The following is a 144,179-nucleotide window of genomic DNA, read 5'->3' as shown; positions in this document are numbered from 1 at the left end:
AGTTACAAAGGCGAATGTAAAGAACGGTCACTGAATAAGATTTGAGTTATTTACTCACACTTCACGGAGCAGCTACACACTTAACTGATTTGCAAGGATACTTGGCAAAACAGCAAGGAAAATATCATGTTATGGTGAGCGTCAACAACGATGTAAAACCTGAGAAAGTAACACAAAATACTATTAAACAATACATCGGTGAATGCGTCATTAAATTAACAGAAACGAAAAGAATGAACTAGCCAAACGGTGGCATTGCTTGATGGAATTGCAATAGATTGTTTTATGTACTTTAAAGAAGGATACAATGGAGTTTAGTCCCAAGACAGTCCCTCAATCGGTCTTACGTACATATGATTGGAGTTACGTCACCGTTACATTAAAACATACTTTGTCATGAAGACAATCATAGAATCAGAATGGTATCTGCAAAATTCAATATTTGGCGTGTGCGCCAGAAAGTTATATATTTGTAATGATTGCAGCCATAACATGGATACGGAGCATATTTAGGTAAAGATAAGATAATGGTTTATTTATTTATTTACATATTTATTTATTCATCCAAGATAAACACAGGAGAAATGTCTACATTGCATAGGGTGACTTAAACAGTTGCAAATCACCTATACAAAGCCAGTCCCCCAAATGGAATGAAATATTAACAAAAGGAAAAAAAATGTACACACGAGGATCAAAAGGTAGACAGTACAAGAAATAAAAACAAAATTCAAAAAGCAAAAAGGTGTACTATGGTCTACAATTACTACACAAACATCTAGAAATCCATGAACAAGTGTTGTCTGGATCAAAATAGTTTAAAAATTTATCCCAATACCATTTCTTTACTGCCTGGCAAAATGCAGAAAGTGAACTGTTCTAATTATGACCGGTAAATTGTTCCAGAGAATGACAATTCTGTTGAAGAGGAGATTTTGGAAAGTAACAGTTTTGCAATGGTTTATATATAGTGCATTTGGGTCAGCACTAGAACGTGTGTTGATGTTAGATGAACGAGTTTTGACATACTCACGAACATTAAAGTGGCACTCACACTTTGTAACATTTTTAAAGCACATTTTTTTAATGCCAACGGTCGATTTTTGACGAGACTGCGCGTGGATCGCGAGATATCGATAAAAACATGTCTTCAAAAAAGTAAAAGTTTGAATTCCGGTGGCCCACCTAAATTGAGCTTCCGAACATCGAACGTTCGGCACTGGGGCCATTGTCAACTAAGCTATGTAGTACGAGTCTACGCTGACGCTGCTGTACGCCACAAGTACCACTGGCGTCGGTGATCGGTCATGGCCTGTGGGAGAAAGCTGGGTCTTGGCGTATAAACGAAAAGCAATTTTTGCTGATTCCACCAGAATTGGCAAAGGTGATTAGAGAGGTTTAGTTACACGTATATTACCTGTACGTCTGACGGCGCGCAATGGCGTACGCGTATCCGTGCTCACGTGTGAATAGAGAGGTTTAGTTGTGCGTTCCCGATTATTTTACTGCATATTTTTCTCAGAAACATGCAAAATTCATGTAATTTTTATGAAACATGAATTTCGATAAGTGAGGACCGCTCTTATAGTAGCTCGTTGTACCCTCGAACTACCTTAAATCATCCGATTTTCTTTGATACAGTTATTTATGTGGTTTAGAGAATTCTTTGAGAAGGCGTCAGACAAAAAGTGGAATGCGACTACAACATTTCGTTCATGTAAGGAAATTATGGCAAGTACTCCTTGTACAGTTGCAAACTCTACGAAATATTCTGATATCAAAGATGTTTGCTAATTTACAATGATACCTTTTGAGTTTGCTTGTCTAAATTCGTCGAAATAATTGAGAAAATCTCAAAAATACTACACGTAATTATGACTACGTGTAGAAGTGTTGTTTCACGTTCGGAACGTCTGTGCTACACGTACGCGACGTCTGGTTATCACGTGACATAGACGCTACGCGTACTGATCGAACGTAATTACGTGTAACTAGCACAGTTACGTGCGGTTGATACATAGCGGCCGCCGCGTGATATGCATAGACGCATACCACGCGCGCGGCGTACTGTGTGGCAGACGACAAAATGTAGTCATCAGAGGCGGCTAATATTTGACATGTAAAAACTGATGTTTATGTGGTATTGGTTAAAAATATAATACAACCGTTTTGAAAACGACAAAAACTAAGGAGAAGTTTTTAAAAAATTACCTGAGGTAAAGGCATAATGCTGTATATAAAGTCTTTGCAGTGGGAAGTAAATTAATTGCGTCGTTCGAACTTATTGTAGACTCCCTAGAATATCGTCAATCAGCACAACAACAAACCTTCGGGGGATTTCGAGTCAAAATAAGAACGATCGTAAAACTTCGGGATGTGAAAAATACGCTCGGAAAATGACATGTTTTTATCGATATCTCGCGATCCGTGCGCAGTCTTCAAGCCAAATATCGACCGTTGGCATTAAAAAATGTGTTTTAAAAATGTTACAAAGTGGGAGTGCCTCTTTTATGGAGTACAGCCCAGTAGTGCATTTATAAAAAAGATGAGGTCAAGAACTTCCCATCGTAATGACAGGGGTAAAAGGTTTACAGCAACTAGTCTCTGTTTATAATTGACATCGATGGGATAATCTTTACAAAGATTCCACTTCGCTTCAATTTTATTTAATATAACTAGTCATCCAAGGTCATTTTCGGAAGAAATATGTCTTTAACCGAAATATGGCGGTGCAAATTGCGAACTTCTTGCACTGACGCAAAAGTCACTTCCATAGAGCAGTAGAACTTTGAAAATGTGTATGTATACAATAGACGATGTTCCGCTGATTGCGAGATCTCGCGAGACTTTAATACATGCCCGTAGACACAGATTTCCAGCTTAGTAATACAAGTCAAATTTTGTATGGAACTAGAAAAAGTGCAGAAATGAGCAAAGATTGCAACTTCATATATTTTATGCAGTGTTTAACGTAATTAGCGACTTGTCCTGTTTTACGCAGTTTGTCCTGTGTTGCGAGAACACGTCCACTGCGAACCACATATTCTCGCGATATCTCGGAATGTCTCGCGCGGTTCGGAACATGGTATGTATACAATTGTGCAGACCATAAGATTAGGGAAGTGTTCCGTTCTCGTCATCTGGGATGAAAACGCGTGCACAACAAATACAACTCATATTGTTAATCTTGACACAAGATTACCCTCATGAGCAAAGGTTTTGAAATATGGCAATCTAACATGAGTTCACGAGGAACTTCTCTCGAAAAGTGTGTTCTACATTAACTCTGATGAGAGATTTCTTACGAGAAACGTTGAAGTCCAAATTTTGGCTAAAGTATGCTCTGATTGAAGAGTGTCACGGAGTGGGTACGTAGCACTCTATTTATTACTTTTCAAAACAACTTTGAACGGACTCTTTTCGGTATAACATGACCAGCCCTTACTCAGGAAGTAGTTTAACTAATCCCAAACAAATAAAAAACATTTATCAATTAATTCATTAATTTTGTATCGGATTTGTATTGAGGATAGGCCTGGGTCATCTTCAATACTGTGTACCTGTATTTGTATATTTGTATTGAGGATAGGTTCAGGTCATCTTATTTGCATAGGTCATAACATTTGCATGAAGATAGGCCTGGGACGTCGTCCAGTTGAAGGTTTTCCGCGCTGTTTGTTTGCCTGCTATTTTGGTTCTACCTGCGACGAGTAGAGTTCTCGCCACCGGCGCGGCGTTGAGTACAATCAAAGTGCGCATGCGCTTCAAAATGTACGTTATTAGCAGCTCTGTTCTGCCACGGTCCATCCACAAAAGGACCGTGGTTTTGCCAGTGACGGTGACCCCAAAAAGTTTGCGCGTGCGCAGATGATTACGTGTCTCCGTCGCGTCGTTGGCAGCCTACGTTCACCGGACCAGCTCCCTGTAGGTCTGGTAGTTGTAGGTGTCGGCTTTTGTGTTGTAGGTGTCGGCTGAAATTATATAGTTGTCGACTCTTGAGTTGTCGGTGCCAGTTAAAATTTTGTTGTCGCAGCCGATGTTGTCCGTAAAATACGTGTAATAGTCGTCGCCGGTGCATACCTATGTAATTTTGGATTGGTTCAACTGTTGTTGCCGGGGGTCCCGCACGGCTTTCCATACAGTTTGCCTATATATTCGTCAGCTTGTAACCCGAAGGTAAGAGAACCTATATGATTCATGATCACGACAGCAAAAGTTGGTGAGGGCGTTTAAAGTTTGGTATTTCGCTAAATACATATCACCGCCTAGTGCAGCTTCAGTCGTCTCTCAAAAACGCTATTTGGGCGTTGGGTTAGGACATCAACCTCTTTGTGACCCAATTCTCACTTACATTGTAAATACACGCAACAATCGTCAATCGGTGAGGAGTAATGTTAATCAACCGTATTCATAGTGAACTATAATCAGGAGTAGTGATGTGTAGTGTTCGGTCTGATGTAATTTATCTGCTTATAGTCGTTCTTAGTTCAGTAAAAGGGTATTTTCAAAATCATTGTATAGAGATAGAGAAGACTATACTCGCTCAAGCATATTACTCTTAGTAGGCTATGTCGATATAAAATGTCAATTGTAGATGAATAAATTTTAAAGCCGATAATTTTGTTTATCTTGCGATGGTCATTATTTCTGTGTCTAGCCATTCTTTAGAAAATATCGCTATTAATCAATACTCCTTCAGCAAAATTGTTAATTTGATGATGCAAATAATCTATATGTAACATCAAAACCTAGGAAGAATATAGAGTAACAATGAAATGGGGATGGCGCCTTCACTGTCCGCCGAAGGGTGACCTTGCACACCGACATAACCTCAATTCTCATCAACGAACCTGTATTGTATATATAAATAGTGATAGCTCTGATTTTTCACATATTTTTGTTGTCTATCTTTGAGAACGCTCAGTCACTATGCCCGAGGGTTTGGCATTGTAAGTGACATTTCTGTTCAGCACTAGTCGTAATTAGGTTGTGTAAATTTGTGAATGTATTGTCATTTATTCTCTTCAGTCGCGTTTCTCTCTTCTGTTTTAAGCTCTCGTGTTGAACTTAATGTCAAGTATTTGTTGTGATTTATGATTTCAAGGTCTGATTTCTTGTATTTTTGTTACAGCTGAAGGTTTATTGCAATTTCAAGTCGACGCATGAAAAGCGAATTGGGGTTTAATCCCCCTCCCCCTAAACGAAGGAATTACGTTTTTGGTGCGTCAGCTTTTATGATATATGACCCTAAGGCAGCATTCACAAATACTTCTGGAGGGGGAGATTCCAAAGAAAATTCTAAGATTTTTTCAAATACCCCCTATAACAAACTCACAATGCATTCAAGTCCACCCTCTTTCTGACTTGAAATATTTTGAAAGGCCTCCTCGCTCAAAGGAAGGCAAAATGTTGACGATATAGTGGGTCGTCCAAAATATCACATCAGAATACATTATAGTCTAATTTCAGCAAACTATTTATATTTTTACCACAAAAACAAGCTATATTTTCTACATTTCTGTGTGTTTGATAATTCATGTAAATGTACTTTGCTTGAAGTGGCAGTTACAAAGTGTGTGCAAAAATTTTTGATTTTTGGATTTCATCGATTAACGTTGATTCACTACTATGAGAAATCTATGAACACATATTTTCCATTATATCATACCAGTATATTGATGGCGGAAATGCTGCGATCTGATTGGTCGAGACGCGATAACAACCATGGAATATTGGCGATATACCATGGCAGGCATGCGCACGAGCTCTCAGCTTGAGTACAAATCCGTTATTGACGTTCCACGCCAGAATTTCAATATACTGTTATGATATAATAGCGATAAATCACACCAGCAACGGTATACCACTCGATTTTGACCAGTTCACTTCATATATGCACTCGCTATCGCTCGTGCATATATGTCATGAACTCGTCAAAATCTCGTGGTATACCATTGCTTAAATATAAAACTATAAATATCTGATCATCTAAAGACGTTTGATAACTGATATGAATGCAGTTGATAGCATGGGGTGTCTACAAGTGCACATGTGTACAAGAAATTTTGGAATTTCACAGAAAATGTTGATTCACAAATATACATATTTGTGTATATGTTGTTTTTGTGCCTTAAAGGTCTACATTATATTCTTATGATAATGATAATGTAAAATCAGTGACTTTTCTGTATTTTAAGTGATCTAAATTATACAGAGGTGAAAATGGGAAATGATACTATTGATGACTCATCATGTGATTTCAAGAGATGCAAGCGTACTTTATGCATCACTTCAGTATGTAATCCTTTGACAATTACACCGACATGACTAATACGAAGTTTATAGACATCTTCAGAAAAATGATTGGTAATGAAGAAGTAAGAAAGTAAACTTCCTATTACCACTTCTCGTTTTTCTTTGTTATTTTAGAAATATATCAAAGAAATGAACAGTACAACTGCTGTTGTTATACTTAAAAACTTGCAAAATGTTTTAACAACACGTACAGATATATTGATGACCTGATTAATGTAGACAATCCAGACATATCAAATTACTGACATCATATTTTTCCCGATGAGTCTGAAATTAAAGAAATAACAGAGGGTAGGAACTCTGCTTCATATCTTAATGTGTTCCTACAAGTGGGTACTAATTGACTGCACACTAAGCTGTATGACACAAGGGATGATTTCGATTTTTAAATTGTAAATTATCCCCACTTGTCAATTAATATTCCGTCTGCACCTGCTTATGGTGTGTACGTGTCTGAACTTCTCAGATCTTGTAGGGCTTGTGATTCCTACGCTGATTTTCAAATGAGACACAGCTCATTGGTATCAAAACTAGTGAGACATGGATACTCACCAAAAGGAGTAAGTGAGGACTTTCAAAAAGTTCTATGGTCGACATGACGACATTGTGGCCAAATACGACACCTCGGTCACTCAAATGATTAGCGACAGCATTCCCGGCTTTGACTTATTACAGTGATTCATATACTGTATCACTTCATACAATTAAGACAATTTTGGGACCAATCCCTACGGGTGTAGCATGCTAGCAAGGTACGATTATACCCATTCCGGACACCTGGTCACTGATTCAGGATGGTCCTACTTCACTTTTTAAATCACACATGTCCCATAGACCTGGTAATGTGTTACATTGAATGAAAATGATTACTGAAGCAGTTTAATGTGCAGTTTAATGTTATAATACAAAAGACAGAGATGTATAGCTATTGTTTTCCATGAGGAATTCATTTTGCTTAAAGTGTGATTGGCGGCGTCACGTGGGAAGTTGACAGTATGATTACATGGTCATGAAATTTAAGTTTTCCTGATGAAGCTCGGGTGTAGGCATGTGTGACAATGGGTTAGCAATGGCAGTCACCATTTTGACAATTTGCGTACCAATAACGACTTCCAAACGATACTGTCACATTATTTTGTTACCATGCAATTTTGACGAAAGTTTGTTAAGTTTATAACCTTATACTCTTATGATCTTCAATGTAATATCAGAAAAGTGCTATGACAAGGCTATTTCATTTTGCCGTCATTAAAGATCGTTTACCTACCTGCAAGATTATGAATGACACCAATTGGGCGTGGTACGCAAACCACAGAGAGTTCCAACACACAGCCGGTCTAAAGTTGTTATCTTTATGGAGAGATGATTGGGAGAACGGAGATGTTGTTTTAGATATCGGCTGTGGAACTGGGGAACTGACGAAGACGATAGCACAGAGAGATAATGTCAAAACTGTCGTAGGTAAGATATCCGTATTGTATAAACATATAAGTGATGAAAACATGCCTTGTGAGATTAGATGTAATCACCATGTGAAGCCTAAATTCAGGTTTCACAAAAGAGATTATATCTTATCCTCTATTTAATGATCACAGGCCCGGAGGGGATCTTCAGTCCATTACCATATTGGTAGGCAAATCAAAAGCCAAATCAGCCTATTTATGGGGAAAAAAGTCTAATCTAAACCAGGCAAATGCGTTCGATATACTTGTAGACCAAACGATGTTTTTTAAAATGGCAACAACTGTAAATGCGGTACTAAGCAATGAAGAAATCGCTCTCTAGATATCATCGAATGGTACATTGCCAAGAATCAGAGATTGTTGTTACAGAGGTCATTCACTTTGGCATCAATTCTGCATACAGGTCAATGATTACGTTCAGAATTGTGAACTATGTCCGATGGCGATACGGATGTGAGAAATCAAACAAGTAAATAATTGTTCTAGTTTTTATGGTCTTTGCAATTGATATGAACCTTGGCGATAAATACATCATCACTAAGGAGGGACACTAATGATGAGATGATAAGTGCATGTAATAACCATTGTAAAGATTGTATATAGTAGGTGTCATGGAAGTGATGCAACTCATTTAACGCTATCGTTTTTACTGACTAAATGAAAGTTAGTCATTGATCAGTTAGTTAAATTGTCCAATTGAGAATGAGTTTCACACGATGCCGCGCCACTGTCTATTACTGCATGTACATGTCTTTTTTCCAAACAGAATAGACAGTTCAATCAGTCTCCAATCTTAAAAGAATCTTTATGTACCGACGTTTCGGTGACGCTCAGTCACCTTGTCTTCACTAATAAAAAGAAAGTAATACATAACGATAAAATTCAACAATGCTAAAACTGCAAAAGTTAAATACAGTACAATGGGTGACTAAAACGAATTGCAAAACTTCAGAGAGTGAGTAAAAATTACAAATAAAATTTCCCATCTCCAGGACACCCTCGATGCTCTTTTGTTTACCTCTCTCCTGGTTTACTAAGGAGCTCTTTGCCCTACCCTTTCCGAACCAATAGTCCTAGGGGGTCCGCCACTCCCACTTATCAGTATTTGATATCCAGCTGGACAGGCTTTCACACGGGCCTTTTTACGCATATGTGAAGGTCAGTTATAACCCAAACTTTTACCTGTTTTATTTTCTTAGGTACAGAATTTCAGCATACAGACTATGTTCTTAGCATTTCTCTACCCAAACCAAATTTTATTTGTAATTTTTACTCACTCTCCGAAGTTTTGCAATCCTTTTTAGTCACCCATTGTACTGTATTTTAACTGTTGCAGTATTTAGCATTGTTGAATTTTAGCGTTGTTTATTGCTTTCTTCTTATCAGTGTTACCCTGAAGAAGGTGACTTGAGCGTCACCGAAACGTCGGTACATAAAGATTCTTTGAAGATTGGAGACTGGTTGAACCGTCTATTCTTTTGCTTCACACTATTATGGTTTTTGCACATTCCCGCCCTCCAACAGTGACTTCAATAGTTGTAGTTGGACTGACTCTCCTAGGAACACTAAATCTCTTTTTTCCTTACCTGGACAGGTGGACAAAATTGTACCCGAGGTTGTCTGAAGCAGTGTTTAGCGATTTATTCATTAATTCTATTAAGTTTGTGTGCAATGTACAATATTGTATGTGTGTGCTAGTACTTTACGGCCTCTACATCACTTGAAGGGATCGCTGTTAGAAAATTGTAACAAATTAGGTTGCGTATTTCAGGGTGAAGATTTATTAAGTGTTTTTAGCAGTTATGTCTTCACTAGGTGGCTAGGTGCCGTACGTTAAGATTTCGAATCCGATTGAGAATCAAATGATGAAATTTGATTTTCTTCACATATTTTTGCGCGACAAAGTCTGCATATTTAGCTACATACTCGCAAAGAGCAATACACTGCTGTGTAACAGTTTTCCATGCCATATTTGTGGCAACATGTATCTGATAACAGGCTTACAACTCAAACAACATAGTGAACATTTCTATTTTTTCAGGTATTGACATCTCTGCTAATGCTATTAAATTTGCAAGTAAGAACAACTCTGTCGATGGTAAGACAAAATATCTTGTTGGTGACTCAATGCTTCTTCCCGAGACATTCAGTCACTTTGAAAATACTTTTACAAAAGTGTACTGTATGGCTGCTCTCCATTGGATGGAAGACAAACAGAAGGTATTTCAAAATGCTCGCTGGTGTCTGAAGGAAAATGGTTCATTTTTAGTGCATGTTCTTCGAAGCGAAAACGCCTTGACGGATGTTTATTACAAGAGTGCAGAACTGCCTAAATGGATGAAATACTTAAAGGTCTGAAAATTTGATTATTTAGACAATTTAGACTTTTACAAAAATAATTATTTAAGCACTTTTTATGATCTTCGCCGTTTTAACAATTTAAAGCTCTTGAGAATATCGTATTAAAATAATTTGATTCAGTATGCCCAGAAAGAAACTGGCAAAAAACTGTCTGATCCAAACATTGAAGTTAAGATAAAGGTCAAAGTATACATCATCACATACTTCAGTCATTTGCACACAAAGCTTTGCACATTTTCATATAAATGAAAGCTTTGAAATGGATTGGTTTGATCTTATCGTAGTATTATGTGCCAAGCAGGGCTGTCTTATGCAGACGGAAATCGGCTCATAGCCAGTCAACATCGGAATAAAGTTGCTGACCTTGACCCCCCAACACTTGTGCCTGTCTGTATGTTGTCAGTATAGGCATCATTTAAGTGAACAATAATACTTGTTTTATTGTAGTTTAAATGGGCCGGAAGATATCAGTTAAAGGAAATGAAACATTTCTTTGCGATTGCTTTATGTATTACACACGATGAAGTACTTTTTGACCAATTTTCAAACATTCATTTGCAATTTTTATTTTTTACCAATAAACAGGATTTTCAGCCAACGTTTTTTCCACTTGTTGGAACTTTGGAAAGTTTACAGGATTTGATTTCACAGAGTGGTTATAAGAAATACCCTTATACTATCGAACCATACAGCTACAGCATTTCAGCGAACACGAAAGACAAATATACAGGTAACATGTTTTTACGCACTCTCTCACTGAGAGCTCTCACTTTATACACACACACACACACACACACACACACACATATATATATATATATATATATATATATATATATATATATATATATATATATATATATATATATATATATATATATACTGCACATTATTAATTGCTGACATCGCAAATCTATGCTTAAACAATTGCTTTGAATCTACCAAGATCGGTTGGCTTACATAACTGTACATACATTATTTACATATGATCAATTATGTTTTTGGACTTTCCATTGATAGATCGAAAAAATGTCAGCAAAGGGTCTTTCTCGAGTTTGTTGCTACATAGTCAAAATTGGCGTTACAATCCGATGAGCAGCACGGGGTGTGTATGGCGTGAAATAAGAAACGACCTCAGTGTATTACCAATTGCATAAAATCAATAATTTTATAAGAATTAAATTAATGCTTACATGGAAAAGGACCCTTTTGTACTCGGTAGTGACAAAGTTACTATTGATCGATCTCAAAAAAGTAACATGTAAATACCTTTGAATAATGCCTGAGAATATTCAGCAGTTCTACAATAATATTACATTACTGCTGATGTACCACACATTCGATTAAGTTCCTTTGAACGCGAATTATCAATATGAACAAGTGGATTTGATTCTACTCATACATACATAAAAGCTATATCAACACACTTGGTCTAACATTATTGTACATTAGACTTGCATTCAGACCTTCGTCATCAGGATCCCTCATATCTCGCCTGGGTCTTTGTGCATTGCAACGGCAGACGACAATAAACTTTTTGTCGTATTCATTTTCGTTTTGGTAGCGGAGTCGCTTGTTGCATTTGTTAAGATTTCTGCTCGTGTTTCTGGTCAATTAAGTTATCTGAATTTGCTTGTCAAGTGCATTGCTGATGTATTTACATTAATCCATTTTATAAGTTTTTAATAAACTGATGATGGCACTTATTCAAATATTCAAAGCTATACAAGGAAAAGTTATACTCTTAGACAAGCAATTTCTTGGTATCGCTCGCATGCCGCAAAGACAAAAATTACACACTAACAATATGCTGCTCTTCTCTCATTCTGCTTCTCAAATTTTCAACGAATTTCTCATCAATTGGTTTGAGACCTGCTAAAAACTTTGTACCACAATAAAAATAAACAGAACTTCAAAAATCGTGAAAATAATGTGGAATAGCCACAGGAATCAGCTGAGAACTGCATAAGTGAAGAAATACGCTTAAAAGGCTGACAATTTTCACTGGTGTCACCTGCTGCAGAGAATTTCCGCTGGTTTTTTCGGGGATTTTTCGGAGAACTTACCTGTTGCGAATGCGGATTTCCGGACTGGGATTAATCACATTTTGATGCAGACTTTCCTATCACCCAGGAACAGCAATCTTTTTTAATTGTCACAGATAAATCGAAGTGACCGATATTAATGTTCGTCATCTTCTGCTTATCAAATGTACCAACAACATCAAGTCTTTTTAAAAAGTTGAGCCTCTGACATTTTCTAATCAAGCCGAGAATTTTGTAATATAAATTATCAAGATATGCAATCGTTGTCCTGAATTTTCCTAAAAGTACATGTCTGTTTATCCTTCAAAGCTTACAGTATTCTAATTCTACAGAAAAACATAACAAATATTGCTTTCTTACATACTATGATAATTCTATTCACTTAATATGACTGTTGCTATACACTTATAAACTTCTGGCTTTCGTCATTAATAATTCCACCTATAGCCAGTCCACAGGCTACATAAACATGTTTCAATAGTTTCTAAGTCGATGAAGGTGCATACGAATCTAGAAACTGTCGTATGCTCCCCGACATACCGTTCAAAATCGTCGTCTGTAAATTACATTTGTGTCTCTGCCACCAGCGTGGTGACTTCTTTCTTTTTGGAATCATGAATTATCGTTGTTCACGAAATGCCTCTTTTTCTAAGGCTCGGTCATGCGTTTATATTACGTCACTATCACGTCCTACCAATATTTAGGCTAAAGTGATCCACATGTAAAATCCATTGCATGTAAAATTGCCACCAAACCAATTATTCCTATTGCTAACAAACTTGTGTAACTGCTTATATTATGGTCTTCCAGAATAATGTTTTTCTGCTTGAGACAATCCTGGGTAGCAGTGGCCCTGTAACTGCAGTTTCTAGTTTAAGAGACCAGTAGTTGCTGTCATTCTACATCTCTAAGATCATATCTTCGGGAAGGTCAAGAAACTATTTTCGTGCTAAAGCCGTTCTCCTATTTCGCCTACAACGCCACTATTGACTCTTGCCTGTGCCCTGAGGACACTATAAACATAAACAAAGGTGATATTAGACGACCATGCGAGACTGGTCGAAGAGAAACCTTTACTCTTCTGCAATACAAATTGCCATTCCCGTCAGTATTTTCATCAAATATATTCTTGCTCTCATATTTGTCGGTCTTTCTGACTCGTGATTCCTGATTTTTTAATTATATATGTGGTGAAAAAAGTGACGGCCATCGTATGTAAACCATGTCTCTGTCTCAATAATCAGTCATCTCACTATAATTGAGACCATTTTGGGCAAAATGCTTGATATACAACAACAAACACACATACACTGGCCTACCCAGAATAAAATACATGTTCCAACTATTCAAGATAACCCAAGCCTACCCTCAATACAAATACATGAACACACAATGGAGGATGACCCGGGCCTATCCAGAATACGAAACAGATACAGACTATTTGTATTGATGATAGGCCTAGGTCATCTTCCATAGTGTATACATGTTTTGTATTTTAGATAGGCCTGAACATTCCTCATATTATGTGCATGTACGTGTATTGTGGATGGGTCTGGGTCATCTTCCATTGCATGTATGTACTTTGGCTATATACCTGGGTCGTCTTCCATACCGTGTACATGTATTTGTATTGACGACTGGCTTGGCTCATCTTCCATACTGTGTACATATGCAGGGGCATCTTCCATACTGTGTTCATGCAGGGGCATCTTCAATACTGTGTACATGTATTTGTATTCTGAATAGGCCTCGGTCATCTTCAATAGTGTGTACATGTATTTGTATTGTGGATAGGCCAGGGTCATCTCCGTAGCGTGTACATGTATTTGCGGATCTAAGGCCTGGGTCACCTTCTGTCATTAAGTGAACATGTACTGAGTAATTGTATAGTGGATTGGCCTGGGTCGTCTTATTTGCATAGGTCATAACATTTGCATGAAGATAGGCCAGGGACGTCGTCCAGTTGAAGGTTTACCGCGCTGCGGCTAGGAACATAGCGGAGCAGGCGCATCAGGTAGAGTTCGTGAAGCTGCTAACATAATTTACAACACTGCCAAGAATGTTGTAAGAAATTAAAAAGAGTTTAAACTAGAAAGATGCAAACCCAAGCTGTAGTGAGTCGAAGAAAACAACTTGCAAGAAGTACTGGTGATCGCATCTCTATTCTGTCAATGAAGCATCGCATAGCTATATAAAAAGCGCACTATCGTACGCAACTTCACCCTTGTTGTTACACATTTCTTCTCTAAATATGTTTGTCGAGACTCTTTGTGTAGACCACTAAAGTAGTCTTACATTATGAGATTCCTGCCCTCTAAAATCCTTTCTAATGATACATTTTTAAAACATTTGTAAATTGTTCTCTTCATTTGGACACTACAATAATCAACTTTGCTTTATTCCATTCTATCAGCTTTTTTAAAACCCCTACTGACACACTTGGACTTCATACCAGCGGATTTGCATGATGAGTTTCTTGAAGACTGTTTTCAGATGTTTGGACGTGGATCAACCAACTCGGAAGACAGTGTTTTCAGTTGGGTTTTTAATGGATTCGACGTAAAACTGATAAAGTAGAATCATACTGGACTTAAGTCATTCGAAATTATGAAATATTTTTATCAAAGCTATCACAATCGATTGACTTGAAAGAAGCTAGTTAAATCTGCCAAACATTACATGTAAGGAAGGGATAACACTGTTAATATGTATTTATTAATGTCGACCAACGGTACTTATTAGAAATGTATCTAATTTTTTTTCAAGCTTATGATGCAAAGAAGAGTTATTATTATTATTATTATTTACCAGAACTTACTAATGTAATTATATAAGTTTATGTCGTCCCAAAAGATCGTCGTATACGACTTAGTATAGCGACTCGGATTTCAGATAAAAAGCCTCATTGTGGCTTGAAGTCAGACATTTTACTGAAAAATAAGAGCGATAATTGGCAAATTTAGTAAATCAGGAGCAAATCAGAAAGGATACTGTTTGGACAGGATTACATCTATCCGTGTATTCCGGAAGCTATTTGACCATTGGGAACGTATTCCGTATAGTAATGACGATACATAGCAGGAAACTAATGTTCAGTTGCGCTTTTTCGTGACATGTCATATCAGGTTGTATGGGTTACTTTATTTGCAGACGATTATCTAATATCGCCTTGTTCATAAATTATAAGGTTGTATAAGTGGTACCTATTAATCTTTCATGGGCTGTTATTGTAGACTCACTCTTTATTGTACTGGCAATAAAATACCAACTTACTTACTTTATAGCCATTCTTGATTCCGGCCTTTCTTTCATCCATACAATATTTGAGCACTACCCACCATACAAGTTTATTCCCTCTACCAAGTGATCGAGCATTTTTCCCTGAGTGAAAAAAACATAAGAGGAATTCTTTTTTGATGATTTCTACAAGACAATTTCCATATTGTATAAACCAAAACACCGTGTAGATGCCACGTTTGTCATGATTCAGCATATGATGGCTTTTCAATTTTCTATCGTTTACGTTGGTTTACGAGTTTCAATTTTCATTTTTAAGCAAATAAAACCGGCTAACGACGTCATAGCTATATGCTCAAGGAGATTTTAAAACTTTTCATGATAAATTCATAATATTTTTTGTTTACAAAAGTCAGATTACGCATATTGCATCCGTTCAACAATAACTTAGTTTGCACTGTGATTTCTTTGTTGCAATAATGGCTGGTTGAAGTTTTATCTGTACCACAACCACAAAGCAGATTAAGTTGTACCAAAAAAGGCCGTGGCTCACAAATTCCAGAAAAGTGTCAACAAACTCTCCAAGTCATCAGACGAGATTATTACACAGATGAATAATGCTTACAATAAATGTAATCCCTATTATAAAGAGTTGTGATGACAATGTAGTGGAGTAAAAGCGGTTACTTCTTGGATGTTACTTGCAAAATGTTCTCTGAAGGTCGAGAAATGTCGATTTTTTTTGTTATTTAGGACACGTGCCTCCATGAAATTATACTGTTGTTTTCATAGCGCAGCGCTTAAGCCTCTAACAAAGATGCAACTTCGTTCGAATGTTATCAAATATATAACAAGTAAAGGTAATTTTCGGAAGGTTTATGTTTCCAACCGCCATGTCACGGTGCAAGTTATGACCTTGCACTGACGCAAAGTCTCTTACATAGAGCAGTCGAACTTTGAAAATGTCTATTGTGCAGGCCATAAGATCGTGACAAAAGTTACCGAAGATTAGGGAAGTGTTCCGTTCTCGTCATCTGGGATGAAAAAGCGTGCACAACAATGGAACTAATGCTGTTAATCTTAAACAAATTTTGCTAATAAGCAAAGGTTTTAAAATGCGAAAATCGTACATGAATTTATGAGGAACTTCCTTTGAAAAGTGTATTCTAAGTTTACTCTGATGAGAGGCTAGATTTCCAATGAGGAATGGTGAAGTCAAGGTTTTGGCCATAGTATGCTCTGATTGAGGAGTGTCACTGAATGGATTGAGGAGTGTCACTGAATGGATACATAGTACTCTATTATATATTTTTCAAAACAATTTTATACTGACTCTTTTCAATGGAACATTTCCAGCCCTTACCCGGGAAGTAGCTTACACATCCCGAACAAATAAAAACATTTGTCAATGTATAACTGTCAATCCATGCGAAAAGTTACCAGGCACTTGAAGTTCGACGATCGCGAGATTTTTCCTTCACACACCGTAGAAGTCACTGTGCTGACGAGTGAGAAATGCACTCACTCACACTAGTGAACTACATGGTCTTTAGTGTTTGGTCTCATGTAATCTATCTGCTTAAGAGCCAAGGACAAAGTCGTCATTTGTTACACGTACGCCATGCTCGCTCAGCATGTTATACTTACTATTTGGAACTATGCTAACTATTCTTTCAGTACCAGTATATGAAGAGCGTTAAGTAAGCAGTTGACTATGTCATGACATCCATATGATATTTTAGTATAGTTCTGAGTGAAAGCATGTGTGATAATGGGGTACCACTGTCAATCATCATTTTAACAATGTGCGTACCGATAATGACCTCCAAACGATAGTGTCACAAATTGCTACCATGCAGGTTTTGACATAAAGTTTTCAAAAGTTTATATTATTATAGCCTCTGCAGTATGTTTCGAGTATATTGATTCCCGTTACTATTATATCTATATGTCACAATCTTCAATATAACATACTTTTTTATGGCCAGAAAAAGTGCTATTTCATAGCTGTCCCCTGTTCACAAAGCGCCACATAAAAAGTCGTTTCCATGTAAATGGTACATTCAATTGATGCCATCCTACACCTATTGTGATATTGGATAAACTGAATATATATGAACACGTAGGCTTACATACCTTTTACCCGAGAATATGCCAGAATACTGAGATCAGAAATATTACAGACAAGGTCAAGGTACGGCAATTATCTGCAATATGTGCCGCCATTGCGAGTCCTTTGTTTTGTCTATGGTAGGTATGATGTTATTCCAGTTTTGAATATTGTCCTCGATGATCGAACCTCGATTCCTCTAGTAGACCTAGGTGACCTGACGCATGGTCCATTCACAGCGGCATACTCATCCGCAATCCTGAAACGGACGATGAAACTGATGCTTGTGTCGTCGGCCTTGAGGTGAAACTATGCTTTTTGCAAAGTCGATGTAAGCTATCTTGATGATTCAAGACTCATTCAACTTGCGGTAGAAGTTAGTATAGATAAAACAAACTTCTCATTAGAATTTTGTACAAATTTGATTAAGAGGAAACCATAATGGCAAATTGATTCTGTGGCGACATTATCGAATGTTATGTTTTCGATGACGTTAAGGTAGCATGGGCCTCTAAAGTAAAAAACAAACGTATGCTGAAACTGTCCTTCAACCAAAACTCTTACCAAAGCAAGAATAAAAATCAGGGGTCATCGTGCAAAGTTCGGCACCAAAGAAACAAATATTTGACATTTACCGATATTTTAAAATTCAAAATGGCGACCATCTCTGTGTCAATGTCAACAAATGTTCGATTGTCGAATAAATAGGACGGTGAAAAGTTTTGATGCTCCGAATCTTTGAAAATAAATTGAGTCAGAATATTTGGCCCCCGAGGAGTTTTCTACCTTAAATGTTAGGATAGAAGTGGCATTCAATCGTGTACTGGACGACGTTTGCTCTGAGAACTTGATTAAAGGTATTGAAATCATTGGTTAGAGCGGTAAGGAAATTAGTTTGTAGATAAATTATATTATCTTTTTGTTTCTAGGCTCTTTGATGTAACCCATCGAAGTGCCAATGATAGGCTTTGTCATATTCGTTATTTTATCAGAAAAGAGTGCCGATCGGAGGATATATACAACTCAAAGTCATGAATGACAGCAATTGGGAGTGGTACTCAAACAACAGAGAGACTCAACAAAGTGTTGGTCTAGACTTGTTATCTCTATGGACTGATGACTGTAAGAACGGAGATGTTGTGCTTGATATCGCTGCGGAACTTGTGAATTGACAAGAATGATAGCAGAGTGAGACAATGTTAAATCTGTCTTAGGTAAAGTATTCGTGTGCTGGAAATATCTTTTAATAAGACCTACAATGTCTTGTACAAGTCGATTGTGAGCGAGGGACAACCTTGCTGGAATAATTACTTCGCCATCGAGTTTTTCACCTATCAACATGCTGATAAACAACAAAATGAGACCGAGAAAAAAATATGGCTTCGAGTCGTTGATTATCTATTTGGCTATGATCGTTAACTCTGAACAACGTAGACATCGTCGCTTAACAAAATATCTGCCATTTAAGTTAGTACGCGTCTCCTGATCGAAAGACTCAAACTTTTGCTCGAACTGTCCTAAAAGAAACTTTAAACCATTCTCTTTCGAAATAAAAATCATCGGGGGTCAAATATTGGTACTTTGACAACCACTTTCTGTAAATTTACTGACATTTGCAAATCATTTAGTGTAATTTTAATTCAATTCCCATTATTGTAATTTTCGATTTTTGCAAAAAAAAGCCGATTGAAACTTATGTTACTCTATGGTCGGCAAAATGAGTTCAAAAAAGTGACGGACCAAACAAGCATGAAAAACGTTTTAGAGCCCAAATATCTGTCCCAAGTCGCATTCTGGCTTAAATATTATCTCGCTGAAGACATCGTACATGCAACACTAGCCTTAACGTAACGTAACGAAAAGAAAAGAAAAGCAAGTCTCCGTGTTCCGTGTTATCCGGAATGATTACGTTGCTGATTTATGATGCGCCACCATATTCTCTTTAAATCACCGTATCACATTACACCTTTTTTGTTTATGGGCCGATCAAGATTTTGCAAACTGTTCCTTCTCCGAACGAATAAATATACTACGGAATGATAATTATGTGGTTTGTCAATACGGCCATTACTTTTAATAAATAGACAAAATGGATGAATTTCCGTTTTATTCCGCGGTCTTGCACAATATCGTCAAACGAAGAATTCATTTGATATCAAAGACACCATACGTCATTATCAGACGGAATATCGACACTGACACTTGCGTCTTAATGTACAACTCTGTAACTCAGCCTGTGTTTTAGTATTGTGGTATTATTTGGGTATCGATAGGTTACAGTCACTTCATCACATAGCAGCCCGTATTATTCTGAGTGATTTTACTAGAAATGGGCATCATTTTGTTAAAGCTGGGCCGTAGAACCGGCTACGCAGGACTGGATTACGATTTCGTCGAGACGTCGAGGTCATGTGTGTCACATGATGTTCAAGTGCCTAATCAAGGGGATGTTGTTCCTTCATATTTTAGAAACCATATTCGATTGTTATAAACCAACACATCAATACCAGACAAGGAATTCTCATTGATATACTCTACCCTCTTACAGAATAACTACGACATGTAAATACTTAATTTATTGTGCAATTAATTATTTCAACAGTTTACCTTCTGTTTTTCACGAGATCATTTCTTTACGGCAATTTAAAGAAATAATTCAGAAACAGCCTCCTACGTGATTTTTTGTCTTGGATTTTTGCAGTGTTGTTTTTTCATTGTCTACGTCTCACATTTTATTTGACGAGTGACTTTTATTTTTTGTTCTCGTTTTGTATTTTGCCTTTTATTCCTTTTAATGTATTTTGAGTTTTATTTATGAAAATATTTTATTTCATTTTATTTTACAATAGTCATCCCTGGAAATCAGTACATTTCAACTGAGGGAGCTAACCAATATAAATATAAATAAATAATTAAATAAATAAAATTAAAAGATAATTCATATTCTAATTTACAGGTGTTGACATTTCTGCTAATACTATTGAATTTGCAAGTAAGAACAATCCTGTTGATGGGAAGACTCAATATCTTGTTGGTGACGCTATGCGTCTTCCGGAGACCTATAGTCACTTTGAAAAGGCTTTTACAAAGGTTTACTGCAATGAAGCTCTCCATTGGATGGAAGACAAACAGACGGTGTTACGAAATGCTTTCTGGTGTCTGAAGGAAACTGGCTCGTTTGTACTTCATGTTGACCTATTCAAGAAATCCTTCTATAACGTTTATTACAAGAGCATAGAATTACCGAAATGGATGAAATACTTAAAGGTTGGTAGCTCGCACTGTACATCTTGAACTTTCAAAAAAATTATTCTTTGTCTGACATTTGCTTGGCAAAATTATCACCCAAGTAATAAAGAGATTAAAATCATATTTGTTAGCATGTCTATGAACAAACTTGCAATATACATTTCTAATTTCAAAATAACGATAAACTTACTTGGTTTTCGAATTCTCCGTATGTAATGCAGCATTTGTGTTATGGTAGTATAAGCCTCCAAAGTTAACGACTTTAATATTTGCTCAAACTTTACTAAATGAAACTTCCTACCAATTTCTTACCAAATCAGGAATGAAAATCAGGGATCACCAGTCAAATGTTGGTTCTAGGGAAAGAAATTACCAGACATTTACCGTTACTTGACATTCGAAATGGACGTTATCCCTGTGTTAACTCTATGAGAGAAAATAAAATACTCGATTTTAAAAAATAAAAATGTTGAAAGTTTTCTTACTCATAGAGTTGAAAATGACCTCCACAAGTGGTTAGATCAGAAAATAATTTTTAAACTTTTAGGGTCGGAATTTCTGTCCCCGGCCTTAAAGGCAACCACAGGAGAGTCTTCCCTCATCTGTATCATTTTACATCAAAAGTCATTCCCGAATATTTAAACATTTCAAATCTTAAGTCATACCATTTTCAACTGAAAATAAAACTTGAAAACGGATTTCTGAGACATGTATATTAAAAATGCCAAACGATGTTGACTAGCCACATACATACAATTGCTCACTTTAACCTCATTCGAGGTTATGTGTGACGTAGCGACTTACCGTTTGTGACCTTTTCCCCCAATAAACCAGTGATATTGTTTATCGTTTACCAATATCCAGGATTTCCAGCCGAAGTATTGTCCATTCCTTGGAAGTTTAGAAGATTTGCAAGGCATTATTTCACAAAGTGGTTTCAGAAAATATCCACGGACTATCAATCGATACGGCTACAGCCTAGCAACGGACATAAAAGACAAGAACATAGGTGACACTTTTAAGTTTCTTTCCACTTACACTCTCGTAATTTCATATGTATGTATATATGTATGTATGTATGTATATATGTATCTATGTACGTATGTATGTATGTATGTATGTATGTATGTATGTATTTACGTACGTATGTATGTATGTATGTATGTGTGTATGTGTGTATGTATGTATGTATGTTTGTTTGTGTGTGTGTATGTATGTATGTATGTATGTATGTATGTATGTATGTATGTATGTATGTATGTATGTATGTATGTATGTATGTATGTATGTATGTATGTATGTATGTATGTATGTATGTATGTATGTATGTATGTATGTACCCTACAACCCCATCAGCAACAGATGCAATCTATGTCTTTGGCAGAAATATTTTATAATATGCAAACCCCAATTGGCCACCCTTAACAAATGCAATTCGTAAACACATATCGCCACTCCAGCAAGTTTCTCCTAAAGAATTTTGTAACCTGACTGTTATTCATGAGAGAGACAAACCATCACCATCTGTCACTCCTCAGTCATTTTTCACTGCCATTCAATTTCAGGCTCATTTGCATATTCAGTCCAGTACAACGCATATTTTCTGTTGAGCACCCGCGTTCTTGTTCAGTAGGCTAGGGTATCTGATGAGTGTAGGTTCTACCTACACGAAACTGACCAGTAATACGACGCCTAACCTTGAAACTGTCTTAGTTCCCGTTAGAACTACACTATGTATGTATGTATGTATGTATGTATGTATGTATGTATGTATGTATGTATGTATGTATGTATGTATGTATGTATGTATGTGTATGTGTGCATGCGTGCATGCATGCATGTATGTATGTATGTATGTATGTATGTATGTATGTATGTATGTATGTATGTATGTATGTATGTATGTATGTATGTATGTTGTTATGTAGGTCATTTCCCCCCACACTCATCATGACCTGAGTTCAATTAGTCTAGAACATTCTCAAGGTCACTGCCCTTAATGACCTCACAACCTTGAATTCAATTAGTCATGTTTGGAATGTTCTGGAAAGTTGATTAGTTGTGTAAGGGAGATAATTTTAGAACAGTAATTAGCATGTCAATAAAAGTTCTAGATTGTTCTTATATGCATATGTATATAAAAGGGACGTGCACAGCTTCCAGTCAGACTTTTGGGATCGTGTCTCTTGTGTGTTAGTAAACTCCAGCAGTAGTCATTCTCAAGACTTTTCAAGACCTTCACTGTCAACGCTGGATTTATACTGTGGACTTTGTGCAGCTTCAAGCCTGCAAGCCAAAGGACTGTTCATTCATCCGACTGACTATTACAACTCTGAGACTGGAGCTTTGCCGTCCCAGCTGAGATAAGTAGTCTGTACACTTTTAAAGCTTGTACTCTATCCCTGACTTAGCAATTAGTTTTATTTTCGTAATAATTTTGTTTAAACGTTAACTGCTGAGTTCACCCTTTTTGTTCGTTTTCTCTGCACGTAACAAAATTGGGGGCTTGTCCGGGAGAAAGTAAAGTTTGTTTGGTCAGAGCAATGCCAACAGGCATTTGATACACTTAAAGCCGTACTGCAAAGTGCTCCAGTGTTGTCTGCACCAGATTTCACTTTGCCATTCAAATTAGCTGTGGATGCTAGTGACTTGGCTGCTGGTGCCGTTTATTGCAAGAGGATGGTAATGGAATAGATCAACCTGTTTGTTATTTTTCACGCAAATTTAACAAATCGCAGAAAAACTACTCTACAATTGAAAAAGAGTGTTTATCTTTGATATTAGCTTTACAGCATTTTGAAGTTTATGTTACTTCTTCAAATCAGCCAATAGTGGTTTATATTGATCACAACCCTCTTGTTTTTCTGCAGAAATTTAAGGCAAAATCAGAGATTGCTAAGATGGAGTTTAATATTACAGGAGTTTAATCTTGCATTAGACATATCAAAGGCAGAGACAATTTAATTGCAGACTGTCTCTCTCGTATTTAGAGTTTATTGTTGTTCACTTTCAAGAAATTTTACTTTAGAGTACAACAAATTTGAGTACTTAAATCCTTTTCAAGATTACATTTGTAAAAGAAAGATTTTTCTTTGAAAAATTTTCTTTTTTTGAAGAGGGGGTGTGTTATGTAGGTCATTTCCCCCCACACTCATCATGACCTGAGTTCAATTAGTCTAGAACATTCTCAAGGTCACTACCCTCAATGACCTCACAACCTTGAATTCAATTAGTCATGTTTGGAATGTTCTGGAAAGTTGATTAGTTGTGTAAGGGAGATAATTTTAGAACAGTAATTAGCATGTCAATAAAAGTTCTAGATTGTTCTTATATGCATGTGTATATAAAAGGGACGTGCACAGCTTCCAGTCAGACTTTTGGGATCGTGTCTCTTGTGTGTTAGTAAACTCCAGCAGTAGTCATTCTCAAGACTTTTCAAGACCTTCACTGTCAACGCTGGATTTATACTGTGGACTTTGTGCAGCTTCAAGCCTGCAAGCCAAAGGACTGTTCATTCATCCGACTGACTGTTACAACTCTGAGACTGGAGCTTTGCCGTCCCAGCTGAGATAAGTAGTCTGTACACTTTTAAAGCTTGTACTCTATCCCTGACTTAGCAATTAGTTTTATTTTCGTAATAAATTTTGTTTAAACGTTAACTGCTGAGTTCACCCTTTTGTTCGTTTTCTCTGCACGTAACAAATATGTATGTATGTATGTATGTATCTATCTATCTATCTATCTATCTATCTATCTATCTATCTATCTATCTATGTATGTATCTATGTATCTATGTATCTATGTACATACGTATGTACGGGTTGGATGGACGGATACATGTATGCATGCATGTATGTAGTCATCTAGACATAAAATAGTTCGTTCAAATTAGTGCAGAGTTGCATAAATAATTTTGGACTGATTTCATCATTTTTCGATTCAATTTTCCGTCAGGAAGTATTTTGTCTGATTGCATTCTCCGACATTTGCACCGTTGTCCTGGTACCTTCATGTTGACATTATCGAACGTAAACAAGAAAATCAAAACATGAAAAGGAAACAATATTACTGAACCTATGTTATTGCCGAGCTAGCAAGGTGGCTTGAAGTAGAAAGATTAACTAAAGAGCGCCACCTAGAACTTATAAATTGATTGATTTTTTAACAACAGTAACATGGTGCTGACATTTTTACGTAGAAATTTTTATGGCAATGCCCTTATTTTTGCTCAGTGTATCTTCAATTAATTTAAGCAAGCTCTGACAAAGTCACTTTCATTGCTGCATGCGGATACACTTGGAAGACTCATTACACTAGTTGTGACATTTACAGGTCCCAATGACCTTGATTGCAAGATTTCCATTTCATAAATTAGTTTCTGTGAAAAAACACCAATGTCGTAAAAACACTGGAAGGACCTTGTGACCGAATGCTTACGCAATTTGTTCTCTACATTCGTATTGAGACGTGCGGTTACCGTAATTAACTTCCGTATTAATATTTTCATTTTCACAGGTTTTTTAAGACCTCTAATGACACACTTGGACTTCATACCAGCGTATCTACACGAGGACTTTTTGGAAGATTGTTTTCAAATCTTTCAGCGTGCATCAATCAAAACAGAAGACGGCGTTTTGCACAGGAATGCTGAAGCTTTCCACGTGAAAATATACAAATAGTATCATGCGAAGCGAACTTCAGTAGGAAAGGTGTTTTTCCCTTCGGAATATCTACTTACCTTACTATATTTGCACAAACTAATAGACACATGGGCATACATCTACGGACGCAAATGTATACACTTTATATGAAAATTTATATATTTCTATGAGTGCACGTCGAGTACACGCCACTTTCGCTCCTTGGAGAAGCCAAAATTCTCGCGAAGACCAATGTCATGCCAGTTTTTAAGAAAGGAGATTGTCATGATGTTACGAACTATCGGCCGATATCCCTGCTGTCACTAATAAGCAAGATTTTTGAAAAATCTGTATGTACAAACTTTTTGAGCATGTCAAGAGTACTCTCATCTCTGAGCAACACGGTTTCATTAAGAACAGAGACACCGTTTCTAACCTCATTTCATATGTTGACCATTTGTCCAAAGCTTTTGACTCTAAGCAACAAGTCGATTCCATTTATCTGGATCTCAGTAAGGCCTTTGACTCTGTGTCTCACGAACTTTTAACTCATAAAATGGAATATTATGGATTTTCAGGTTCATTGCTAATGTGGCTGAAATCCTATCTCTCAGGTAGATCTCAAAGAGTAGTTTTAAACGGTAAACAGACTTCCTGGAAGCCAGTTCTTTCTGGTGTTCCCCAGGGCTCTTTAATTGGCCCTCTTCTTTTTATTCTTTATGTGAACGATGTGTCTACTGTTATTTCTCATTCAACCTTGTCTGTTTATGCAGACGATACAAAATCGTTCAAATGTCTGGACTCAGCTGATGACTGTATATTTCTTCAGCAAGATTTAAACAATATATCGAATTGGTGTGCAAAATGGAAACTGAATCTTAATGTTTCTAAATGCTGTATTATATCATTCACCAACAAAAGAAACAAAATAGTCGCTGATTATTCACTGAACGGCTCTATGCTACAACGGGTGTCTTCAGTTAAAGATTTAGGTATAACCCTGACATCCGATTTAAACTTTAAAACTCATATTAACTCCATTATCAGTAAATCTTACAAAATGCTAGGTTTTCTTAAGCGCACCTGTAAATCTTTCACCAATATACAGGCTTTGCGGACTTCGTACATTTCCTTAGTTCGATCAAATCTTGAATATGCTTCTACTGTTTGGTCTCCGAACCAAAAATATCTCGTCGAAAGACTTGAAACTGTTCAGTTGAAATTTATTAAATTTCTCTGTTTTAAACAAAACATTCCCTATGTATCAGAACAATATGAACAGACATGTAAATATTTTCACCTCCCCCAGCTATTCTCTCGTCGCAAGGCCGCTGATCTTAACTTTTTACACAAGTGCGTTCATTCCGAGGTCGACTCACCCTATCTTGTGGAACAGGTTAATTACAACTTTCCAATGAGGACACTTCGTCACTCTGAGTCTTTAAAACCCGCGAGATCTCGGCTAAACATTAGGAAGTATTCCTTTTTCCCAAGATCCATGTCCGCTTATAACGATTTAGTATGTAAATATAATACTGTTGACATTTTTACTACTAGGTCTGCCTTTCGTCGGACCATCAAAGACATTTTGTACAGATAATGTTTGTGTGTAATAGGTTCGTATACGTGTATGTTTGTATCAGATTTTTATCCTTGCTCTTATTGTCAGACCTATAAGTGGGCCTTTCGCCTTTTGGATCCGAATAAATAAATAAATAAATAAAATAAAAATAAATAAATAAATAAATAAATAAAAAATATTAAGAAGGTTTTAGCAGATTTTCCAAGGTCTACCTGCGTATAAATGTACGTGGACTCTGTTGTTGATGTTAAAACTGAAAAGTTTCGTCTCTGTATGCGAAATTTAACTGACTTTTCTTGGTTTTCTTTGGTGACGTTTGAAGAGCTGCAGGCCTGCACAGCTGTTTTGATCAGAGTGTTCCGTAACATACTCGGAAAGGTGATTTCATTGTCACCTGCAAGCCGTTAGTATGGCTTGGCTACGTTGCGAGCATTATGATGAGGTCTCTTCGAGGGTTACATTTATGCCAAGGAAACATACATTTCTGCTATTGCTGTAACAATAAACGGTTTGGTGGTGGAAGTAACAGTTCCAAAGCCGAAGAACTGTTACTAGTGGCGGTGTGGTAATCAATGAACTTTTGTGTTTTCTTGTGAACAAAATGGATTCTTTCACAACCGAGATAACCATAAAGCTATGCTGCGACCATTTTGGTGACGATGGAGTTGAGTCTGCTAGAAAGACTTTGTTCGGGCTATGTAACAGTGATTCTGGCAGGACAGTCGAGCGTCAAGGTCAAAACAAACGTTTTAATAATCTAATGGATATGGTCAAATTGCTACATGAACTTGATAAAGAGGATCTTCCGTGCTTTGTGGCTGAAGACTTGAGTAAGCTGGCCCCAATTGATGTGTCGTATATTGATATTTCCTCGATGATGGCTGAATTGAAATCTCTAAGGCAGGAAATGTCATTGCAGAGAGATACCGCTAAGTGGTCTGAGATGAGTGACTTAGCGAGTGAAATGAACGTATCACGCAAGGAAATTCGAGAAATGAAAATTAGCTTCGAAAGTAATCAGAAAAGGTGCGATACAAGTCGAAACTCCGCAGATGTCGAGACCAGAACCAGCAGTGGTCACAAAGTTATAAAACACCACTGTGTACACCTACTGTGTACAAAATAAAGAACCCCGAATGAACCACCAACAGTTGGACACGGGTACGTACACTGAAGTAGTTCAATTGTAAGCACATCTTAGTAACACTAATATTTCATCGCACTTTAGTCGATTTCCTATTAAGAAATCTATGAATTTCTCTGTAAATAGAGAAGAAAGAGAATTTACTGTAAAAATTTATGACGAATGCTCTATCACAGTGGTTCGCCCGAATCCAAAGATCAAACTTTTCATGACAAGATTTGCACCAGATACAACTCCTGACAATGTTAAAAATTACATAAAAAGACGCTGTCAGACTGATGTTACATGTGAACAGTTTAAGACAAAATTTGACACATATTCACCTTTTTGATCGAAGTGACACGTGATCTAGCTGACAAAGTTCGGGATCCTGCAAACTGGCCAGATGGAATTCTCATTCGTAGATTTTACTAGACACATGACACTACACCGTACATGACACTACGCGATTAACTCGTCCATAGTCTCTGTTCAAAGATATTGTGATTCTCCTTCAAGAATATTGGCTTAGGCACGCGGAACTCTCGTTGCTTTCAAACATTCACCAGGACTTCAATGCATGTGGTGTTTCTGCCATTGACGATAGTTCTGGAATTCGAGTTGGACGTCCGTTTGGTGGGGTAGCTATAATGTGGCGTAAGTCTTTGGGACAAAATGTCACGATAAAGTATCTGAATGACACTAGACTCATTGGTGTTGAAATAACTACATCTTCAACGAATTTATTTATTTGCATGTATTTACCGACTTGTTCAAATGAAAATTATGATAGTTTCGTGGCATATTTAACAAAAATCAATAATATTATTGTCCTCGGTGACTTCAACGCCAGTCTAGGTACGATGTTTCGGGAAGAGCTTAATAGTTTTTGCAGCAAAAACAATCTTCACTTTTCTGACGTTGGAAAGCTTGGTATGAAAGACGATAAATTTACGTATCAGTGAAGGTCATGGTAGTTCTAGTTTGTAGGATCATGTTTTGAGTACGCATGCAGTGCATACCGCTATTTCGAATATCAGTATTTTGCATGACTGTGTATCATCCGATTACTTTCCTCTTTGTTTTAATATTGAAATTGCAGGATTGGTTCATACATTTCCTAATCCACACGGTGGCAATATTCTTGATGGCAAGCCCAACTGGAGTAAAGCAAATCTGCAAAACCTGCATACTTATGAACAATCAACGGAGTATTTACTTCGCAAACTTAATATTGCAAATGATGACCTTATATTTCGTGATCCTAACTGTGAGAATCCTGATTATCCTCGTGGGTTGCCCACGTTTTATTCAAATGTTGTTGCTTGTCTCAAATCTGCTTCTTGTAATAGCTTTCTCACTTCCAAGCCCTCTGCGAACCGGGTTTCAATGTAGTTCCCGGGTGAAATGAACAGGTGTGTAATTTTCATGATGCCACTCGTGACACATTCGGTGAATGGTAGACCCAGATTTGGTCCATTTTTTGAGCTTATGCGTAAAACGCGCGCTAAATCTAAATCTGTATTTAGGGCGCTTAAAAACGAGGGTAGAGCTAGCGCATAGCAGGTGGCAGAAGTTGCAACTGAAAAATGACCCCAGGGCAGCGCTGCCCTAAGGGCAGCTCAGAGCGGAGGAAACATGTGCACAACATGCAGTGACGTCACTGAGGAACTGTATATCTGCCCTGAGGGCAGCTCAGATATATTGCTGCCCTCAGGGCAAATTGGTAGATAGGATAGGAAATGTATGTCTGCCCTGAGGGCAGCTCTGATATATTGCTGCCCTCAGGGCAGATTAATAGATATACAATTATGCAATGATGTGTGAGCATAGAAAATGTGTGTCTGCCTTGAGGGCAGCTCTGATATATTGCTGCCCTCAGGGCAGATTAATAGATATACAAAATTATGCAATGAAGTGTGAGCATAGGAAATGTGTGTCTGCCCTGAGTGCAGCTCAGATATATTGCTGCCCTCAGGGCAGATTGGTAGATAGTTTAGGAAATGTATGTCTGCTGAGGGCAGCTCTGATATATTGCTGCCCTCAGGGCAGATTAATAGATATAGAATTATACAAACGTATTTGAGCATAGGAATGTATGTCTGCTGAGGGCAGCTCAGACATATTGCTGCCCTCAGGGTAGATATACATTTCCTATCCTTAAAGTCTCTCCTCTTCCTACTTGTCTGAATGGCTATAGTGGTAATGAGAATATCGCCAATATGTGGAAAAATCACTATGAGAATTTATTGAATTCTGTACCAAGGTGTGATGATAAAGCATTTGTGTTGTGTTCGTCAGATAAGATCAATTTTCATAATGGAATAGTTACTGTAAATGAGATCACATGGTGTTTAATTAAAATAGAAAATTGAAAGGCTTTTGATAATGATGGTATCGCTGCTGAGCATTTGATTTATGCAAGTCATATTCACTGTGTTTTGCTGAGCATGTGTCAAACTAACTTTTTTATTCAAGGTTATTTGCCTGAGAGCCTAATGCACTCGACTATCTGTCCCATTGTGAAAGACAAATCTAAAGACACGACATCAAAAGATAACTATACACCTATTGCAATTGCTACAGCCATTTCGAAATTCTTTGAGTGAAGCATATTATCTCGGACAGATACCCCGTTAAAAGCGAGTGATCTGCAGTTTGGTTTTAAAAGAAATTCCACAGATATGTATATTTTTGTGTTGACGGAAATTGTTGACTTTTACAAAAGATAGAATAAAGTCAGAAGCACTACCTTATGAAAAAAGGTATTTCTTATTGGAAAACCCTTCTTGCAATGAAAGAAACAGGTATCAAATTAAATGACAAGTTACTTGATGCTAAAAAATAGGCGATGCAGGGAGAATAACGTGGGCAAGTTCTGTTAAAAATTGACTTTTCAGATATGCTTTTGGCAAAGTATGGCTTGAACAGCAAATAGGTGACCCAAGAATATTTCTGTTGAATTTCACACAAAAGAATCAGGATTGTTATAAACAAGTGACACTATAATAACATGAATACGGAGCATATTTAGGTAGAGATAAGACAACGGTTTACAAAGATGCCACTTCGTTTTAATTTTATTTAATATTAAACGTTATCCGCGGTCACTTTCGGAAGAAAAGTGTTTTTAACCGAAATGTAAAGGTGCGAATTACGACTTTCTTGCACCGAACCAAAAACCGCTTCCATAGAGCAGTCGAATTTGAAAATGTGTGTATAAACAAGCGTACAGAACTATAAGACCGTGAAAACACGATATCAAAGTTTGGGAGGAAGTGTGCAGTTCTCGTGATCTGGGATTAATACACGTGAACAGCAAATAAACCCATGTTGTTAATCTTGCAACAAATTACTACCATAAAAGTAAAATTAGTTTTGAAATGAAAATGCAACACGAGTTTATGGGGAACTTCTCTCTAAAAGTGTGTTTTAAATTAACTCTGATGAGAAATTTCAATGAGAAACGTTGAAGTCTAGGTTTTGGCCACAGTATGTTCTGATAGGAGAGTGTCACTGAGTGGGTTTATTATTTTCAAAAAAACTTTGTACGGACTGCATGACCAGCCCTTAGCCAGGAATAAGCGTAACTCATGCCGAACAAATGAAAACCATTTAATAATTGTCGCAATGTTTGATTTTACTTGGTTTTACTTTGATTTGTTGTATACCAGGATAATCGTCATATCGTGATTGGTCGTTTTGTTTTTTATATGTTGGTTGAATGTGCGCTGAGTGTTTGTCACGTTTTCACAGTTCGACTATTCACATATCATCGTTTCATCTGACTGGCTTTCATTTAGCCAATCATATCCTGTACATATCTCATTCGTATCTTAATCCACTGATAGAAACACACACACGTCGCAGTACTTGCACGTTTTGTGTACATCTGTATGTCTCATTTGCATTTTTATTCACCAATAGTAATACTGACGTAGCAGTACTCGCACCTTTTGCCACGTTTCAGTCCGTTAAAAGCAAAAGTGGGAGGAAACGTGCTTCAGTTTAAGCCTGTAGCCAGAACGGCAACATGTAACACTGTGTTTCTGTATATTTCAGGATAGTAGTTATATTTTTCACAGCCAGTTATATTTTCACAATTTTCATGTACTTTTTGCGACTCAAAACTGATTTTAATAAAAGATTTGAGGGCATGCTTAAATCGTGTTCTGTGTGAAATATTTCTAATAGAAAGTTGTGTCCTATTCCAGAATTTAGCACAATTATAACCGACAATGAATTGGTTAAGGCACACCAGATTACAGTTTTGGTAACAGAAAGGACGAGTTAGAAAATGATCTTGTGAACCAGGTGCATTTGAAAGTGGAAAAAAGAAATATTCATCGCTGTTGTGGGGCAGATTGCAAGACAAACTTTAGTTAATGAAAATCCCAATATGATATTTAAAATGATTGTACATGCACAAGATATTTATTTCCTTTAAATTCGGTTCGCTAGGAGGAGTGGATGACTTGAAGAGAATAATTTAACTCCATTTTGGAAAACTTTATACACTGGAAGTGAATCGGTATGATAAGCACTTCTGCAGATCTCTAAAAAGTATCAAAAATAAAGAAAAATAAAAACATTCCTTACCAGTTAAGCTGACTTTTATATCCAGGTATACCAGTTTCCAGTTATTTGTTCCTATAAACATCTGCAATACACCTCCATATCATTATATATTCTCTTCTTTCAAAGGATACACACATGTTGCAGCATACATACTAACCCCATGATCCACCATGCCCATACATCTTGTTCAATTTTTGATGCCGCCTCTGCGGCCTTTCGTTTAGTCTGGACCGATATTTACCTCAGTACACGTGTTTCAGCCCAATCATGCATGCCTCGGGATAGAAACTTTCCTACATGAAACTTATACCATATATCTATATCAAATAAAGAATAAATATTTTGGACTCACAGCGCAGACTTTGTCACTAGATAAACATTGACAGCTCTACTGTATGGATAAACAATCCACCTGACATTTACCGACATTCGAATTCAAAATGGCCGCCATCCATGTGTGAACTCTAAAGAGGAAATTTGAGTCTGAATATCTGTACTCGAAGGGCATCCTCCGTACGCGTCCTACCCTTGATGACCTTTTTTATCTTTTCCCGAGATATGATAATCCACATCTCACTGTTTAAACTCTCTATCAGTGCCAATTCATCACAGGTAAGCTGTGAAGGAACCAGTTACTCTGCTACTGCATATGATGATGATAACGTAAGAGTACATAGCTCCATCCTACTTCACATCTAAGTAGCATCATATCAAAGGCATGACTAGCTTTGGAAGCATCGTGGAGTTCACATAGAACACCAAAAATAGGATATCAACATCAGACAGCTTACATGGAAGCATACGTTTGGGTAGATGTTCGGAGTCTCAAACTTTTATAATACTTTCTGGTCTACCACTTGTAAGGGCCTCATTTTGAACTTCGTCGTGAAGTTTTCACTGGCTTGTATTTTTGAAACTGAAAGTGTTATCTGTCCAATAGCGTATGTGAAGTGTTATATATATATATATATATATATATATATATATATATATATATATATATATATATATATATATATATATATATATATATATATATATATATATATATATATATGTGCCATATATCGTTGCAAACTTCGTTGAATTTTGGTAATTTTACTCCATGGCACCAAAATTTGTGTTCTGCAACGCCCGATTTTTATTCTTGATTTTAAAAGTTTCTTGTATGCATGGCTACTGGACACAGGTATCTCACTTGTTACAATCTGAAATTTTGCAAAATTTGGTGCAAATTTTTAGGAGCTGAAATGTTTTAAAGAAGAGCTGTGAAAATATGCATATGTGTGACGTCACTGACCAATCGCGCGACAAACCTGCGTCTTTTGGAATAGTATGGTTCTGTAAATCTTTATTATGCAAAGAAAACCATGAATACTTTGCATTTTGATTGATTTTGGAAATTATCCTTAGCAACCGTTGCTTAGCAATTTGAATCCCTCGGTATCGCCTTAAGCTGATTTCCGGTGATTACCCTCCTGTCATGCTATTCAAGTTGATTATACCAGCCATATAAACTCTTTTCTTTGAAATACTTTACATGGATAGCGAGGGTAAAGTAATAGACACACACGCGACACAGACAAGGCTTGTATAAAGAAAAAATAGTTTACTACATGACATGTATTGATGGTATTCATAACTTCTGGACGAATAATGCTTGCAGTACCCTGTGGGAAAAAGTGGCGTACGCCGGCTGGGTAGGTTCTGCCCGACGTGTTACACAGCAATAAATATTCGTCCGCTATGCAAAAATATGTCACCGTGTATCCCCATACACTTTCTTCTGTTCAAAGAGGAGACGACAAAAATTGAGTGGTACATCGATACGTTTCCCATAGTAAAATTTAACATTGCAAAGAGAACGAGAACTCTCACTTCTTTATCTCCATTAACATTGGTATGAAACCAATAGTTTCAGCGCTGACCGGTTGCGGATTTATTTGAATTTAACTGTGGCAAAAACGTTAAAGTTATACAAACCAGATCAAACAGAGCAAAGTTCAATCGCGCAGAGCAGTTTCCTTATATCCGTTAAACTCTTCCACTGAAGGTAAGACAATTTATGTTATTTGTGATCACTAAAGCAAACGTGAGTGAGGCCAACGACCTTCAACTCGTCCTATTAAACTAGATAAAAAAATAGGTAGAAAGACTAAAATCACCCATTCTTTTGGGAATGTGATTGAACTTACCATATGGAATGGAAACTTCACGTGGGTTCAGTTCCTGTTGTGTATGTCGATAAAAAATCGATTTTTCGCACAAGAACATATGTTCTATAGGATAAATAACTTTAAATCCGTAAATTTTTGTTTATCTCCCGAGGCTCATTTGTCCCTTGCCTAGCCAATCTGAGAAATTAGCCAATCTTTACAATTTTATTGCATTTGAAAAGTAAACATTTGCAACTAGTTATCTTTGGTATCAGATTACAGCGAATGTTTCCCATGCACTGTCTGCAATCACTTTGCTGTCTTTATTATAATTTGGGAACTTTATGAATATACAAGCAAATTCATCATTTTGAAAAGCCTATATAGAACTGTTTGACTGAACAGATGTTGCATTCAAGTCACAGCCAGGATAAACATACTGATCCTTCAGCTGTGATGATTCCACGCCCTCCATCAAATGTCGAAGCTAGTAGTCAGTTGTATCAAGATTTAGCTGAATGGCAATCACCTCATAATCATAATATGTAGGTACTACGATATGTAGGTACATCAAATGAACCAATATTACCCCTTACGTATAATGTCATCCAATGTAAGGGAGTTCTTTCTATGCCTCCACGGTTCAACCTCCTATGACAACGTGTCCAGTAAACACCGTGTTTCTGGAAGTATAAGTGAGCGAAAAGCTGAGAATATTGACAGTGAAGTCTTTTAACATGCAGGACTGGATTTTAAAGAACAGTGGAAAAGACACAAATGAAGCTAACAACAAAACTATCCCAGCAAAATATTCTATTGTTTTTCATACATTGTTTATACGGTCCCTCCAAACATCTGTCGGACATTACTTCTGTAATGTAGAGAAGACCTTCAACCCTTGGTGATATCAGTCTCCTTCCTGCTACCTTACATGTTCTATATATAATTATCAAAGACATATTATATATATATATATATATATATATATATATATATATATATATATATATATATATATATATCGAAGTATACAGACGTCCTCGTGGGAAATTACAGTGCTCAATGCTAAAGCAGAATTTATATATATATATATATATATATATATATATATATATATATATATATATATATATATATATATGGTGTTTTGCATGTTGATATGTACATCAACATTTTGTGTAATCGTTCCTTGTATTTTAAACAAGAACACATTTAAAGGAGAAAAGATTTATTTTGAAAATAATTTACGTGAGTTTCTGTATAAAGTTCGGATTCCCCGATTTAAATAAACACCTCAAAGAAAACTTTTGTGATGTGCAGTGCAAAATTATTGAGAGTGACATTCTGAAACGTGACGTCATGATTCCAGCCAGTGCATGAGAAACGTTCACCTGGCTGCAATTTGACACCAAAGATAACTCGTCCTGAGTTGCGTGACTCTATTTGTTACAAATGTTTACTTTTCTAATGATAAGCTACATCATCTACACTGAATGAGATCTACAAAGCAAACCGGCCACTCAATCGAATTCCAGTGTATCGCTTCTCAATAAATTGTTGATGCAAATAAGATATGTAACATCAAAACCCAGGAAGAATACAGAGTAACAATAAAATGGTAATGGCGCCTTTAATATCTTCCGAACGGTGACGTTGCTACGATATTATTATTAATCTCAATTTGTGTCAACAAATCTGTCTTGTTCAACAGTGAGATAGCCCTCCTTTATCACATATTTTGGTTGTCTATCTTGAGTGACGCTCAGTCATATGGCCGAGGGTTTGGAATGTTACATGTTTTTCTGTCCAGCACTGGTCTTAATTATGTTGCCGTAAATCATGTCCCATTTCGCTCGACGAACAAGGAGATAGTAGTGCGTCGGAGCCGAAAAATCACATGAATTTGAGTCCTCACGTTTCAAACCACACACGAATGAATTTATTGTGAATTCTTTCTCTTCTGTCGTGATTCTCTCTCCCGTTCTGCCGTCATGTTGGAATCAATGTCAAGTTTTTATTATGATTTCAAAGTCTGATTTTTTGCATTTTTGTCACTTGCGATTCAAGTCTACCAACGTAAAAAGACCTATGGGTTATACCCGTTCTTAAAAGAAGGAATTGCGTTTTAGTGTGTCAGCTTTTATGATGTATGGCGGCTTTGACGCATTCTTCTTGTTGTACTTCCATGCAGGATATTTATTTATATGTACACACAAAGAGATATCTAACTCACACAATGTACGTGGAGAGGAAGATCCCATGAACCGTTCGTGGATATTGCTACTACTACCATTTATTACAGTAGGACCTGACTTTATTTACTTAACATGATTGGAACAAACTTTGGATTGATTGGATTTTCATATTTTGCAAATTTCTCAAAATTTTTAGGTGCCATATAGCTGAATGTTGCAATACCTCAAATTACTCATAAAAATAACTGTGTAATACAAAAAGAAAAGCAGATTAGATAACATTTGTAGATTAAATCGACATTACTTCACCATCCAATTATCCCAAATTAGTTCCAATCGTGTTACTTGTTCATTGTGCCATGCTGCTACGTCCTCTGTGGCCAATGTAGATCTAAACAGTCGTACAAAATGTTAGCCTTGAATATCAGTAAATTGATGATAAAATAGACATGGACTCCTGAAGAAATGTAGCCATGCTCGTTGACGGAGAAAAAAATGACATTTCACACTTTTCACACATTCAAATAAGCCTCCATTTTTGAATAGCCACATTTTGCTTGGGAAGAACTCAAGTTAGCGGGCTTCTTATCCTTAATGAACATACATCCTGGGTTTTCCATGTCTTTCAACCCTTTCCAAAACCAAAGTGTTAATTTGAATAATGGCATAACCATTAGATAAGCGGGTTAAGTATTTAGGAGGTCTTTTACAGAAGAGAGAGATTCATCAAATATAAACAACAAAAGGGCAACTCCTTACCCTTTCTGCGCATTTGTCGCTTTGTGCGCCTTGATGAGATGATGATGATGATGATGATGATGATGATGATGATGATGGTGGTGGTGGTGGTGGTGGTGGTGGTGGTGGTGGTTGTGGTCGGGATTATCATGATGATGATGGTGGTGGTGGTGGTGGTGGTGGATGTGGTGGTCGGGATGATGATGATGGTGATGATGATGATGATGATGATGATGATGGTGATGTAAAAGTTCTAGCCCTCACTTTGATTCATTTTTCTACAATAACAATGGCCACTAGCCATAAACAGACTATGTTGAGATTCTTAATGCTTGGAATGTCTTCATAGTGCAGGGAGTAGAATTGGAATGTAGAGTTGATACACAGAACAAAAGTGCTGAAAATACAAACACGATTGGAACTAATTTGGGAGAAGTTGGTCTTTTTAGTGTTAGGTGCCCTAAGCTTATAGTTAAAAGTGTAAGTACAAATTTAGCCAAAAACAAGTACATTTCAAAAAAGAAAAACAGATGAGTTTTAATTTGCAAGTTAAATCAACATTACTACACTATCCAATATCCTAAATTAGTTCCAATGTCAGAGTCAATGGGCCTTAAATGCAACTGTAAGCCTAAGGCATGTCTATTAAGTATATATAGCCTCGTTTCCAAGTATTGCATTTTGAATGTTGTTGTGCAAATGTCAAAATTAAAAACGCAAAATTCAAAATGCAATACTTGAAAAAGATGCTTTAATACTTAATATGTAAAGGCTTTTTCACAATTTCGTTACTTTAACAGAAAAAAGTGCCGATCGGAGGATTTTTATTACTGCACAGTCATGAATGACAACAATTGGGCGTGCTATTCAAACCACAGAGAGGTTCAACAAAATGCTGGCCTAGACTTGTTATCTCTATGGACTGATGACTGGGAAAACGGAGATATTGTGCTTGATATCGGCTGCGGAACTGGTGAATTCACAAAAATGATAGCAGAGAGAGACAATGTCAAATCTGTCATAGGTAAAGTATTCGTGTGTAATCAGACCTACACTGTCTCGTACAGTCAAATTATGCGTTGATGCAACCTTGCTGGAATAATTACTTTGCCATCGAGAGATTTCCATCTGTCAACCTGCTGATAAATTACAACATGAAACCGAGAAAAAATATTGCTTCGAGTCGTCGATTATGTATTTGGCTGTGATCGTTAACTCTGAACAACGTAGGTATCGTCGCTCAACAAAATGTCTGCCATTTTGGTATGCGCCTCGCGATCGAAAGACTTTAGCTTGAACTGTCTTCAATGAAACTGTGAACCATCCTCTTTCAAAATCCAAAATAATTGAATGAACACCGAGTCAAATATTGGTACTTTGGCAAAAACTTTCTTTCAATTTGCAAACGCCATCTCAAAACTTAAATGTTCGATTTTTACAAAAATAAGCCGGTTTGGTGGAATCGTAAGTTACGCTATGCTCTGCATAGTAAGCTCTAACTTGTGACAGACCAAAACAAATGACAAAAGTTTGAGAGTCCAAAAATGTCCTCGAGTAGAATTCTGTTTTTAATTAGATCTCGCCGAAGACGTCCCGCATGCAAGACTAGCCTTTGAAACCGTAACAAACCCATTCTCCGTGTTCCGTGTGATCCACAATGACGACATTGTAGATTAATGATGCGCCGCCATATTCTCTTTATGCCAGCGTATTACATGAATAAATCACCATTTTTGTTTAGCCCAATAAAAATTTTGCAAAATTTTCCTTCTGTGAACGGAAAAAAATATTACGAAATGATATTTTCTTGTCAAAAATGCCATTCCTTTAATTAGTAGACGAAGTGGATAAATTTCCCATTTATTCTAGCACAATATCGTCCAACGAAGAGATCACTTTCGAATTGCAGGAAAGCATATCACGTGATCTCGTCGTCTGATATCTTTGTCTCTTCATAGAAACGCGCTTAAAACAAATGTCGTTAAATGATTTCTCAAAATTCAGTTTGTTTATATATTTGGTGATTTTTACTTTTGATTATATGTATTTAGTCATTTAATATCATAAATTGTTTACTTAATTAATATTCTAATTTCTAGGTGTTGACATCTCTGCTAATGCTATTGAATTTGCAAGTAAGAACAACTCTGTTGATGGGAAGACTCAATATTTTGTTGGTGACTGTATGCTTCTGCCTGAGACCTTCAGTCAATTTGAAAAGGCCTTCACAAAAGTGTACTCTAATGAAGCTCTCCATTGGATGGAAGACAAAGAGACGGCCATACGAAATGTTTACTGGTGTTTGCAGGAAAGGGGCTCGTTTTTATTTCATACTGATCGATTCAAAACCTCATTCTACAACGTTTATTACAAGAGCATAGAACTACGTAAATGGATGAAATACTTAAAGGTTGGTAGCTCGTACTGTACATAAATCTTTAACTGTAAAAACAATAATAATTCTTTCTCTGACAGTTGCTGGATGAAATTATCAAATGAGAAGACTAAAATGCCTATTATTAGCATGGCTGGGAACAAACTTCATTCTCCTATTTAAAACAAAGGGCTCGGATAAGCTTACTTGTTATTCGAAATCGCCGTATGTAATGCAGCATTTGTGTTATGGTAGTATGAGCCTCGAAAGTTAACGACTTTAACATTTGCTCAAACTTTCCTAGATGACACTTTCAACCATTCTTTTTCCAAATCAAGAATTCAAATCAGGGATCACCCGGTAAATTTTGGTTCTCGAGAAACAATTGCCGATATTTAACATTCAAAATGGATTGTAATTCCTGTGTTATCTCTATCTGGAAGATTTTTCCTTAATCCAAAAGGTTCAAAATGAGCCCCCACAACTAGTAGATTAGAAAAGAATTGTAAATCATTTTAAAATCATTATCATTTTAACTGTCAGGGTATATTTTCTTCTGTGTCATCATCGAGGTTATATGTGACGGTTTGAGACCTGTGCCCAAATACCCGTGATACTGTTTATCGTTTACCAAAATGCAGGATTTCCAGCCGAAGTATTGCCCATTCTTGGGAAGTTTAGAAGATTTGCATGACATGATTTCACAAACTGGTTTTAAGAAATATCCAAGTACTATCGAACGTTACAGCTTCAGCTTAGCAACGAACACGAAAGAGAAGCACATAGGTGACACCTTTAAATATCTCATTTCACTTACACACTCGTAATTTCATATCGATATGTATGTATGTATGTATGTATGTATGTATGTATGTATGTATGTATGTATGTATGTATGTATGTATGTATGTATGTATGTATGTATGTATGTATGTATGTATGTATGTATGTATGTATGTATGTATGTATGTACGTATGTATGTATGTATGTATGTATGTATGTATGTATGTATGTATGTATGTATGTATGTATGTATGTATGTATGTATGTATGTATGTATGTATGTATGTATGTATGTATGTATGTATGTATGTATGTATGTATGTATGTATGTATGTATGTATGATTAGATAGAGATAGAATAGTGAATATTTTGCATAAATAATTTTGGACTTTTATGATTTTTCAGTTCAATTTCCCCTCAGGAAGCATTTAGATTGATTGCATTCTCCGACACCTTACCGTTATCCTGGTAGTTGCATGTTGATATTATCATCAAGAAAATCATGCAAATGAAACTATATTACCGAACGGGTGTTATTGTCGAGCTAGCAAGATGGCTCGAAGGATAAAGATTAATTAAAGAGCGCTACCTAGAACTGACAAAATGATTAATTTTTTCATTTTCACAGAATTTTTAAGACCTCTGATGACACACTTGAACTTGATACCAGCGTCTTTACACGAGGACTTTTTGGAAAATTGTTTTCAAATCTTTCAGCGTGCATCAATCAAAACAGAAGACGGCGTTTTGCATTGGAGTGCTAAAGCTTTCCATGGAAAAGTATACAAGTAATATCATGCGAAACAACATTCAATAAGAAAAGATATTTTGCCTCTTTGGAGATTTACTTACCTTTCTGTATTTCACATGCTCTAACTAGTAGTCGTATAGAAGTTCGTCTACAGATACGAAATCAATAATAATGCAGTTTGCAGAGTAATCAGTGGCCTACTTTTTCTAAATCTCCATCACCTGTACTTTGACTTTTCTGTCAATCCGTTAATAGTTTACTGATATGTATAAATTCTTTTGTGATCGTTCACTTTGTAAGTTTTCCCCATTTGTTAATGTTAATTATCTACAATTTGAGTAGTACTTTTTGTTATTCATATTGAGTTCCCTTGTACATTTTAGTGTTAATTGTGATCAGGCACTTCAGTATAAAGAAATGTTCATTTTGAAATCTACTGCTACTACTACTACTATTACTACTATGATGACGACGACGACGGTGCAGACGAGTGTTTGGGGTGATCCGTAGCAACGCAAGATTTTGGTCGACTAAGAAGAAGAGCCTTGCCAGTCATCACTGATTTATATTACCACCGACACACCTTCGGTTAGTTTTCTGTTTTTGTTCTTTTGGTTGGAGTTTGGTCGGATTCTATCAAGGCCGGAGGCAAGTGCATCCGCAAGCCAAATGCTCAAGGGTCTCACTCGAAAGCATGGTCTGAATGTTCATCTGTTAAGGGCGTGAAAGTTTAGACATATGTAGGAGAAACTGCAAAAACCACTGGTCCTGAAAATGTTATCGCTGAGTCTCGCATCAATGATGCAGTAATTGTGTTTTGAAGTCAAACCAATCGGGTTTAAGCAGTTTATTCAGACAGATTTGAGCTTTGTGGTTGTTGGGATCCGGATGAACGTTTGGTGAAGCCCGCTACAAAGGTTATACTTTCAGGAGTTCCTCCCTTCATTACAAACGCAGTTCTCATGAATGAACTAAACAAGTGTGCTAAGGTTGTCGGTGGTGTAAAACCATTCATTTAGGTTAAAGTCAGAAAGATCAAAAATTGTAAATTTTTCTGACGTAAAACATATAATCTGACATCAGTTCCTGGCAATGAACTATTGGTATATGTTACCATATTACTTTTGAGGACAAAAATTACCGTATTTATTTGTCACTTGATGAAGTGAGATGTTTTATTGTCATAAGATTGGTCACGCCAAAAGGAACCATCTACGACTATCGTTGAAAAAGAAATTGCTTCAGATCCAGTAAAAACCAAGTGAGAAAGATTAAAACGATACCAGTGGAAACAACACTGAACTTGTTGACGAGAATGAATATACACATTGATGGAAAATATTCAATGATATGACAAACCTGTACTTGACAATTAAGTAGCAAATAACAACTCAGCTAATAACACTGAGTCTGACAAATGCGATGACAGAAGAAATGATATTCATGTGTTGAAGAGAGGGTACTATCCCCTCCTTCACCTTGCCCCTCCCTAAACTTTTCGCAAGCCTCAGATTATATCACTGTGTCCGACTCACAGCAACTAATTTCCGTTCAGCTTTGTCATTCATCTCTTCCCGGTCTATCACCCCTCTTCATTGAGAAGGACAGTCAATCTCAAGATCTTTTTGCCACTCCCGAAAGAGTTCCTTAAAGGCCCCTGCCCCAGAATATTTTTCTAAGGAAGGATACACAACACATATTTCGAAGCGTTATCTTACGTTGAAAAAGAAATTCGCCAGCTAGAAATGTTCCTCTTCCAAAACCCGTCTGTTCATAATGTTTATGAAGCTAAGAAAGATCTTTTCAAGGAAATACTTCACTATTACACTTTAGAGGCAGCCATTCGCGCTAGATGTAGACATAAGAACGAATGGTCAAACTAATAATTTTTCCGCGATATTTAAATCATTAATAGGAGAAGAAAACCTTTCATCCACCAGCAAAGGGATGACGATTCACTTACTGAAGATCAAAAAATAAATTAGAAATCTTATTCATTCGTTTTATCAAGATCTGTATGCTCCGAATCCAATTAATAAGATTTCTGAAAAACTCTTCCCGCACAACAATTTCCCACATTTTAATGAGACAGAAAAGAATTTTTAGATAATATAATCACATATGATAAACTCACAAATACAGTGAAAAACCTCGGTTATTGTCACTGTCCCGGGATTGATGGTTTACCGAACAAATCTTACAAGAATTTCTGGTCAGTTACTGGCAGAGACTTCTCAGATCCATTATTGATCGGGAACTGCCGTTGTAGACGAGCAGTGATAAGTCTTTTACCGAAATCAGGGGATATTTCAAATCTAAAAACCTGGCGGCTGGCCGGTCTTCTCTGCAGAGAGTACACTATACTACCAAAACCTTTTTCCTTCGGCTTTGTAATGTTCTTGGCCCCATTATTCATAATGATCAAAGCTGCATTGTCCCCGGTCAGCAAATTCACGATAATATCGCTATACTCAGAGGCTACCTTCAATTTGCAAACGCTAAAGATATTGCTCCCGCTATGATTGCTTTTGATCAAGAAAAAGCATTCGACAGAGTACATCATGATTAAGTTTTACATGTGTACACTTTAGAGCTTTAGTTTCGGCCAAAAATTCTCAAATGCATGAAATTGTCAAAAACCAATGCACAGACTTTCATCCGTGTCGATAACAATCCCACTACCCCTTTTTCATTCGATCGAGAAATCAGTCAAGGCTCTCGCCTTTCTTCACAACTTTACATTATGCTATAAAGCCTGTTCTCGGTAAAATCCGTTAACATTTATTGCCAATCAAAATATTAATCATGTATATGCTCTTCCATTATGACAATGGTGCCATCAAATCCACTAGTAATGTTTCCGGTAGATATGAACAAATGTCATGGCTTGGCAAATCATCAATAAACTGACTGCGCAATCTGCCTGTGTACTTTGGCTAACAATATGTCGTGCATAAGAGGAATATTATTCATTGAAAAGGACAGATAAATAAACACTCCTTTTAAATACAATGAAAACGCTACTATAAAAGAGAGTCTTGTGTGAACAGTTTGTGTGGCGTCCGTTGGTCATTTATGTTTATCAAAAGGATCATCAATTTACAAGAACACCAATCTTGGTGTGTTTAAGGTCAGTGGTAAATAAGCGGGATCTTGGTGTTGTAGGCACTCCATTTGGTAGAAAGTAGAATACTCAGGGTTTTCAATATGGAACCATAGGGTATCGAGCAACTGGCTTACATATGTGGGATAGCACAATTAAATTCCATAGAAAGTGACTTATTATTTGACCGTCACTCAGTTAAGTTATGAACACTTTTCATCGTAAATCCTTTCGTACATTCAATTGACAGACGAGTGATGAAATCGCGATACAGATGTGAGCAATTCAACGATCTACTGGCGATTTTTTTTCATATCAGCGTATCCGTTGATATGTATGTTGTAATTTTTTAAGAGATAGTATATCGGTTTTAAACTTCTGACGCTAAGAATAGGTATGCAATTTTCCATAGCACACATACAATGAGCGCGTATATTCATTTACCATACCGTTAATATGCACTTTGACATCATTATTCACATTTACCCTTCACTGTCATTCTTCTAATTCTATAAGTAATTCGTAAAGGTATCATACCTATCAAACCATTGTCAAGGTTTGATGAATAAAAACCGACCGATACAAGTTTCAAGTCGTTACAACATCTATATGAATCTCTCTGTGTTTCTATTTTTTGTCCACGCTATTGTTTCAGCCTCATTTTGCCGTCAACAGTGACTTAAAGGTGAAAGCTAACAATGGTCACCAGGTTCCTTCATAAAACGTCGCCTGCCTAGTCAGCAGTCGAAACTTTGAAAAAAATGCATGTATATAGTGCAAGATTGTGCCGACTATTCGGACTGTCGGGAGGATTTGTTCACTTCTGGACTCATGGGATTAAACGTGTGCACAGCAACTGACACTCATGGTGTTAATCTTAAACTTTATGCCCTAAGCAAGAGTTGGGAGTGTTGACATCCGACAACAAAACCGTTTTATGAGAGAAACTTCCCTCATGTTGTACATGTATGTTTAAAATTACACTGCTTGGAGATTTGGAAAGAAAAACTTTGCTGTGAAATTCTAGGCTATAATGCTTCTGTTTTGCGTAAAAGAAAACAAAAATGAATATAATAGAAGAACTTGTTTCTTTCTTAATTTACCAAAAGAAATAAAGTACAATAAAACTAAATCATGCACTCAATTTTATAAATTTGCAATATCGTAAAGTGGAAGTCTGAAAATATCGTTGTTCAATACACAATTATATTATATAACATAATATTAAAATTTTGTGATTCTACTTCGCAAAAAGGGATTTGGTTGATGTTCTTCGCAAAAGGGGATTTGGTTGATGTTATCCTTAAGAGTCTGGAGCCATATTACTAGGGAAAACTATATTTTTGCATGAAAGATACCTTTCCTTTGAGATAGTCTGAAACATAACTTTTGCATCTTTTTGAGATTTTTGAGATTTCAGTAGTTGTTGCAGTAAGTCTTCACGCGTTTGAAGTAAAAACCCTCATTCTATTTTCATTGTCTCCACTAGTGGAAACTTCACTTTCAATTTCACGACATCATGACAAAACGTGTTTCAAGACTGATTTTACATATTTTTACCTTGACCTAATAAGTTGGTGGCGGGAACTAGAGCTGTATGTAACTGCCCTTCCACTGGCATATATGGAAAATATGCCCTCCCACTGGCATATAAGGAAAATATGCCCTCCCACTGGCATATATGGAAAATATGCCCTCCCACTGGCATATATGGAAAATATGCCCTCCCACTGGCATATATGGAAAATATGCCCTCCCACTGGCATATATGGAAAATATGCCCTTCCACTGGCATATATGGAAAATATGCCCTCCCACTGACATATATGGAAAATATGCCCTCCCACTGACATATATGGAAAATAGGCCCTCCCACTGGCATATATGGAAAATAGGCCCTCCCACTGGCATATATGGATAATATGCCCTCCCACTGGCATATATGGATAATATGCCCTCCCACTCACCTGGTGCCCCCCCCTCCCACTGGTATATATGGAAAATATGCCCTCCCACTGGCATATATGGAAAATATGCCCTCCCACTGGCATGTATGGAAAACATGCCCTCCCACTGGCATATATGGAAAATATGACTTTCCTGGCATATATGGAAAATATACCTTTCCACTGAATTATGATGCTAACTGACCTCCAGTATCTATATGGTCTGTCGCTCCCCACTGCACTCTCCGAAAGTTCAAGCTCTCCAATGCCATCTCCCCACATGACCAACGTTTACATTTCATTTATGTAAGTTAAGCTATCTATTACCCAGTGTGCGTTCATTCAGTGCATAGATGCCATAGATGTTCGTGTTCAGTGTAAAGTTAGGGAACAGTGAGACTGTCCCCAGTCCCTTGGCTTTCCTCTTGCATATACAGCAGTTACTGGCCGTTCAAGTTACTATGGACTGTTGTGTACACCCCATGACCTACCTGCGTCCACTCTACTCTGAGACATTAATTTATCAACCTCTACGCATTTTCCGGTACAATTTGCCAGACGTTTTCTCCCCAACACTGTAAAAACTTGATTTTCTTCCCCGTCCATATTGACCTTTTCTCCCCACCCACTCGATTTTTTTTTTGTATTTGCCTGCCCGCTGCAAAACTGTTCCAGAACACATTTTTGCATGACCAGCTTCTTTGGCGCCACCTGAATATTGTTTGGCCAACAGAACAGAAAGGTTGACCTAGTTTGCAGATATGCCTTTATCGGTATTTGATAAATTACGAGATTGTGCCGACACTTGTCAACAAAGTGAACGCTACCAAGAGCGGGCAGCTACCTAATGATGCCACATTATTCACAAATACACAGTAACGAAAAAGGCTTCACGAACAAATAATCGGTATTTCAAAGGTAGGTTACAACTGCTCAATTCTTCTATGTTCACTCCCCTGTTCAAATATTTGTAAACTGTGCAAGAAGCAACGACATCGGTAGAGGATATACCAAGTTACAGAAAGCGTCGTTTACGTGCAAATGGTACATTTAATTTATGACATCCTACACCTGATGTAAAATGTGACAAAGTGATAAACTTGTAGGTTGACATACCTTTCAGCTGAGAATATTAAGAAGTACTGTGATCAGTAACAATAAAGACATCGTACGTCAACTAGCTACTGTATTTGCCGCCATATGGGGCCTCTGTTTTGTTAATATCAGGTATGACGTCATTCCGTTTCTTGAACTTTGCCCTTGCTGATCGAACCTTGATCTCACTACATTAACTAGGTGACCTGGCGCACGGTCCCTCCGAAGGAGGCATTGAGGAGTAGTCATGCTATTTAGAAAGTCATGGGACAACGAATTCTATGTAAGATATCCGAACGATACAAGACTTGTGAAAGTTGCGGTAGAAGTTTGTACCGATAAGAAACTTCTCAGTAGAATTTGTGTATACAAACTTGATCAAGATAAAACCATAATTACACATTTGTTCTGTGTCGTCATTTGATAGTTTGATTCATTCTCATAACACTATACCTGAAATGTTATAGTCTCGATGACGTTAAGGTAGTATGAGCCTCAAAAGTGAAAGAGAATAGTTTGCTCAAACTTTCTTCGATGAAACTGTCAACCAAACTCCTACCAAATCAAGAATAAACCATTCTGAAGCGCATTCTACCACTGTTAGAATAGAGATGGCATTCCTAGGGGTTATTACACGAAGTTTGGGCGATTCTGCGTCGTATTCGAGTGGTGTGTCCGTATTTTGACGAGTTGCGCATATATGGCTATACACGGTATCATTCACCACCTAGACATTTAAACAAGTTAACACTGTTAACAGGAATCTTGTCGCATAGCGGTTCTGTCGTGATGCACTGCCGATCGACCGGGACCGTAATCTTCAGCAGCATAGATGACATAAAAATACCGTAGACAGTAGAGGGGGAACCGTGTGAATACTGAAAGGTGTCAGTTGTAATACGTACAAATTTTTGTTTGCTTGTTTATTTTTGGTAAAAGTGCAATGGCCGCGAACTGACTGCATTCAACAAAAGTTTGACCATAATTATCAATGACATTTTGGAGTGTCACAAGTCCTATTCGCTCAGCTGTTTTATGTACAAGTATACCACCTCACTGTATATAATTAGTAAAAGTGCCAATTACAGGCTTTTCCGTGTTCATTATTTTATCAGACAAGAGTCGGGGGATTTACATAACTGCAAAGTCATGAATGACAGCAATTGGGAGTGGTACTCAAACCACAGAGACAGTCAACAAAGTGTTGGTCTAGATTTGTTATCTTTATGGACTGATGACTGGGAGAACGGAGAGATTGTGCTTGATATCGGCTGCGGAACTGGTGAATTGACAAAAATGATAGCAGAGAGAGACAATGTCAAATCTGTCATAGGTAAAGTATCCGTGCTTGAAATATCCTGTAATAAAACCTACACTGTCTTGTACATTCAAATTGTGCGTAGTTACAACCTTGCTGGAATAATTACTTTGCCATCGAGAGTTTTTCATCTATCAACCTGCTGACAAATAACAAAATGAAACCGAGAAAAAACTATGGGTCTGAGTCGTTGATTATCTATTTGGCTATGATCGTTAACTCAGAACAACGTAGCTATCGTCGCTCAACAAAATGTCTGCCATTTACGTTAGTATGGATGAATGGATGAATGAATGTTTCTTCATTCAATACAAGGCCTCGGTCTATGGCACATTTTCACAGAGAGCATACAGTAATGAGATGGTCCGTGATAATAAAAATTCAAAAATACCTATTTACACTCAGAATATCCAATCTTACACCATGGAGATGCTAGCCCCTTGTAAAGCTAGGTAATTTCATGTCTTTTAAATGCCTTTAGAAATGTAAAGAAAGCTGAGAAATGCCATGTTCATTTTGTGACGAAAGAAGATTTACAAATGTTATTTCACTTGGATTTATTCTAAATGATACGAAGTAACCCTAATATCCTCGCAAAACGGACAAATCAATCCAAAATGAAATTTATTTTCAATAAGGTGAACATTTCTGACAGTTTTTTTAGTACATACAGTCTCTTTCATGACGTGGAACTTTACAATAACGCCCGAATTCAACATTTAATTTATGTGCAGAGCAACGAAATTCGACTACAACTTTCTTTTTACTGTGTAACTTGAATGATTTAAATATTTTTCGGTTCAGATTATTATTTAAAAGTACAGTATCCCCTAATCTTTGGGAATTGATCAAATTATAGTGCCACTTCTGTCCATAACAATTCTTAATTCTTTGTGTGAAATTCAACGGAAAAACTGTTGGGTTACCTATTTGTTGTTCAAGATATACTGTGCCAAAACAATATCTGAAAAGTAAATTTTTAACAGAACATGCCCGTGTTATTCTTCCTACATCGTCTTATTTTAAGCATTAAAAAACATGCATTTGGATAGCTATTTTCTTCCAATTCGAGAAGTTTTGTTTTCATTTAAAAGCTGTATCTCTTATTTGGTAGTAGGCACCTCGCAATCGAAAGACTTCAACTTTTGCTCGATCTGTCCTTTGAAAATTTCAACCATTCTCTTTCAAAATAAAAAGAATATAAATAACAATCGGGTTCAAATACTGGCAGTTTGGTAGCATCTTTCTTTGATTTGCCCATATTTGTGAATCAAAATGGCAGCCATCCAAGAACGAAATTTATGATTTTCACAAAAATAAGCCAGTTGAAGCTTAAGTTATGCTATGGTCTTCAAAATGAGCTCCAACAAGCGATAGACCAAAAAGCATGATAAAAGTTTGAGAGTCCAAATATCTGTCCCCAAGTCGCATTCTAGTTTAAGTAAAATGTTGCCAAAAACGTCCATCCAAGACCAGCCTCTGAATCCGTAACGATAACAAAGCCAATCTACGTGTTCCGTGTGATCTAGAATGATCACATTGCTGATTAATGATACACCGCGATATTATCTTTATATCAGTGTATCTCATGAATAATAACCTTTTTGGTTTAGCCTACGAAGAATTTTGCCAACTGTTCCTTCCGTGAAAGACGAAAAATATATATAACAGAATAATATGTGCTTGTCAAAAATGCAATTACTTTCAATAAATAGACAAAATGTATGTGTAACGTTCAATTTTTATTCCACTGCCTTGCACAATATCGCTCAACGAACACTTCATACTTGAAAAAGAAGAAAGACTATCACGAGATTTCATCATCTTGCACTTTGTCTCTTCTTTGTCTTTGTCTCTTCATATAAAAGTGCTAAAACAAATATCGTTTAATGGCTCTCTCAAACTAAAGTTTGTGAATACATTTCTTTTTTTGGTTTATTTTTTTTTTGGGGGGGGGGTTGGTTTTTTGCTTATAGCAATATATACTTATCCATTTAATGTCACAGATTATCGGTAACAGGCGACTAGCTAACAGCAATTCAACGTATGTACCATATCATCCCCTCGTTTTATGAAGTCGTTGTAAATTACTTTCGCGGTGTGCATTCACCATAATTGGTTTACAACTTGACTGACATAATTAATATTCTAATTTTTAGGTGTTGACATCTCTGCTAATGCTATTGAATTTGCAAGTAAGAACAACTCTGTTGATGGGAAGACACAATATCTTGTTGGTGACGCTATGCTTCTGCCGGAGACCTTGAGTCACTTTGAAAAGGCTTTTACAAAGGTTTACTGCAATGAAGCTCTCCATTGGATGGAAGACAAACAGACGGTGTTACGAAATGCTTGCTGGTGTCTAAAGGAAACTGGCTCGTTTTTATTTCATATTGACAGAGTCAAAAGCCCTTTCTATAACGTTTATCACAAGAGCATAGATCTACCTAAATGGATGAAATACCTAAAGGTTGGTACTTATATTGTACATAAATCTTGAACTTTAAAGAAATTGTTCATTCTCTGACATTTGCTGGATAAAATTATCAAACTAAAGAGGACACGAAAAACCTTTGTATGAGCATGCCTACGTTTGAGCATGCGTACGAACAAACTTGCAATACACTTTTACACTCTAAAATTTAAAACAAACCGCTCAGATAGACTTAAATGGTATTAGAATTCTCCGTGTGTAATGAAGCATTTTGCGTGAAGGTAATAAGCGCCTCCAACGTCAAAGGCTTAAACATTTGCTAAACTGTTCCTCGATTAAACGTTCAACAGATTTCTTACCAAATCAAGGATTAAAATCAGGGATCAACAGGCACATTGGGGTCCAAGAGAAACAAATATCAGAAAATATTACCTAACATTTACCGAATATCGGATAATTGACATTCAAAATGGACGCTATCCCTGTGTTATCTCAATTTTACCAATTGAGTTAACACAGGGCTGGCACTTGATTTTCAAAAAACTAAGACGGTGAAAAGTTTTCCTACTCCAAGAACTTTAAAATGAGCCCCCACAAGTGGTAGATTAGAAAATAGTTGTAAAACTTTGAGGGTCCGAATATCTATCCCCGGTGGACATTCTACCTCACAGGCAACTACAGGCGAGAATCTTCCTTCATCTGAATCATTTTACATTTAAAATAATTTCGACCTACCAACACCTCCAATATTTGAATAATTTCACATCTTAAGTCATACCATTTCCAAATGAAAAGAAAACTTGGAAACGGATTTCTGAGACATTTATAATAAAGTGCCGAAGGCTGTAGACTGCTGACACCATTTGCTTATTTTAACTGTGAAGGTACATTTCACCTGTGTCATCATCGTGGTTATATGTGACTTGGCGTCTTATCGTTTGTTGCCAATTGTTGGCAACCTGTTGCCAATAAATCAGTGACAGTGTTTATCGTTGACCTATATCCAGGATTTTCAGCCGAAGTTTTGCCCATTCTTGAGAAGTTTAAAAGATTTGCAAGACATGATTTCTCGAAGTGGTTTCAAGAAATATCCAAGGACTATCGAACGATACCACTACAGCTTTTCAGCGGACACGAAAGACAAGCACATAGGTGACATGTTAAAGTATCTCTTTTCACTCACACACATACGTACGTACGTACGTATGTACGTACGTACGTACGTATATATGTATGTATGTATGTATGTATGTATGTATGTATGTATGTATGTATGTATGTACGCACGCACGCATGGACGTACGTACGTTTGTATCTATGTGTGTAGATGTATGGTATTTACGGTCGGATGAATGGATGGATGGATGGACGGGTATGTGAATTCATATATGCATGCATATATACCTAGACATAAAGTAGTTCGTTCAAATTAATGCAGAGTTGCATGATTAATTTTGGACTGATTTCATCATTTTTCGATGCAATTTTCGGTCAGGAAGTATTTCGTTTAATTGTATTCTCCGATATTTTTACCGTTGTCCTGGTAACTGCATGTTGACGTTATGAACGTAAGCAAGAAAATCAAAATATGAAAAGGAAACAATATTACAGAACGTGTGTTTTTGCCGAGCTAGCAAGGTGACTTGAGCTAGAAAGATTAACTGAAGGGCGCCACCTAGAACTTATAAACGGATTAAAATTTTATGAATAGTAATAACAGAAACATGGTGATGACATATTTACGTACAAGTTTTTGTAGCAATGCCCTTATTGTTGCTCACAGTATCTTCAATTAATTCTTACACCACTTAGCTAGCGATGTGAACGTTCAAATTCTGCCTTCAAGTGCCTATATATTTGACAACTTTCAATATTTGGGAAACGCTGTGAATTTGCTGAACTAAATTTTGTTGCTTAGATATCTTCAATATAACTTGCCCAATGCAAACAAGATTGCATTTGTCATGATAACTTCAGCTTTAAAAAAATACAGTGTATGTGACACTGGTTTTGTTTGCTATGAAATCTAATTGAATTCATAAACTGTAAGAGCAAGCTCTGACAAAGTAACTTTCATTGCTGCATTGCGAATACACTGGGAAAAAATACTGGTTGTGACATTTACAGGTCTAAAAACACTAACCTTGATCGCAAGATTTCTATTCCATAAATAACATTCTATTAAACAAACATCGATGTCGTAAAAACACTAGAGGGACCTTGTAACCGAGTGCTTATACAACTGATTTTCTACACTTGTATTGACACAGGCGATCAATAACTTCCTAATTAATATTTTCATTTTCACAGGTTTTTTAAGACCTCTAATGACACACTTGGACTTGATACCAGCGTCTTTACACGAGGACTTTTTGGAAGATTGTTTTCAAATATTTCAGCGTGCATCAACCAAAACAGAAGACGGCGTTTTGCATTGGAGTGCTGAAGCTTTCCACGTGAAAGTATACAAGTAGTATCATGCGGCGAGAAGCAATCTTCAATAGGAAAAGGTTTTATTCTCTTTGGAAATATACTCACCTTTCTATATTTGATCTTCACATACTAATAAACACATAGGCGTTCATCTACAGATACAAAGTGAATGTATAGACTTTATAAGATTTAGATCCAAAAGTTGTTTTACAACTCTGTTGCTGCTGCTGCAGAGAGCTGATGTTGCTGTTACTACTACTACAACTACTACTACTACTATTATTACTACTACTCCTACACATGTGTGGACGTGGTTGTAGAGTGTTACGTTTCCTTTGCCGCTTTTGTGTGCTTTGCACTGTTTTCTGCGCTTAATTTCATCTCATCCTGCTTTCGCAAGTTACCGGCCTTCTGTTAATATGTTGTTCTGTTCATTTCGTGGAGTGATTGAAGAGATTTCACCGGATTTTATTCTGCGTCCGGGTGGGTGGCTGTCATAGCCAAGATGGCCGCCCAACCCAATGTGATGCAACCGCCATCGCTTCGAGGCCTGACAAGAAAACACGGCATAAGACGTGAGTCTATGGAAGGTGTAAGGTGGAAACATATTTGAAGGCAATCGCAGAGATAACTGGACCGACAAATATTCTTGCGACATTGAGAGTTTATGGGTCAGTAATCGTTTACTTCAATTCTGTTACGTGGGTTGAAGCGGTGTGTGTCAACGGCTTTGAAGTCGAGGGTTTTTCTGTTCAAGTTCAACCGTTGGTTAGGCCTGCAGCAAAAGTTGTTATCTCAGGCGTACCACCGTTTCTTCCAAACCTAATTATTGAACAAGAACTTTCAAGATTTGGAAAAGTTGTCAGCAGTATGAAACCAATACCTCTTGGATGAAAATCTGACAGTTTGCAGCACGTGAAGTCGTTCAGAAGGCAGGCTTTCATTCTCTTTGACAACGACTTTCATGGTGTTCTCAACGGACCGACAACAGTTGAGTTCGAAGACAAACTGTACAAAGTATATATATCTACTGATGAGATGAGATATTTCAATTGTAACCAAAAGGGACATTTACTACGATAATAGCCGACATATCCATGATACAGCTGAATCAAGTAATCATAACGAACTCAATACAACTGACAAAACCGAGTCAACTCGTGTCACTGATAATATTGAGCAACTCAATAATAATAATGATGATCAATCTGGAGTGGATGACGTGATGGAAGTTAGTGATATTAATTTAAACAAAGATGTTCAGAAGAAAGCAGTTCCCACAGCAAAGCCAAACAACGAGTCACCAACAGAGAATTCACAATATAGAGAGGGGAACAATACGGTGATAGACCAACAACCTGAAGAAGAGATAAACACCCCCGGTGAGATTGTTGAAAGAGAGAAGAATAGTTCGCAACGCGACCCTGATACAATTGGAAATTCCAATGATGTGAAAAGCATTGATGACATCGACGATGAAGAGAGGGTAGAAACCCCTTCTTCACCCTTCCCTTCTTCTCCTTATTTTTCTTAAGCCGAAAGTTCGCCTTTGAACTCTCAAATTCCGAGGCCTCCTATTTGTTCAGGTTTTTATGTCACAAGCTTAGAATACAAAGTTGTCCAAACAGTGTTCCCATTGGTGTCTCGGATGACAGAGACGATTGTGATAGTTTTTCGTACTCTCCATGCTCACCTTCACATACGGACGCACAATCATCATTACCAAGTTCAAAGACTTTGTCAAGTAAAGACACAGATGATAATGAATGATATGTCTGAAACATCTTTCCAGTGTGATTTATCAAATTCTTCCAGGAAGATACAAAACATTCAAAGAAGTTTATTGAAAAATGCAAGGATTTTCATCCTTAAAGAGCTAGCTAAAATGCCACTGAAGTATCGTTCGTCTTTGCCCCTCAACACCTCTACGAAAGCCCTGATCTACTAACTCGTCACGAAGATAAAGGAACACATTAAAATCACCGGTCGATCAACAGTTGTTGCGGACTCTCATTAATCAGCACTTTCGGCATAATTTCTTCCTTTGTTTTGTGTACGCTCATGGTTGCGACCTTGTCCTATTTGACTTTCAATACACGTGGATGTCATGACTCTTTGAAGCGTTACCAACTCTTTGAATTTCTGAAACAAAACAATCATGCAGATTTCTGCCTTTTACAAGAAACTCATACCAGTCTTGCGGATGAACAAATTTTGCCGATTGTGTGGTGAGGAAAGTGTATTTTATCTCATGGAACATCAAACAGCGCAGGAATTGCTATTCTGTTTAAACCTAGCTTGAACGTTGACATTACTCATAAATCAGAACCAATCCCAGGTCATCTGCTGCACACGCATGCCAAAGTAAACGACACGCCTATCAACATCATTAATGTTTATGCCCCCACTAATGCTAAAGAACGTTTACATTGCTTTAGTCAATTTAACACACTTTTATTGAGTCTAAATGGTGATCCTGTGATTTTAGGCGGAGATTTCAATTGTACACTGAATGCAGACTTTGACAGAGTTGATTGTGCTGAATCTGATTCTCGTACCAGCCATTTACTTGACAAAATTGTCCGTCAACACAAGTTAATTGACAGTTGGCGTCAAATCAACGGTGACGATCGTAATTTTACATGGCACAGAAACAGTACAAAGGCGCGCCTTTACAGAATATATGTTAATAGTTGGATAAAACCTCGCATTGCTTCAGTCTCCATTCTCAACTCGGCACTAGCGTTTTCTGATCATTCGCTGGATGAACTAATTATTTCACAGAAGGAAGTGGACAAACGCAATCCGGTTTGGTGTCTCAACACTGATATTTTAAACGATAACGGTTACCGTGAAATCATTACTTTTTTCTGGAATAATTGGAGAATGAAAAAGAACAATTATACAAATCTGTCGACATGGTGGGACGTCAGAAAGTGGAAGATAAAACATCTTACGCAAAAGTTGTGCATTTCAAGAAACGAAGATTAAAAGCTACGTAAATCACAGCTGGAACGTGATATTCAAGTTGTTGAGAAAAGAATGCATGGGGACAAAAGCCTAAGCAGCATTCAAAATGATAAGAAAAGTCTCTCTTGCAATTGGTCAATTCAAAATTGAAAGGTGCGGCAGTCCGTTCTCGTCATCGTTTATTTAAAGAGAGTGACATGCAAAGTAAATTCTCTTTTTCTCTCGAACAAGAAAGAGGTAGATCTAAAACCAATCGTTCATCTAAAACGTGCAGATGACACAATAACTGAAGATCCCAATGAAATTCGGAACATTATCTGTAGTCATTATCGAAAACTCTTTTCACCGGAACCTGTTAACCTAGCATCTCAAAAGACACTTCTTAAAAGATTTACCTAAACTTTGTGATTCCGATCGCGATAATCTTGATACAGAAATTTCATATGATGAACTAACGAATGCAGTTAAACAATTCTCCACAGACCAGTCTCCAGGTATTGATGGCTTACCCAACGATTTTTATAAAACTTTCTGGCCACTTTTGAGTAAAGATTTACATAAAGTTTTTGTGAAAAGTTCTCAACAATGGTATACTTCCTGTGTCGTGTAGGAAGGCGGTTATCAGCCTACATCCGAAGTCTGGTGACAATTCTCTGGTTAAAAACTGGAGACCAATCAATCTCCTATTCAGTGACTGCAAAATACTCGCAAAATCGTTGTCTATTCGTTTCCGTTCTGTCATTTCCTCTATTGTTCAACATGATCAATCTTGCAGTATCCCGGGCCTTTACATCTTTGATAATATTAATCTTTTACGTGATAGCATTTCATATGCTAATGACACTGACATAGCTCTTGGAATTGTCGCTCTTGACCAACAAAAAGCCTTTGATCGTGTGAAGAATGAATACCTATTTAGTATCCTGCATGCCTTTGGATTCGGTGATCATTTCATTAATTTCATTAAAGTTCTCTATACGGACATTAAATCTCTCATAAGAATCAACAACAGACTCGCTGCACCAATTGACATTAAACGAGGTATTAGGCAAGGATGTTCATTGTCGGGACAACTTTATGTCATTGCCTTTGAACCACTTTTGAATAAAATACGCAATAACAGTGGTATCACAGGACTCAAAATTCCAGGTCATGCTACTCATAAAACATGTGTGTCTGCCTATGCCAATGACGTAGAAACCATGATTACTCAAAACAAGGATTTAGGAAAACTCCAATCTTGCATTGAGATATATGAAAGTGCATCTCTGAATGCCAAGGTCAATCTGGAAAAGACAAAGGGTCTTTGGATTGGAAGTTGGCGCAAACGTACAGATCACACACTTGGAATAAAATGGAATGGGACTGGCCTTAAACTCCTTGGTATCTATATGGGCAACAATTGTCATTTTTACCAGCAGAACTGGACTGAACTCGTAAATGTCATTGAAATTAAATTAAAATACTGGTCTAGATTTGCTCCAAGTATGTCTTATAGAGGCTGCACTGTTATAGTCAAGCAGTTAATCGCTTCAAAGATGCTGCACAGATTGACCTGCACTTCTCCCTCAAAGGCTACAATATCATATCTACAGTCATTATTTTCAAGGTTTTTCTGGCAAGGCCGTCATTGGGTTCCGGCTGAAACGATTTACTTACCCTCTCTGAAGGCGGTCATGGTCTTATGCACATCCAATCTCGTCTTGAAGCTCTTCGTTTAGGATTCATTCAAAGGTATCTTTATCAAGACTATCCCTACCCTGCTTTCTTTTTTCACCGACTATTACGACGTTTACGATATGAAAGACAGCTGCTCTTGACAAATGATGTTGATATCAAGAAAACTCGTTTGCCGGATTTCTATTTCGAAACTCTTTGTTTATGGATAAATTTCGACAAGGATTACCTTTGAGCATACCAGATATTTTAAAGAGCCTCTATTTAAAAACCCCCACTGTTCATACATCCGCTTCATTCAGCGCCTTTCACTATACCCTCGTTTGTAGATGCAGGGATCACGATGGTCGGTGATCTCATTGATGACACTGAAAAACGTTAGCTAACTCCAATAGATCTTCGGTCAAGAGTGAAAATTCATTCTGACCTAACTCTGTCATTGAAATACGTCTCTCCAGCCATTCCAACAGGACTGAAAAGCAGTATTAATAGATACTTTAACTGCTGTTTCCCTGATAATTTACCTAATTTGCACTTTTCTTTCCAGCTTCAACATTCTGATGAACTCAAACTTGTAAATTGGAAAAGGGGAGTCTTTACAAATACCTTATTGTTCTGCGAAATGTCATTAGACTGCGCTATATGCCAGATAAACTCGACTCTTTATGGAGAGATTTTTTGTTCCTTTTAAGTAGAGTTTATTCAAATTTGCAAAATTTTCCAATACGAGTTTGAAGTTACAGCATCGATATGAAATGCTGATTACAGTACATATAAATTATCAGAAAAAGTCAAAAGTTCAGCAGTAGGGCATTCACTTCTCTCGTTTCTAGTGAAAGAAAGAGGTCAAAGACCACTCATTATCTTCGACTTAGACTAATTGTAAGAATTTGTCTTGAAATTCTTTGGTGTTATCATTCTTTTTTTTCAATACCATATAATACTGCCATTTAATACGTTGCAATACAAAACAATACATTACAGTATCAGAATGAAAAAGCTTCATATTACCTTCGATGCTTAAGGCAACTCCTGTTAATCATTGCATTATAAGTTCTCCTCAAATAGCGCTTACAAAATCTTCAATTTTCATGTTATTCTTTATAGCTTGAATACAAGTTAATTCTTCAATTAACAATCTCCATACATTACTTTCGTTTATGATTCTTGCTTTGTAAACACAAAATGTTGCCACAATTACTATTAAATTAAGTAGTTCAAGTCTGTCGCATTCCAGCATGTATCCACATATAACATGCTTCCACATCAAATTTATATTGGTATTATACATTCTGTTAATCAAGTCATTCAACTTTCTCCAAAACTGTCTTATAACAGGACAATAAAACAGAAAATGTGAACAGTCCTCAATACATTTGCATGTTTTACATTCTGGATGCTCCACTTTCCTCCATTTCCAGAGATTTAATCCATGTGGAATTCTGTCATATAACAGGAAATAATTGAATTGGGCAATTTTTTTTAACTAGCATGTTTTTTACTTTTAACGTCATTATTAAAGACCAGTTTATGCCATCGATCTCACACCTATTTGCCCAAATCGTCGGCACATACGATTTTACTGCTACTTTGCGAACAAAATTCCAGTAAAAATCTTTACATGAAAACATATTTATGTCTTTATATCTTCCCATATAGTCTTTCATCTTTGTTGGCCTCTTACCCCGATATACACAGAGATAGTTCTTTGCCAACATCATACACCTCTTCCATTCATATGGTATGGATTTTTTCAGTGTTACGTACTGCATTATCCACTTTCTTTTGTTTTTTAATTTTTCTAGTAGATAACTTTGTTTGATAAAATTACCATTTTGAAACAAATCTGAAACATACAGAATATCGCTATCAATCCATTCAGGAAAGAACAAGGCTCTATTATTACATGTTATGTGGCGATTTCCCCAAATTATTTGCTCGCCAATGCTATTTGGAGACACTTTGACCTTGTCATTGTTCCGAGTAATTTCGTGCCAGCTGGTAAGTACATCTTTGTAAAATTTTGGTATGTTTTTCGTTATGTACATTAGGTTTCTTTTGTCGAGATTATAAGAATGTTTGAAATGCCCCCAAATTCGTTTAAATAGTAGTCAACCACGGCTTTCCAAATTTAAAGCTGCTATTCGTGAGCCGTTCCACCCATTTACATTTAAGTGCTTTTACCATTGCTTTAACATCAACCATTTGAATTCCTCCATTTTCAAATTTGTTAATAACAATATCCTTCTAAATCTTTCCCCTTTTCCCTCCCCATAGAAAATTTTGAAACATACAACTTAATTTTTCATTACGTCATTTGGTGTGTCAATCATAGATGGCAAGTATGTTATTTTCGACAAATATGGAGATATATTATCAGTCTACCTGATTCTGTTCACCCGAACTTCCCAGCATGCTACGCTCCACCAACTATCAAGAAGGAAGGTGATTTACAGTGGCGTATTATTCATGGAGCTTACCAAACCGGTTCATATCTCTTTAACTCTGGTAACTCAAATAATTATTGTCAGAAAAATTGGTCTGAATTAGTGAACATCACTGAAAACAAGGTGAAGTTTTGGTCGTCTTTGGTAGTTGTTGGAATTCTGTTGACAAAATTCGTAAAGGAATCCCACTGAGTGTTCCTGACATTCTTAAAGAGCCTCTTTTTCAAAATCCACTCATTATACATCCCGTTCATAAGTCTCCTTTTACTGTACCAGCCTTTGTCAATGCTAATGTTACAACTATAGGTGATCTTTTCAATACTGTGGAAAATCGTTGGTTAACTTCTTCAGATTTGTGTGATAGAGTTGCGATTCATTCACAGCGTATTATTTCTTTGTCTTAACGATATATTTACAAGGCTATTCCTTTTCGTTTGAAATCCGACATTGAAAATCATTTTGTAACAACAATCCAAACAATGCGCCAGATACTGTGTATTATTTTCAGCTGCAACTGTTTTGTTAAAGCCAAGCCATCGATTTCAAAAGGTCAAGCAGTATATGGAAACAGACATATCATATGGTAATACCATTTCTGTAGTGGGTGTGTTTCGCGAGCCTTCAGTGCGTCCAAAGCTTTGCATAAGGTGTTTAATTTCATGCAAGCGCGATCATGAGTCCGCGTCGCTATCGTTGGTTTGGGCATATGTGGCTGTAATGTGAGTTGGACGGTGCCGATAGCCAAGATAGTTCGAGAAGCCACTCCATAGCTATTGTATAATGTGACGTGCAAGAGTTTATTATATACATGGTGGTGGTATTTTACCTTTACAAAACTATGGTGCGTTTGTACTAGAAGCTATGCCAGTGACAGCACGCTAGCAGGATGATGTAAAGTTCCTTAAGGTTGATATGCACATCCATACATCTCCATACAAAATCTGTAGACTGGACAGGTAAAAGATTAGTTTAAAAACTAAAATTGAAGATGATGTAACCTCCATAAGACTTGAGTTTATGTTTTAGAAAAACTTTCCATAGATGTGAAAATTTTGGATTTAACAAAAGTTTAACCCACAAGATTCTCTGTAGTTTATTTCATAATATGCAAGTTGGGCATTTTTAAGCCGCCTTGGCCCACATCTCCCGTCATAGTTTTCCTCGCGACTTTATCTTTCCCTTCCCAAAGGAAATCATGCAGCATTCTGTGAAAGTTTTGGATGATGCTCTTGGGCATAGTTGAGAAACTGAGAAAGTAGCAAACCTGTGAAATACCCGATGTTTTAATAATTGAAACTTTGCCAAATAAAAATAATTTACTACTTTTCAAAAGATTGAGCATTTTTGTCATATTATCTACAGATTTACTGAAGTTCCTTCTCTTAGCTTCTTCCTTATTGTAAGAAAAGTGCATTCCTACGATTTTACGGGGAGATGTGGGCCATTTTACCCTGAACAGTTCATATTTCCTGTCCTTCCACTTCCCGAGCCACTTGGCTTCGGTTTTGTCAAAATTAACTTCCAAACCTGAACAATTCTCAAAACTATTGAAAACAAGAAAAAGTTCGTCAGCAGACTCAATACTTGAAAGAAAACATGCCACTTCGTCTGCAAATTCAGACTTTTTTATCTCTATGTCCATTATGTTGATTCCAGATATATTTCCATATGACCTAACAGCTATAGAAGTAAAGTTTCCAGCACCAGAACAAAAGAACATTGATGACAATGGGTCACCTTGGCGAACATCTCTACCTAACTTTAAATAGCCTGTACTGAAACCATTATTCATAACACAACATTCAATTCCATTATAAAGTATTTTTATCCAATGTTTGAAAATAGGACCGAAATTAAATTTATCTTAAACCTTAAATAAGTAAAACGCGCTGACAGTATCGAAGGCTTTTCGAAATTTATTGCCATTAAGAAAGCAGGAATGTTTAACTCCCTGTTGTAATGAAACATTTTGTCAATAAATCTTACATAGTCGCTAATATTACGCCCTTTGACGAAAGCGACTTAAGTTGGGCCAATTAATCGGGGAAGTACTTTCTCCAAACGTTTTGTAAGGCATTAGAGAAAATTTTAATACCCACGTTCATCAAGGAAATTGGTCTCCAATTTTTGAACAGCCTACTATCTCTTCCTGGCTTCTCAATCAAAGTAATAATACTTTGATTTTGTGAAATCGAAAATTCCCAACGTTAAAAAGCTGAATTTAGTGAATCCAAAACCAATTTTCCCACTAAAGGCCAAAAACTACTATAAAATTTAACAGTTGAGCCATCATATCCTGGACTTTTGTTGTTATCTTTCATACAAGACAGTGTGTTGAAAAGCTCCCCTAAACTCATATGCTGGTCAACAGTTTGTCGAGTAATTCAGAAAGTTGAGGGATGGAGGGATTTTCCAAGAACTAAGTACTATCAGCACCTTAATTTCAATTTTCAGTGTGCAAATTGCGATAAAATGTCTTAATTTCTATGAGAATATCCTTTGGTTGATCAATAATGTTAGCATGATCCCCCTTTTAACTGTTTTATACTGGACTTTCTTTTATTTGACTTTTCCAAAACTAGAAAGAACTTGTTTTTCGTCCTTTTCATACCAATTAGCTCTGGAACGAATAATGGAGCCTTCGATGATGTAATCATAATACCCGTCTAATTGGTAAGGTCATCCAGATTTGCCTGATTTGCCTCAATTGGATTTACAGAGTAAATATACTGGCAAGCTTTAAGCCTATTTTCTAAAATGAGCAGTTTCTGCTATCGCTCTTTTGCTTAGGCTTTGCTAAAACCATGGTTAACTCCTTGATTTTATACCTGATGATGTAAAGCAGTCTTTTATCAACATCGGTCAGCTCCTTAAGCCATTTTGTAGTATTTTCTTCTAATAACTTGGCAAAATTAGTATAACTAGTCAAAGTAGAAGTAAAAAACAAATGACAAGGGCCGAGGACACAAGTAATCAACAGCAGAGTGATCGGAGCTAAGACCTGGAATAATTTCTGTTTTCTTGGCCATATTCTGTAATTAATCGGCAATTATAAAATAATCTAGACAACTTTGTTGGAAAGAGGGTCGTATTCTACGCCAGGTGTAATGTCTCCTGTTTTCATGTTGGACACGCAAAATGTCAACAAGATTGAAGTGGACAGTAATGTCACTAAACCTCGATGGAGCTTTTCAAAGGATGAGAGCTACTATCCGACCTATCTAAATTATTATTGATTTAAAAGTTTTAATCCCCTCCCTAAATGATAATAAAATCTGGGTCTTGACAGTATTCAGTTAAAACTCTCTTTACATTTTCAAGAAAACCTTGTGGTCAGACTTCTTATTCGGAGCATATGTTTTTAAAATAAAGCAAGGGGAATCATCAAACTCTGTCTGAACTCTGTCTGAATAAACAATATCCTTCCATCATTAACGTAATAAACAATATCAATGCTTAAACTATCACTTCTAATGAAAATGATAACTTGTCTACTATTGTTTGTACCGTGTGAAAATACAACATTTTCTCTCAAATTGAGAAGACCAGAATACTTCATCCTCTTCAGTACTAAGAGTTTCCTGTAGGCATACAATGTCATTCTTTTTATCATTCAGCCAATTCACAATTTTCTTTCTTTTTTGAAATCTCTAATTCTCCTGACATTAAATGTCAGAACAGAAAGTTGTTACGTCATCTTAGTGAGTCATATGTAAAACAGGGGGAAAACAATTCGGAAAATTGTACATCATGTACATTGAAAAATGCAAAGAATTGACAACCGGTTATAACTAAAATGCTAAACAAACCATGCATAACGAAACATGGAAAGACAGAACAAGACAGAACAAAATATACAAATGAACCCCCCCCCCAAAAAAAAAAAAAAAAAAAAAAAAAAAAAAACCGAATTTTACGGCGAGTGACGGCTACCACCTTGCAAATAACATCAATATCCCGAGAATAATTATATATAATCCCCATGTATTCTGAACGTGTGTGGCTGCGTCGCGGACGAGTGATTCCCCGTAAAGCGGCCGTATCCCTTCGAGCTGTAGGCGAGGGGGATACGGCCGCTAGACCCAGTTTTCCGTGAATAAACCTTTCAGGAATGATAATTACTGGGAAAAAACGAGCGGGGGTATTTTACAAAAATTCATACGCTTCTGTTGTGCGGTCGTGGCTTGGTCACAGCTTACTTGACTGTGCTCAGCTGTACATATACATGTCGAAGTTAATTCGTAGGGCTTTTTCTGTGCGGTTCAAGCGGTAATAGGAAAGACTATGGATTTTTAATTTAAGGTATTTATTTGGTACTTGCTATAACATCAATTTCAGTGAAAATTCATTCATAAAATTATTGGACGTCGCGACACTTAGCCGCGGCTACCGAGAACGGGTTTTTTGTCAATATTCGAACATTATTCAAAGAATTCTGCTTTGCAAAGTTTGTATGAAATTTTCAAAATTATCTTTTATTATGTTTTACGAAATTATTAATTGAATGTTTAAAATTGTAAGTAATAAAATGAGCTTGCTTAAGTATAATGAAGGACAGTGTTCGGCTCTGACTCAATCGGTAAGACTACAAGCATGGATGTAAAAATATTTTTTACATCCATGCTACAAGCAACGAGTCTTTCTTAGCACAGACGCGAGACGAAGGAAGTTCAACAACAAGGTACAATACAGAAAACGTGATGCACAACATGCATGGACAAAACAATAGCTTGCACTTTTAAATGCACTGATAACCTTGTGAACTCGCCGCTCTTGAAAAATAAAATAGCATTTCTTCTGATGGGTTTCAAGTCCTGAATATCGCCATTGCTGTCAGGAATGATGAACGCTCTTCGCTTCCTCGGCTCGACCCGGGGGCTCGACTCGTTGACTGCCGCGGCAGCATTGATGGTGATGTTGAACTCTAAACCCGCCAATGTTGCTTCAGAAAACATTCTTACTGCTGCAGGGATGATTGGTACGTGTCTTGGGTTATCGGCTATGTTTTTTTATGTTGTTTGATGGACATCGACAGGGGCTCTTTTGACGAGGTAGACAACCCAAAATGTCGGTAACATAGCGTATTAAAATGTCAGTGGTGAAGAAATCAAACGTTTCAATCGCAAATCAACGACAAAGAAACACAAATTGATAAATATTCTGGTATCGACGGTATTTTGTATTTTGCACATATATTTTTTACTCCGTATTTCCTTATGCTTCATTACCCTCCAACTTTTGCATTTCAGGGATTTGAAAATAAGTTCTGAATAGCTGACTTTTCGTTTACGTTTTACAAGTAGTCCGGGTCCCGTATCCACCACATGTGGAATATGGATTCATCGTAGTCATATACCTATAGTGTGACGTCATACTATAGGGATAACTGGGTCTATGTATGTGATGATTTAAAATATTCAGACAAAGAAAAAAAAACCTGAGAGAATATCTTTGTCTTCATATACACATGTTGCAGGCACCTTCCATGCTACATAACACTTCTTAGTTTGATGATCGATGTGGAATTTCTTCCGGACCGCTAACATCAGTTTCCTTTCGGCAGCTATACGTTTGGTTACATCATTGGTGACAAAGATGTTTTTTCTGAAAAGGGTCTTCTTTCCGGGTTTTGGGGCTGCAAAAAGTACCGTACGTGCGACGCTAGCATCTACAAAAGCTACTTTAATTGACCTCGGCTTCCCTGAAAGGCAATGGTTGGGTTGGTACTCTGTGTGCCCGCTGTATAGCAACTCCATTTTCAGCCCCTTTTACTTTCATGTGACTTGAAATAAAATGTCGGATAGAGTCCGCACATGTTTTCTCCGCATTTCCGCTGCCTTTAGGAAGAAATTCAAGTTCGTTCTTCTACTTCTATTTTCTAAATCTTTGTTTTTATCAGCGACTTCTGTTACTTTTCTGTATAGGGTCAATTCCGGCCGAGTCAGCCCGAATGGAGAGAAGAAGCTTCATAATAGCTTTCATGTGCTCGTCGGCTGGCAGGTGCACAAAGTTGTTCAAGTCGCCATCTTGTATTATTTGTTCTTGAAGCTCTGCTTTCTCTTTCTGCTCTCCAAACATCTCGTCAACTCTTCTTTCCTTCGTTCCATCACTGTTGTTCCTACTTTTACTTGTACTAGTTTGTTTCCGTGGCATTGTTTTGACTCAGGATCGTCCAAAAGTTGCAAATTTTACGGAGCGTTGGCGGAGCCGTCTCAGCGATGTCACTTCATCTGACGCATGCGTACTCCTCTTAGGGATAAACATTTCAACTCATGCTTCCTTGTCATCCCACTAAACGTTTTGACTGAGGCCGCCATCTTGCCAAGATGGCCCTGCCAGAGCCAACTGAAATAAAATGCGTCACAGTCTACCAAAATCCAAGTAATACACAACAAATAAAATAACTAACCACTAGATGAAGTCACTTAGTTGACAAATCCAAGCGCAGAGATGACGGATGTCTTCACAAATGACGAGAAACTGAAGGTAAAACGGAGCTCTTCAGCTCAGAGACACGTCTGCACAAGTAGTAGTAGTAGTAGTAACAGCAGAAGCAGCAGTAGAGTAGTAGGTACAGATTTTAGAGGACTATTTAAAAATATCGATATCGTTAAAAATCTGTGGAATGTTGTCGTGTGCATACATTCAATTGTGTATCTGGAGATGAACGCCTACATGACTACCAGTAAGGGCATGTCAAATATAGAAAGGTGAGTATATTTCCAAAGAGGCAAATCACTTTTCCTACTTAACTTTGCTTCGCTAATACTACTTGTATAGTTTTACTTGGAAACCTTCAAAACTCCAATGCAAAACGCCGTCTTCTGTTTTGGTTGATGCACGCTGAAAGATTTGAAAACAATCTTCCAAAAAGTCCTCGTGTAAAGACGCTGGTATGAAGTCCAAGTGTGCCATTAGAGGTCTTAAAAAACCTGTGAAAATGAAAATATTAATTAGGAAGTTATTTATCGCCTGTGTCAATACAAGTGTAGAAAATCAGTTGTATAAGCACTCGGTTACAAGGTCCCTCCAGTGTGTTTACGACATCGATGTTTGTTTAATAGAATGTTATTTATGGAATAGAAATCTTGCGATCAAGGTTAGTGTTTTTAGACCTGTAAATGTCACAACCAGTATGTCTTCCAGTGTATTCGCAATGTAGCAATGAAAAGCACTTTTGTCAGAACTTGCTCTAACAGTTTATGAATTCAATTTAGTTGCGTGGTGGTGAACATAACCAGTGTTACATACACAGTATTTCGATCAAAGATGATGTTAGCTTGACAAATACATTCTTGTTTGCACTGGGCAAGTTATATCGGGGATATGTTTGCAATGGAAATTACTTCAGCAAATTTCACGCCGTTTCCAAAAATTCGAAAGTAGTAAAATCTAGGCACGTGAAAATAAAATTTCAATATTCACATCTCTAGCTGAGTGGTGTAAGAATTTATTGAAGATACTTTCAGTAAAAAAGGACACTTCAACAAATATTTCTACGTAAAAAATGTCATCATCATGTTACCATTAGTATTCAAAAAATCAATCGGCATATAAGTTCTTACACTAGGTGGCGCGCTTTGGTTAATCTTTTTACTTCAAGCCACCTTGCTTACTCGACAATAACACACAATTTTGTAATATTGTTTAGTTTTCATTTGAGATTTTCTTGTTGACGTTCATAATGTCAACATGCAGGAACCAGGACAATGGTAAAGGACCTGGTGTCGGAGAGTGCAATAAATCAAAATAACCCCTGACCGAAAATTGATATCTGTCCATGTTTATGCAAAATCTGTACTATTTGATAGATGGATAGATAGATAGATTGATAGATAGATAGATAGATATGAAGTAACGTATTTGTAAGTGGAAAGATATGCTTGAAAGGTATCACCTATGTGCTTGTCTTTCGTGTCGGCTGAAAAGCTGTAGCGATAGCGTTCGACAGTCCGTGGATATTTCTTGAAACCACAATGTGCAATCATGTCATTCAAATCTTCTAAACTTCCCAAGATAGGGCAATACTTTGGCTGAAAATCCTAGATATTGGTAAATGATAAACACTTTCACTGGTTTATTGGGAAACAGGTCACGAACTCAACGTCGTCAGGTCACATATAACCACGATGATGACATAGATGAAAATGTACCTTCACAGTTAAAATAAGCAAATGGTGTGAGCAGTCTACGTCCTTCGGCTTTTTAAAAGATAAATGTCTTAGAAATCTGTTTCAAAGTTTTCTTTTCACTTAAAAATGGTATGACTTAAGATGTGAAATTATTAAAATATTGAGGGGGGAAAGAAAATGATATAGATGAGAGAAGACCCGCCTGTAGTTGTTTTTAAGGTAGAATGCGCCTCGGGGACAGACTTTCGGACGCTCAAAGATTTACTATTCTTTTCTAATATAGCACCTGTGGGGACTCATGGAGTAAGAAAACCTCTCACCGCCTTAGAATTTCGAAATTCGGGTATTTCATATTTCCCCAAACAGTTAACACAGGGATTGCGTCCATTCTGAATGTAAAATATCGGTAAATGTTAGGAATTTGTTTCTCCAGTACCAAAATTTGCCCGGTGATCCCTGATTTTAATTCTTGATTAAGGAAAGTTTGAGCAACAGTCTTTCACTTTCGAGGCGCTATTACCATAATACAAATTCTGCATTACACACAGAGAATTGAAATACCAACTAAGTTTATCTGAGCCGTTTGTGTGAAATTGGAGAGTGTATTCCGAGTTTGTAAATAGCCTTGCAAATACAAGGGTTTTTAGTCTCCTCATCAACTTGATAATTTTATCTAGCAGCAAATGTTAAAGAAATTATAATTATTTTTAAATATGGGCTACCAACCTTTAAGTATTTCATCCATTTAGGTAGTTCTATGCTCTTGTAATATACGTTATAGAAGGGGTTTTTGACTCGATTAGCATGAAATAAAAACGAGCCAGTTTCCTTCAGACACCAGAAAGCATTTCGTAACACCGTCTGTTTGTCTTCCATCCAATGGAGAGCTTCATTGCAGTAAACCTTTGTAAAAGCCTTTTCAAAGTGACTGAAGGTCTCGGGCAGACGCATAGCGTCACCAACAAGATATTGTGTCTTCCCATCAACAGAGTTGTTCTTACTTGCAAATTCAATAGCATTAGCAGAGATGTCAACACCTTGAAATTAGAATATTAATTATGTTAGTTGTAAAGTTGTTGGGCGACGATGTCTACGTTGTTCAGAATTAAGGATCATCGTCAAATAGATAATCATCGACCCGGAGCCATATTTTTTCTCAGTTTCATTTTGTAATCTGTCAGCAGGTTAATAGATGTAAGACTACGGCGCGCCGATTGTTTCAAAATTATTTTTTTTATCTTTTATTGTAAAATATCATCCCGACTAACGGGGAAAACCCCCATATACAACAAATCTGCTCTTTACATTATCTATTAATTCTCTCAAAAGCATGCAGTATGTCGACTTTTAAGTCCATCTCTTTAAGAAGATTGTATCTTACATTGAATTCATTTTTGAAAACCGTCACGATAGGTACATTATCATTTGCAATCCAAAATTTATTGATACTCCATTTTCAAACTAAAATTTAAAATTGTACCGATTTTCTATGTGTGTCAGTAATGGTACTTACATTACACTCTGTGAAAATAATATTTGATGGTGATATTTCAATTTCTTTCCCTACAAATCTTTTAATAACGTTTTTTGCTTTGGTCCAGCATCTTACAGCAATTGAACAATTTAAAAATCTATGTTCTAAGGAATCTATTTCTTTGCAAACTGAACACAGCATTGTATCTTTTATCTTCCAACAATATAAATATTTGTTACATAGGAGTTTCAAAATTATTTTAAATATTTATGAGGATCCAGGAAAAAAAATCGCTAGGGTTAAAAAAACCGAGGGGGGTCAGCCAAGATAAAAAAATCGCTAGGGGTAAATAAAAACGGAGAGGGTAGTGTGGAAGATATAGAAAAAAATCGCTGGGGTTAATAAAAACGGAGGGGTAACATCCAGAAAAAAATCTGGGGGTAATGAAAGAAACCTAGAGGGGGGGCAACATCCAGAAAAAAAAAAATCGCGGGGGTGAAAAAAAACAGGGGGTACTGTTATAGTGGTAGGTCCAAATTAAACAAAATCGTGTTTGTCATTAAAAACCGGGGGAGTTAGCGCTGGTGTAAATAAAAATGGGTTGGTTAGATATTTGTGAGGATCCAGAAAAAAGTTAAGGGTGGGAGAATACAGTTTCAAAATTATTTCAGATATTTATGGTGATCCGGGAGGGCCAATTAAAAATGGGAAGATCCAGAAAAAATACAGCGGATAGAAAAACCGGAGGTTATCACAATTCACTTTGGGAAAAATACGAGTCCATCATGATGCAAAACTTTTCAGTGGCTTTATGAATGTCAGAAAAAAAGAAGAGACATAAAAGGATGCTGAAAAAAACGAACCTTGCTTGTTGACAATGTCGAGTACTTGTTTGGTGGGAAAAATTAAGATAGGGGTAGCTACCACTCAAAAATTTGTGGAGTGGGTGGACAAAATAAAATAAGTCAGGGGTTTTGGTACCCCGTTTTTTCCGTGAGCATTTCGCGAGCTGCAAAAAATGGGGGATGGGTGATCCTTTAGCTTTCTCATTATGTGAAGCATCGGCGTTGAGAAATCTGTGCGATCTCGGCAATCAGTAGCTATCGAGTCACTGATGCATCACATACAACTAACGTCAGTGATTAATATGGCCACCTGCCTTACAGTTCGCAGGGAAATATTTAAAATAATTTTGAAACAATCGGCGCGCCGTAGTAAGACTCTCCTTGCTAAAGTGATTATTCAAGCAAGGCCCCCCCCCCCTCAATTCGACTTGTACAAAACAGTGTACTTTACCTATGACAGATTTGACATTGTCTCTCTCTGCTATCATTTTTGTCAAATCGCCAGTTCCGCATCCGATATCAAGCACAGTGTCTCCATTCCCCCAGTCATCAGTCCATAGAGATAACAATTTCAGACCAGCATTTTGTTGACTCTCTCTGTGGTTTGAGTACCACTCCCAATTGCTGTCATTCATGACTTTGTAGTGATATAAGTCCTCCGATGGAAACTCTTTTCTGACAACGTAACGAATTGGAAAAAAAACTATCATTGGAACTTTTGCTATAAACAGTGGGTTTCACCACAAGGCCTGACAACAAAAATATAAATCATTTCTCTACAAAAGTGAAAATTAAGTATGTTAAGTACATTTGTCGTAAACTCAATGTTCACCACAGCAAATCCAGCTACCTAATTTATTGTAGAATTCTGAACATCTTAAAGTTATACAATAGAAGACTTACTCTTGATATGTGCTTTTTATAAAAAGTAATCCATTCGCATTATGATTCACTAAATGTTTTGAATAAAATCTGATTTTATGCCCCCAGTAGAAATTTACGTGAGAAACCCCTTTTTTAAACCGGACTTGTGTTCTGTTCATTGTAGAAAATTCTCGACAGTGCCCAGATGTATGGCTGTTTTTAAAGATATTTATTCCAAATGTAACATAGATATTTTTGCTATAAGCTGCACAGTTTTCAAACGTTTTTATCAAGTCATTTTAATACTACTACTTTTTGCTTTGTGTATGTTATTTTATTTCCTGTGACGTGTTATTTTTTGTGATCGTCTCGTATATGTTCTTTTTATGTTGTTATTTTTTTGGTGTCGCAGATCTGTTATTGGGTTTACCCGTTGATCTGTGTATTAAATAAAATCGTGTTTAAAATAAAATAAAATAAAATAAAATAAAATAAATGATTTTCTTACCGCTCTTACCAATGATTTCGATATCTCTGACTACTGAGAGTAAATGTCGTCAAGTACACAACTGAATGCCGCTTGTATCCTAAAATCAAGCTTGGATTCGCCTTCGGACATAATTTTTAACAATTCCTTTCTGATCTACCATGTTTGAGGACTCATTTTAAAGGCCTTGAAGTACAAAATTTTCAAATTTCGGTAAATAACGGGTAATTTGTTTCTCTATTGTCGAACTTTGACGGCAACCCCCGATTTTTATTCTTGATTTGGTAACAGTTTGGTTGAAGGAAAGTTTAATGAAAAGTTTGTCTTTACTTTTCGAGTCGCATTCTACTTTAACGTCATCGAGACTATAACATTCGATAATGACACCACAGAAGTATCATAATGGTTTTCTCGTGATCTAGTTTAGTGCATGACACAGTAAAGATAATAAGAAATATTTACAAAACCAGTGCTAAGATAAGGTCAAGACACCCAAGGTTGGTAGTATAGAGCTTTATTGCCAGTATGATAGTACGACGTATTAAAATACCACTGAATATGCTCACGTGTTTTACAACAGGTTCATTAATAGTGGTACCCTTCACAGAACAATAAGATATATGTTATCATTATATGTAGCAGGTTTTTTCAACTTCGCACAGTACTATCAGAGTTTAATCACTAATTACAAAACTTTATTTAATATGCAAATGAGCTGTTAATTAACTTGACACTGCTCAATGCTTTATGGGACAATTAGCTATTCATCAGATCAACATTTGTAGCACGTTTTATTTAATTTAATGCTGTAATTTTAGAGAAATGTCACTAATTACAAAGTTCATTAAATATGCAAATAAACCCTAAATTAACTTGACACTGTCCAATGATTCATAGCACAATTAAATATTTATCAAATTAATATCTGTAGCACATTTCACAAAATTACGGTGCCGAAATTTCAGAGTTATATACCTAATTACAAAGTTTATTAAATATGCAAATGAACCCTTAATTAACTTTACACTACTAAATGCTTTACAACACAGATAAATATCTGTCGTATCAGTATGTGCAGCAGTTTTCATCACATTTGATGCAGTTATTTCGTAGTTATATGACTAATTTTAAGACTTCATGAAATATGCAAATGAGTATATTATTAACTTGACACTGCTAAAATACTTCTCAGTACAATTGGATATTTATCAGATCAACATGTGTAGCAAGTTTCATCAAATTTAACGCTGTAATGTCGGAGAAATATCACTAATTACAAAGTTCATTTAATATGCAAATGAACCCTTAATTAACTTCACACAACTAAATGCTCTACACCACAATTAGATATCTGTCGGATCAGTATCTGCAGCAGATTTCGTTACATTTGGTGCAGTTATTTGGAGTGATATCACTAATTACAAAACTTCATGAACTATGCAAATGACCTATTTGTTAACTTGACACTACCAAATGCTTCTCAGTACAATTAGATATTTATCAAAACAATATCTGTATCCAATTTCACTGAGTTGGATGCCGTAATTTCAGAGTTATATACCTAATTACAAAGTTCATTAAATATGCAAATGAACCCTTAATTAATTTCACACTACTAAATCCTTTACACTACATTTAGATATCAGTCGAATCAGTATCTGCAGCAGATTTCATCACATTTGGTGAAGTTATATCGGAGTTATACGACTAATTACAAACTTTCATAAGATATGCAAATGAGCTATTTATTAACTTGACACTGCCTAATGCTTCTAAGTATAATTAGATATATATCAGATCAATATTTGTTGTAAGTATCATCAAGTTTGGTGCAGGAATTTCAGAGTTTTCTCACTAATAACAAAAGTTCATTAAATATGCAAATGAGAAGATATTGACATGACACTCACAGTATCATCATAATGTTCTTAGATTGTCATCTGTGAAAAGTTTCATGAAAATTTGTGCAGTATTTTCTTGATATATGTCTACACTGTCATTACAGTCTCCGTAGGGAAACCATTGTACGGAAAAAAACGATATTGCATAACTTCATTAATATGCAAGCCACATTAATCAAAATCTAATCAGTTCTTGCAAGGAGCATATGGTACCTGTGCACCGAATCTGACTTGAATCCCTTCCCGCGTTTTTGAGTTATCGTGTAAACAGACAGACAGAAACACGCACACACTAACACACACACACACACACACACACATACACACACACACGGACAGACAGACAGACATCGCTATGACATTAGCCCGTGTGTTTACACACGTGAGCTAAAAATAAATAATTTTGAAGTGTAATACAGGCAGGTTGGTACTCTGCGCTGGGAATAAAAAGCAAAGTATTCCTGAAAGTAATTTCGCATGGAGGATTAAGTTTTGAAGGGGCGGGAGGGAGGGGAGGGGAGTGACACTAAAACTAAGGAATTACATTTCTAGTTCATTAGTTTTTTTGATCGACGACCCCTAATCCGAAGACATTCGACGAGTGATTCAGGTTCGTTATTATATCATTGAATCATGGCTGACTCTACAATGTGTAACGCTGAAGACACTCTGACGTCCAGAAATTTCCAATACAACAAACGTCGGAAACAGAATACTGAGCTTTTGGACCCCAAAATTTGTAAAAAAAAATCTTTCGCGACTGAACCGATGTACACCTGACACACTTGAAGAATTGCGTGAACAATCCTGCGCAAAGTGGAAAGAACGGACTTTGCATCGTGCACAGATTCAGCTTACCACAAGGTGGTCAAACAAAAGATTTCGCACCAAATATCAGCAGCCTCGGTGCTATCCCCAAGAAAGAATCAAAAAAGGTAAGTCTCATTCACGATTGCTGTACAACCTGCTTGCAAAAGAGTGAACTCCTATGCATCTACGAACTCATTCAAATATGGAACAATCGATAATACCGTCGCTCTGAGCAAACCAGGATTGTGCCTGGTCAAAGTTGACGTAAAATCCACTTATCGCTATATACCTATAAGGGTTGGTCAATTTCTTCGGCCTGGGGAGGGCGGTGGATATTTGTTTTTGTGGACTCCAAAACGTGGCTGACGCCCCCTATTTTACTTTCTATGCACAACCAGATGTCCAGAACTTTTATACATAAATGGATGTCAATCATATCAAAGAAAGAACAGTAAATCAAAAACTTCAGTGGGTATTTAGACTGTTGCCAGCCATCCAATTACATCTCCTGAGAAACCCTAGAAAGCTATTTTATAAGCTGTAGCCCAGTCCTACGGAATGTACAGTGTCGGACAGGGGACCATTTCTTTCATCGTTGAAACCATAAAGCACAGCTTATAATGACAAAAACTGCCTTCTGTTGACTATCATTTTACTCATGAAAAAACACCTTTTATTTAAAAACCTGTGACAGGAAGTAAAATAATGCATCAATGAGAACCAAATATATATGGTCATTTTAGTCTGTCTAAAAGATGTCACAGTATTGATGTATTGTGAAACATTAGTGCATAATGCTGTCAAATACTGAATTTTCATAGGAAGAACTGAAAAGGAGAAGGATCTTATCATGCTTCTTACATGAAGTTTTCATAATGATTCTTACACTTTGCAAAACAGACTTTCAATTCGCAAACATCCAGATATCTCCGATATATATATATATATATATATATATATATATATATATATATATATATATATATATATATATATATATATATATACACGTCGAAAACTCTAAACGAATGATGCAATTCGTAGCTGGTATGATGCCTTATTATGGTTTCGAGACCACGGGTCCGAAATCCTCTAGTAATCTTTCTGTTTTTTATTATTATAGATTATATTGTAGATTATAGAGACTTCAAATTTAGCACATGGGTAAAACTCCTCACAAGTAATTTTTTGATCACATGACCATAACAATGGGTCACGTGACCTGGCAACCATATTGAAATTAAACTTTCAAACTGACTTCATTTGCATAAAAATCAATCAATCAAAATTCTGTCCTAACTTTTGTAGACCATAGGGCTAGGCTCCTTCATGCCAAATATCAAGGTCATAGGCCCTGCCGATTTTGAGAAGAAGATTTTTAAAGTATTGTTTTTCACGTTTTACAGTGACCTTTGACCTCCCTAAATACCTATGCAGCGAAGCTATGGCAATAGCTTATTCTGACCTATATGTTAAAGTGCGAGAAAGCCAGCGTCTATTAGACAATGACCAGGAGGGGACCGAATTGCACCCCACAATTTTGGTGATTCCGCTTGACTTTTGACCTTGGCATCAGATCAACATTTGTAGCACGTTTTATTTAATTTAGTGCTGTAATTTTAGAGTATTGTCACTAATTACAAAGTTCATTAAATATGCAAATAAACCCTAAATTAACTTGACACTGTTCAATGATTCATAGCACAATTAAATATTTATCAAATCAATTTCTGTAGCACGTTTCACAAAATTTGGTGCCGTAATTTCAGAGTTATATACCTAATTACAAAGTTTATTAAATATGCAAATGAACCCTTAATTAACTTTACACTACTAAATGCTTTACAACACAGTTAGATATCTGTCTGATCAGTATATGCAGCAGTTTTCATGACGTTTGATGCAGTTATTTCGGAGTTATATGACTAATTATAAAACTTCATGAAATATGCAAATGAGCTAATTATTAACTTGAAACTGTTCAATGCTTCTCAGTACAATTGGATATTTATCAGATCAACATCTGTAGCAAGTTTCATCAAATTTAACGCTGTAATTTTAGAGTTATATCACTAATTACAAAGTTCATTAAATATGCAAATAAACCCTTAATTAACTTCACACAACTAAATGCTCTACACCACAATTAGATATCTGTCGGATCAGTATTTGCAGCAGATTTCATAACATTTGGTGCAGTTATTTTGGAGTTATATCACTAATTACAAAACTTCATTAAATATGCAAATGACCTATTTGTTAACTTGACACTGCCAAATGCTTCTCAGTACAATTAGATATTTTTCAAAAAATATCTGTACCCATTTTCAAAGACTTGGGTGCCGTAATTTCTGAGTTATATACCTAATTACAAAGTTCATTAAATATGCAAATGAGCCCTTCATTAAGTTCACACTAATGAATGCTTTACACTACAGTTAGATATCAGTCGGATCAGTATCTGCAGCAGATTTCATCTTATTTGGTGAAGTTATATCGGAGTTATATGACTAATTACAAAACTTCATAAAATATGCAAATGACCTATTTATTAACTTGACACTGTCCAATGCTTCTAATTATAATTAGATATATATCAGACTAATATTTGTTGCAAGTATCATTAAGTTTGGTGCAGGAATTTCACAGTTATCTCACTAATAACAAAAGTTCATAAAATATGCAAATGAGAAGGTAATTGACATGACACTCACAGTATCATCATAATGTTCTGAGATTGTCATCTGTGAAAAGTTTCATGAAATTTTGTGCAGTATTTCTTGATATATGTCTACACTGTCATTACCGTCTCCATAGGGAAACCATTGTACGGAAAAAAATGATATTGCATAACTTCATTAATATGCAAGCCACACTGACCAAAATCTAAACAGTTCTTGCAAGTAGCATATGGTACCTGTCTACAAATCTGACATGAATCCGTTCAGGCGTTTTTGAGTTATCGTGTAAACAGACAGACAGACAGACACACACACACACTAACACACACACACACACGGACAGACAGACAGACATCGCTATGACATTAGCCCACGTGTTTACACACGTGAGCTAAAATGGCTTTACACAAAATCTTTTGACACAGTATACTGCACACATTTTTCTTTTGTTTCTTCTGACTAAATTGTTTGATAAAAACATGCAAGTGAAGACAGAATGAGCTTTATTGTATGTGATATTTAATGAAGACAACAAAAAAGGGAAGTTAATATACTGTACTTTGAAGACAACATACTGCAGGCATTTCTGTTTTTATTGTCTTCGGTGTAACTGTTATTAGATGGGAAAAGGAAGGCACTGGGACAACATGGAAACCTCATGCCATGACAATAGACAGCGACATCATCAATATCGACAGTGTTGTGTTCGAAGACACCAACTTTGTTACACTTATGCACATGCCACAAAAAGGGCCTGCTTACAGTAAACTCTATAAGTCAGAACGAAAAAAAAACAATTATTTTAAAATTTAATGTCACTTTATCCTGATTTGACAGAAATCAATGATTTGGTAATGGAAAATGATGAATTAATGAGGATCTATTAAAGTGACCATGTCGAAAAAATAAAATTTGTATATGTGGCCATTTTTAATATTAAATGAGGTCACATGACCATAATGTGCCTATTTTGAGACCAGTGTTTTATGGTGATTCTACAAATATATAGTAATAGAGGACAGTCCTTGATTATTTCAAAAGTCAGACGGTCATGCCACATTATACCTCAAAATGTCAACTCAACCTTGGGGTGCACATGGTAAATCAATCTAATAAGATAAACCAGATGTGAACTGAATATGCTCACGTGTTTTACAACAGGTTCATTAATAGTAGTGCGCTTCACAGAACAATGAGATATATGTTATCACTATATGTAGCAGGTTTTTTTCAACTCCGCACAGTACTCTCAGAGTTTAATCCCTAATTACAAAACTTTATTTAATATGCAAATGAGCTGTTCATTAACTTACACTGCTCTATGCTTCATGGAACAATTAGATATCCATCAGATCAACATTTGTAGCACGTTTTATTTAATTTAATGCAGTAATTTTAGAGTAATGTCACTAATTTCAAAGTTCATTAAATATGCAAATAATCCATATATTAACTTGACACTGTTCAATGATTCATAGCACAATTAAATATTTATCAAATCAATATCTGTAGCACGTTTCACAAAATTTGGTGCCGTAATTTCAGAGTTATATACCTAATTACAAAGTTTATTAAATATGCAAATGAACCCTTAATTAACTTTACACTACTAAATGCTTTACAACACAGTTAGATATCTGTCAGATCAGTATATGTAGCAGTTTTCATCACATTTGATGCAGTTATTTCGGAGTTATATGACTACTTATAAAACTTCATGAAATATGCAAATGAGCTTATAATTAACTTGACACTGTTCAATGCTTCTCAGTACAATTGGATATTTATCAGATCAACATCTGTAGCAAGTTTCATCAAATTTAACGCTGTAATTTTGGAGTAATATCACTAATTACAAAGTTCATTAAATATGCAAATAAACCCTTAATTAACTTCACACAACTAAATGCTCTACATCACAATTAGATATCTGTCGGATCAGTATCTGCAGCAGATTTCATCACATTTGGCGCAGTTATTTTGGAGTTATATCACTAATTACAAAACTTCATAAAATATGCAAATGACCTATTTGTTAACTTGACACTGCCAAATGCTTCTCAGTGCGATTAGATATTTATCAAAACAATATCTGTACCCAATTTCAAAGACTTGGATGCCGTCATTTCAGAGTTATATACCTAATTACAAAGTTCATTAAATATGCAAATGAACCCTTAATTAATTTCACACTACTGAATGCTTTACACTACAGTTAGATATCAGTCGGATCAGTATCTGCAGCAGATTTCATCACATTTGGTGAAGTTATATCGAAGTTATATGACTAATTACAAAACTTCATAAAATATGCAAATGACCTATTTATTAACTTGACACTGTCCAATGCTTCTAAGTATAATTAGATATATATCAGATCAATATTTGTTGCAAGTATCATCAAGTTTGGTGCAGGAATTTCAGAGTTATCTCACTAATAACAAAAGTTCATTAAATATGCAAATGAGAAGATAATTGACATGACACTCACAGTATCATCATAATGTTCTAAGATTGTCATCTGTGAAAAGTTTCATGAAATTTTGTGCAGTATTTCTTGATATATGTCTACACTGTCATTACCGTCTCCATAGGGAAACCATTGTACGGAAAAAAACGATATTGCATAACTTCATTAATATGCAAGCCACACTAACCAAAATCTAATCAGTTCTTGCAAGTAGCATATAGTACCTGTGTACCAAATCTGACATGAATCCGTTCGGGCGTTTTTGAGTTATCGTGTAAACAGACAGACAGACAGACACACACACACACACACTAACACACACACGCATACACACACGGACAGACTGACAGACATCGCTATGACAATAGCCCACGTGTTTACACACTGAGCTAAAAATGGGGGTAAGGTTTACATTTTACAATTGATGAACGGGGGGGTCATATTGTTGAAAAATAATTTGGAGGGGTCGCTTTTTGCATTTCATTTGTACCTTAAATTCCACAGCCCGCCCCCCCCCCTCCGTAAAAAAATCCTCCCTAAGAACGTTACAAATGTAACCAACCGTAGGTCGTCGGACTCAAGCAAGGTCTGATACAGCGACAATGAACTACTTCAAGAGCGCCGGAGGGCTAACACATGCCACTAAAGTCTCGGCGCGTCTGTGGCGGAGATTGGCTTATTGATTGGTCAGTTCCTTCTGGAGGGGGTTGATTATTCTTTGCCGCCCTCAAAAAGTGGTGGAAAACAGGATGACCACATGTTCCAACTTTGAAATTAGGGTGACCCCAAGACAAAGGTAAAGCAAAAGGTGTAGTATATTATATATATATATATATATATATATATATATATATATATATATATATATATATATATATATATATATATATATATATATATATATATATTCGTTTGTAGGATATTACACACCTACCAATCTGCTGGTTCAAATAGTTTGTTATATCTGCACAACGTTTCGTCCTAAAAGTAGGACTTCCTCAGGTGCTACAGATCAAAAAGGTTTTGACGGAAATAATCGGACGGAAATAAGTACAGCAATGGTGTATAGTAACGTCATGCAAATGCAAAGAGTGGATTATCGTGTGTTCTCTAAGATGGTGTCAGATGAATGATGAAAATACAGCATCAGCAGGATTAGTTTATAACAATTATCCTGTAGCAAAGAATGAACATCATCAAAAGCTCCATAAGTGTTCATCAGTTATTTACCAAGGCGACTTTTCGAGGATATGTAAAAAATAGTCTACTGCTTTGGCTCCCCAAGCAGTACTGATCAGGTACCACCACACCTTAAGTTATTCGGAGTCTGGTGTTATGTATTATGTCTTTAGGTGTTGTATTGAATTTTTCAAAAAGTAGATGATATCTTGACATAGCTCTATGCAACTGTCTGATGATTTTATGTGGTTCTCTCCTTGAGACAACAGGCAACTTTCGGAGGATAGCCTTCTTCATGTTGCACGAGTAATGCGAAGATATTCTGACAATACAGTGCCATAAAAGATATATGAAGGAGTGTTACTTTCTCGATCTGGCATTTTCACTTTGAAAAACTTGAAATCGTCGCGCTTGTCAAAGAGTTTATTGACAAATATTCCATCCACTATGGATATTTCCAATTCAAGAGATGTAGCATTTTGTCCATTATGCCTACATTTCAACTTGAGCTCTGCAGGACAAATTTGCTCATACGATGTACAAAACTCTCCACCATCATTTAGGAGACATATGTCATCGATGAATCGTGCACATCCATGAACTTTCCGAGCATGAGCTATATCGGTATGAATGAGTTTTGACATGAATCTATACTCATGTCTGTGTAAGTATAAATTTTCCCAGAATGGCGCTGTGTCAATGCCCACAGGAATGCCTATTTCGTCATTCTGTGTTTTTAATGAAATTGTTGACATGTCAGTTGTCAGATAGGAATATCTCAAAGTTTCAAAAATAAACTTAAGTTTGAAGTCAGTATTTTGAATGAGCTTTGAATATATTTCACACTTTCTATGCATAACCAGACTTCCAGAACTGTTATAGATGCCAATTATTAGAGAGAACAGCAGTAAATCAAAAACTTTGATGGGTGTTTGGACTCGCCAGACATCCAATTATCTCTCCTGAGATGCCACAGAGAGCTATTTTTATAAGTTGTAGCCAAATCTGATTTGCGCAGTGTCTGAGAAGCCCTTTCTTTCAACGTTGCAACCATATTTGCACCGCTAATAATGACCAAAATTACCTTTTGTTAACTCTCAATTTATTCATGAAGAAAACCTTTTTACCGAAAATCTGTGACACAAAGAAGTAAATTTGCATCAATGAGGACGAACTATGTATCAAATGTATTGGTGCATATTGCTTTAAGAACTGCTCAAAATGATTAGTACACTTTGCAAAATAGACTTTCAATTTGCAAACATCCAGATATCTCTGATATACATCTCTAATATATTAAAGCTACCGAAGGGTGCGCCCAAAACTGTAACTGAATGATATAATGTGTGGCTGGTGTGGTGCTTTGCAAAACAAACTTCCAATGTGCCACAAGGGCGCGCCGAAAAATATATGTCTGATATATTAAAGTTACGTGCCTGAAGGGCGCGCCAAAAATTATAAATGATTGAGACAATTCGTGGCTGCAACGATGTATTTTAGGCAAGTATGACCTCGTATTGTCATTTAAAAACACACACTGACCCACTATTGAGCATTTCAAAAACATGGTGACCTCCCCATCACAACAGGATGATCCCCAATGAATCCACCACCCTAAAGGCCGAAGAAACTGACCAGGTCCCTTATAGTTGGTCAACATTGTAATAAAGTTGTTGACCTTGACCTCCCCAACACTTGTGTCTGTCTGTATGTAATAGTATTGTATTAGTATAGGCATCATTTAAGGCTTAAAATAACTTCAATTATGGCATCGAAGTGGGAAATATTAAAATGTGGTTTCAGACAAATTAACGAAATATAAATATTTCTACAGAAACGACCAGTGCTGAACAGAAAAATTACTTTAAATTCCAAACCCTTGGCCATAGTGACTGAGCGTTCCCCAAGACAGACATGTGACAATGCAGGACTATCTCACTGTTGGACAATACAGGTTCGTTGACACGAATTGAGGTCAATAATAATATCGGTTGCAACGTCACCGTTAAGAGGGTAGTAAAGTCGCCATCACCATTTCATTCCTACTATGTAGTCTTCCTGGGTTTTTACATGTAGGTTATTTGCATCACAAAATTAACACTTTTGCTGAAGGAATAAGGATTAATAGCAATATTTTATAAAGATTACTAGACACAGAACAAATGAGCCTCGCAAGATAAACAAAATTAAATCAAATTAAAAATGTATTTGTTATTAATGCAAATGAACATCTGTTTGTTGTGACATTTTAGATGATATAACACAAAGGAACATGAGACCAAACACTACAGATAATGTAGTTTACTGTTGTGAGTGAATACGGCTAATTAACAGTACTATATTTACAATGTAAGTGAGCGCTCGATCAAAAGGGCGTTAATTCGGGACCTCTATCCCCTCCGCCCAGAGAGCGGTTGTTGAGAGGATACTAGGGAAGTGACACTTGACGGTGATATACTATTAGCGAAATGCAAAACTTAATACGCCCTCACCTATATTTGCTTCCGTGATCATTAATTATATAATTTTCCTTACCTTCGAGGGACAGTTTGACGGATATGAGCAAACTGTGTTGCGCGATTGAATTTAGCTCTGTATGGTCTGATCTGTACGTTAGCTTTTTCGCCTGAGCTAAATTAAAATAAATCCGCAACCGCACCGCGCCGCAACTGTGTGTTTCATTTCAATTTTAATAAAGGTAAAGAAGTGAGTGTTCTCGTTCTCTTGGCAACGTTAATTTTTACTATGGGAAACGAATCGATGTTCCACTCATTTTTTTTTCTTTTTTCTTCCCTTAAAATAGAAGCTAGTACACGGCGGCACACGGCAACACTTTTTTGCTGCGCGGACGAATATATATATTCTGTGTAACACGTCGCAGGTAGAACACTACACAGCAGGCATACAAGTAGCTGTGAGTACCTGAGGTGTTTTTCACACGGGATTCCTACCTTTTACGGACTGACTTTGACTTTTACGACTTTTAACCGATAAGGGACTTATCAGTTTCTCTAGCCTGGGGAGGGGTGGGCGGTCGATTCATGGGGATCTCTCTGTTTTTTACTTTGGTTTTTGAAATGCTCAATAACGGCGGGCAGTGTTTTTGAATTAGGATACGGGCTCATACTTGCATAAAATCACAGACAAATATAGAACAGACTAGCAACGCGGCATGCCTTTTGTTCCATGGTCGTCTCGGTAGACTATGGCCTTTTCATATTAAATATAATTTTTACTATAAGCCAAACGGGATTCGAACCCCCACACACTCACGGCAACAGCGCCTAGCTGCTAGGCCTCACACAAAACCAGGTGTTTAACCTTTTGGAGACTTTGTTTGTGGTTGATAATTGCACGAGATTATGCAAAAACTACGACGAGATGGCAATTTGTTGGTAAATAAAGTAAACAAACAAAATGGCTGCCGCTCCCGGCCTGCGAAGCGATGTCGCTGACGTAAAATATTGAAGGGCTTCGAGGAACACGGGTATTTATGGTTGCCAAATACGGAAATAAAATGTTGAATCTTGTAATGTTTTTCCATGGTTTCCCTGTTAAAGTTCTCGTATTTTTTGGTCAAGCTCCAGCAAACATTCTGCCGTTCGCACGGCGCCGGCACTGTGCACGGTCTACCCCCGAACAGGTAGTGAGCAGGTGGTGTGACAGCGATGTCGCGCGCGCGACGACTGTTGCATGGTAACTCTCAAGGTAAACAAACAAAAAGGCGGCCCCTCTCCGCGCCGTACGACGATCGAGCGTGATCGAAATCAGGAAAGATTTAAAGCTGAGGACAGTTTTGGGGACTTCATAACATTGGAGTTAGAAGTCGGAATGGTACACTATACAGCTAGTGGCAATTGCCGAACGATGGCAGAGTAGAAGTTGCATAATTCCTGTCTATGATGCAGATGATCACACTTTGGATTGCGGCACAACGAAGTACTAACAGGAATTCTAATATTACAAAGAAGACGACCAGTAGCAGAACAGTAATCATTCACTGAGTTGCTTGGGCTTTGTCCTTGACCGATTTGATGTGGTGATAGGGTTTGTAGAGTGAACCTGTTAAAATCTAAATAAGTAAGACCTACCATTTCGACTGTAACACTAAATGGAAAATGGTCGGAATTCGAAGACACAAAATCATGCAAAATTTTGATTTCACGAAGTGCATTACGAGCTGCATGTGTTCTCACAGAAACCACCTGGTATTTGCGCCAGCTTCACTATAGAAAGTATAATAATTCTTTTCACACTTACCAAGAAATTCGATACCTGAAATATGCAATTTGTTCTCTGCACAGAAATTTTGTAGCTCATCACCAAAAACATTGCCTAAATTAAAATTGAAATCGCCAAGCACTAGCACATTTACGATATTGCATTTTTGAATAATGCACTCTACTTTACCTAAATAATTCAAATATTCGTCCAAGTTCTCTCTTGCGCAAGTTAGTAAATATGCACAAATTACGACCAAATTTGTTTCATTAGTGCACACTTCTATACCAATCAGTCTAGTGTCGTCCAGATATTGAACAATTTTGACTTTAGTTGCCAGCGATTTCCTCCATAATATGGCTACTTCTCTATAGGGCCGACCAGCACGGATACCAATTTCGTCGTCCATTGCGGAAACACCATGCACAAGCATTAAAGTCGTTGTGAATCCTTGATAACATCGATAGTTCCGTTTTACTGAGCCAATACCCCAGTATCAAAATAATTTCACGTGATTTGCATAATTCATTTACTTATTAGAAAACATATTTATTACTGTAAGATACAGAGAAGCAAATCGAACTATAGAGGTGTACTTTCCTTTGTTAAGATAATCTGTCATAGTGAATATTTTATTGCAAGTTAACTAGCAAATTACATTCTCATTTGAAAAAGTAGCAACTAATATTACATTATTTATATTAACCAGCAAAATGTCGCTGATAGCCAACTTTATACTGTATTTATACTTTATTTATACTTTTAATTATTTAGTGTACGGGACAAAATTCAATGGATGTAATGTAAATAATTATTGCACACCCGATAAAACATCACAAAATGTTAAAAACAATGTGTGTCCCTAAGAGGAGTACATATTGAATCTTATGGCAAGAGAAGTATTAAAATTACTGGTCCGCGGAATGTCTTAGCTGCCTCTCGTGTGAATGGAGATGTTGTTGTGTTCCTGAGCTCGACGAATTCAGTTGGAGCGGTATGTTTGGAAGATATTGAAGGTTTAAGGTGTTGGATACACTAGAACCACTGGTTCTGGAACCACCGGTCAAACCTTGGTATATCGCAAGATTCTCAAAATGAAAGCGCTAACAATAATGAAATGGACACGAATGACATGAATGAAAATATTAAAAATGGCAACGAAGTTACCGAAAATATTGATGCCAAAGCAGAAGGAATTGAGTAAAATGCCGACAATCAAATCACACTTGTTGATAACCAAGACTTGACCAATGACGTCGACATCAAACAAACAATAGTGAAGAGATAAACAGCAAGCTAGATACTAATGCTGCCTCTACAACCGACAAAAATGCAAGCAACAATCTAATGAAATCAATGTCACACAGTATGCGAACAATAGTCAAGATGCCAACTTATCTATTTTGACTAATTATAATGACAATAATGTTAATTCCAACCAAATATACACATGCACTGAGCCTGAAAATAGCGATAGTAGTCATAAAATTGAAATTAACTGTATTAACAATAAAAATAACCACTGAGCATGATTCAGAAACTCGCAACTTGAAGTCTCAAACGCTTCTGATGGTTCTTGTGTTAAACTGCCAAAGAGAGAGTATTAACCCCACCCCCATTGCTTTTCCACAGCTTCTAGCTCTTTTAGCTCGAGGGATTCCATCCAACCCATTTCGGTCGAGCTCTCCGATTCGTCTCTCCTGGTCCCTCGATCCTGTTCATTTCGTCATTAGATTATTCTCAAGATCTATTCCTCACCCAAGATCAAATTCTAGTGAACCAACAAAAACAAAATGAAGATGATGATATCGATGGAAAAAAACATCAATGACGTCCGAATTATCAGACATATTACAGACCGCTGGACGCACGCGACAAGCCCCTTCAATTCAAGCAATAGAAGAGTTCCTGGAAGATCTTCTTCATTCAAAAAATAATCATTCAATGTATAGGATTTTGTCCTAATCTCGAATTGCTATGTAAAGCATGTAACAATTATCGCAGAAGCCAACAATCTATCAGGAGCATAGAAAGTAAGGGTCCAAAAGATAAATTCCAAGATCGAACAACTTATTAGAGCTACTGACAAACCAATTCATTAATAAACTCTCTTGTTGTGCCATTTTCTGTTATTTCCAGTAAGAGGTTGTCTGGATGCTTTAGAGAGATACCAAGTCCCTGAATATGTTAAAAATGATGTTCCGTCAGATATTCATCTTCTTCAAGAAACTCATACTTTGGCCGGTGTTGAGAAAATTTGACAACTTGTTAGGAAAGGTTCATTTCTTCTTTCTCACAATTCTTCTAACCAGGGAGGGGTTGCAATCCCGCCAACTTTTGCACGTCAGTTATTTGGAGCATTTTTCTTTTTTTCGTGAATGGTGATGTAACTTAGTTACCATATGGATCGACGTCAGCAACAATCCTGCAGTTTTTGTCGAGTTTCAATACAAATCCACAAAGGTTCCCTTGATAACAGTTGCACTCTCAACGAGTTCAAGTGACTTAGATCGTCTACAGAATAACGATACTGCTAGTAACAGAATCGATAACCCCAAAATGTAAGTCACCATCTTCTATAACTCAAAGTTTATCTTAGCCTCGCCAAATCATTGACTTATGGAAGCAAGCGGCATAGACTCCTTCCACTGATAAATTGGCCGTACTTCACGCTGTAAAGGAGGGAAATGAGCGAATACATATGGAGCAACAGCTAGAAGCGGAACTGGCAAAAAATAAATCGCTTAAGAAATGTTTTTACTTAGAATCAAAGACAGTGAATAGCATCACCATCCATGATAACATGTAGGACCCTAAACTAAAAAGAAGGTCAAAAATTCCAGAAAAAGCCAAAAGCTTCCGAATCTAGGGATTCAGATTGTTTTAACCCGAACACGGATAGTTCTATATCCGATGATGGCCGTTTTGAAAAGCATATTCGTAGCATTTCAAAGAGTTCTACAACTTCAGGCAGGCAACTAGTATATGATCAATTCACTGCAAAATCAAAGAAAAAGAAACCAAAGTCAGGTTCAGCAAGAAAGGCCAGTGAGCAAGTCACTTACAGTAATCACTTCCAGCATTAGTACCGGGAGAATACTGTTCAATAAAGAGCCAAAGCAATACCGTCCAGCAAGAGCAGAGCATCTTATTGAAATGTTGCACCTTGCAGAGCTGTATACATGGGAAGAGGTTAGAATGTATCATGCAGAGGTTTTGAAAAGAATTTGACGGGGATCACAGGATTGGCATAATTATTCCACTCATGGTCATGTGACACATTGTTCTCACCGTACGTTTATTATCGCAACACCAATTGTTCTAATGCAAATAAGTAAACCATTACGGTTCATTGATATGGAAATTAGTAAACCTTACAGTTTAATGAATAGACTTCATTATCATACGAATACAGACGTAAGGTTTACTACTTTCCATATCAATGAACCGTAAAGGTTTACTAATCTACATACAAACGAAAATCAAACATCTGGCAGATTGTACACATGGCAACTTTTAATGAACTAGCGAAATTAAATTTCAATGACAACTTATCACCGTGTTGATTTTGAATGAAAATATGGCCTGATGAACTTGTGTACGAGGTTATTAAACGAAGTCGTATCTGATAAGCAGCACGGAGAATGGTACTCTTCAACTTTTACATCAACTTTTGTCACAGGTTGTAGGGATTGTAAAGACACGGTTTTCTGCAGGAAATTGCTGATACGCAGTGTACGTGCGAAATTCTTCATCAGGACGATGAACAGTGCATTCTTTAAATAATGTTCATCGAAGCCTTTATTCATACAAAGAAGTTGCTGCAGCAACCTGAATTTAATGAAAATAATCAATAATTGAAAAATATTGCTGTCGAAAAGGAATGATATTTGAGCGGAAAGTAATGGAATCCCACACGGGGTAGACCTACTTCATCAAACGTTTCAAATATTATCATGTCATATTAAACTGGCCTTTCAAAAACACTATGGAAGAAACAATAACGAGAACGGTCACGCCGGGAAAATGTAAGAAAATAATTGAAACTTACGTACCCGAATGGCCGGTATGATATCCAGATATTCCACACATTCATAAATGAATATTTCGCTGCTTTTAACTGGAGTTGTTTTAAGTTTCTCGCTTTAGGTACGTCCCCATGCATCCGACACTGACACGCCTGATCCGGTAGACTTGCGTGTATTTTGAAGTACGCGAGAGCCTTGTATTTCAGTCCATTGTGCACTGTTCACGGCAGCAGGAAATCTTTCACTTTCATGTTTGCCGTTAGGTAAAATCCTCTCTGTCATCCAGTGGTATAGCGTTATCAAACTGCGAGCAAAACCGTTCCACTTCGCTTGATTACATTGTGTCGGAGATATACAAGTATAGGTCCATACTGGTGGCGTGGCCGATGCACAGTGACATGCACATGCATCATACCACGTGGCAAATTGATATGCACCTGGATCAGTGCAGTTACTTTGTTAGCCAATGAGAAAGCTGTATTAAACTATCTATTGTGTCAGAATCTCAATCCCTAATGACACCAGGTGTTTAAGGAGCAATGCAAAATGATCAGTCTGATAGCACCGCACAACTAGGTCATAATATTTTTCAAATTTTCTCTTTTTTCGTGGTATAAGTAGGTAATTGTACAGGTTCTCGTGTGTTTACAATTCTAAACCTCACGGCTTTAATTCTAAACCGCACTCGGCCTTCGGCCTCGTCCGGTTTACAACATGCCAGCTAAAGCCGTGAGGTTTAGAATTGTAAACCCACTCGAACCCGTACAATTACCTATACTAATTTTTAACAGTTAAAGCCAGATGTCGACACATCAAAGTGCAGAAAGCGACCAGCCAAACAAGATACTGTGCAGATTATCAGACAGGGCAGCGCAAACAAAGAAAGGATCACATAAATCAAGCTGATATGCCTGGAAGGTCCTTTGCTCAAGTTCTAAGTGTAGGACAGATGTGCATTCTCTACAGTGCATCAGGCGTTTGTGCAGGTATTGGGCTGAATATTCAAATTAGTCTTTCGTTTATTTAGCCGAGTCTGAATTTAGGCAGTTCAGTTCAGCTCGGTAAAACCGTGTGTACAGTCGTCTCTGTTGTACACAGTGTACGGTATCCAGATTTTAGATTTTTTTTGTGTTCTTGCACAACTGACTATCGTCCCCTGAAATGTCACAGTCCGAGGTAATCGTTCTTTTTCTGTATATCAAAACTTTCCTTCGTCAATTATACAGGTCAACGGACATTGTTGCTTGTTCTGAGCGATGACGCCACAGTGGCATTTATGTACTTACAATATGGCCGTCGGGAAACTACATTATGGTAGATAGCAATTTTCAAATCCAGTAGAGAATTTTATTGATGAAGCTGACGCAACAAATTAGTTTTGGCATCATTTTACAAGTGGTATAGCCACAAACTGATGACGTCAAATCAAAGACGCCTTGTAATTATGGCACTGTGTATTGTGTACGGCAATTTGACATCATCAGTTTGTGGATATACCACTTGTAAAATGATGCCGATGTAATTTCTTCATTTACGCACAAATTTATCAGCTATGCAATTTTCTTTTCTTTATTCAGAACCGTATTCCGTATACTTCTCTCTGTACTGAGTCTGCATGTGTACGCAGTTTCGTCGAGAATTAAACTTAAGATAGAACGTACCTCGGGGACAGACATTTGGACTCTCAAACTTTTACAATTCTCTTCTGATATACAACTTGTGGGGATTCATTTTAAAGCTCTTGTGAAAGAAAACTTTTCACCGGCTTAGTTTTTCGAAATTCGAAAATTTTTATTTTTCTCCATAGAGTTAACACAGGGATGGCGGCCATTTTGAATTTCTAATATCGGTAAATCTTGGGTAATTTGTTTCTCTATTACAAAACTTTGCACGGCGACCCCCTATTTTTATTCTTGATTTTGAAAGAGAATGATTGAAAGATCCCTTGAGGAAAGTTAGACAAAAGTTTAAGTCTTTCACTTTCGAGGTGCATACTACCTTAACAGGAGTCAAACTGGATAAGTGTGTTTTGAGTGTATCCGTCAGGGGCCCATAGCGTCATAGAATTTTTAATTAGCATCACATTGCCGTCCATGTCTGTTTATAAGAAAATCAAAGGCACCTCATCCAGCCAAAGATTGTCCTCACAAGCCCAAATTGATAATGACTAGAAAACCCATTTGCAGACCACACCCTCCATGGACTTCGGGCATTTACATCAGAATCAAAGGACACTGTTACATACTGCCTATGCAATACTTCAATAACCTGAGAGTCGCCGAATTTCCGTAGTTTGTCATCTTTCCATTACATATGAGAGACTTTCCCTACCAGTTGCAATGCAGTCACCATCTCTTACAAAGTAGAACTTACCTTTCCATCTAATTTATCACATGGCATTTGCTCTCCCTCCGACGACATGGCTGAGATCCATACCTATGTACCTATAATGTACAGTATTGATAAATTGCATTTCCTATTTCCTTTCATCACAACGTGACATCCTACGAGACTTCACCATGTTACTGATAATATTGTGCCCGTACAGCTACATGGCCGTACATCCTGGTATTTTGATGATGTGACGGTATTCAAAATTCAGAATATCTCAGGAAAAAAAGTCATGTGAAAATGCAGAATGTTGCCTTAAAGAAATCACCATGGGCAATTTAGTACAGAATTCCGTAAATATTGCCAGAATCTAATGTTAAAGGAAACAAAAGAGAGAAATAAGCGATTGCATGTGCATGTGTGATTTACGGAGGAAACTTGAACGGGAAAGAAAAAGAAGCAAGGGGACAATTTATTAACATAGTTGAGGAATTGTTAAAACAGTGCGAGTGACATATCAAAGTATGAGATATACACCGATGATGATACTGATGACACCCTACACAAAGAAATAGGCAGCAGCAGAAGTAGGTCAATATTTTAACCCTTTAGGGCAACGGAAGAAGTGGAGGATGTCGGGAAATTCTTCGTTTGCAATGATAGTATTGTCAACATACAGTTTGTACACATATACCAGCAGTGACAATTGCTTTCGTAAAAAATAGAATATCATTCCAAACTTTAAACTAGTTTGAGACTTTATTGCTAAGCTAAACAATGCATTGCTCATTCCAAAATAATACATATAGCACAACAAAATAATATTAACAAATTCAACAAAATTTACTTCAACTCGTATAAATTTGAATTGTTTGACTTGTTCACAAAGCGTAAAAATAGGCGACAGACATTACATCTGCATCCTATGCGTACTTGGCACTCATATCAAGGAAAAACCTTTATTTTACGGGAATAGTCACTGATTTCAAGGTAAACAGATTGCTCATGTCTTCACGAGAAAGAGTATATCATGCGACATAAATAATTGCAAAGCAGTAGACCTTGAGATAATTACTGTGATGCGTAAAAGTTATGAGAGAGAGAGAGAGAGAGAGAGAGAGAGAGAGAGAGAGAGAGAGAGAGAGAGAGAGAGAGAGAGAGAGAGAGAGAGAGAGCTTACCATTGATGCGCAGACTTGCATACGGTGTACCATTTGCTATTTTTCTTTGAGTATTTCTGCTTGTCTAGCACTTCTTTGCATCAAAAATGCCTCTCTGTCAGTTTATTTTTGTATGCAATCTATATTGAACACTTTTTGATGTTTTTTTTTATATTCCTCTTACCTAGGTACTTTATGTTAAACGCTACTTTCGCGTGTGCGCGGGGAAAAACAAAAACAGAGACATATACACACTCAAACATTTAAAGCTGTTGCTTCAAGCATTTAGGTGAAAATTAAGGTAATTTATGAAACATGCGTCATGTACACACTCTGGCTAAATATTGTTTTCGCACTGTTCAGTAACTCAGCATCCAACACTTTACATTAAATACAAAATGTGATCTTTTGACGCTTGATAGCATTCTATAATCTGAATGCAGAGGTGGTTCATGTCATTGCAATTATTATGCAAAAGAAGTATACAATTGTATCACACATCATACCATCACTATGCCTGTGTTCTCATCACTATGCCTGTGTTCTCCGACAAAAGTACTCCAATTAGTTCTAAACTATCCAGCGTTCTTCTCTCCATCTAGTAAGCTCGACAACTATTATTGATCAAATTGAGGAGCTGTTAAAACACAGCGTTATGGGAATCGCATATTTAACAAATGTCAAAAAAGTTTTAATACTAGAACTTTGATGATGCCTCTTATTGTAATCTCCGTCACTCGGTTTTCTTTGAAGCAGCCCCCACCTTCGCGGATCACTTTGTTGCAGCTGCCATGACGGGTATACTTCTTGCTTGATAACTTAATCCACAGCAATACTGCTCCAAACACGTATCTGTTCAATTCGTTTACGAAGAAACACATTCTAGTGTGCTAACATCAATTGGTTTGGTAGCTTGAAATGACGTTGAGCACAAACATATCACGTTTGCAGCATGGTTTAATTAGCACAAATACTGTACTTTCAAGTCAGTTTATGAAAAGCCATATTGTCCACGATAAAAATAACACAAAGAACACAATCAATAAAAGTCTGTTTAGCACACTTCCAACGATTTTCCAATCTTCATCCTGCAAATACAAAAATCAACTTATAAATGTGAATTTCATCAACCATGGAACGAATAATATTTAGAATTTGATTACCCACCCCCACCCCATCCCCCCACACACACACTGTTTGAGTAACTCCCAAGTAAATTTGATTTTAGTTTGCAAAGTAGTATTTGATTGGACGAAGGGATGTAATGTCTCTAACCGTGTATTACAATAGGCAACATGAAATAAAAGCATCGCAATGTATGTTTACGAACTGAGTGGAACAACGACGTCATCATGACGTAGTTAGGCTTTCAATTTCATGAAGAATGATATTTTCGGATGTATTATTTTGTGAAGTATTCAAGTTTAATTTTTGAAAACAAATAAATGAGATTCTACATTTTATTATCATTATTGTAGAGCTGGAATAATTGGCTGTTCTATTATTGATATGTTTTGAGACTGCTGGCTACATTAACATTCAAATCCGATCAAAGAATCTCTCCACTCCTACACGATAATTGGAAACATTTCTGATAAGATATACCACTCTAAACGTACTTTGGTTTCTATAAATCCGTAAAGTGGTATGATCTTTAAGGTTAAACGCACCTTGAGGACAGACATTTGGACTATCAAACTTTTACAATTCTTTTCCGATCTACCACATGTGGGGCTCATTTTAAAGCCCTTGGGATAAGAAAAAAATTTTACCGTCTTAGTTTTTCGAAAATTGATTTTTTTTTTATTTTTCAAAAGTGTTAACACAGAGACGGCGGCCATTTTGAAAATCAAATATCGGGTAATTTGTTTGAGTAGCAAAATTTGCATGGTGACCCCCGATTTTATTCTTGATTTTGAAAGAGAATTGCTGAAAGATTCCTTGAGCAAAGTTTCATAAAAGGTTTCAGTCTTTCACTTTCGAGGCGAATACTACCTTAATAATGTTTTTTTTATTGAACTAGTTGGTAAAATAGTCATTGTTTGTTGCGAGTTAAAACGGAGACCTGTCATTACTTTGAAGACAATTAATGACATAGAGAGAGAACGGAATGCAATATCACCTGCTCTGTCGAAGACTTTTCCGTTCGGTGTCGTAGTTCTTCGATGATAATGTCTAACCTCTTCAGAATTTGTGAGGGCATAAAATCTTCTTGGTTATTTTCTGCACCTGACCTCGAACTGTACACGTTGTCGGTTTCAAAACTAACCATTGGAATCTCGCATTCTTTGAATTCCTGACCCTGGCCTCTGTGATGTATATGCCTGAGTCGTGGAAGTGGTGAGGGCGTTAGTCCACGGAAGTTATTGAAGTTGTAGCTGTCTGCTTTCGCTTTCGAATTCATACCTTTGGTGGAACTCTTATCGTTGGAGTTAAAAAATAAGTATTTGGGGAGAAATTCGATGAAAACTGTGCGCATCCAGCCGTGCACTTCGCCTGTTTGGTTGTATGTTTTCATAACCATGGCAGCAAAGATTACGGCCAGCACTACAGATGCCATGTTGACCATCAGGTACACAGAAAGCACCGGCATCGCGTCTGACGTCTCTGGCATGATGTCCGCCACCAAGAGGTTGAACACAAACAGTGTAAGTAGAATGGAGACCGCAAGAGGGAGTTTATCAGCTGAGTCTGGAGGTAGGTAAAAGACTAAAACTGTCAAAACCGAGAATAACGCACACGGCAAATTCAAATTCATGATGTAGTACAACGGTTTTCGTTCGATTGTCAATGTAAATTCTAGGTAGGCGTATCTGCCGGTAAAAGTTAGAAAATCGCCCTCCAATCGCTGATAGGAAGACGAAATAATATCCCATTCCGTGTTGGCTATGTAACCTTCTTTTTTAATGCCATCAAACGATGAACCAAAGTCCAGATCTTCTTTATGATGAACCCACGTTCCGAAATAAATCGGACATGACTGAACATCGAAGGGAAAGTCGGCAATGGCCATCACACACGGGATCTCGTAGATGTGGGCCGTACACATGGTGACCGTGCCGTCGCTATGGACGATACCGGTGGTAGTGATCGCAATGACTTGTGGGAAATTAGGATGCTCTTCGTTTGCACTGTAATAGAAATAACAGTGATTGCTACATACAACATGGAGATTATATTTGAACTGTGTACAGTAAATTTCATGTGTCTGATAACAGTATCCCTGCATGCATTCATGAGCATTAAAATTACTTATAAAGTTCCGTAGCGGGTGGTTGTTGGATGGGTGTTTAAATGACCTCTTCATGACTGCATAGAACCAACCCCCCGTCCTGTAACGCACGACTTAAACAACGTACACTGCATGTACTAATTTCATCGATTACAACATCGTCAAAAACATTCTATATTCATTCTATCACACCTGTTATGGACTGCGTGTGAGTAAATGACGTAATCACTTTAACATTTACCCTCTAACATAATTGCTTTGACGTAAGCCGGATATGGAATAAGATGATATTCTCAAATTGATTTTAGTTATTCGATCATGTCTTTTTAAATGGGAACGTGTGACTATTTTCACATCCAGGCGTTCTGTGATCTGGCGGATTTATTCGCTTTTGCTAAGCAAACAGTAACGCACAGTAACGAAGTGCACTATATCTAATACATTGTGGTGGAATTTATACAGATCAATGAAGCTTGTTTATTTTTCTGATTTCGCCGTTGTGAATATAAAACGCACTGTCTTTTTGATGTCTTTTTGTATATTTTTATGGAAGGTTTTTCTATTAAATCGTGTAGTGTTTGATCTTCAGTAGGCCCCCTGATCATCTCATTTCATCGTTTGAAATCGACCAGTCTTCCACGGTCAATCCTTCACGTGATGGTCCTATTAATATAAAATTGGATTGAACGCTCTTCTAAAAGGACATGTATAACCATAGTCTAGCTATGGTCTATGAATTGCTTAAGTTGACAAAGTCCGCGAGTGTGCACCGTAGAGTGTATTTATTAGTTTGATGAACGCTTTGTACAACACACTGTAATTATATTTCCTGAATTGGACATATAAGTAATGTCAAACAAACGAGGCTATTTAGTTTGTTTCTATGATAATATTCTATACTGTTGCCATGGAGTCTAGTTTGAAAATGTTGCCGTCTTTATATCATTTGTGTCCATATACGAAATAAAGTCCCCCATCACTGTATGCCATATTCATGGTTCTATTCCTTTCAACCCTCTTTAAGGTGAGATATATATATTTGAATTTTGAAATAGAATTCATCAGTATAGAACATGTTCTATACAGAATGTGGATTGCACTATTCCGAACGTCACCCTATGAGTAGTTTTAAATTATCATTCTAAAAGGGGTTTGAATCTTTTAATCCGTTATTGGAAGTGTGCTCCCGATGTAAATAATTTCAAGGTAAAATTGAAAATATTTATCAAGAAAACGTTCCTTTGTAATGTTTTCCCGATTTTTTTCTCACTGTGTAATGTGATCTCCTCCGTAGTCTTTTCTGTGTATTTGAGTCCCGATAAAAATCACTCTTCCGAGTAACCGCCCCCTCATTAAAAATTTCATGCATGCTTTAGATCGGGGCAGATCCCTTGCTTGTATTCAATATGGTGGTAAATGATAACAAAGTGTCTAAAATATGAACCGTATCCCTTGTATCAGATACACATTGCAATGACACATGATTGTAAAACACGTACAACAATGAGAGTGTTGATGTTGATACGTTTGGAGATATTGTAACACTGTAGAGTTTGACGTGTTTATAATGAAAAACTTGCCTTTGATAAAGTGCAGTGTCTGGGAACCAGATCTCCTTTGCGATTACGGGGATATTGAAAATTCCACTGTAATTTGCTGGATTCCATTGAAGTCGATAATCATTCCAGATCTATAAAGACACGGCATGGAGAATAATGATAGAAACATGAAGATAACTGTGAATGTGGTCTCTAACGGTGTCAAGTTCAAATATTCGTTTTATAACACTTCTCACGTTCCTAGAAGAAGCTGTAAATGATATTTTTAATCATTTCCTGTATTTTTATTTGAAAATGTCAGATCATGTACTAACCTGATAGATCCACAGACTCGCTTTCATTACTTGAGACTTTTCATCCTGCAAATGCACAGATTGCATAAAAGTCAAGACTAATTTCCTGTCATTTACACATAACAGATTAGAGATTCAAATTAGTATCCGTTACATGTGTCTTTTAATGGTCATTTATCTTGAAGAGATCATTTTGCGTTTGTAGCAAAGCAAAGGTATATAATTTCTAATTCGATAAGGATGTAAATTAGAATCTCTTTTTGCGTCGCGAACAACGGACTCCAGGATGGAATCAATTAAGAAGCTTTACTACATCGGTTTAGGATTATGAAAACCCTGGAGAACGAATATTGCTTTCATTACACAGCGTAGTATAGGTGTGAATAAGTCAGGGCTACGCCCCTTAACTTGAGTCAAAGGTAATATCAGATGTGCTAATAAGACCGCAGCTCACCGGCCACAATACCGTACGTTATTGTGACTTTGCAGTAGGGGAAGTTGTCCTATCTAGGTCTGGGTTGAACTCTCCAGAGAGCAACTTTCCCATCATTAAACAAGTGTAGACACCCCGGTACCTTCTATAAACCCTGTGACATTCCTCATACAACACGCGTCATGGTATTACCCCGTAGAGTCATGGCTACGGATATTTAGACTAACCAGACGAAACGGATATCTTTCCATTTTAGATGCTAAGAGCCTAGTAGACAGATCAACTTTGTCATAAGATGGTTGAACATCTTCAAACCAACTGCGACTTCATTTAGAACTACAGGTCGTCGACCAGTCGAAACATAGTCCATTGTGTGTGCTTTTGTTTGTCTCTAACATTATACTGTTCCCAAAATGTTACTTCTAGTAGTTCTACATGAAGTCGTAGTTGGATGGATGATTCATTGTCAACCCAACCATCCTGTAACAATATTTTCCTGTTAAAGCTACATATATCAATATTGGAAACATATCGGCCAGTGTTACGACTAACACAGGAAGTTTGCACATTATTACATATGATTTTTGCTCCGAAACGGTTTGTCAACATTGCCTGCCAAGCAGATTCAATGACTGTAGCTTAGACAAGAAACTTGCTGTAACTTAGTAGCGGTAAATTACGTAGTGAAATAACATAATAATTCGCCAGTTCTAGCTAATCTTCTTTCAATGTTTTTCATAAACAGAGCGTGTTTTTGCTGTTGTATTATTATTTATGCTCGCTCAAAGGAGAATCAAAATCGTATTAAGGTAGAATGCGCCTCGATATTGAAAGACATAAACTTTCACTGGAACTTCCCGTAAGGAAACTTAAAATTATTCTATTGCGAAACCAGGAATAAAAGTCTGGGGTCACCATGAACACGATTGGAACTAATTTGGGATAGTTGGATCTTTATATTTTCAAATTTCTCAAAAGTTTTAGGTGCCCCATAGCTGAATGGTGCGATATTACAAATTACTCATAGAAGCAAGAGTATAACTTAAAAAGAAAAGTTACATTTGCAGATTATATCGACATTACTTCACCATCCAATTATCCCAAATTAGTTCCAATTGTGTTCATGCAAAATATGCTACTAGAGAAACCAGGAATAAAAGTCTGGGGTCACCATGCACAATATTGGGTCACCATGCAAAATATGCTACTACAGAAACAAAGTACATAATAATTACCGACACTTAAAATTCAAAATGGCCGTCAATCTTGTGTTAACTCAATGGATAAAAATGAATTTTTTGATTTTCACATAAATAAACCTGTAATACTTTAGCTACTCCACGAACTTCAAAATGAGCCCCCACAAATGATAGACCAAAACAGATTGTAAAAGAGTCAAATATCTGTCCTCGCGGCGCAAAACTGAATGTACCTACCACATCAAGTATCTGTGTAATGGCCAGCACAATGTCAATGGTCACAGCATCGCCGGGATGTTCTGCAGGTCTCACCTTGGCATTGTAGTTACTGAATAAATCATCCCGTAGACGCTCCTCGGTATCACTAGCATTTACATAAACTGAATGAAAATAAATTTGTGATAGAAATGCAATGTTGAACAGACGGAGAAACTTAAAATATGAGACAAATAGATTGAATGATTGACACTGCTAACCATCACCATCATCATCATCATTATCATAATCATCATCATCGATATCACGTATTTTTCATTGACTGTCGCGATATAATTTCTTTTAACTGAATCGTGCATTACACGTATCCATGGAACGTCTCATCCAAAGAATAAAGTTCATCATAAATCGCTTGTATAAAAGTAACAAAGGCCTTTCATCTATATGTAACATCAAACTACATTTCACAAGATCTGTATCACATCATTTGACTTAGTAACATATAAATTAATCAAACTCATTGAGTTTCTCGTTTGGTATGATGAAGTGAAAAACATTGGAACATTTTACAGCTTACAAAAACGTGTACCTATTCACCAGTTTCATGCAGAATTCATATAAAAAATTTAAACACAACACCATCACGAGACGATGTAAGTAAAAGTTGACCTTCACAATAAGCTGTTAGAGGAGAAGAAAGGTTTAAAGAAATGGTGTAAAATCTTATCAACAAGATTTCAATGCATTCACAGTGGAAAGAGAACAATAAGTGAATATTAGAACTTTATGGTGAGCAAATATTTTGCCAGCTACAAAGTAAAAAAATTGAAAGTTTTATTGGCTTCACATTTGCAAATTTGATAAAAATCTTCGTTTGGTGATTGTCATTAATGGTTCTTTCTTCTCCTTTTTCTCTGTTTTGAAAAAAATCCTGTCGAAAAAAAATGTACGTCATCGAATCATTTATCATATATTTAACCAGGTTCCTTGAAATGAAAATACTATGGAGATATTTAAACATGTGTCTGCATAATCCAAATATATCCAAGTTGAGATCAGCACACGAAACAGACCACAAATTCTCAACAAGGACTCGTCATTTCTTTATCAACTTTCTTATGCCCCATCGTTCAGCTACTTGACCTTTTCTCGCCATTTTCATCCAATGAGTTCGCTTTGAAAATACTGTCAAAAGCGAGTCAATTGGCGTCCTTCGGTATGATTTTGTAAGTGTGCTCATGCACTTATGTAGCAGGTAACAGTTTCGTCAAACTGATAGTGCACAGTTGAAATGTCACATTAAATTTGTTTTTATTTATCTAATCCAGAAATAATAAAGTTATGATTCTGTGCTTAGGATTAAAGGACTCTGAAATATATCAACTCAGTCGGTATATATATGGTTATTTGTGAATATTGTGGCAAAAAATCATGAAATATGCAATCCAACAGTAGCTTTGGATGGTTTTTCACTCGTAAGAGAGAGTTTACGATATTTTTTCATCTGTGTAATGTAATGATTGATACAATACTCTTTGTTTCACACGATGACGTTCTATTCAGTATAATGAGTTATACAATGTTCAACTGTGGTCGTGTACAATGGCATGTAAAAATATCGTTTTAATAACTAATTCGAAAGCTAAGGTTGTTAGGACTCTGAGATATCTGACGATATTGCATTGAACACTGATTAAAACAAAACCACTATCATCGTGGACCAAACACACAGACCGGTTTATAACTGCCAGTGCGTTTGCTACAAAATTTACTGAAGGCAATCTCCGTCTAGAAATTCGAACGTAGTTTTTTCCTTAATTGTGTTTGTTTCTAGGATTTTCAGTTGAAGTTAAAATTCTGATTGAACGGATACCCGTAACGCCCACTCACTTCCGTTCCCTAATCTCAGAGGCTTAAATTCGGCAACACTCCAAACCTCAAACAGTTCTGAATTTAACAGGGATATCTTCCGCTCTGCTGTCTGTGATTTCATAAAAACTATACACAGACTGGCAACACGTTTACACGTCGTTGAATTTTATAGAACCAAAAAAATATGAGCAAGCATTAAATATTACAAGGAAACATTGCATGTAAACACTGAATACATCATATGAGTCAGCACAGTATGTACGAAGAGACATTGTATCAGAGTTGACGAAAACTGATTTGATTTCTCGTTACATTTGTTTTAGGTTGATTACTTCGTCTAATGCGCTTAACGGATTTTGTTTTACATTTCATTTGAGATCATCTCATCCAATTAAATTATTTGATGAAATCTATTTCCCCCAAGGGTTCCGCTTTAAGAAAAATAGGATAATCCTTGACTTCGTCTCGCTATTCTTACCCGTTAATGTTTCTTGGATTCTTTTCGGTCTAGCTATTTCATCAACTGTTGCAGCAACTATTGTACGGAGGTAAATACTTTCTGCGCTAAACCAATTCTTTCCCGGGAAACAAATTCGATGTCTCATGCAGGAAGTGCGCATTGCATTTATGATGTTACCATAGAAACAAGACATAGAAGTCTGTATAGAACAGCCTTCCCATGGTAAAGTCATGGAAAGTCATATTGAATTTTTTTATAAATTGCGTTTATTTGAAAGATTTACTGCTTACGCCAAAACATCGATTGAAAGCTTGCTGTCTCTTTCATCTAAAGTTTGGCTTGGCATGCGTTTAGTTGGCAAATTGTCAGTTCGCCCCTAGTGTTTTATTTTTGACCTTGGAATTAGTTCCATAGGGACGATCTGTAATGCAACAAAAATTTTAAAATTTCTATCGAAGAAATCCCTTCATATACTTAATCTGTATGTTCGCATGATGTCTTGCAATCTTTAATGTCTGAGATAATCAACCTATGACAATAATGAGACCGATTGTATAATTGTTTCTGAACATGTCAATTGTTTTTATGTCGATGGATCCATATTGAGGATGTCGTTTCATTCAACAATTCACTCGTGCCTCATTGGCAGACTACAGACGACATTGGTTGCCGAGTGTCATTGATATGGTACCCAGGGATTTTTTAGGCGATTTTGATTAAGTCGGTGACATCAATGGCTGTTTCTCATCTTGACTGAACGGCGTATAATAAAACACGCATGTCCTGCTGTTTATCACAACATCAGTGCTAAGGTGAAGGTCAACGGACAAAATATTTAGTCTTTAATCGGGAATGTAATTTCAACCCACATTTTTGCTATATTAGTTTCCTGTCATAGCACAGACCCAGCATGGTTTGAATGCAAACGATAGTCTTCATCTGTCTCATCTGAAACAACTTCTTTTATTGATGTCTAAATATCGCGATCTGTCAAAACATCTGCCTCGTCTTCTGTGTAATTATATATTTATCTGTCTATATGGCTGGCTGTCTGTCTGTCCGACTGACTGACCGGCTGACTGTTGATACGTAATATGTCCTGCTTTCGATTTTCTTATAGAGGTAGCTTTTATCTTTTGATAAATTGATTATTTGTACTCAACTTTCAAATGAACATGAAAACAAAGGACTAAACATCCTTTGAATTGTGAATGTCAGCAATCACTTCTACAAGAACTGGGTAGCCGACTGCTGCTTGAAGGAAAGATCTACACATCGTATTTTCATCTGATTTTGAAGGGCAATAGACCCTTGATTGATATAAAGAAATTCTTTTGCGTCATGTGCAGGAATGATTCCTTGGTTAAAATATTCGGAAAACATCAGTTTGCCTATCACAATGTTAAGAGCCCTTGTCGGATTTTGAAGAGACTGATGACGATCTTGAACACTGGACGTCACCGATAATGATAACATTATCATGTTTGAGGTATGCTCTAGCGCTTTGCTGATGTCAGAAAAGTCAGCATGGTCTGCAGTTAATTCACGAAAAGACTCACATGTCATATCATTTGAGATGGCAATCCTCTCTTGTCATGTTTTGGTCACAGTGGGCGATACACAGAGTTTTGTCAACGATTCCAACTGGCATACTGTCACAGAGGTTCCTGCTGTTCGACCAGATCAATATTTGTTTTAAGTTTTCAGTGACATCATCAGCAGTAAAAATTACGTCAATATTTTCGACGATTTTCCTCATAATCGCTAGTGTTATTTCAAAATGCAGAAACGTACATCAGAAACGTTCAATTTACAAAATTGAAACAAAAAAGACCATTATAGGGAATGTGTATTCCTTGTTTGCCTAGCATCGGGAAAATGACGTATTTCATGTATTTTTGGTAGTAATCACCATCACTGTCTAACAAATGATAATATTCTCAACAGATTATTGACTGACTAGCGGAACATAGTCCGTTACATGTTTGTTGATGACTTCTTATGACATCGTGGATATTTGTCATTATCTAAAGTTTGGGTTCAAAGTGTAATGAATGCGTCAGCAACACGCGAAATTTACATATGAATGACTTTTAAAATACCAATAGATATTCTATGGTAATAAAGTTACAATTTACTGGTTAGGACTTTAGCATTATTTTATAATAGAAAACATTTAGTGGTCTAATAGAACAGATTCCCTTTTTAAAACATTGCCAATCATATTTCAGCGAATGATCCATTTAAGATAGATCGACATATGAGACTTCGAAATTAAATCTCAGGTTCATGAAAAATCACGGGGTGAAAGTGATAGGTTGATAATCCAAGGGCAAGAGAATCACAACTTGGCTAGTTCTCTTACTACATATGTGATTCGCTTCTTCATGAATGATTGACTTTGCACGTATATCTCATGGCCAATATTTTGCGATTTCGGCAGTGAAACACGACAGTAATGGAGTGGCTTGAAAGTATAGAAAGCACATCTGGAAAATGACAAATATCATTTAACGTCACAAATATTTCAATTCCAAAACGTATTTTGATCCATAAAATGGATACTGGACCATTATAGCGCAGAATGCAGTAATGAGCTGCAAAATGGAAACCAAACTTTAGAACTGCAAACTTTCTGGTTTACTGTAAATCAGTCTTCATCTCTTTCAAACGTCCATGGAAATGCGGAATATGAAAATTCATTATCCGTGCTTTGTAAGTATGATAGCTAAGTAACATGAACCTATTAACAGTGTTACCTTTTTCCCTAGCCTGAAATTTTATTTTCAAACTAAGATAAAACAAATGTTTAAACATAAGCCATGAAAATTAAGCATTCGGTCTTAGTTCAGGAAAATTAAATCACTAAATAAGACGCATAGCCATGGACAAATTGCATGCATTCTTTTGAAATCAAGTCTTCATTTCAGTACAACAAATGTGGGATGCTTGAATATTACAGATGCCTATCGCATTTATTACCTCTACGTGATTTCTTTTGCTCACTTAAAAATAAAATTGTACAGTGCAGCTAGATTTCAGACCAAGCTGACAGTGGTATCATAAGCTTGTTATCGAATTATTTTCATTCCTCTCTGATATAACCTTGGAAACTAATCAGGCATGCAGCGCTGTGGTTGTTTTGTGTCTACACATGAGCGGCTTGATCGGCTTAAATCAATGCGATTGAGATGCTTTTACGTAATCGATGTCATAATTAGAAGGCAAATTCGTCTTGGACCATCTTTGATGAACAATCAAATGTCATCGATGTAGTGTTCACAGCTACGACATGGAGACACTAAGTGAGCTAAACGTATATATCTGTCAGTTTTGTCATTGCAATCTCACATATTATCCGTGTCAGGATGTATGAATGTTTTTGCTGGGTTTTTTTTCAGTGGAACAGTAAATTAGAGCTCGCAGGGTGTGGTATTTCTCGACAAGTTATGATATTGGAATAGGTTTTTGTGTATACCGAGTAATGGGGAAAGTAATAGTGTATTTTCTTGTGAGGTAACTTGAAAGAATTTAGGTGCAGGATTCTGTCGCAAAATTAAACAATTGCTTTTTACTTCCGTCAAGTTCAAACAGTACTGCAAATAATCAAGCTCTGTGGACTTCGACCAAGGTTATGCAAAAAAACATGATGTTCTCGAGATTTGTTTAAATTATCTTAGACTTCACCGGACGTGCCACACTGATTCATTGGATTTTGAGTTCTTTGTACCAAGGGCTATACTGTGTTCCATTTTCTCTGACATAACAGACATGTTTGTGGCAATGACGCAGACTGCTTTCCATCGGTGGTTGCTCAAACATGATGCCTGGATGGTTCTCAGCTATGGAACAAACACGCTATGGACAGCCGTAAATTGCTGTGTGGTGTATTATTAGAATATATCTGTGAGCAATGTTTGGAAGAAACTAAACTGAATGTGCACATCGTGTCAGCAAGCCTAATTTACATATTTAAAAAAAAAGACACTAACGATAAATATGACGTAGGAACGATTCATCAAAAAGTGCAATTAACTACAAGATCCAAAAAGTGTCGATGCAAATCTGTAACATTAACCTAAATACCAAGTACACAGTGGACGCTGCAGCGATCATGCTGATGATAATGCCAAAATCTATTTGTAGGAGTTTAATGACAATATAATTATAGAGCTTAGCAAAGGTTTGATTTGACCACTATTGATGAAAGGCATGCGTTGATATCGTTCCTGTGGCATAGGATAGACAGTGACAACTAGCAGAAATGTATGCAAAATTCTCCGTAAGTAAATGAGAAAATCGACCGTAAGCTGGAGTGTACATAGGTATCTCATATTGATAAAACTTCGGGAAAATAAAAATAGCATTTATATGTACGCTAGTCTTGTATTGTCGGCCAGACACCCTTCTGAGTTAATATATCAGATCACTTTATCGTTAATCGATAATAGCGCATTGTAATATCAAAGTTCATTGTTGAAACCGATGAAAGAAGAAGGGCTTTCTCTGTCGTGTTATCTGCAATGTACGGCAACTATTGTACAATGTGGATTTGCTTAAAGCTGTCATAATCCACCGTCATGAAAGAACGTGTTCAGGTATATGCCATACAAATAATGATTTGATGTATTGCTCCATCGGTCTTATTTTGGAACAGCCTGTTGTGGCTTTGCTGCGTCAAGGGACCATATCCACAATGACGGAAATACAAAGGAATGAAGGATAGGACGGCATAGTTAAATCCATATTGGAAAACTGTTAAAACCTGGACGGTCATTTACTTTGCATGCGTCGATTCAGCATTGAAATTGTTTTAAATCTCATGTGATACGTAGAATTTATAGCACATGATCAAATGTCCCATGTGAAACATGAAAACCAACGAATAAGTTTACGATTCTTGTTATTAAAGTTTATTTTCAGACAGAAATATAGTTAGAATAGAAATGCAAATTATATACAAGGCAAACTGAAAAGCTAAATACTATGTGGTTCAACAGCTGAAGCTGTCGATGACCAAAGCTGTAGACTCGTTGGGGTCATATTATACAAGCATTTCGCCGGTCAACATTCTGTAGAGAGCTGACGCCATCCACGGGTGTTTCAACGTAAGCATAACTTTAGTAGAGGTTAAGATCTCACACTGTGTCAGTTCAAACAATCTGAAATACATCATCCCTCACTAATTACACTTTATAGAATCACCAACATTAGCCCGGAAGGTCTTACACCATTACGGTAAACGCTACTCTGTTCTTTAATAAACATTCTGATAAACTGCACGTTCTCCACACGCTTTCATTCACTGCTAATAGTTTTATCCATATGTCAGTGAGATTTGTTTCGTTTATTCTTCATGGAGAGAATACAGACATGATCGATACACTATCAACAGATGTCTTTTAAACTTGTTTTATCTTTTTGCCGGGTCAAGGCTGAGCTATTTGAAACGATGAATTGAATAATTGTAACGATGGGTTTGCTCTAGCTATGTACTTCTAAATGAAAATTAACTATCAGTGATGAATAAGCAATTAATCATCATCATCGCTGTTCTCTTGTCCAAAAACAATTTCAATAGAATGGAACATCTATGCCTGCTACAATGGTACAGCACTACCGTATTTTTCCCAGGGTACAAATTTGAATAAAGGCAAAAGCGGCTACTGGCACTGGTACAAATACGATCGCTGTTTGACATTGTGAGACTTCTACTATAATGTTCCTTAAGGAGATAAACACGATGATACTGCTTACATACACATACATACATACATACATACATACATACATACATACATACATACATACATACATACATACATACATACATACATACATACATACATACATACATACATACATACATACATACATACATACATACACGCACACTTAGTACATACACAGACAGACAGACAGACAGACAGACAGACAGACAAACAGACAGACAGAACGATAGTCACACATACACGCACGTGTACAGACTCCTGCAAACATTCTTGCACATTGACATGAATTTGCATGCCGGGAGTCTAGGTTCTGTTCGGCGTTCTAGTACCCTATATAATGCCTACGAAAACGCTAGTGACATCCAAGGCATGGTTAATATTCTGCGACCTTTGATGGGAGATATTGACACAGAGCAGATGTTTGTTATCTCATTTTGTCAAGGGACCTCTATCCATGTTTATATGATCTAATGCATGTCAGAGAAGATGCAGTAGGTTAGCTTATAGTGGCAACAAACATTTAGTGGGGACGTACTAGAACATGACTTGGTCGACATTTTCTGCAAGCAACGTCTAAAACTCGGACTTATACAGCTACTTGACAAGACTTCGATTCGTGATTCGTAGGGAAGACAATAAAACCTAGACAAAGTTGTCGAAGCTTTCTGTATATGTTAAACCGTGAAGACGAGATTGCATAATTGCAAGTCATTGTTTTGTGCATGTTTGTTCTTTATTTTCTATTATTTTTTATTTCTACAATATTTTGCGAATATAGGACTTTAGAAATGTGTCACATGCGCCCTCTTGGAACAATCAGCACATGGTGTTGTGACAGCTACGAATCATGTGAAATAGGGGGGACACTACATTTTTAAAGGTAATCTGTTGGTGAAATAGAGAAACGCGTAATGGTAACGATGATACGTTAGAGAGCCTTCATACATACTTGAAGGGGGTCGGTGAAAATCACGAGGGTTGGGTTTAGTGAGTTTTACAAATGGCTTGGTTGGGAAAGGTCAGTTTACACTGGTTCGTTTGGAATTATGGCAATCACAACAACTTTGAACGAAACGTATACACCTGTCAGTCATACACCCTAGCGCTATAGCAAAACTGACAGTAGTTTCTTCTGTTGAAGTCTATGAACGACATAAACAGGATTCTAGCCAGGCAGTGCTGGATGTTAATATGGTAAACAAGCAGCGAACAGTATAAACACCCGTTTTAACGTAATCAATAGGATAATAAATATTGTCTTTTGGTGTCACCATGACACTACCTGCTTGAACAAAACCGTGAATAGCGTAGCATGCAATCAATATTAATCACTGAATATATGAATGATAGGCTTTGAAGTCAGCTCAGCAGTTTACAATCTCTTTGTTGATATAATTGTCATGATTTGAAATTTACGTGTAAATATTACAGCAGTGTTTACAATCTATATCAATAGAGCTGCAGCAATTTATGCAAATTCTATAAATAGAACTGTATCAATTTGAAAACGAATAGGAAGAGTATAGTGGTATATACATTTCTTGTGACGACACTGTGCATACGATTAATCAGCTTCACTGATGCTAACTCCCCATGATAGTTTCACAGGGCGAATGACTATCCATGCACGTCCGAAATCACGAAATAACTGGGTTGCGTTTTATTCATTATCACCATCAATGAAAAGGGTGTATTTCATGAAAAACGATGTTTATGAACACATCAAAACACCTGGTAAATAATGTAAAAGTGAACAGCCATGCTAGTGCTAAATTGAGAAATAATATGTATCGGTGATATTATCATGTACACTTTATTTCCAAAGTTATCAACTTCAGACTATTATCGGCTTTAGCGTAGTAAAGAGATAAGCTTGTAAAGACAACAATCTACTACCTAAGTGTTAATGTTGAAAACATTACGCTATTCAGCAATAGGATGGCTGTTACTGTATTTAGAATGTTCTCAACCCTCCAGGATTTTTTAAATTAGGCGTGATTTTGGTGCAGTTTTCTTCAATATTTCTCAAAAATGGTGATTTTAATACACTGGTCATATTAGCTTCAACATAAACATATGTAATTGAGCCTGAGATACAGCTGAGTGTTAACAATGCCCCTTAATTGAAAGTTACCTTGTTAATTTGGATGATCTTGGACCATACTCGCAAAAAGTGAGTTTTTGTTTCGAAAATTCCCGCAATATGAGTATCTTCAAATTGTAGAATACACATTGATACAATTGAAAGCTATCCTTCCAGTCACACCATCTGGTGTTAAAAGCTTCTTTAAAACTGACTGGTAGGCCCTCCAAAATTAATTTGGGCGAATACTGGTTATGTACTTCATATATAAACAAGTATTTTTTATTGTACATTAGAGACATTGCCCCTTAAATAACACAGCAGTGGTGCGGCTTTACCACTATCTGTAGATTTGGAATCAAACATCACAATTTTTATTATTGGTTTGTGGGTGTCACATTTTATAATTTATGGATCGAGGGAAATAAACTTTCACAATTTACACGCAGTTTAATTTCCTTCGACCTCCTGCCGTCAGTTATTTTTCAGCTTTCCCTGAATGTCGATTGAATAACTTGATAAAATAGTCAGTGGTAAATTAAGGATTAACACCGCGTAAATGCTCAATGTCAACATGAACTAATGCGAGAACCGGGGATTGAAGACTGCCCCTGTAAGATAATATTGTCTAATAATTCTGTACTGTTATGGCTGTATTTTGCCACCATTTCTACTCATGTGTATGTCTTATGCACATTTTCATTGATTACACACATAGGTATAGTCTGCTGCAGGAGAACATTGTGCAAAGGTGAAAATACACTTGACTCTTCTTGTGAATCAGTTAATACTGTTTCAATATATCTATACATGTACCACCTTAGAGCATGGTTATTGAAGAAGCTGTTTTATGATTATTATAATTATACTTTATTTAAAGAGGGTAGTCTGAATTACAATTCAAAGTGGAATTTCCGTCACAGCCCTCAAAGGATTACAGCATTAGAAAGGCCAGGTAAAATCTTATCACTTCGCAAGAAATATTCACGTGACTGAAAAGTTTTAGAATGTTGAATTATTGGAAAATGCATACTTTCGCCGACTCATCAGAAAAATGTATATTGAGGTTTCAGAATGCGTAAAGCTTATTTGCTTATTTTAACCTATATCTTTGAAAAGTTTGTTTGTAAATATCAATGATAATATCATATAACAGCGAAATACTGAGGAAAAATTACCATGGTGTAGTATTAGTGTGAAACTCTTCGACTGTGTAATGTCATAAATTTGACACCCTATGTGGATCTCTGTCGAACGGAACTGCGTCAAAGGTAAACTTTAAAGAAGCTCTGACATATCACATGACTTATCACATGACGAGATAAACAGGTTACATTATTTGTCAATGATAATCATACATACATTTAACTTTGAACAAACCTGCTGACAGTCATCGATGTTACCTCATTTCTGAATTCCACCACGTTTATGAAGGTCAACGTCCAAAAATAAACAAATCAAGCAATATTTGAAGATCGTGGACAAGAGGAATTTTGCAAACTTAAATTTCAGTTATCTAAGACCTACTTGATGTTGGTCAAACGTCGATATTATGATCCAAACGGTTAGTTTTGTTGGCTGTACATTATAAATATATGAACCTTTTGTATTGCAATTTTAATTTTCCAAGCATACATTTTCACGTTTAATGAGCGGACCAGCTGTCTACTCGGAAGAGAAATTTTCATCGGTTCTCAAATGCACAGAAAGAAATAAAGAGAAAATCACATTACATAGTGTCAAAAATCGCTGGCAAAGTTACAAATTAACATTTCTTTTTGATGAATAATTTCAATTTTATCTTGAAATTATTTACATTGGGAGTAATTACAGCAAAGAATCCCAAATCGTTTTAGAACTAGACTCAAATAAAACTTCTGTGGTCCGTACATAGGTTGACTTTCGGAAGAGTCCAATTCATATTCTATATAGACTTGTGTTAATTATCAATGTATGGGTTATGTGACGTGTTACAACTGTATGAGCTGTAACTTTAACGCATTTTCTTTATTTCACTTGTCCAGAACTTAACATTTCTTGTTCTGAGAACAAAATTGTGTCGAAATGATTGGTATTGATTGACTGATTGATTGGTGCACACACTGTGCACATTTATTGCATTCCAAGGCCTCTGGCCCGTATGCTAGGGGGTAACAGGTTAAAGTTCAATAATTAGAAGGTAGCATACAATTAATGAATCACACACAAAATCAATCTTTCAGTTGCGGAGTAAGTTTTCATTCTAAGTTTGAAGGCTTTAAAAACAACTGGCCAGTATTAAATATCATTTGTAAATTTGATGTACTCATTAGATTGTTGAACTTACACAAATTCGGTTCATTAATTGCTTGAGAGGGTTAGTATTCCGTTCGTAGCATATCGTAAAGTAGACATACTGAAAGAAAGTGATATTCATCTTCTACCTTACCTTGTTTACACAAATTTCATATTCAGGTCATTGGGTCAACATTACGATGTCTTCCCTCTTCCATGGCTAGTGGAAGTGATGAACATCGCAAAACAAGCAAAAGTTTGAATACAATTCCAGTTACAATTCGACAATAAGTATCTTTCTGGTTCTAATAGGCTTTGAAACTGACATTAAGTACGCGGTATTCATATTGCCAGTGAAGTCTGCATATGTATAGTGTCCATATGTTAATATTAGTATGGACTAGTTTGTGAACAATAATTGCATTTACTACAAAAATCATTGTTTTGGTTAGACTAGGACTTTCTATCTCGAAATGTTCACGGATAAGAACGAGAAGACATGTTTATTTTATGAAATAAAAACAATCCAAGTACTTTCAAAAGTTAAAGTTTTGATATCTTCACGCTCTGAAAGATTAAAGGGCAGCACCACAGTGGACAAATTCCAGCCGTACGTACTTACTGTGCAACATATTGCAAATCCATTAAAGCTGCTGTAGCACTGAGTTCCAATCATGCTTGCCCTGTCTATTACGGAATTTCTACGATGGCTGTGGCTGTTTTACGGTGCCACTGAAAACGATACCCGCGCCCTATCACGCACTACAATTTCATGCTTTATTAGAATGGTTATGGTTGTCATTTCGTAACAAAATGTTGCGTAAGGTGACAAGAAATCTCAAAAACTGAGTGTTGTCACGTTTTGTAGAATACCCGTATTAGTCGGGTCGGAAGGTAGGGTTCCCATGCACCCCATGGATGTATTTTTTTAACCTACATTTTTGTAATCCTTAGGGTCTATATTTAATGAATTTTGATGTTCCCAAAATCAAATCGTGTCCCATGGGGTTCATTTGGCGCCATCTTTGCCGCCATCTTGGCCGCCATCTTGGATTTCAACGATGGGGTAGGGGTCACGTATCTAGCGCTCGACGGAAACAGAAACAATAAAATACTATAAACGTTACATTTTTAGAAAGCCAAGATCATGGCCTTTTCATTGATATATAACTTAATAGGGATTAATTAATATTCGAACGTCGATTAGACTTTATATCGGTCATTGGCCGTAAATCGTAAAATTTGCGAAATTTCACACCCAATAATTAAGTTCCCGTTCCTCCAAACAATTTTCATAAGGTTTATATATTTTTTGGAAGAACTCAGTGCAATGAACAAGGAAAACAACATTAAAAGTATGTGTCTTGAGATTTAGTGGGTGCATGAGCTTGTTTTCTTATTACGCGGTATGCCACATATCCGTGTGTAACATAAGGGGTAGGGGTAATGTTTCCCTTTCTGTTTCGAATCATGAATGATGAAACCATAAAAATGTTACATTTTTTGAAAGTGCTGCATCAGACCTTTCTAAAAATATATAGATTTATGGGGAAAAATTGCATATTTAAAAGTTACAAAGCTTAAACCTTTCAGTTTGTGTCGATTTTAAGTGATTTTTAAAGAATGAAATTACAACATATGGGGTAGGGTAATGTTTCCCTTTCTGCCTCGAACCATGAATTACGAAACCATATAAATGTTATACTGTTTAAAAGCTCTGAAATGGGCCTTTCCAAACATGTATAGTTTTATTGGGAAAAGTTCATATTTTAAAGTTACAAAGCTTATGCCTTTCAGTTTGTGTAAATTTTAAGTGATTTTTTAAGGACGAAATTACAACATATGGGGTAGGGGTAATGTTTCCCTTTCTGCCTCGAACCATGAATTACGAAACCATATAAATGTTATACTGTTTGAAAGCTCTGAAATGGGCCTTTCCAAACATGTATAGTTTTATTGGGAAAAGTCCATATTTTTAAGTTACAAAGCTTAAACCTTTCAGTTTGTGTCAATTTTAAGTCATTTTTTTAACAAAATTTTAATATAAGGGGTAGGGGTAATGTTTCCCGTTCTGCCTTGAACCATGAATTATGAAACCATATAAATGTTATACCGTTTGAAAGCTCTGAAATGGGCCTTTCCAAACATGTATAGTCTTATTGGGAAAAGTCCATATTTTAAAGTTACAAAGCTTATGCCTTTCAGTTTGTGTCAATTTTAAGTGATTTTTTAAACAAAATTATAATATAAGGGGTAGGGGTAATGTTTCCCGTTCTGCCTTGAATCATGAATTATGAAACCATATAAATGTTATACTGTTTGAAAGCTCTGAAATGGGCCTTTCCAAACATGTATAGTTTTATTGGAGAAAGTTGCATATTTGAAAGTTACAAAGCTTAAGCCTTTCAGTTTGTGTCAATTTTAAGTGATTTTTTGAACAATATGCACAAAACAGTTAGTCCGTTGGCCAGGTATCGAAATCATCCCCTCTAAGGCATTTTACCCACTATGATTTTCTGTTAGCTAGTATTCTCAGCTGTCATAATCTGCTTATTTTCCATTTAACTGATGGTGTGTGAGAGTGTAACGACTTGTTTGTGAAGGGCTGTCACGCCCTCAGTAGTAAAATAGGAATGGGTTAGGGGTAACATATTTACCGCTAGTCGGAAACAAAAACAAAAAAGCACCATAAACAAATACATTCTTAGAAAGCCCAGATATAAGCTTTTTACTTTTTTGATAATTATTCTACTTTAGATGGCGCCAATATGTACATGGCGTTCAGCAGCTGAATCATTCACATAACGAACGTTGATATGGCCTGAAACTTCGGTAAATTCATTCAAGCAAACTCTTGTTTGATTAGTTGATAGTTTTCCTTTATTTTTTATTTCGAGTATTTGCCATGGCATGACTGAAACGAACCTTGAAACGAAGGCTGTACGTATCTATATTAGTCCGAGCCTGAGCGTGATCTGAGAGCAAACAGATCCGCAGATAATGCGAACGATCGCAACCGTTACCAACAGACTCATTATGCAGAGCCATGCCCCAAAACGCCCAACCAACTTGGCACTAATCATGATCCCAGTCCATTTCGAGCCGGGCTTTAAGGGAAGTGCGGTGGCCTTTGAAAGACCCTTTGGTTTGGTTTTGTACCATAGTATAGGAAGAAACCCCGACCTGTCGTCGTTGCTGTGAATGTTTGTGTTGTTTTAGCCTCTTTTTTGCCTATTTGAAGAATCGTCTTTGCAGCCTTCCATCCTGCGTTCTGTGTAGCGAGTGTCTTCGATCGCTCTCTTAAGTTTGTGATGTACAACTGTCTTGAGTCCCGGTGCTTTATTGGGTGTAGAGGTAAATAGTTAGAGATCAGGGTGATAAATTGGTTGCCGCAGTGTCTTTCCAGGTGTTGCCACTTTTGAAGGAATTCAACACTCGGTATTTTGGCCTGGTAAGTATTCTTTAAGGTGTACCTGTAGGCTACGTGGTACTGAATAGGGGCCACTTAGGTTTCAACACATTCGATACTCTTGGCTTTCGCTTATACCCCGTTGTATGAGTAACTGGGATTGGAAATGGGAAAGGCTTAATTAATATCCATCTTTGCTAATATTAATTCTCGTTTGGCTTACAGATGGCCACCTCTACTTGTTTCGGTTATTTCACTTTCAATTGGACAAAACATTGAGTATGACTTTCTTCTGTGTGTTATTTAGGCCTATGAAAAATATGAAAATTGCATATATATTGTTGTCAAATATCTCAAATCTTAGATTGTAAGAGATAGGCTTAGGCTTCCCTGTAATCATACAAATGAGTTAAATGGGAATTTATTGGAGTAGATTACAGTGATCGAAGAGAATGGTTGACACTATAGAAAGACTTATCTCGGATTGCGGGGACCTAACTAAAAAGAACAGCACAGAATACTTGCCGGATGTATTGACTGTTCATGTATAGTACAGGCTAGTACAACATGGAATGTAAAACATACAAATCAAAGACGTGGCAAATTTTCTCAACTTTTCACAAAGTTTATATTCCATCATTACTATCAGGATTAGGATTTTCCCAATCTATAAATAAGCTATTACTTGATTACACCTTGATTCAGCATGACTAACATTTTGCATTTGCCACGCAACCAGCCATGCCCGTCCCTGGGATCGCGAACAATGCCTTTAACGAAGCTTTTGAACGCTTTTTGTGAATTGTGTAAGAATGTCCTCTCTGTGGAGAATAATGTTTGAAGCCGTTGTCTAGCTCGCTTGACTCTGATGATTATATTGACTTATTTTTTCTCAGCTGCTGGTGGCTGATCTAGCTCGAAAGTTAGATCAATCTAGTCTCTCTGATTCGATCATGCTGGTGGGAATGGTATCTTCAAGCATTGACCCTAAAACGTCCGTTTGTAGGGTCTTTGCTTCAAAGACGTCAGGGTCTAACATTGGTTAAATGTCATCCATGATAAGAAACTAATGATAGATTCACTCACAAGGCATTTTAAACATTGAGGTGTCAATGGGAATATAAGCCTTTTTCGTCATTTTCTGAGGTTTGTCTCGCCTTCTTATTGCTTGGTGTAGAGAGTGTTTGTTCGCCTTCTGTTTACTATTTAGTTGCGTAATTTGAATGCGTTCTGTGACATTTGGCTTTTCGGGTTTTAGTTTCAGAATTATTTTGCTATTGAATTTTAGCACCCAGTCGAAAATGTAATCCTCATTGGGAGTATATAGTGTTCTGCGTTGTAAATAATTTCGAAAAATTGGTTATGATCTCTTGTTTTCTGGTAAGGAAGGTACAGTGTTGTCGATCCATCTTATCTTATTATGGAGAAGCTATATTGTGGATTAATGGTGATTGGTTTTCAGCGATAAAAGATTCTCTCGTGTTCCCGTGTGGTATAAAAGTAACACTATTAATAGTGAGCTCTGATTTGCCCAGACGGTCACGTGACTGTGCATGTATTTACGATATACTGTAATGAAGTTTCAATATACTGATATAATATAGCGATAAACAACCCTATAAGTTGGGTACACCACTCGAGCTCGGTTTTGACCATTTCACTCCTTATACACACGACTGAAGTTCGTGCGTATATGTTGTTTACCGGTCGAAACCGTGTGGTATCCTTTCAAAGTGGTGCTTTATTGCTTATATATCTCTCGCGATACAATTAAAGGGATTGAGTGTTGCTGCTGTCATATCAACTTTGCATGACGACTATGACATCCAATTTAGTGTTTGTGGGTTTGGAATATATAATTTTTGACATATTATAGCTGTTAACATTCTTTCCCTAATTTGAGTTATTGAAATGAGTAAAACGTCTTTTATTAACACCATTTTAGCTTTTTAGTGCTATTTAATGCCTATAGAGTATTTTTCTATGTTCCTTTTAACAAGTAAATGTCAGTAAAGTAACACAAACTTTGAGTTTAGGCATTGTCACTGCATAATTTTTGAGTTTACCCCATCAAGCCATATCTTGTTGGAAAAACAACTGCGTTAGTGTTTCAGAGATATGATATTTATGTGGCTTCCTTATTCACTGCGTTTGGTAGGAGAGGAAACATTACCCACACCCCTATCCCTTAAATGTATATTATAGAGGGATGTACGGCATACATATATTAGGTAAACAATCGACGCACCCCATAAGTCTCAAGAAGATACACTCTTTTAATGTTTTTTACTTCTCTATTGCATTAAGTTCTTTCAAATGATATATAAATACCTTGTAAAAATTGTTTGGAGGAACATGAACTTAATTATTGGGTTTGAAATTAAGCAAATTTTACAATTACATTTCATGTCCGATATAACATCTAATCGATGTTTGAATATCGATTTATCCCCATTTAGTTGTATGCCAATGGTAAGGGGGATTATCTGGGCTTTCTAAGAATGTATTGTTTATGGTGCTTTTTTGTTTTTGTTTCCGACTAGCGGTAAATATGTTACCCCTAACCCATTCCTATTTTACTACTGAGGGCGTGACAGCCCTTCACAAACAAGTCGTTACACTCTCACACACCATCAGTTAAATGGAAAATAAGCAGATTATGACAGCTGAGAATACTAGCTAACGAAAATCATAGTGGGTAAAATGCCTTAGAGGGGATGATTTCGATACCTGGCCAACAGACTAACTGTTTTGTGCATATTGTTCAAAAAATCACTTAAAATTGACACAAACTGAAAGGCTTAAGCTTTGTAACTTTCAAATATGCAACTTTTCCCAATAAAACTATACATGTTTGGAAAGGCCCATTTCAGAGCTTTCAAACAGTATAACATTTATATGGTTTCACAATTCATGGTTCAAGGCAGAACGGGAAACATTACCCCTACCCCTTATATTATAATTTTGTTTAAAAAATCACTTAAAATTGACACAACTGAAAGACATAAGCTTTGTAACTTTAAAATATGGACTTTTCCCAATAAGACTATACATGTTTGGAAAGGCCCATTTCAGAGCTTTCAAACAGTATAACATTTATATGGTTTCATAATTCATAATTCGAGGCAGAAAGGGAAACATTACCCCTACCCCATATGTTGTAATTTCGTTCTTAAAAATGACTTAAAATTGACACAAACTGAAAGGTTTAAGCTTTGTAACTTTAAAATATGGACTTTTCCCAATAAAACTATACATGTTTGGAAAGGCCCATTTCAGAGCTTTCAAACAGTATAACATTTATATGGTTTCATAATTCATGGTTCAAGGCAGAACGGGAACATTACCCTACCCCTATATTATAATTTTGTTTAAAAAATCACTTAAAATTGACACAAACTGAAAGGCATAAGCTTTGTAACTTTAAAATATGGACTTTTCCCAATAAGACTATACATGTTTGGAAAGGCCCATTTCAGAGCTTTCAAACAGCATAACATTTATATGGTTTCATAATTCATAATTCGAGGCAGAAAGGGAAACATTACCCCTACCCCATATGTTGTAATTTCGTTCTTAAAAATGACTTAAAATTGACACAAACTGAAAGGCATAAGCTTTGTAACTTTAAAATATGGACTTTTCCCAATAAAAGTATACATGTTTGGAAAGGCCCATTTCAGAGCTTTCAAACAGTATAACATTTATATGGTTTCATAATTCATGGTTCGAGGCAGAAAGGGAAACATTACCCCTACCCCATATGTTGTAATTTCGTTCTTAAAAAATCACTTAAAATTGACACAAGCTGAAAGGCATAAGCTTTGTAAGTTTAAAATATGGACTTTTCCCAATAAAACTATACATGTTTGGAAAGGCCCATTTCAGAGCTTTCAAGCAGTGTAACATTTATATGGTTTCGTTTCATATTTCATGTTCGAGGCAGAAAGGGAAACATTACCCCTACCCCATATGTTGTAATTTCGTTCTTAAAAAATAACTTAAAATCGACACAAACCGAAAGGTTTAAGCTTTGTAACTTTTAAATATGCAACTTTTCCCCATAAATCTATATATTTTTAGAAAGGTCTGATGCAGCACTTTCAAAAAATGTAACATTTTTATGGTTTCATCATTCATGATTCGAAACAGAAAGGGAAACATTACCCCTACCCCTTATGTTACACACGGATATGTGGCATACCGCGTAATAAGAAAACAAGCTCATGCACCCACTAAATCTCAAGACACATACTTTTAATGTTGTTTTTCTTGTTTATTGCACTGAGTTCTTCCAAAAAATATATAAATACCTTATGAAAAATTGTTTGGAGGAACGGGAACTTAATTATTGGGTGTGAAATTTCGCAAATTTTACGATTTACGGCCAATGACCGATATAAAGTCTAATCGACGTTCGAATATTAATTAATCCCTATTAAGTTATATATCAATGAAAAGGCCATGATCTTGGCTTTCTAAAAATGTAACGTTTATAGTATTTTATTGTTTCTGTTTCCGTCGAGCGGTAGATACGTGACCCCTACCCCATTGTTGAAATCCAAGATGGCGGCCAAGATGGCGGCAAAGATGGCGCCAAATGAACCCCATGGGACACGATTTGATTTTGGGAACATCAAATTCATTAAATATAGACCCTAAGGATTACAAAAATGTAGGTTAAAAAAATACATCCATGGGGTGCATGGGAACCCTACCTTCCGACTAGACTACCCGTATGTTCATTATCATTTTGTTATTATTTGTAGAACTTGTTGTGGTAGTAGTGTTTTGTTTTTGTTTGTGTATTTTTGGTTGTTTGTTTGTTTACTTTGTCACCTTTGATGAATTATTGTTTAGTCCCCGTTTTTATCTATTTATGTCAACGATACTAGCTCATCGGTTCCATTCTACCATTCAACTCCAGTCTGTGATGTTAACAAGTCCTGTTTGCCGGGCCAGTCAGGTTTTACACTACGCTATCGTGAACACGTTTACCGCAAAAGAACACAAATATATGGCATCATTATCAAAGAAAACGAACTGCTCAAAATTTAAACTATGACCAGTTGTTGTGATAAATCACGTTTGTCTAAAACTATAGTTTGACTATGACCCGATTCTTGTGTCTTGATGCATCGTCACACACCATCTGGGTTATCTCTTTCAACGAAAGTGTGGCATTTGCCTTGGAGTGATATGCTCCCGCCTCAGGGTAACATTAAATGAACGAAGGGTGACCTGAACTGTGTTAAAACAGAGTAGATTTAATGGGAGTTCATTTTATTGCTCGTAATCAACCTGAATTGCCTCATGGGAGAAATATTTTGTCTGCATGAGATGATAGGGACCCATAGTGTCATGAACTATGCTTCTTGTCGGCTAACTAACTGACTGAAAGCAAAACACTTCTCAGCATGAAACATAACGAGGGCAGGTATAATTCCTCTCGGATGGAATTTCAATGAGATAGATGTGAATCCCTATAGATTGAATTGATACTTCAATATTGTCCCGTACATATCTGTGTTACATGGAATGATAGATGTATGGACATACAGATAGACAATCAGAGAGACAGACAGGTCAAGACTGACCTGATAGACAGACAGGTCAAGACAAACAGGTCAGTGAGTTGTTCTATAGAAGATATCCTTCACATACATACATACATACATACATACATACATACATACATACATACATACATACATACATACATACATACATATACTTGCACGTAGGCTTACAAACTAGGCTGACGTTTGAACGGTGCAAAAAACACCAATATTCCATTTGCGTTGCTGTACTGCGAGTCTTTAGACTGACAGATTGCATTGAGAGATTATAACACCAATTTTCAATATGACGCTTTACTATTTGCAAATGTTCTTAGGCTATTTCCAATACTGCTAATGGAAGCGATAAATTTGTTGTCCACGGACCATGATTTTCAAGGCTTTAGCGCACATTTCGCACGAATGGGTATAATTTGACTACGAATATCGATTTAACTATACTGGTTGATATAATACCTCTGTTAGGTGATGGCCATGTTGAAACGCTTCATCTGTGTTATCATGGTGAATGAAGAATGACTGCTTTCCACATTATCTGACACATACGCCACACTACTGTATTATGTTCGAAAATTGAAACACGTTGATGGATAAACGACGACAGTGAACACAAGTCGACCAGTGGGCATACATAGGGACAGCAGCGAAGTGATCCCATGCAATATGCCTTACAGCTAGATGTACAGAGTAAATGAGAAAGTGAGAAAAATATAATAGGCCTGATATCGTGGACTTACCTTGTATGTTACAAGTGAACGCTAGAAGGAAGCAGATTTCGATAAAAGCTATTGTGTGTATAGACAAGACCATTTTCGATGTTCGTTCCGAATGTTTAGCTGACTCAGTTTGAAGGCCGCAAAGCTGGATAGTAAATGGTGTTCAGAACAACGTTCTAACGGAAGCTACCACCAGCAATATGTACACGACGCGATAACTCTACACATGCATTCAGTTTTCCTTACACCGCTTAGGGTTACGTCACGTGATTGGTCCCATTCCGAGTAAACTGCATGTATAGAATAGCCAGCGTGCCTTCCAAGGCGCGCTGCCAAGCTAATATGATACCAGTTCGATAAACTTCATTTCCGTCAATGTCCCTTCTGATTTACAGAAATTGTTTTGTTTCAGGGTATAGCATAATTTCCAGACTACCCGTTACTTTCACTAGTGTAAATTCTGTTCCCGGTAGCCATCGTATGGAGTTAAACGCCGGAGAGATATCTTACAGTTGAAATTCAAAACATACGAATTCAAGATAATCAGTGTAAATTGGATATTTTCAACAATTAACCCTGACTGTATCTATTCCTCCTTGTGTCTTCGGCTCAGTGGTACTGGTAACTTCGCTAGCAAAGTGTAAGAAACTGTCCATGCGTAAGCAAACACATGTATTAGAAAATAATCCGGCTTTCATGTCTCTAATTAGATTCTGTAAGACCGATTATAGAAAGGTTACAGCCAGCATTAATTTGAGAGTTGAGTAATTTGTAGAAAATTCACTTTGACGTCACGTTCTTGATGTTATCTGATACTGATGACCGTATCCTGAACGATTATATAAAACTATATTTTTGCATGCACAGCGTGTTCACTGATACCCGTTACGGGTCAATAGTTTATTAATAATGTTGGTTGATAACCCGTAAATCACACCAAACAATGCCAACATACGGTTTACAGACCAGTGATGTGATAAATAATACAAATAAGCAAAATATAGTCATCTGGGGTGAGATTAGTAAAAGATAACCAATTCTTTGTGTTAAAAAAAACTGAAACAGAATATTGAAGGAAAAATGATGGTAAGAAATAACTTTATAAAAATATATTTCCATGACTTTTGTTGACCAAAATGGTAAACTTTGGTCTTCCTTTTTTGCCTAAATATATTGGAATGCAAAGTATACGCTTCAAATACAAAATACTGTATATCATGAACTTCCTTCCTAAGCAATAAAGCACACCCCGTGACGGGTAAAGGTATACCACAAGATTTTGACCAGTTCATGACATATATGCAATAGTGAGCGATATTGAGTGCATATATAAAGTGAACTGGTCAAAACCTAGTGGTATTACATCATCGCTGGGTGTGATTTATTGCTATTATATCATAACAATATATTGAAATTCTTGCATGGAACGTCAAATAAGGTATTTCGGTCTTGCCGAGAGCTCGCTCGTGTGCCAACCGTGCTATGTGCTATATAGAGCAGACGAATATACCACCGTTCTTTTCACGTTTCGACCATTCACATAGCTGTTTTTGCGCCATCAATATACTGGTAGGACATAATGTGATATGCAATAATATTGACGAATGAATTCCAGTCCGGACCAGAATTCAGTTGTCAACAATACAATTTGTATTGCACCCATACAGAGTGTGTCGAAACTGAATTTCTTAGACCACGGTGTGGAGGGACCGTGCTTATACCACCGTGTGGATGGACCGTGCTTAGACCACGGTGTGGATGGACCGTGCTTAGACCACGGTGTGGAGGGACCGTGCTAACACAAAACAAAATAAGGAAAGTATATGAAAATTGACATCATATGGAACTTGAATGAAGCAATGTCAGTTGTTTAGACCGTCAGGACAAACAGTTACCACCGTCATTTCAAAATTTGCGAAATGAGGTACAAGGAAGATGAGAATTCCAGAATTGGTGAAATATCCATGAAATGTGATTTTAAGGAGAAGGCATTCTAAGTATCTTATGTGAACATTTCAGTAGAGCCATAAAATACCCGATACATGATTTTTTACGTAACTTTTAATCGTGATCTGTCCAGGGACAGTCAATTACTTCTACTCAATAACGTCATCTTATTTAATTGTCTTAATTACTTTGAAGAGTGCATATCGCAAATCACGAAAGTTGTCGCTTGAGTGAGTAATTACACGTAGAAACAATCAGTCAGTCTCTTTGAACAATCGGTCAAATTGCCAAAACAACGTAAATTGATTCCTTATATTTTGAGAATAACTTGAACGCATATCGTAGGTATCTCAATGGATTTGAACAGCCATGCACTCAGCACACAACACGCACCACTGTATGTGTAAACTATGGATCAGTGTTTTCATTGAAACTGGCGTTAATAGTTCAAAGTATGTGACTCTCCCTTTACAGAGGTAAAATTTGATAGGTTATTAGGTTTTTTAAGGCTTTGTACATTTCTAAAGGTTAGGCAATGGTGATGATATGTTCTAAGATATCTACGTTAAATTAAAAAGCGGGTTGTGTCCGTTACAATGTAATCAACAAACTTTCGCTGGACAAAATTATTTTGGTGTTATTCACCGTATCAGACAAGTAATACGTAAGTCAGGCTGTATTCGGTAACCATAAAACTGTTTACTCATGTAAAGTGTATAACAAATGATGTGTCTCTGTCATTGACCTAGCCATGATAAATTCTAAATAACAAACATTCATGTGATACCGAGAACTTTCAAAGTCTCTGTATAAAACAAGGACATGTAAACGTTCACTGTAATAGGAAGACATGCCGTTCTTGTTGTTTATTGTCAAGTAACTAGTAGTACAACTTCTTGCCACCTGTCAAGAGTTCTAAACATAGCAATACTTGACACGATGCGATATCTTCATCGTGCCGTGTACCAAGGTCTCCAAAAGAATCCGTTACCCCATTAGCATATTTAGGTACCAGTATTTGTGACTTTCCTTTCTGTGACCATTCTGTTTATAAGCAAGGGCGGTGATATGTATTGTAGTTTCGTTTAAATTAGCTTATCGTTTAAATAATGCAAAATTGATACATTGATATAACTGACGTAATAACTGTTCAAAAAACAGTAAAATTTCGCATCATTACATGCGCCCGCGCACACATACACACACACGATTCATTCTCAATATTTTAAGAAATACATCAGAAATCCTAACATATTATATTAAAAGAATTTTAATATATAATAATATCTACATAACCCATTCAGTCGATTAATGTAAGGGACAGTACGTGGGATACATGTTTGACAGCACACATGAGTTTTGACATCATCATCCGTCTGTGTGAGTATATTTATTTTGATATTCGACGTGTTGGATTCGTCCATGAATATCTTTCCCAGCAGACCTGTTTAAAACTTGTAAATGCAACTTTTTCCTTGACTATGCCGATGCACTTTTACATGGATTACCGTCACCCAACATCGCTTTATTACAGAGAGTACAAAACTCTGCCGCACGTTTAATCGCACATACAGGTGAAGAAACAAGAACATATATCTCCTATTCTGAAGAAATTTCACTGTTACTAGTCATATATAGAATTCAATTCAAGATTTTATTCCTCACCTACAAGGCTTTGAACTGTTCTGTACCTGAATACATGACTGAACCTATTGAACGAACACGCAGTGACATTTTCAGATCTCTCCGTTCAGGAGATGGATTAGACTCTCAAAATTCCACGGACACAACTCAAGTCTGGTGATTGTTCATTTTCATGTCTGGTGATTATTCATTTTCATATGTTGCTGCTACATTGTAGAATGGGCTGCCTAGTCATATTCATTCTGCATCAAGTACTGAAAATCTGAAATCCACACTAAACACCTATTTTTTTGATAGAGCATACCTGTGTTACATTGTGTAAAGCGCCAGTGAACATTTTGATGGACACCAGGCACTATATGAATTTCTTATCATATCGTACCTACTAGCACCACAAAAAATACTTAAAAATTATGTCAGTCATAAAAAAGGACATGGAGTTTTCTTTTCCGTGAACATTTCAAAATGATGGAAAATAGCACAGAATAGTACGTTTTCTCATTTTTGAAATTTCCTTCGTAGTATTTCTCTTGTACACGCAAACGTTAATGTTATCATTGTAGTTTCAAAGTCAAATTCCTTTTCAAAATTATCAGTTCGTTAAATGGACTATCTTTATGTGACAAGATTTATCTCGGTAGATTATTTTACCCGCTAATTAATAAATCAACGGACGACTATTGTCCTGTGATGGTAAGAATTCCTAAGTTAATGTAAAGAGCTTGACGAAATAAACTCTTTATTTTCATTTAATTACCAGTTTCGACATTTTCAACATTTTTTGAAAATGTTGAAGAGAAGCTATCGGCATTTCTTGCCATAGCTATCATTTCCGACGATCACTAGGAACTGAAACATTAAAACGCTCTCACTGTCTGTCTGTCTGTCTGTCTGTCTGTCTTACCGTCTATATCCATCTGTATATTTTACGTCGCCCTTCAAGCAAAAAGATTAAACCATTCCTAACTAGGTCTTATTTGCTGACTTCTCATAGAGAATTATCGATTAGGAAAAAATTTAACAATCTGCAAAATATGTTGGACTGAAATATATTTCAAGATTCTTAAATACGTTTATATTTTTCGATGAAAGATCTTGCATATACTGTTAGTTTGAAACAGTAACTGACACAGTTTTAAGTGATGACGCCATGAATTGTCATGTGAGTTGACCATAAACGAAAATTTCTACGTTATCAGTATGATTGATTGAGACACTGAACTTAGAGAACTGACAATATCGCTTCTTGTTATCGGAAACCAATACGGTAAGTCTTTCAACTCAGCTATCCATTTCACAAATTTACTGCATCGCGTAAGTTTCACTTTTGTATTGCAAGGATGGGGCCTGGTCGTGACGTAGCCTCATCGTCTAAAAACTTCACAATGATAGTACCGTGGTTAGCTGTGCTGAAGTAATTCAAAGCAGAATTTCATGTTTCTCTGCGTGTGGTGTTTGAAATGGAAGAATTTATGCCTTGTCCTCAACAATGTACTCACCACTCGATTTCTCGATCAAGTATTTATTTATTTATTTATTTATTTATTTATTTATTTATTTATTTATTTATTTATTTATTTATTTATTAAAATCACTTCTCCAAAACGAAGACTAGGAAATTCAATGGCATTAATTTGGGTCAGATATACTGCCGGGTAGTAAGCAATCTTAACTATCTGCCCTTAGGAGCAGTTGCTACCATTTATCAAGTCATCAAAATCGGTTGCCATGACTGTATGACCCAGTTATAGCATTGGTCGGACGCTGCAGCCTTTGTTTGTCTAGTGTCAGTGGCTGGTAGACTGTTTAACTGTGCTCTGGGGTGAATATCTATGTATACTATAGAAATCACTGATAAGAGCACATCAGAGCTGGTAAATCTTATCATCTTTCCGCAAAGACTGCAATTGACGGGCTTTCTAATTGACCTACTTAAGACATTTGAATCTATTTTGAGTATTTCAATATGCTACTAACTGTCAATTTGTAAGGCAGTGCATCTTCGGTATGACACGAATTTAGACTGCTATGCACTGTCTTGACTTTTACATCAACGCAAACATTGAAATCGCTGACGTTTGAAAATTTGATACTTTGCCATTTTATATGGTTCATGACTATGATTGTGTGTTTTGCTTTCATCCAGATACATCAGGTTTGGACCATATTATCAGTCTATGTGGATACTATTACTTTAATAGGGAAGTTTCTATTTGTCGAAGGATCAACGTATCAATTCTGTAATTTAAGAATGAAATGATCGCATTTGTTTCGTCGCCGACTCTTGTCTTACAATTTTATCGTTATAACTTAAATAACATAATTTGCTTTAGAGAACTTATAGGGCCGTTTTTCTCATTTTGTGATACCATCATATCCACATTATGTCACTTAACACATACATGATAAAAATTATATTTTTCTACATGGAGGTTAAAGTTCATTTATCTCATGGAAGCAAAATTGACCTACTTAATGCTGAGCGTCAGCCAACATTCACGTCCAATTTGCACGGCTTTGTGTCTGACACAACAATAACTTCAATCACAACAAACTGGCGCAAAATTTATTACCTGAATGTCGTGGCATACCACATTTTGAAGTATTTGCGATAAAGTACATTTTGCAAAACACATGAACTCCTGACCATGATTTACACAGCAGCTGTAGTGAGCAACTCTATTTCGTTTAAATCATATATGTAAACATTTTATGCGTGAGATTATCATACTTGACGAAACGTGAGCGCAAACAAAACTCGCGGTTTATTTTCTGACGACAAGAATGTGTGAAATTTACGGTTTTGAGATAAAGCATAAAGATATAAGAATTAAAGCTGCAAGCAGCGTTGGCGGGGCCCAAGCGGATAACATGGTTGAAAGATCTTGCACTAATGATATTATGTGCAAAATTCGATCTTGGAAAAGTATGATTTTGAACATCATCTCATAGTTACTGTACGTGTCAGTGGAATTGCATATTCTACGAAAATCCAATATGGCGGCGAAATATGAAGGATGTAGCACTTGTGGTTACTGAGTTATGGACATATACTCATATTTAGGGCAAAGGTCATCGAGGTCACGTGACATTTTGTCAAAAAAATTGTAAAGCTTAGTTATCCCTATATACCAAAAATCAGACCTTTAGCTCTATTGGCTAGCTCAGATTAGATATGCGCATAATTAATGAGGTACAGGATGTGGTGTCATAAGGTCTCCCATCATACCAAATATGAAGGGTGTAGCACTTGTGGTTACTGAGTTATGGACATATACGTATTTTCAAGGTCAAGGTCATCGAGGTCATGTGACATTTTGTCAAAAAATTGTATTGCTAAGTTATCCCTATATACCAAAATCAGACCTTTAGATCTATTGGCTGGCTCAGAATTACATATGCGCATAATTAATGAGGTACAGGATGTGGTGTCATAACGTCTTCCATCATACCAAATATGAAGGCTGTAGCACTTGTGGTTACTGAGTTTATTGATTTATACGTATATTCAAGGTCAAAGGTTATCGAGGTCACGTGACATTATGTCAAAAAAAATTGTCTTGCTAAGTTATCCCTATATACCAAAAATCAGACCTCTAGCTCTATTGGCTGGCTCAGAATTAGATATGCGCATAATTAATGAGGTACAGGATGTGGTGTCATAAGGTCTCCCATCATACCAAATATGAAGGGTGTACACTTGTGGTTACTGAGTTATGGACATATACGTATTTTCAAGGTCAAAGGTCATCGAGGTCATGTGACATTTTGTCAAAAAAAATTGTATTGCTAAGTTATCCCTATATACCAAAAATCAGACTCTAGCTCTATTGGCTGGCTCAGAATTACATATGCGCATAATTAATGAGGTACAGGATGTGGTGTCATAAGGTCTCCCATCATACCAAATATGAAGGGTGTAGCACTTGTGGTTACTGAGTTATGGACATATACGTATTTTCAAGGTCAAAGGTCATCGAGGTCATGTGACATTTTGTCAAAAAAATTGTATTGCTAAGTTATCCCTATATACCAAAAATCAGACCTTTAGCTCTATTGGCTGGCTCAGAATTACATATGCGCATAATTAATGAGGTACAGGATATGGGTGTCATAAGGTCTCCATCATACCAAATATGAAGGGTGTAGCACTTGTGGTTACTGAGTTATGGACATATACGTATTTTCAAGGTCAAAGGTTATCGAGGTCACGTGACATTTTGTCAAAAAAATTGTAATGCTAAGTTATGCCTATATACCAAAAATCAGACCTTTAGCTCTATTGGCTGGCTCAGAATTACATATGCGCATAATTAATGAGGTACAGGATATGGTGTCATAAGGTCTCCCATCATACCAAATATGAAGGGTGTAGCACTTGTGGTTATTGAGTTATGGACATATACGTATATTCAAGGTCAAAGGTCATCGAGGTCACGTGACATTTTGTCAAAAAAATTGTATTGCTAAGTTATCCCTATATACCGAAAATCAGACCTTTAGCTCTATTGGCTGGCTCAGAATTAGATATGCGCATAAAATCCAAGATGGCGGCCAAATCATGTGACCAATCCAAATGTCTTTCGCAAACTTAAAAGAGATCACTCTGAGGATGAGATGAGTAAAATTTCAGTTAAATCGGTGTGTTTGTTCTGGAGAAGAAGATTTTTAATGATTAAATTGCGATTTTCATAAAATCCAAGATGGCGGCCAAATCACGTGACCAATCCAAACGTCTTTCGCAAACTTGAAAGAGATCACTCTAAGGATGACATGAGTAAAATTTCAGCTAAATCTGTATGTTGGTTCTGGAGAAGAAGAATTTTTAAAATTAAGTCGGTATTTTTCGCAAATCCAATATGGCCGCCAGGTCGCGCGACTATTCGAAATTTCTATACCCAGGTGCACGAGATCTCATAGGTACCTATTAGCCCTGCAAGTTTCAGAAGTTTGCGGTAAGCGGTGATTGAGTTCTAGGTCGACAAAAAAGAGCGGAAGAAGAAGAAGAAGAAGAAGAAGAAGAATATTGAACTCCTATAAAACCAATAGGGGCCCAGCCGGTAGGCTTGGGCCCCTAATAATTTACTAGAAATAATCAAACTGATAATGAAGTGCAACTCAAACTAAGTTATATCAGGTTGTGCTTTTAAAGACTACAAATAGGTAATCGGACTCCGAAAAGTAAATTAAAGTATTGCAAATAGAATGTTTATGATTAGCGGTGAGTTAAAACGACCTTATAGTAAAGATTACCATGTGTCGTTCAACTTTAATCATAATAATTAAACTAACCTTGGAAAGTAATGTCCATCTATGGTATATTTCAACTCTAAAAATTGACATTGAACTGTCTAAAGCATCCATTCACTAAATACTGATGTGTAAAATTAGTCATTTCCGTGCAATTGTTGATTTTCAAGGCGATCTCAAAGCATACAAATTCGAGAAAACGATACTGACCCCTTGCAAATAATGCGATGGATAATGTTCACAGGTGTTTGATTTCATTTGCTTTTCCGATTTGTACAGCTATTGGCATCACACTTATTACGTCATTTCCACGTCATCGGTTTGTAAAGCTATGGGCGTCACTCGTATGACGTCATCTCCAAATCATCGGAAGAGCTACTCGAATGCCAAAGACTCGTTTTTCTAGTCTAATATTATTAAATTATGGCTGAAATTTCTAAATTTGTCGCGTTCAAACCGCGCACTGTAACCTCCAGTGACCTATAGCTAGGTTATCAATGTTGAACAGTTTGAAGGTAAAAACGCAGCATGCGCACTTTAAACGCGTGAATACCAGTTCGTACTTGCATAAAAATACTTCAGAGCCTACAGAGTTATTTTCAGATGTTATTTTAATCCGAATATCTCCTGATTACAGTAACACTACGCAGTTCCAATCATAGATATACGTGTACAGTGCCTTGGTGCGGTAGCAGACACTGCGGCCATACATGTTCTGACGAGATTAATAACTATCGTATATCTTTATTGAAAACTGTATTCTAGGATATCAGAGACAGAAGCATTTTTCAAGATCTTTAATTTACATGAATGTCTTTAGTACATGTTAAAAACAAGCAATGAATGACGTATGGCAGACGTCCTAGAATTATTCAGATTGAACAATGTGATTATAATTACGACAATCACTGCAGAAATTCCAAGAAAGCGATTCCGTTGACTTTAAAAATGAGGGCGCCCTAAACCAAGATTGGCGTCGCATGTATGTACATCTTGACATTGCAATTTTTGTACATTTTCCTCTAGCAACAACCGCCATCAAACAGAACTCTGGTTTTTACTTTTAAGCGAGTCGGACGTTGAATTTTTCATCAAAACACGATGAATCGCATTACTCAGGCATCAACGAATGCCACTAATGTCCACCCTTGCTGATAGCATGGGAAGTTTATAATATTCTATCGCCTTTCATTTCAGGCAATATCTGCATTTCCCCTAAATTCCCTTGTACTATTTCACATACTGAGATGTGGCAGCCAGCGAACAAATGTATTATACTCCCTTAGTTTTTAGACGTTAAGTAGGTGCTCAAAGGATAATCATAACATTAACTGTTATTATTACAGAGAAAATCCGAAATGTTTACACTAAGACGATAATATTGTAGTCATGATGATTGTGACACCACGTAACATTTAATGGATTAACACATATGTATGGAAAGTGTCACCTGAAAATCATGTGTGATATTTCAGATCCTTTAGACGATAACATCGATGGTGACAAAACGGGCAAGTCATCGATGTGAATAACATCGAAACTTATTTCACTGACAAAATGGATTAGTTTATCAGCATGATTATGTTCAAAAACTTTTAATTATTGCTTTACATACCAAAGATAAATAGAGTTCCGCTGAGGTATATAACCAGAAACAAAATAAAAACAATTCTGTTGATAACAAGAGCCAATGTTCTCCAATCTCCCGCCTCTCCATTGTCGTCTGCGTTCGTAGTTTCGGGTGTATACTTTTGACTTATTTTTCGATTGAGTTCGATAACTTCCTCTAGCTTGTGTAAGACCTCTCTCAAAAAGAGGGCGTTTTGTGTAAGGAGAGTTTTCTCATTTATTTTCGGTTGTTCAGGTTTCTGACAGCGTGTGTTGTTTGACTGTGGTTTGAAAGCCTCGTTTTCACTTTCGTTTGTTGCGGGGTGGTATGAACTGACCAATATTGCGGACCTATGTCTTCCATTGACTGTAGAAGGCAAAATCCCAGCACTGTATCGTCGGTTGCTGGCCCCCTTCTTGTTGCTATAGCAAACAATTTTTGCCAGTTTGTCCAGGAAGATAACTTTCACGCAGTATGGGATTCTGCCTTTCCTTGTGTGAAGGGAAATAAGAAACGCTGATACAACAACCACACCAACTATACTGGCCATGTTGAAAAGGAGATATAAAGACAGACCTGGCACATTTTCTGATGTTGGGGGCATGATATCAGCTACAAGTAAATTGAACACAAAAAGAGTCAGTAAAATAGAAACACCCATGTTGATACGGTCATTAGAGTCAGGGGGCAGAAGGAATACAGCAACAGAGAGAAGAGAGAATAATGCACATGGAAGAATAAGATTGACAATGTAGTAGAGAGGTTTACGCTCCATGAATATGGTAAAAGACATGTAGGAATACGTCCCAGCAAATACAATGAAGTCAGCCGTATATCGAGCAACTGCCGAGTTGGTGAGGCTCCATTCCGTGTTTCGTATGAATCCTTCATATTGAATGGTTTCAAACATTGGTCTGTAGTCGAGCTGGGACAGGTTGTACACCCAGGTGCCAATGGACATATCACAGGATTGCCTGTCGAAGGGGAAGTCAACGATGTCCATCTTGCACGGGATTATGTATATATGGGCGGAGCAAGCAGTCACATTGCCGTCAAACTGAATCAGTGTCGTAACCGAGTCCGCAATCACGGTCGGGAAGTTCATGTGCTCTTCACTGGCGCTGTGGAGAAATAAAGATTTGGACATTTGATTGGTTGTTAATTCACTTACACATGAAAGGGACTTGGATCTGCAATACATACCTTGATGTTGGTTTAACGGATAGATTCATCGATTTTTCTCCATGCGTCCATTAGGTGATATTGTTGATCCTTTTGATGTTTTGCACAGATGTTTGATAGAAAATAACCATACCAATATTATTCAAGCAAATCTCAAAGAGAAAAACGGGTCGCTCTGAAAGGGACATTTTTACCATTGGGAGATGTATAATTAAGCTGCGACCTTCTTTTACAACCCTTTGTCATGGTTGAGCTTATATATCTATACGCTGAATCCTGTATGCCTGGAAAGGATGAAAGCTGGAATGACGCTTTTGATCCGTTGCACAGAGTACATTAGTAGCCAGTTCGTATGCATATTATACAAACTTCGTGTTTGACTAACAAAATTTCAGGAGACAAATACCATTTGCAACCTAATTAATTGATATGGCATGGACACGTTTTGCATTTGACTGCATAATCAACGTCTGTATGATGGCGACATTCACGGACGATGTAATGACTTTACCGCAATGTTAGGATGCTTGAGGAATTTGCAAAACCAAGTAAATGTATACCGAGGAGTTACCGAGATGATAACTATATCTACCTTGTATACAGTGCTGTATCAGGATACCATACGTCCTTTGCAAGTGATGCTATGGAACGTATACCTGCATGATCACTCGGGTTCCACTCTAGACGATAATCTTTCCATATCTGAAATAGTTTAAGGCATTTGATGACTGCCCTTTTATTTTCAAACGACGTTCTCTTCCAACAAGTTTTAATCTCGGTAGTGGTCATCATGAATCTTAATTTAAGTCAGTTTTTATTTATTCCCATATCTAATAATTTGCTTTAATCTGAAGTGTTCCGTCTCTTATACTACGTCAGTGTTTGTCTTTCTGTTTTCTCTCTCTCTCTCTCTCTCTCTCTCTCTCTCTCTCTCTCTCTCTCTCTCTCTCTCTCTCTCTCTCTCTCTCTCACACACACACACACACACACACCACACAAACAAACAAACAAACAAACAAACAAACAAACAAACAAAATTTTAAGGTCGTATATAGGAATACGATAACGACAAGAGACTTACCTGATATAACCAAGTACTCAGAGTAATAACTTGTCGCTTTTCGTCCTAGGTGAAAATAGTCGATAAAAACCAGTTTAAGACGAAATAAAGAAATTTTGGTAACTCTGCATACTTCCTTCAGTGCAGAACACGTCACAGCTACATTTACTTTCACATATTTTTATTCAAATGAAACAGACAGCCGTTAGCTATTGAAATTATAATACAGCTGATGATTTATGGCCATTTAAAATCCAGTCTGTAGATGCAGTCAGCACATGTTTATAGTTCACCGACACCGACCAGAGATATATTGCTTGTCAGAAAATGATCGAATTTTGACAGCGATTAAAAACGCCCTTGCTGTTGTGGCCTATGCGATCATTTACACTATACTAGTTAGGATGGATGAGCTAACCGCACAAAACAGATGTTTTGCATATTGTAGGTAGTTGTTAATTTACATGAACCCATAAATAAAATGGTGCATTAACTCAAACACAATTGCCTTTCATGTATATGCCTCGTTGTCTCAAGCTATGGAAGCTTGAAATGCAAATCTAGACTCTGGCAATAGATTCTAACTCATGAAACCAAATTACTTCTAATTTTAACTGCTTGAAGATTTAATTTACCGTTAGTCTTTTTTTCCCCAAACTTTTCCGTCTGTTACTCGATTATTTACATATGTATGTGAAATGTGGACGGCTATCTGTCTTTCTGCTTAGCATGTTGTTGGCATGCCTGGCCATCTGATTCAGTTCCATGATGATACGTATATGCAAGTACGTACCAAAAAGTAAATACATAAAATACAGATACAAAATCAATCTATCTATCTATCTATCTATCTATCTATCTATCTATCTATCTATCTATCTATCTATCTAAGATAGATAGATAGATAGATAGATAGATATATATATATATATATATATATATATATATATATATATATATATATATATATATATATATATATATATATATATATATATATCCATAGTAAAGCATTTATTTAATCGCATGTTGACTGCGTGCGTATATGTGTGGACATGCACATGTGTAAATCGTTTATTTGCGGAATATTCATACGCGTTAACTTAGTCCCATTGACAAGAATGCAATTATTGATGAATGTATGGAGGGTTGAAGGAAGGTGTAAGTAAATCAGTGTATGTGCACGTGAAAAGACAGCTTCACATAGGCCCAGACAAATCTGCATATGGGCTCTGACATTTTCAAAGTCAGGTTCATTGTCAAATCTAGAAGAAGTTTAAATCGCAATTTTAAGGGGAAGCCAATCACCCGCTGTAAAAATTTGTCTACTGGTTTCTATCATATTCGAAAAGACAGAGAAAGAGAAAGATAGTTGTAACTGCTCTCCACACTGCGATTTGAAAATTTCCCTCCGCCCAAAAGCTTCCCCCTCTCCCCACTTCCAAACAAGAGACATTCCAGCTTCCCCGTTCCCTGCAAAAAAAATCCTACTGCGTCTTCCCTTTAACTAAAGCCCCCCCCCCCCAATCAACTCTCTTCACTACATGTGTTGTTTTCCTCCAAATCAGCAAACCCCTTATACACAACGGAATCCTAATCACTGCCAAGCCGATAGACTGTTTTCAAGTTGCTCTCTGATCACAACAATGAAATTTGTCCGGCCGCCGATGAGGAAACCTGCCTGACCGCCCATCACCCACTCACACAGATAAGAAAAAGTTGCCTGCCCTACTGACCCCTAAGAGAAGTTCTACGAATATCCTTTACAGGATGGTACTGAACTGTGCCAATTTACCTTTACAGGTCTGGACATAGACCTAAATGGTGAGATATACGTGATACTTACGACATCGAGAAGCTGAGTCACAGATAATGCAACATTGACGACAACGGGTTTGTCGCTTTCATTTGACGGCCTGACTGTTCTGTCGTACCTGGCAAATAGTTTGTGTCTTAACTGATCTTCAACCTGTACCCCTGTAATGTTCTGCCCGTCAGCTGAAAATACAAACAAATATGATAATTCTAATAAATTGACGTCATACGCTTTTATAGGAAAGAGTTGACCGAAGCAGCATTTGCTAACACAAAATCCAACGACTGTCATAGGTACCGATCTGAAAGCGTCACATAGGTCTGTCCAGCCATCAGTGTATCGATCTCCTATCTGCTATGAACGTCATGTTTCACATCAAGAATGCAGTTTTTGCAAATACCTGACCACTACAAGCATTGAGTCTCTGGGTGTGCCAGGCATATTGAATTGATTCCTGCTATCCCTTGTAAGAGAAGGTGGATGACGAACGGGATTAATTTTTGTGCTTTTAATTTATCAAGCAATAAGTCATGGCTACGATGCTGAGATTGATTTGATCACCTCAACCAAACATTTTGTCAGAATACGGTCTACTATATTATCACGTCAATGACAAGGATGATATATGATGCAGTAATATAAGTCTCACTGTCTTTGCATAGGTATAAATAATCCATGAAGAGTCTTAGAGTTTTGAGTGACTGATTGATTGTGATTGTTACGCTTAAAATGTCTTCAATTCATCAAAAAATAAACAAGCATTTTCCTTTTAGACACACCTATGAAGTCTAATTGTTACTCATGTGACATGTTCATGTATATAACAAGCTTGTACGGATGTACGTATATCTGTGCACTGATTGTTCGTTTGTTGTTGTTGTTGTTGTTGTTGTTGTTGTTGTTGTTGTTGTTAGGTTGAGGTGGTTATTTTGATTTTGATTTTTATTGTGAAATGCTATGTCTCTAGTCAGGAAACCATCTTTTCAAGGCCATTAGTGATCTTGGTAGATGTCTACAGTGTAAATAACTATCAGTGCGAGGCATAGCACTTTTCTCGTTGTCTATTACGACCACGTATTGTAATCCATCGGCAAACATTGGCTAATTTGCTAATGCACTGATGTAATCAAGACCCTGACAACCAGATTTTCCAGTTCGAGTACTAAGAGCTTTATTTGATGGACTGAATGTGATTAGCTCCTTGATTAAATCAGAACATTCAGCTTTCAGGAGATGACGACACCTGTATACGTATACGGATGATAATTTACTGACATGTCACAGAGAGTGTCATATCTGTACCTGATAACACAATGGATAGGCCCAACACACTGACTTTAAAAATAGAACAAAATTGCATAACAAATAAATTGCGGACAGCCCTTTGATTTGTTGGTACGTGTTTTGTTATACATTTTGTGCAGAAAGCTGCTCTACCAGCAACGTTTAATTGATTATGGTTGTTAATAATGTAGGAATACAACCATAGTAATTGACTCTTGATTTGAGAGATAATCTCCATGGTATATTCACAGTTAACAGTGGCTCCTGTAACTCTATAATCAGATATTTGCTATATTTGTATGGTTATGTATGACAACTGATAGAGATTACATTTATCAATAAATGCGAGTTGCGTGTGTATTGAACAAGCTGAGGTGAAATATAGCATACTCGGATTTTTTCTCGCTACTTTTAGCGATTTTATAGGGTACTTGTTTTTATGCCTATTAACATGCCGTTTCCCACAAATCATAACTTTCCAGAAGAACACCTGTAGACATTTGTAGGCCGAGGCTTAATAGAATTTCATGTTCTTATTTACAGAGATAGCAGTAGGACAAACGAGAAACCTTTACGCCGATTTATTCCCTAAGCAACTACCGATTAAGTAAATACAAATGTAATGTGTAGAGGATGCTAATGTTAATATGATCACTTTTATTCTGATTGCACTTTAGATTCGGTCAATGAGTGATTTTTTGTTTATTTATGACAAATATATTGATTATTTTCAGTACCATTAAAATTTCAGCAAATTTGCAAGATGACATGTTTTTCAACTCTATTTATACACTTTCTCCCATTTATTAATATTCATATTCTTTGAAAATACACGTTAACTTCAAAACATCCAACTTTTACCTTTTCCTGTTTCAGGAAGGAAATTTGAAATAAGTAGATGTAAAAGATGAAATTCACTTGGAGGAGATGAAGTAGGAGATTTGCATCGTCTTGATGGAATACTTTGATACACGTCATTTCTTTCTTAAGTAAAGTAATACATAGGTATGATAAATTTTGCTGAAAGATTTAATCCCGGCGGATTTCATAATAACAGGCTTTTATCTAACTGTAAAGACTAAGTTATAATTTTGTAAATCATCAGCAACACCGGCAAACATCTTGAGTTCTCTGATAGATAAATCTTGCAATTCGGTCACAAATTTCAAAATAACATTAAGCAGCAGTTCACAAATTATGACGTTGTTATGCGGTGAAAACACTAAGATAAGGGTTTCCTATTCACCTCTATCCATGGCTATTTTACTTTAGTCTATCAATTATCGGCAGCATTAAAGAGTGTCGTGGCTTTTGTAATATTTAATACTATCAGCTGTGCATTAATTGCTTTTGAACTACAATGACGATATATGGTTATTTTCTTTACGGAAGGAAATATCAATTAAGCACATTAATCTTGACACTGATGACTCACAGCAATGACCATTGAACCGTTAAACTTTAAGCAACAATAATGAATGTTGTGTAATTGTTAAAATCAACGCTCATGTTAGTTTTCATCTCACGACAAAAAGTGTCGATAAGCATACTGTGTAAGCTTTCACCGTTATCGTACCAACTTACCCAGTTTGGCGATCACAACGATTCCCAGCAATAGTATCCTAATGTGAAACATAGTCTTCCTATGATAATTTTCCTTGACAAAATTTAAAACTATTGCGACGGTCGGAGAAATAGGAATCCATCAGCAAGATCACAATACCCACATGTAGTCAACAGCTCGCTCTGCGCCCACTGACGGCACTGAGGAATCAAATCGTATTTGAGCATGCGCATGTGGTGGTGACAACATGGCATTAGATTTTGTATACATTTACAAAGCGTTGCTGGCACAGATGCTAATGTAAAATGTAGGAAATGTAAACAAGACATTGCTTTCATAAATGAAAATAGTCCTGATGTTCGGCTTTCGCTCATTCAACTGAGCAACTAAGGTGAAACATATCAATCTATTTATTAATTTAGCTCTGTATCTAAACATATCAATCTATTTATTAATTTGTCTCTGTATCTATGTGTGTATCTACACGTATGTATCTATGTATATCTGTTTTAGATACATACATACATACATACATACAACATACATACATACATACATACATACATACATGCATGCATGCATGCATACATACATACATACATACATACATACATACATACATACATACATACATACATACATACATACATACATACATACATACATACAAAAACTTATGTACACTCGAAATAACCTCCGTTGTCTGTGAGGATAGATTTAACGTTGGCAAACAGTCAGTCTATACAGATGGTACCTTAAAATAGTTGACGATGCAGTGAAACGAAGATAATGTTACCTTGTAACATTTCCATATGGCATCAATTTGGCAGTGAGATTGTCGATAAAGACTTAATTACAATTGACGATTTGTCGCTAGATTGAAACGATCCACCCGACAAACAGCTCTGATCGACAGATGAAAATAAAGCTAAAAAATAAAGCGTTATTTACACGACTCGCAGATTTAATGTCTGGGTTACTTATAATAATGTGATATCAGCCGAACTCTGTAGCGTTCTACACAACGAATTTGTACGACGTCCACACCTTGTGTTCATCATTGAAGAGCAGTGATGTTGATAGTGGTGTTCTGTCAAATTCACATTTGTATCTGTTAAAACATAGACTTTCATGGTTAAACGAAGTTCTAAACCTAGTTTAGCTATATAAAAGTTCTACACCGTCTTCAACCGGGATTGTCTGTTTTAAGGTCTCCTGCGTGAGTCGGGGATTTTAGGTTATTATGTAGTTATGTTCAGCAAAACACACCTTTCGCGAGACTCTTCCCCATTTCGCCGCCCGAGGCGCAAGTCAAAGGTAACTTTAACAAGCTGAGCTGTATACATATTTAAGCTTACAGTCCGATAGTAGAAAGAGTATATCATTCACACATCAACCAAGGGAGATAATACGATAGTTCCTGAGCAATTCAATAGCAGGTGGTATTTCAAATATATTCAAAGTACATTCTCCGCTTTACGTCTTTCTCCCCATGTTTGTCGACAATTTCCCCGGTAGTGATCTCGCGCCGCTTGACTGCTACGAAGTGTTTGATTAAATCCTGTCCGAGGAAAGACACCATTGTTTTGTCACGCTCCAGAGCTTGTAGGGCTTTTTCTAACTTCTTCGGAATTGTAACTGCATCATCGTCAGAGTGACCGTGCGATTTGTTTCTTTCCTCAGAGATAGGGGGTTGGTTGAGTGGAAGTTCTCGCTTGATTCCATCGATACCGGCTGCTACCACAGCAGCAAGGAATAGATATGGGTTAGCTGCTGCGCCACCAAGTCGGTATTCAAAGTGTGTGCCTTTCTCGCCATTCACACGTACATGGATAAGACTTGTACGTTTACCAAAGTCCCACGATGCAGAAACGTCGTCGCTGTATTGCTCACGGCAATTAACTGTCGAAGCGGCGAAGCATGAAATCGCCGGGGAATGTTCCAAGATTCCCGCTAACCAGCTTTCACCAATCTTAGTTAGTTTGTATCTATTTTCGTCATCAAACAAGACCGACTTGTTTCTGCGCTTGCTCCACAAGGAATGGTTGAAATGACATGCGTTGAAATCTACACACTCGGGATGGCCCTTAGTATTGGTATATGGTGACGTCATAAATGACGCGATATAACCATTTAGCTGTGCGATTTCTTTGATTGCTGTCTTGAAAGTGAAACCGTTGTCTGCCCCTGAAATACCAGATGATGGCCTGATCGGCATCGCAAGCTGTCCAGGCAAGATCTTGGATTCCACTGATTCAACGTCAAGGCCAACGGCATGTAAGCCTCGCATGATCTCATAGATAAAATTAGTGTTTACGTGATTTCGAAGCGTTGCTCCTGCCATCATATCGGTGGTGATTGGCTGTTTCGTTTCCTTGTTGACCAATTGGAACTCATAGGCAAACGAAGACAGCAAAGTATATCCCATCTCTTGCAGACAATCCAACTGTTGCTTAGCAACGTGGCGAGGGCTTGTAGGCGTTGATTCACCTTTCCAGGTGGAATCGGTCAAGACACGCGCAGTACGTGGATACCATGGTAACACAAGAAAGGTGCCAAAGTCCGGAAACAAAATGACGTCGTCGTCATGTTTATCGTCAAGGTAACGTGTTCCATGTACTCTCTCGTCTTTTGGATCCAGTACAAAATTACTACTATCGACCTTGACACCTTCGATGGCTTTTCGGGCAAAATGGCGTGCAGGCACGATTTTAGACCTGGAAATACCATTGATATCGGCTTGCTCAAAACGAACGAATTCGATGTTACCTCCGTCTATGGCTGAGAAGGCTGTCTCCATGGTGACCGCTCGGAACACCTGGCTCTGTGTCTGCAATTATTCAAATTTAAAGATAAACTTTAAGTGAGATATCAGGGAAGACATAGAGAGATATTTCCATGGATACGAGTAATGTTGTTTGTACCCGACTTATTATTTAAGCAATAAACCATACCCATTGACTGTATACCTCGAGATTTTGACCAGTTCAGGACTTATGTGCACGAGCGATAGCGAGTGAATATACGGAGTGAATTGGTCAAAATTGAGTGGTATACCCATTGCAGAAGTGGTTTATTGCTGTTATATCGTAATATTGAATTGAAATTCTGGCGTAGAACGTCAAAAAGGAAGTTTTCTCTAGCTGAGAGCTCGTGCTTGTCCCAACCGTGCTACATTACCAATATAACACGGTTATTTTCACCTCTCGACCAATCAGATCGCAGTATTTGCGCCATCAATATATTTATATGATATAATTAAATACTCCTGAATGTTTGTCATTACAAAGTGTTTAGGGATAAGCTTACAGTGTTTTATTACTATTCGCTTATTTTGTAAATATTGATATTTATTGTTTATATCATATACTGCGATTTTAACGAATCTGTGCCCCTTCCCGCTATTTTATCGTTATTCTTAATGGATATTTTATCTAGAACTCTGTAATTATTAGAGAGGACTTTGTTTTTATTGAGACATATTTCGCAATCCTGTAATTATTGTATCATTATTCGCTTATTTATACTATTTTGTGAATGTTCGACAGGTAATTGCTTTGTTCATATTGTAGCACTACGAATTTTCTAGTCAGTTGCTTTTTATGTAATTTAAAATCTTATGTTGTCACTATTCAGTCTGGTTATGCATGATTGAGTGGATGTTTTGTATTCAAGTATCGTCAGCTCATTTCATAATGAAAGTCTTATCCTATCACCGGGTACAAAATATCTGTGAAAACCCTGGTCAGGGGCCAGACAACTTCAAAGTACTGGCAAGTAACATTCATATGGGTCATGTTCCCTAGTAGTTGCGAAGGGATAGCATGCCACGATCGCTGCTAAGGGATACTATGCCATGGCCCATGATATTTCGTGCACAAGCCGTTAACTCCACTTCAATCCATTTTGTGTAGGAAACAATGGAACCGTAAGCTTGCCCCCGATTCAATAACTTACGTAGATAAAGTTTAGAAAAATGGTGTGGTTTTTACTGAATCAGTAGAGAAAAGAGTGAAAGTTCCATTGCTCATGTCACGTGAGTGAACACCTTGATAGGTA

At 36.8% G+C, this 144,179-nt stretch overlaps 7 protein-coding genes across 12 annotated transcripts in view; 3 read left to right on the top strand and 4 right to left on the bottom strand.

Annotated features, from left to right (window-relative positions):
- Positions 1-712, top strand: part of LOC139151508 (neuronal acetylcholine receptor subunit beta-3-like) — a 33,103-nt gene extending 32,391 nt beyond the window's left edge. The window contains exon 7 of the mRNA XM_070724388.1: positions 1-712. This exon is cut by the window's left edge and continues 399 nt beyond it. The gene's annotated coding sequence lies outside the window, so the exon portion shown is untranslated.
- Positions 713-3,741: 3,029 nt separating this feature from the next.
- Positions 3,742-45,726, top strand: LOC139151500 (juvenile hormone acid O-methyltransferase-like). Of its 6 annotated transcripts, none has more exons than XR_011556438.1 (6): positions 34,715-34,756; positions 37,051-37,125; positions 38,593-38,816; positions 39,892-40,202; positions 40,808-40,952; positions 41,580-45,546. XR_011556438.1 is itself a non-coding variant. In XM_070724354.1 (5 exons), the coding sequence occupies exons 2-5, from the start codon at positions 7,593-7,595 to the stop codon at positions 14,759-14,761; spliced, it is 672 nt and encodes a 223-aa protein (XP_070580455.1). In that variant the 5' UTR covers positions 3,742-4,176; positions 7,570-7,592; the 3' UTR covers positions 14,762-15,471. The 6 variants fall into 6 exon arrangements, 2 of the variants coding, with proteins under 2 accessions (XP_070580455.1, XP_070580445.1); XR_011556435.1 differs by having other exon boundaries at positions 34,716-34,756; positions 37,051-37,160; positions 41,580-45,545; XM_070724354.1 differs by lacking the exons at positions 34,715-34,756; positions 37,051-37,125; positions 38,593-38,816; ... (1 more) ...; positions 40,808-40,952; positions 41,580-45,546 and adding exons at positions 3,742-4,176; positions 7,570-7,776; positions 9,820-9,998; positions 10,725-10,869; positions 14,598-15,471.
- Positions 45,727-47,528: 1,802 nt separating this feature from the next.
- LOC139151491 (uncharacterized) lies at positions 47,529-56,027 on the top strand. Its single transcript, XM_070724331.1, has 5 exons — positions 47,529-47,669; positions 48,962-49,179; positions 51,324-51,634; positions 52,606-52,750; positions 53,909-56,027. Exons 2-5 carry the CDS (start codon positions 48,996-48,998, stop codon positions 54,070-54,072), a joined length of 804 nt encoding a protein of 267 aa, XP_070580432.1. The 5' UTR covers positions 47,529-47,669; positions 48,962-48,995; the 3' UTR covers positions 54,073-56,027.
- Positions 56,028-66,449: 10,422 nt separating this feature from the next.
- Positions 66,450-84,587, bottom strand: LOC139151483 (juvenile hormone acid O-methyltransferase-like). Its single transcript, XM_070724318.1, has 5 exons — positions 84,504-84,587; positions 72,028-72,251; positions 69,984-70,294; positions 69,023-69,167; positions 66,450-68,057 (listed from the first exon to the last, which is right to left on the bottom strand). The coding sequence occupies exons 2-5, from the start codon at positions 72,209-72,211 to the stop codon at positions 67,894-67,896; spliced, it is 804 nt and encodes a 267-aa protein (XP_070580419.1). The 5' UTR covers positions 72,212-72,251; positions 84,504-84,587; the 3' UTR covers positions 66,450-67,893.
- Positions 84,588-93,276: 8,689 nt separating this feature from the next.
- Positions 93,277-123,039, bottom strand: LOC139151477 (neuronal acetylcholine receptor subunit alpha-6-like). Its single transcript, XM_070724303.1, has 6 exons — positions 122,786-123,039; positions 100,661-100,803; positions 98,813-98,857; positions 98,520-98,629; positions 95,830-96,838; positions 93,277-94,795 (listed from the first exon to the last, which is right to left on the bottom strand). Exons 1-6 carry the CDS (start codon positions 122,856-122,858, stop codon positions 94,694-94,696), a joined length of 1,482 nt encoding a protein of 493 aa, XP_070580404.1. The 5' UTR covers positions 122,859-123,039; the 3' UTR covers positions 93,277-94,693.
- Positions 123,040-132,198: 9,159 nt separating this feature from the next.
- Positions 132,199-141,469, bottom strand: LOC139151455 (neuronal acetylcholine receptor subunit alpha-6-like). Its single transcript, XM_070724283.1, has 5 exons — positions 140,141-141,469; positions 137,303-137,454; positions 135,478-135,522; positions 134,989-135,098; positions 132,199-134,335 (listed from the first exon to the last, which is right to left on the bottom strand). Exons 1-5 carry the CDS (start codon positions 140,190-140,192, stop codon positions 133,213-133,215), a joined length of 1,482 nt encoding a protein of 493 aa, XP_070580384.1. The 5' UTR covers positions 140,193-141,469; the 3' UTR covers positions 132,199-133,212.
- A 98-nt stretch (positions 141,470-141,567) lies between these two features.
- Positions 141,568-142,920, bottom strand: LOC139151466 (lengsin-like). Its single transcript, XM_070724292.1, has one exon. The coding sequence runs from the start codon at positions 142,918-142,920 to the stop codon at positions 141,568-141,570; it is 1,353 nt and encodes a 450-aa protein (XP_070580393.1).
- Positions 142,921-144,179: the final 1,259 nt, after the last annotated feature.

This window comes from Ptychodera flava, chromosome 2, assembly GCF_041260155.1.
Source record: "Ptychodera flava strain L36383 chromosome 2, AS_Pfla_20210202, whole genome shotgun sequence".
Lineage (NCBI taxonomy): Eukaryota > Metazoa > Hemichordata > Enteropneusta > Ptychoderidae > Ptychodera > Ptychodera flava.
This window is presented reverse-complemented; position numbering and strand designations above follow the sequence as displayed.

Bases quoted from the DNA above. Each gene is read 5' to 3' on its own strand.
- LOC139151466 (XM_070724292.1), bottom strand. From the start codon at position 142,920: ATGGAGACAGCCTTCTCAGCCATAGACGGAGGTAACATCGAATTCGTT.
- LOC139151491 (XM_070724331.1), top strand. From the start codon at position 48,996: ATGAATGACAGCAATTGGGAGTGGTACTCAAACCACAGAGACAGTCAA. The intron at 49,180-51,323 runs GTAAAGTATCCG...TCTAATTTTTAG, and splicing joins CAATGTCAAATCTGTCATAG to GTGTTGACATCTCTGCTAAT. The intron at 52,751-53,908 runs GTGACATGTTAA...TCATTTTCACAG, and splicing joins CACGAAAGACAAGCACATAG to GTTTTTTAAGACCTCTAATG.
- LOC139151483 (XM_070724318.1), bottom strand. From the start codon at position 72,211: ATGAATGACAGCAATTGGGAGTGGTACTCAAACCACAGAGAGAGTCAA. The intron at 70,295-72,027 runs GTAAAGTACACT...TCTAATTTCAAG, and splicing joins CAATGTCAAATCTGTCATAG to GTGTTGACATCTCTGCTAAT. The intron at 69,168-69,983 runs GTTGGTAGCCCA...ACCAATATCTAG, and splicing joins AATGGATGAAATACTTAAAG to GATTTTCAGCCAAAGTATTG.
- LOC139151477 (XM_070724303.1), bottom strand. From the start codon at position 122,858: ATGGTCTTGTCTATACACACAATAGCTTTTATCGAAATCTGCTTCCTT. The intron at 100,804-122,785 runs GTAAGTCCACGA...ATTTTCATTCAG, and splicing joins GTTCACTTGTAACATACAAG to TTTATGTAAATGCTAGTGAT. The intron at 94,796-95,829 runs GTGATATTGCAT...TTGTATTTGCAG, and splicing joins AAAAGTCTTCGACAGAGCAG to GATGAAGATTGGAAAATCGT.
- LOC139151500 (XM_070724344.1), top strand. From the start codon at position 7,593: ATGAATGACACCAATTGGGCGTGGTACGCAAACCACAGAGAGTTCCAA. The intron at 7,777-9,819 runs GTAAGATATCCG...CTATTTTTTCAG, and splicing joins TAATGTCAAAACTGTCGTAG to GTATTGACATCTCTGCTAAT. The intron at 10,870-14,597 runs GTAACATGTTTT...CCATTCTATCAG, and splicing joins CACGAAAGACAAATATACAG to CTTTTTTAAAACCCCTACTG.
- LOC139151455 (XM_070724283.1), bottom strand. From the start codon at position 140,192: ATGTTTCACATTAGGATACTATTGCTGGGAATCGTTGTGATCGCCAAA. The intron at 137,455-140,140 runs GTAAGTTGGTAC...TTGTATTTTCAG, and splicing joins CGTTGTGATCGCCAAACTGG to CTGACGGGCAGAACATTACA. The intron at 134,336-134,988 runs GTAGATATAGTT...ATTTCTCCACAG, and splicing joins GATACAGCACTGTATACAAG to CGCCAGTGAAGAGCACATGA.